Source organism: Ovis canadensis, chromosome 12 (genome assembly GCF_042477335.2).
Source record: "Ovis canadensis isolate MfBH-ARS-UI-01 breed Bighorn chromosome 12, ARS-UI_OviCan_v2, whole genome shotgun sequence".
In the NCBI taxonomy this organism is placed as follows: Eukaryota; Metazoa; Chordata; class Mammalia; order Artiodactyla; family Bovidae; genus Ovis; species Ovis canadensis.
In genome coordinates this window covers 41,250,025-41,376,771 of record NC_091256.1, presented here as the reverse complement: position 1 = coordinate 41,376,771, position 126,747 = coordinate 41,250,025, and the positions used below count along the sequence as shown (strand labels likewise).

Genomic DNA, 126,747 nt, shown 5'->3' with positions numbered 1-126,747 from the left:
AAAATATATACTGCTTCCCACGCAGTGCTATTGTGGAGATTTAGTTAGAACAAGTAAAATAGCAGTGTTGGCACATAATATTTAATATGTATGTCAGTTACAACTATGATCATTATTATTTGTGCTTATTTTCAATCACTTTAAAATTATATAAAAATAAAGATACTCCAAATTTAAAAGATTTATCCTGGGAATTCCCTGGTGATCCAGTAGTTAAGACTCTGTACTTTCACTGCCAAGGGTATGGGTTCAATCCCTGGTCCAGGAACTAAGAACTCACAAGACATGCAACCAAAAAATAGTATTCTATAATAGCAAGCAGAAAGCATATTCACTTTAAGAATGGCTTTGGTAACTTTTTCTTCATAAAACAGGATTGCATTTTCTTTTTCATGACAGTGACTCTTTTAAGATTCTAAGCTAGGATTCTTGTTAAAATGTCCCACATTCTGTATTTGCCTGTTATTTTCTCCTAGTGGCATTTCCTTTGTTCTGCAGTTCCCTGCATGCCCCATAAAATTCAGGCTAGATCTAGATGTTAGAAAAATAGAGGTTTGACTTGATTCAAGTTTAAGTGTTTTTTAGTAAAAATTCACACTACAAATTATAGATTGTTCACTTCATACTGCATCAGATCGTATCAGAGCGTGCATAATATCAGGTTGTTTGCTACTAATAAAATTAAGTTTGATCAGCTGGTAAAAGTGGGGGCTGCTAAAACTCTTCCTTATAAATGTACATTTTACCTTTGCTATTAGTAAGTAAATTTTGAAGTGATATTCTCACACCCTAAGAATAGCTTGACTTTCACAACCTTGAGAGGCAAACTTCTGGCACTTCCTAAAGTAGTCTAGCAGTGGCTGTGCTGTAGTGGAAAGAGCTGTGGGTAAGGATTTCAAACCATGACTTTGAGTCCCAGTTCTGCTGTGTGAGCTCTGGTGACTTTTCCAAGCCTGTTTAATAAGGTTATAATGAAGATTATAATACCTTACAAAGTGATGAGGAGAAATCCTATGAAAGTATTTTAAAAAATCTTTAATTCACCTTACAAATATAGGGAGTCGTTATTCTGAGGTAAATCTTTTACATCTATAAGTTTAGTTTAATGCCTGAGCATTCACCAACACTGCTGGTATAATCATCTCATACCAGTACTTAGCATTAAGCATGATACATAGAAGCAACTCACAAACCTTTTACTGAACTAAATAACGTGTCATAAGGAGTTCCAGAGAACCGGGGGCTAATTGTACCATAGAATATTCCCTGTCACTAAAGCATGTGGAGTTCTCGAGAGAAACAAGATGCTGGGTTCCATACTCAGAGATGAGATGCCTTAGTCCTTCCTTTCTGGGATGTGGTTCCAGTTACCCGGACATGACCCCTTTTCCTCTAATGTATGACTTGTTCCCCTTCCCTCTGATGCAGAAAGTCAGCTGCCCCACATCTTAGAGGAATATCCTGTTCCTGCAGTCTCACTTTTTCCTAGTATGTGCATATATAAGTTTCTCATTTCCCACTGGTTGGGACTTGGCTGGTGGTGAGCCATCACCTCCCATGAAGAAAAAAGCAATATCCCAGACAATGATGCAATAAGAAAGGAAGAGCCCTACACTTCCAACTGTTCACCTAACTGGACATTTCCATGGAAGAGACAACTTGGTTAAATGACTCTTATTTTGGTCTGTGTTAAGAGAGAAAACCAATGTCACTACATCACAGCCTCTTTAGTATCTAAAGTGCAATACCTGGGCTCTGCCCATCTGGCCTTCCCATGCAGAGTTATGGAGGCACTTTTTGCTAACACATATTTCTATTTTTCTTTGTCCCCTGCTCACGTTCATTGTTCAGGAACAACAGGAGCCAGGGCAGGCAAGAAATGCCTGGAACAAGTATCAGATACTTTCACAAGAGCCAAGGGAAGTTAGGAACTCTCATCAAGCTGCCTATACCACAAGAGGTCATCTATGCTTCCAGAAAAGCTCAGTGTCCAAGAGGCTATGCACAAGAGATCTCTGTTTTGGCCCATACATGGCAACATGGAGTCAAAACTTTTATCTCAGAAGCAGATGCTGGGCATCAGAAAGATAGCTACAAAGCAAAATACATGGGCACAGTTTCAGGGGTGCAAACTTCCATCTTCCTGCAATCTTAAATAATGCATTGCTCATAATTAGCATGTGGAGATTTGACAGATGAATGAATGGCAGGGCTCAGTCCCTATTCTTGTTGTTGTTTCATGAAACTGGGTGTGATGCTGTGTGCCTGTGAGCAGTACACTGGCAAGAGAAGGCATGGGCTCCTCAATTGAAGGTTTAAGGCTCAGAAAGAATGTAGGATTTAAGTTTGGGGGATTCTTTGTTGTTTGGGGGTATTTTTGGCTGCACTGGGTCTTTATTGCAGCACAAGGGGCTCTTTGTTGGGGCCACTTGGGCTTTTACAGTTGTGGCACAAAGGTTTATTTGCTCTGTGGCATGCGGGATCTTAGTTCCCCAGCCAAGGACTGAACCCACATCCCCTGCATTGCCACATGGATTCTTAATCACTGGACTACCAGGGAAGTCCAAGAATTTCAGTTATTGAGATGCTATGTGAAACCAAGATAACTCAGTGTTGAGCCACAGAATGTAAAGTTGGAATGAGTTAAATAATTCCTGATTTGAGTTTAGAGTACCGAGCCTAATGTTGAGGATCTTTGGGACCCAACTGTGAACAACAAGAGGGTTTCGAGAATTGGAAAGTAGCCTACCCCCTGCAAAGCATCTTTCTCACCAAATAGGTCACCCACTGTCCCATGCTTGACCAGTGGACACAGACTAAGGAAACTTCATACTCAGAGTCCTTCACTTAAAAAGCCCCTTTCCAAGGCTCTTAGTTTTCCTCAGTGAACAAAGGAAGGAAGCAGGAGTCTCAGGCACATAGGAGCCATGGAGTACTGGGGCTCATCCTCTATTTCCTGGTGGCAGGCTTGAGACTGTCAGCAGTCCCTCCACATCCACATCTTCGATCCCAAGGAGAAAAGGCTAAATGAGTCACTGCTTGGGATCACTATGATCCAGACTTCACTCACCAGTCCAAGACCAACCTGGCAGAGACAGGGTTCAGGGAATGGGGAGGACCAGGTACTTCATGGAACTGGACCTGGGGCAGTGTGGAGGGAGATCAAAGGGCTGGAGCCCCAAGGGGCTTGCCTTCAGGTGAGAAGCACAGCCAGTACAAAATAATGCAGAGGAAGTTAGAGACATGGAATCACCAATTAGTTAAGAGAATGAAAGAAAAAAATTCAAACTACTGCTAATGAAAAAAAAAAAAAACATTTTAGGCAACCATGTTAGAGGGAAGACTGAATTATCTTTTCACCCTCACTATAGAAATTGATAATGTTATATTATGATATTATAATATAAACTTGTTCTCTGGGCTCAGAATTAGTTTGGGGTAACATGGCTAATGCCCAGTTGTGGATGTTTCTGGTGATGGAAGTAAAGTTCGATGCTATAAGGAACAATATTGCATAGGAACCTGGAATGTTAGGTCCATGAATCAAACAGGAGGTCAAACAGGAGATGGCAAGAGTGAACACCAACATTTCAAGAAGCAGAAAACTAAAATGGACTGGAATGGGCAAATTTAATTCAGATGACCATTATATCTACTACAGTGGGCAAGAATCCCTTAGAAGAAATGGAGTAGAGCCTCATAGTAAACAAAAGAGTCCAAAATGCAGTACTTGGGTGCAATCTCAAAAATGACAGAATGATCTCTGTTCATTTCCAAGGCAAACCACAGAGTATCACAGTAATCCAAGTCTATGCCCCAACCACTAATGCCAAAGAAGCTGAAGTTGAGTGGTTCTATGAGGACCTATAATACCTTCTAGAACACCAAAAAAAGATATCCTTTTCATCATAGCGGACTGGAATGCAAAAGTAGCAAGTCAACAGATACCTGGAGTAACAGGCAAGTTTGGCCTTGGAGTACAAAATGAAATAGAGCAAAGGCTAATAGAGTTTTTCTCAAGAGAACACACTGGTCATAGCAAACACCCTCTTCCAACAAAACAAGAGACAACTCTACACATGAACATCACCAGATGGTCAATTCTGAAGTCAGATTGATTATATTCTTTGCAGCCAAAGATGGAGAAACTCTATACAGTCAGCAAAAACAATACCAGGAGCTGACTGTGGCTTAGACCATGAACTCCTAATTGCCAAATTCAGACTTAAATTGAAGAAAGTAGGAAAACCACTAGGTAACTCAGTTATGACCTAAATCAAATGCCTTATGATTGTACAGTGCAAGTGACAAATAGATTCAAGGGATTAGATCCGAGATTGCCTGAAGAACTATGGACAGAGGTTCATGACATTGTACAGGAGGCAGTGATCAAGACCATCCCCAAGAAAAAGAAATGCAAAAAGGCAAAATGGTTGTCTGAGGAGGCCTTAAATAGCTGAGAAAAGAAGAGAAGCGAAAGACAAAGGAGAAACGGTATGGACCTAATGGAAGCAGAAGATATTAAGAAGAGGTGGCAAGAATACAGAGAAGAACTATACAAAAAAGATCTTAATGACCCAGATAACCACAATGGTGTAATCACTAACCTAGAGCCAGACACCCTGGGAGGCAAAGTCAAGTGGGCCTTAGGAAGCATCAGTACAAACAAAGCTAGTGAAGGGGATGGAATTCCAGGTGAGCTATTTCAAGTTCTAAAAGGCGCTGTTAAAGTGCTACACTCAATATGCCAGCAAATTTGGAAAACTCAGCAGTGGCCACAGGACTGGAAATGGTCAGTTTTCATTCCAATCCCAAAGAAAGGCAATGCAAAGAATGTTCCAACTACCACACAATTGCACTCATCTCACATGCTAGCAAAGTAATGTTCAAAATTTTCCAAGCAAGGCTACAATGGTACGTGGACTGAGAACTTCCAGAGGTTCAAGCTGGATTTAGAAAAGGGAGAGGAAGCAAAGATCAAATTGCCAATATCCTTTGGATCATCAAAAAAGCAAGAGAGTTCCAGAAAAACATCTACTTCTGCTTTATTGACTACACCAAAGCCTTTGACTGTGTGGATCACAACAAACTGTGGAAAATTCTTCAAGAGAAGGGAATGCCAGACTACCTTACTCACCTACTCAGAAATCTGTATGCAGGTCAAGAAGCAACAGTTAGAACTGGACATGGAACAAAAGACTGGTTCCATATTGGGAAAGGAGTATGTCAAAGCTGTATATTGTCACCCTGATTATTTAACTTATATGCAGAGTACATCATGCGAAATGCTGGGCTGGATGAAGCACAAGCTGGAATAATGCTGGGAGAAATATTCATAACCTCAGATACACAGATGACACCACCCTTATGGCAGAAAGCGAAGAACTAAAGGGCCTCTTAATGAAAACGCAAGAGGAGAGTGAAAAAGCTGGCTTAAAACTCAACATTCAAAAACAAAGATCATGGCATCTGGTCCCATCACTTCATGGCAAATAGATGGGGCAACAGTGGAAACAATAACAGACTTTATTGGGGGGGGCTCCAAAATCACTGCAGATAATCACTACAGCCATAAATTAAAAGACGCTTGCTCCTTGGAAGAAAGTGAACTGAGTGAAGTCGCTCAGTTGTGTCCAACTCTTTGCAACCCCATGGACACCAGGCTCCTCTGTCTATGGGATTTTCTAGGCAAGAGTACTGGAGTGGGTTGCTATTTCCTTCTCCAGGGAATCTTTCCCACCCAGGGATCGAACCCAGGTCTTCAGCATTGTAGACAGACGCTTTACCATCTGAGCCACCAGGGAAGTCCCACCTTGGAAGAAAAGCTATGACAAACCTAGACAGCATATTAAAAAGCAGAAACATTACTTTGCCAACAAAGGTCCGTCTAGTCAAAGCTGTGGTTTTTCCAGTAGTCATGTATGGATGTGAGAGTTGGACTATAAAGAAAGCTGAGCACCGAAGAAGTGATGCTTTTGAACTGTGGTGTTGAAGAAGACTCTTGAGAATCTCTTGAACTGCAAGGAGATCAAACTAGTCAATCCTAAAGGAAATCAGTCTGACAGACAATGAGATGGTTGAATGGCATCATGGACTCAATGCACATGAGTTTGAGCAAGCTCTTGGAGCTGGGGATAGACAGGGAGGCCTGGCATGCTGCAGCCCATGGGGTCGCAAAGTCGGACACAACTGAGTGACCGAACTGAACTTTTGCTGGATTTTTTGGTGTTTGTGGTATTTATCAGCTTTTAAAAATTTATATTTGTTATACTTTTTCTTATTCCAAATATGCCCTCTTGTACTTATATTTGTATTCATTGTTTTGTATCCTTTTTCTTAAAAAAGATCCCTCTACTCAAAAGAACTGAGAGCAGGGACTCCAAGAGAATTCATAGCTTCACTCTTGATAATAGTCAAAAGGTATTATAGAAATAACATAAGCGTCCATGTCCAGATGAATGGATAAACAAAATGTAGTCTATACACACAATGGAATATTACTCAACCTTTAAAAGTAATGAAATTTGAACATGTTACAGTGTGAATGAAACTTGAAAGCATTATGCTAAGTGAAACAAGCCAGACACAAAATAACAAACACTATGAGTTCACTGATGTGAGGTCCATGAAGTAGGGGCCAGGGGAGGGGAGAAATGGAAAATTCATTTAATGGATATACAGTTTCTATTTGGGATGGTGAAAAAGTTTGGAAAAATATAATGGTGATAGTATCACAACAATGTGAATACACTTAGTGTCACAGAATTGAAGGTTAAAATGGTTAAAATGGCACATGTGTGTGTATGTGTGTATTTTTTCTTACTACTATATCTATTCCATAGTTTTAAAAAGACGGCTCCCTAAAGTTGTTTAAACTTTAGGCCCACGAACTCAGATCTGTTCCTACCAATGGAATATACAATTCCATAATAATACAAATATCACGTCCTAAAATGAAAATCATGTAGTTGGTAACAGAAAGATTAGGGGTTTTTCCCCCCTCTCCTCTTAATAAAAAAGATTTATCAAAGTATTAGGAAATAGGAAGTTCTGCTCTTCAGAATTCCTAAATGATAAATCACAAGCATCAGATTCCATCCAGATTTCCTATTCAAAGACCACTCAGAAACTGTAAAGGTGGTTGATCATACTATAAAGTTCCCTAGGAGGGACCACATTATGGTTTAGATGTATTAGAAAAACAAAAGCTCAGAATCCCTAAGCTCTCAATCTTGTCCTGCTCTCAAGAAATTCTTGTGGGAGTTTCTCTTGTATGAAAACAGTAAAAGAAAAGGTTTATTTTAAAGAGAACTGAAGGATGTTATGAGAGGCTCATGATATATAGTAAAGGTTTCTATACCATAAATTATAAGGAAATCCTGGGTGAGATATTTCACCTGACCTTCTTTCTCAGAGTTTTGGAGAAGATTTGATGTTTCCAATAAAGAGCCTTAAAAATATGCTTTAAGCGACCCCATAGACGGAAGCCCACCAGATTCCCCCGTCCGTGGGATTCTCCAGGCAAGAACACTGGAGTGGGTTGCCATTTCCTTCTCCAATGCATGAAAGTGAAAAGTGAAAGGGAAGTCGCTCAGTTGTGTCCAACTGTTTGCAACTCCATGGACTGCAGCCTACTAGGCTCCTCTATCCATGGGATTTTCCAGGCAAGAGTACTGGAGTGGGGTGCCATTGCCTTCTCCAAGAGGTAAGTTAAGTAGTAGCTATAAATCCTTAATACAGAATTACCCAGCAATTTTCATAATAAACTGAAGGAACATTTAACCAAGAATTGCTGAATTATTTTAAAAGTCTATAATTAATACATATCTCCTCAGGTAACTAGAATTCCTCATTCAAGCCTATATAATGGTGCAAATAATATATTCACAGGTCATGGAATTAAAAATCCCTTCCTCTTTCACTAATCCAAAGGCCCATACTTGTGGATTGGAAGTCACCAACCACAGTCATCACTTTCAGTCAGTTCAGTTGCTCAGTCGTGTCCAACTCTTTGCAACCCCGTGGACTGCAGCATGCCAGGCTTCCCTGTCCATCACCAACTCCCGAAGTTTGCTCAGACTCATGTCCAAATCCGTGATGCCATCCAACCATCTCATCCTCTGTCATCCCCTTCTCCTCCTGCCCTCAATCTTTCAGCATCAGGGTGTTTTCCAATGAGTCAGTTCACATCAGGTGGCCAAAGTATTGGAGATTCAGTTTCAGCATCAGGGCTTCCAATGAGTATTTAGGACTGATTTCCTTTAGGATTGATTGATCTCCTTGCAGTCCAAGGGATTCTCAAGAGTCTTCTCCAACATCACAGTTCAAAAGCATCAATTCTTCAGTGCTAGAAGCATGCTAATTTGTAATAGTTAAACTCAGAAGAGTCTCTGTATTAATATAGGAATGGGATGTTATTGATGAGTGCCATTAAGAGAGTATTTATATTAGAACTCTGGATTAAAAGTAATAGAATTCCATCCCAAACTAGTTTAAACAAAATAGGAAATGGATTGGTGCTGAGAGCCAGCACGGGAGATCCCACCCATGACAAGGTCATGCGGAGGAGACCTGACAAGGAAGGTGGATCAGGACTCAAGGGACTCCCTGGACCTGCTCAAGCATCTACCCCAAATCAAAATCTGTCTGTCTACTGTATACTATATTATGCCTTTCACCAACTCGTTTGACATTAACAGGGGGCTATCCCCGACCACCTTTCTCTGGAGAAAATCAACTTAGGGCTCTAGTTGATAAGTCTCCTGGGCATGAAAGGAGCATTTCAATTCAAACCCCCCTGTTAGCATTCTAGCTTGCTTGGCAGGTTTATCCAGACTCTTGCAACTATGCATATGCTTGTTCACAACATCCCAACCATGACACAAGAAGCCTAAGCATTCTAAAATTATAGAGCCCTTTGAGGGGTGAAAAAGTTTTATTAAAGTAATACTGGTGAAGGGTTTCATTGTTGAGCCAATGCTTGCTGCCAAGTTCCCATATCCCTTATCCATTCTGTGCCCGGGAGTGCATTGGTTAATATAGTTGGAATGTAAGAAAAACAAGTAGTAGCCTTGGTATTAACCACATCAGACCTTTGAGCTAATAAGTTCTTTTTTGTTGTTGTTGTAACCCACTGCACCTTTGCTCCATGAGAATGTAACTTTGTTTAGTACTTTCTGAGGCTGACACAGATTAGAGGTATAAAGAAAAAACACTTCAAGGGAAAACAAGTTTTCTGGTTGATCAACCTTTATCAAAAAAGAGTCATAAAATATCAACAGGCCTCCAAGGCCAGAAGATAATGTACACAACATAGGACGCTTGTTTATGGGAAAGGTATGCAGAAAAAAATCCTGGTTTCGCTAAGGGCAAAACTGCTGGAGTGTTTGAGCTGACTCTGCATGAGCTTGCATCTTTCATTTTCCTCTATGTACAAGCCAGGGTATAAAAGCCCCTTTTGAGAACAAAGTTACGGGCCTCGCTCACTGAAGCTTGGTCTCCCCGTGTCATTCATTCCTTCGCCAATGCCTTTCATGCTGAGGATATCCCAGGACTCTGCGGGGGCTGGACCCCGGCAGATTGGCTTCAGACATTTCCTTGGCTTTGAACATGTCTGTGGCTTCAGGTGGGCTTACCTGGTGGCTCAGTCAGTAAAGAATTGACCTACAATACAGGAGACCACCTGCAATGCAGAATATTGGGGTTCAATTTCTGGGTCGGAAAGATCCCCTGAAGAAGGAAATGGCAACTCACTCCAGTATTCTTGCCTAGGAAATCCCAAGAGGAGCCTGGCAGGGTACAGTCCACAGAGCTGCAAGAGTTGGACATGACTTGGCAGCTAAACCACTACCATCATGACTTTGGGTATAGCTGGGGCCAGGGGTTTGAATATCAGAATGATGTCTCCCTATTTCCATAGTTTCTCATGTTGACTTCATTTTTTAGAAGATTCTCCTTATGTGGTGGGTAAAAAAGAAATTTTTCTCCCTATAGGAAATAAACACACTGTCAGATAATTATCGAATATTCAGTTCAGTTCAGTTCAGTCACTCAGTTGTGTCCAACTCTTTGCGACCCCAAGAACCACAGCAAGCCAGGCCTCCCTGTCCATCACCAACTCCCGGAGTTTACCCAAATTCATGTCCACTGGGAGAAGGCAATGGCAACCCACTCCAGTACTCTCGCCTGGAAAATCCCATGGATGGAGGAGCCTGGTAGGATGTAGTCCATGGGGTCGCTGAGAGTCGGACATGACTGAGCGACTTCACTTTCAATTTTCACTTTTCACTTTCATGCATTGGAGAAGGAAGTGGCAACCCACTCCAGTGCTCTTGCCTGGAGAATCCCAGGGACAGGGGAGCCTGGTGGGCTGCCGTCTGTGGGGTCGCACAGAGTCGGACACGACTGAAGCGACTTAGGAGCAGCAGTAGCAGCAGCAGCATGTCCATTGAGTCAGTGATGCCATCCAGTCGTCTCATCCTCTGTCATCCCCTTCTTCTCCTGCCCTCAATCTTTCCCAGCATCAGGGTCTTTTCAATGAGTCAGCTCTTCACATCAGGTGGCCAGAGTACTGGAGTTTCAGCTTCAACATCAGTCCTTCCAAAGAACACCCAGAACTGATCTCCTTTATGATGGACTGGTTGGATCTTCTTGCACATAGTTAAATCCTTCTATCATGTGCACGCAAACCAAGACCCAGATAAGTAACTTGCTAAATGCTCTTCTACACTTCAGTAATGAGAGAACAAATGGTAATATTCCACAATAACAAAGAACTTTTTTTTTTAAACCCTGCTAATATACAGCAAGACTATTTTATTCCCGATCACCTTCTGCATTTACGCTGACTGCGTCCTTATATACTCTACAGAGAAAAATATCTATTTTCTTAATGGAAATTTATCAATATTCTAAAACAAACACACAAGATTCATAAATACCACTGAAAAAGGATCTCCTGTTGTAAGCTCTTAGCTCTCCTAGAAAACTTTAGCCACCATGATCTTCAGTTCAGTTCAGTTGCTCAGTCGTGTCCGACTCTTTGCGACCCCATGAATTGCAGCATGCCAGGCCTCCCTGTCCATCACCAACTCCCAGAGTTCACTCAAACTCATGTCCATCAAGTTGGCGATGCTATCCAGCCATCTCATCCTCTGTCGTCCCCTTCTCCTCCTGCCCCCAATCCCTTCCAGCATCAGTCTTTTCCAATGAGTCAACTCTTCGCATGAGGTGGCCAAAGTACTGGAGTTTCATCTTTAGCATCATTCTTTCCAATGAACACCCAGGACTGATCTCCTTTAGAATGGACTGGTTGGATCTCCTTGCAGTCCAAGGGACTCTCAAGAGTCTTCTCCAACACCACAGTTCAAAAGCACCAATTCTTCGGTGCTCAGCTTTCTTCACAGTCCAACTCTCACATCCATACATGATCACAGGAAAAACCATAGCCTTGTCTAGACGGACCTTTGTTGGCAAAGTAATGTCTCTGCTTTTGAATATGCTATCTAGGTTGGTCATAACTTTCCTTCCAAGGAGTAAGCATCTTTTAATTTCATAGCTGCATTCACCATCTGCAGTGATTTTGGAGCCCCCAAAAATAAAGTCTGACACTGTTTCCACTGTTTCCCCATCTGTTTCCCATGAAGTGATGGGACCAGATGCCATGATCTTCGTTTTCTGAATGTTGAGCTTTAAGCCAGCTTTTTCACTCTCCTCTTTCACTTTCATCAAGAGGCCTTTTAGTTCCTCTTCACTTTCTGCCATAAAGGTGGTGTCATCTACATATCTGAGGTTATTGATATTTCTCCCGGCAATCTTGATTCCAGCTTGTGCATCTTCCAACCCAGTGTTTCTCATGATGTACTCTGCACAGAAATTAAATAAGCAGGGTGACAATATACAGCCTTGACATACTCCTTTTCCTATTTGGAACCAGTCTGTTGTTCCCTGTCCAGTTCTAACTGTTGCTTCCTGACCTACATACAGGTTTCTCAAGAGGCAGGTCAGATGGTCTGGTATCCCCCATCTCTTTCAGAATTTTCCACAGTTTATTGTGATCCACACAATCAAAGGCTTTGGCATAGTCACTAAAGCAGAAATAGATGTTTTTTTTTGAAACTCTCTTGATTTTTCCATGATCCAGCGGATGTTGGCAATGTGATCTCTGGTTCCTCTACCATGATCTTACCTAGAGCTAATTGTATGGGCAGCTGTTTTCCTTTTTTAGTGAAACATTTTCTTCAGAGACACCAGGCCATGTTCCCAATATTGCATTTGAACATTCTAATAAACTCACCAGGTTTGGGGTATTCAAATGAATCGAATGACCCTTCCCACCAGCAAAAATAAAAGTCCTTTTGGCAAAATATCTTTGAAAGTGCTTAACCCCAAATTACGTAGTACTGGACCTTTGCATCATTAGGAATCACTCCATCTTTGGCACATTCTTATCAGAATTTAAATGACTTGACTTTCTAACACATGCTTCAGTTATTCCAACCATTCTTCTTCCTATTACTTTCACATTCCTTGACTCTTCAGCAAGTTTGGGTCCATAGAGAGGCAGGTGCTAAGAAAAGATTAGCCATGTAAAACCTTTTTAAGAGAAGGGAGCAGAAGGCAGGAAGGGCTTCAGACTGTGACTGCAGGGTGATCTATGGGAAGAGAGAGGAAAGGCAGGAAGATTGGATAGAAGTCCCCAAACACAGCAAAATTCAAAGAAAGTTTTAGTTAGTTCAATAGGGAGCCCTTAAGTCAAAATTGCCCTCTGAAAATATATTTGTCTTCTAAATGTTTTTATTTGGCTGCACCAGGTGTTAGCTGCTGCATGCAAACTCCTAGTTGTGGCATGGGGTATCTAGTTCCCTGACCAGGAATCGATCCCAAGTCCCCAGATTGGGAGCGCAGAGTCTCCATTACTGGACCACCAGGAAAACCCTCAAATTGCCCTTTGGAGTACTGTGTGTCATCAGATGGGGACTTCCTCAGTACTTCCACCATGCTTAGTCTGGGAGCAGCCTGTAAGAAGTGTGGCCTTTGGCATAGATAGTGGGAGACTGAAGGAGTAAGAAGCTGGGGACAACAGTCAAATTGCTCCCCACATAGATGTGGCCCCCCCAATCACTGTCTTTAGGCTGCATCCATCCCATCTGAAAGACAATGAATATCAGACTAATTTCTCACTAACAGAAATCATTCACACACACAGATCTAATAGCTAATGTCCTCAAACACAACTTTCACTTTCTATTAATCTCTTTGTCCTTTTCCTCCATTGCTCTAGTCCCAATGACACAGTATTATAGAATAAAATGATACAACTGTAAATTCTATTTCCATTCTTAGTTAGACCCTCTGTATTAGTCTTTCCTAAACTCCCCAATTGCCCATAGCACTTGACAAATCTTGGTCATTCTCAAATCCCCTCTTCCATTCCACCAGAAGTGACACTGCCTGGTATTTCTCAAGAGCATACACCAGTTGTGGTTTATTGGCAAGTCGTGTCTGACTCTTGCAATCCCATGGGCTGTAGCCTGCCAGGCTCCTCTGTCCATGGGATTCTCCAGGCAAGAATATTGGAGTCAGTAGCCATTTCTTTCTCCAGGGGATCTTCCTAACCCAGGAACTGAACCCGGGTCTCCTGCATTGCAGGCAGATTCATTACCAACTGAGCTACGAGGGAAACAAAATACAGGGAAAGAGTAACGAGAATGGTGATTTGTTTTTTGTAATACTAACAGCTAACATTAATTGAGTGCCTAATATTTGTCAGACACCATCCTAGGCAGTTTGTGCAAGTAAACTTATAAATCCTCTTTCTTCCCATCAGGAGACACCATGTAGAGATTAAGGAGCTATGCAGCTAAGGTCTCTTGTGAGGAGCAGACATTCTGGCTCAGAGAATGTGTGAGAGAGAGAGGGAGAGAGAAATTCAGTGTCAAGACTGAAAGCTCAGGGTTCTAAGTAATGAACAAGGAACCATCATTGGCATAACCCAGCCTCAGACCTGGGAGTCCTTCTTTTTTCATTGGCAGGTCCTGTTAGCTTCATGTGCATTATTTCAGGTTGATCCTTCCTGTCCCCAGGTTCTCCCAGTTAAAAGGCATTAATTCATCTTTTGCTCCCTGCGTACATCTGTGTCAGCACCCATACCCAACTCTTTTTACCTAGTTTCCACAAAATGTGCTTTTCTGGTCTTTTGACATCATACCATTTCTTAAAAACATCAGCTAATTCTTCTGAGCTTTATTTATTTAACATGTCTTTCTCAGCTGACTTCATTCTTATAACCTAGTAACATGTTTAGTCTTCCCAGGTAGCGCTAGTGATAAAGAATCTGCCTGCCAATGCAGGAGGCATAAGAGATGTGGGTTTGATCCCTGGCTGAGGAAGACCCCCTGGCGGAGGGAACAGCAACCTACTCCAGTATTCTTGGCTGCAGAATCCTGTGCACAAAGGAGCCTGGCGAGCAGGCTACAGGACATGGGGTCGCAGAGAATCTGACAGGACTGAATCCTTTTTAAGATGATGCTGTTAAAGTGCTGCACTCAATATGTCAGCAAATTCAGAAAACTCAGCAGTGGCCAAAGGACTAGAAAATTCCAATCCCAAAGAAGGGCAATACCAAAGAATCTTCTAACTACCATACAATTGTGCTCATTTCACATGCTAGCAGGTAATGCTCAAAATCCATTCAAGCTAGCCTTCAGCAGTGTGTGAACCAAGGACTTCCAGAGGTACAAGCTAGATTTAGAAAAGGCAGAGGAATCAGAGATCAAATTGCCAACATTCACTGGATCATAGAAAAAGCAAGGGAATTCCAGAAAAATATCTACTTCTGCTTCATTGACTACACCAAAGCCTTTGACTGTGTGGATCTCAACAAACTGTGGACAATTCTGAAAGAAATGGGAATACTGGACCACCTTTTCTGCCTCCTGAGAAACCTGTACGCAGGTCAAGAAGCAACAGTTAGAACTGGATACAGAACAATGAACCAATTCAAATTGGGAAAGTAATACATCAAGGCTGTATACTGTCACACTGTTTAACTTATATATACAGAGGGCATGGGTGTGTGCCCAGTCGCTTCAGTCATGTCTGACTTTTTTGACTCTATGGACTGTAGCCTGCCAGGCTCATCTGTCCATGGGATTCTCCAGGCAAGAAAACTGGAGTCGGTTGCCATGCCCTCCTCCAGGGGTTCTTCCACACCCAAGGATTGAACTTATCTCCTGAAACTCCTACACTGCAGGCAGATTCTATATCGCTGAGCCACCTGGAAAGCCCTATATGCAAAGTATGTCATGGACTGGAGGAATCATAAGCTGGAATTAAGATTGCCAAGAGAAACATCAACAACTTCAGATATGCAGACACCACCACCCTTATGGCAGAAAGCAAAGAGGAACTAAAGAGCCTCTTGATGAGAGTGCAAGAGGAGAGTGAAAAAGTTGGGTTAAAACTCAACATTTAAAAAACTAAGATCATGGCATCTGGTCCCATCAATTCATAGCAAATAAATGGGGAAACAATGGAAAGAGTAACAGATTTTGTTTTCTTGGGCTCTAAAATTACTGCAGATGGTGACTGCAACCATGGAATTAAAAGACGCTTGCTTCTTGGAAGGAAAGTTATGACAAAGCTAGACAGCATTTTAAAAAGCTGAGACATCACTTCACCAACAATGTCCCTATAGTCAAAGCTATGATTTTTCCAGTAGTCACATATGGATGTGAGAATTGGACCATAAAGAAGGCTGAGCCCCGAAGAATTGATGCTTTCAAATTGTGGTGCTGGAGAAGACTCTTCAGAGTCCCTTGGACTGCAAGGAAATCAACCCTGAATATTCATTGAAACGACTGATGCTAAAGCTCCAATACTTTGGCCACCTACTGCTGGGAAAGACTGAAGGCAAAAGAAGAGGGCAGCAGGGACAAGATGGTTAGACAGCATCACTGACTCAATGAACATAGTTTGAGCAAACTCCAGGAGATAGTGAAGGACAGGAAAGCCTGGAGTGTTGCAGGTCACAGGGTCACAAACAGTCAAACACGACTTAGCAACTAAACAACCTATTTAAATATCTCATCTTAAAAAAAATAAACTAAGAACTATAGGGACCCACCCTACACCTCGACTTCTTTTTCTTCCCCTTTACAGCCAAGTTTACAACAAAGCACACACTCCCACCATCAGGGTTCTGGCTCCACCAGTTATCTGAAACTGGCCTAACTGATAATTACATTGGTTATAATTTTAGTTAACTGACCTCTCCAGAGGCTTTGGTTACTATTGACTTCCTTGTGTTTTTACTGTGCAACAAGGCTAACTTTAATTCAAAATTCTTGGGGCACCTGTTACCATGAGCAACTATCCCCACATATTAAGCTTCATTAATTACTTTATCTTTTAGTGAATACATAATTGTTAATTTCTTTTCTTAAACTCTGTATTATATCAACATTTACCACTACCACTCCTGCTGCTGCTAAGTCACTTCAGTCGTGTCTGACTCTGTGACCCCATGGATTGTAGCCTGCCAGGCTCCTCTGTCCACAGGATTCTCCAGGCAAGAATACTGAAGTGGGCTGCCATGCCCTCCTCCAGGAATGTTCCCAACCCAGGGCCTGAACCCGCCATCTCTTACATCTCCTGCATTGGCAGGAAGGTTCTTTATCACTAATGCCACCTGGGAAGCCCCACCACTCCTGATAATAACCCTGATAAATGACACTATTACTCATTAGGAAACCAAGGCCTTAGAAGAATCTATGGTGAAATAAATGTTTTAAAGAAGATTAATATAGCAGTAATAAACAAGATGTAATGAAAATGAGAAGTAGGTAAGTTTCAGAAGAAATTTAGACTTAAGGCACAGGACTGAGAAGGAAGACTGAAAGACATTATGAAGATCAGGCAGATTATGTAATAGCAGGATAGGAATTGCAAGAGAAAAAAGGATTCAGGGTTTCTAGCTGGACTGAAATGTAAACCAACGACAATAGCAGGAAAGTCAGGAAGAAACGGTTTTGCTAAGTATTATCACTAATGTGCCTTACAGTGAGTTACTAATAATATGTCTTAGGTATTATGAAGGGTTATATATAACACCAAAGAAATCCAACAGAGGAGATTAGATATGCCTCAGGTAAAATCTAGAAGCTTCTTCAAAGAGCTAAGAAGATAGATATTTTTAATTCCATTTAGGTTTATGTAAAAGTCTTAACTTCAGATGTTCTTGATGGAACAAAAATGCATGAAACTTTTGAATAACAGACTGAATAACTCATTGAAGTACATCGACTATACAAGACAGAATTTAGAGTGAGTAAGTCAGGGTCAGTTTTATGTTTGAACAGATAGAAACAAAAAGTCACAAAATCCTATTACTTAAAATATTTTAATTTCTAAAAAAGTTTAAACCATATTAAAAGTTAAATAACTGTACAGTACAGTTCATTTCAATAAACTGAAAAGTAAAACAAACCAATTAAATCAGTTTACTTTCCACGTTTATATACACTCTTCTGCTCCCCCAGGAGGATATAAAAATCGACAGTGAAAATGGAAAATTTAAATACAGCATATGCTATAAGGCCAAAAGAATTTCTAAAACTGAATTTCACCTAGTAATACCCTATAACTACTAGTACGCTTACAACAGATAGGAATTTAAAACAAAACAAATCCAATTTTATTAAATCCACAATTAACAGACGGTTTCATTTCATTCATTTGAATAAAACAGCAACCACTGTTTATCCAACACACCATTATCAGTGGCAGAAGAAATGATCTGCCTAGTTGTGCAAAACAAGAACAGTTATCTTCTGAAAGGATGTGAGCTTTTCAAACTCAGTTCTTTTTCATTTGTGTCATAATTTTCAAAATAATAAGCAGCTCCAGTTAATGTCTCAGCAGTCCACTTCACTATGTGAGTGTATCCTCCATGAATTCATCATATAGCCACTTACAAGTATCATCTTCTGAACATTCTATGGTTTCAAAAAGGCGCTGAAAGTCTTCAGGGTACATATCTACTACTCTCACATCTTTAGGTTTTTTTATTTGCTTCAATATATACACTGCATCAATTGGACTCAATGAACTGCAAAATAAACACAAAGTAAATCTGCTTAAATATTTTTCATAACAAAACTGGCAGTGAATGCTGACAGAGGTGGTTTCTAAGCCCAATTTTAAATGTCTAACAATATATGTAAATTAATCCTATTAAGTTTAAGAGCCTGCATATTATATATAGCTTTACCTATGTCTATTCCTAAAGTTTCATGGCTTGCCTGCAATGAAAAGAGCAGATTTAGGCTTTAACATGTTCTAATCAGTTCTTAAGAAAAACAATAGTTTAACATTTGTCCTTCAAAATATTCTTCTGCCCACCTGTTTCATCTTTTAACTCTCTTTGCAAAAAAATTAACTCCATTTATGTTTATGTAGAAGTTCAGTAAGTATACAAACAGCAGGAACTACTGTCTGTTTTCAAAGAGGAAATAATTTTTCCCATTTTTGTGTAAATATTACTGTGAATAAATTAGAAGCAGATAATAAACTTATAATTTATAATTATAAATTATAAATAAATAAGCACTGCCTTATTCTGTATTGGTCTAGCGAGAAACCACCAGTGAGCCTCTGACAATAACAAGTAAACAATTGTAGTAAAATGTTTTGGTGGAAAATATTTCCGATACTTTTCTGACTGTGAATGGAATCCTGGTCACGGGTATAAACATCCTTGCAGTTCATAGGATCTCCAAAGCTTTAGGTAGAAATACAGAGTATGACCCACAGTAGGAGAACTAGGGTGGTATAATGATTTGTGCCTACTTTGGTTAGGAAACAGAACCACCAAGGACAGGCAATGACAAGATGTAGCAGGTGGGTATGCCACCACTAATGCCAGTGGCCAAGGAGCCAGTTCTTCATGTAGATTAATCTCAACAAAGATAAAACAAATTTTAAGCATCCCTAGTTGTTTTTTCAAACAAGGGGGAAAAAAATTAAGCTCAGGACAGCTTAATTGGAAAATTAAGAAAATTAATTGGAAAATTAATTTCCTCAACTGGAAAATTGTGTGGAAAATATATTTTCCTCAAAATATGTACCAGCGAAAAGGAAGTATTTTGAAGCAATATTAATAGATGAACGAAAACATGGTCCCTCACTGTTAATGAAGCCATAAAAGATATAAAAACAAAGCTGTTAACATGAAAGCACAATTCTCACATTAAGTTGCTACTTTTGTATTTGCTTGTATAATTCTTACTTACGGTAAATGGTCTATTAGCTTGGCATTGCGTTTCATAAAACATTGCCTTAACATGTGAAAAAATACATCATAGTTAAAAGGTGTTAAGGTTCCTGTAAATAAATTTCTATGAGGAGTCAACTGAATAAAACATAGGTTTTGTTCTAATGATTCCTGCAGAGAAAGGAAAATAAAACATATTAGTCATGAAATATTGCCCGTGAAAGACACTGTTCACTGATGCATTCAATTTACCTTTTGGAAGACAGAATCATCATAGACACTGCATGTCTCTAGAGCTTCTTTTTGGATGTGCCAATAAAGCAAGGCCCCAGTTGCTCTTAACCTGGGCTATTCTCTTGGGGGATGAGACAGTGCCCCTCTACAGGACAAAATGTTTGCTATAAAAGGGAAGGATGCCCCCAGCTCTGTGTTCCTCAGCTGCAAGGCAAACCCACTGCACGCACACCACTCAGCCAAGCAATTTCACATTTTTCCAAGGGACACAGGGGTAACAGCTGCTTAACTTGTAAGCAGGGGAAAATGAAATCCTAAATGTGACACTCAAATATACTGAGTCTCCTCTGTATTTGAGGCATAACAGCAACTACTAAACATAAAAAAATTATTGCCTTATAATTTTTATTTGGATTTTTAAAAATATAGGGTTAGCAACCACGGCCTGCCTGTTTTATATACTATGGAACTACAAATGGTTTTTACACATATAAAGGATTCTTAGAAAACAAACAATAACAACAAACCCACAAAGGATATGTGATAGATTGTATGTGGCCTGCAAAGCATAAAATATTCTCTTTTACACATAAGGTTTGCCAACCTACTCTAGTATATAGTGTCATACAGATTAAAATAAAAACTGTATATGACTTGATGTAACGTTAAGCTGTTTCTCCCCCCTAAAATTAATTCCTCAGAGCAGAGGGAGCCTTATGTTTGAGTTCTTAGGAAATCTCACATATTAGCTAATAATCTCTTATTTAGGCTGCCCAGGTGGCTCAGTGGTAAAAAATCCACCTGTCAAGCAGGAGACATGGGTTTGATCCCTTGGTCTGGAAAATCGCCCAGAGAAGGAAATGGCACCCCACTCCAGTATTCTTGCCTGGGAAATGCCATGGACAGAGGAGCCTGGTGGGCCATAGTGCATGGAGTCGTGAAAGAGTCAGACATGACTCAGCTACTATACAACAATCCCTTTCTTTATAAAAAAAGATGTATACATACACGTATGTAAACAAAAATACTATCTGTGGAAGACATGGTGGCCAAAAAATAAAATTTCACTCAGCTTTGGTTTCTACTTTTGAATTCTTGTAGCTGAAGAAAAAAAAAGCAAGGCAATAAAGTTTTAAAATATTCAGCAATTATTAACTAGGGAGGGGAATAACACAATTGAAAGCATTGTTAACAAGTTTTTTAAAGGTGAATTTAAAAAGCACCTTGTATATAGATCTGGAGTTACAGATATTGGTTCATTTGATAAATAAGGAAGAAAAAAAAACTTCCCTGATGTCAATGAATGGCTATTTGTATTTAATAGCTTAAGAAAAAATTTCCAGGAACAACACAAAAACATGGGTTCAAAAAAGTGGAAATCTCAAACCATGTGGACAATGAAGATCATGTGCTTAAAACAATCTGTTAAATATCTAAAGGTGCTTCTTAACAATTATGAACACACCAACATCAAAGACACATGTGAAGTATCTGAATAAAAATTTCGCATGAAATGTAACATTTGGTTATTTCATCTTCATCTCTAAGTTTCAACAATTATGTTAGCCAAAAAATATTTTACCTTTTGACACTTTCAATGAGAAAATGAGAAAGTGTATTAAATGTAGGGGACTTACTCATTTTCAGGTCATATGGATAAATACCTAGTGGTGCCAAGCCAAAATGCACTCTTATTTTGTGAGGCTACATAAATTATGTTTACAAACAGGGAAATACCACTAAAATTACAATGATCGCTGGTTACTCTGAAATCAGGATTATTTAAAAATTGAAAATTTTCCTTTTTTCCTTTAGTGGCAAGAGTGAGGAAAAAAACAAAGTAGGAAGCGATTGGGAACGTCAGACTGAGCTAACACACTGAGATTAGTGCATCGTTAGCATTTAATCCCAAAGTGGAACTTCTGAATTGAGTCCAAAAACTGTTATAAGTAGCTCTATATAACCTAAACGGAGGATCACTTTATAACATCATCACTTTGGTTTCTTAGAAAGGGAAAAAATACAATCTTGTTTTTAGTTTATCAAATTAGATGACTATTAACCGCATTTTCCAAATTTGAGACGTGTCTTCATTTCAAAAATTAAAAAGAGAAGACAGAATCTGGGTTTAAGCCTATTATTATGCTGGCATTCACTGTACAAATAGCTGAAAAATACAACTCTTTTCCAAAATAATTTGAATATATATTAAAAGCAATAAGATATATTTTTAAAAGTTCTAGATATTCTAAAATTTAAAATTTCAGTAAATACAGAATACCAGGTAATGCAAAAGAAAACAAAGTATGTTACTTTTAGAGGAAGAAAGGAAAAGGTATTCATTCATTCTTACCCTATGCCTTTGCTTTTCCAGCTGTCCCTTTACAGTATACGCGTCAAATGATGAGGTAGGCTCCTTGAGGGAAGATAAATTTTAAAAATACATTTCCTTCATTTCTTTTTGGACAAAGTGCCACACATCATTACCACCTTAAAAAATGTCTTGCCTATACAGCAGAATAAATTAAAGCCAAGTCTAACTAAATTTAAGAAAAATATGTGACAGTTAAATCATACACATTTTTCTTCTTTTTAGATAAAAGGAGGGTCAAAGGTCTATCCCAATACTAATACTCTATTACTTGCTTAGATAAACACGGTTGCCCTTAATATAATTATGTAAATACATTCTTAAGTTAGCAAGCATTTCTCTATTATAGGCACAATCAGTTTAGGGGCTATCAGATCAATACTGAGGATGTTTCTGTTCTACTTTAGCGGAAAAGTCACTGATATGAATATGCTGGGACATGTAAGGAGACAAACTATGTCAATTTTTAAAAGAATCATTACTTGTTTGTATCTAACTTTGGTATAAACAATTTTGTATGTGAAGCCATTTTAAAAGATGACCCAACTGAAAAATTGTGTGTGTATGTATGTTTGTGTGTGTGTGTGTGTATATATATATACACAAGAATTTATTGCATATGTGTACATAGATTAGACACATATTTGGATTCCCTGGTGGCTCAGATGGTAGAGAATCAGCCTGCAATGCAGGAGACCTGGGTTCGATCCCTGGGTCAGGAAAATCCCCTGGAGAAAGAAATGGCAACCCACTCCAGTATTCTTGCCTGGAGAATCCCATGGACAGAGGAGCCTGTTGGGCTTCATGGGGTTGCAAAGAGCTGGACACAACTGAGCAATTTTCACTTTCATACACACATACATTTAATTCCAAAAGAACAGCATTTGACACAGACTTAAAAGACTAAGACAAAATAGAGTGTAAGGTGTGCAAGTCTACTGTCAAAAATGATAATTTATTACTAATTGCAGTTGCTGCTGGCATAGAATGAAAAATGCAATTGTTGCCCATCTGTGAAATTCTCAGCAGTTTCACGAACGTCACTGAGAGGAGGAAGGCAGAGCAACAACAGTAGCAGCGGGCAGTGCACAGCATGCTCCCACACCTGGTCTATCTACAGAAGTTTAGGGCTCTGCAATGGGCACAGAGAAGACCTCATTTCTACTTACCAAACCCACAGGAGAGGAAAACCTACAAGACTTTGGGAACTGGGTTTAACAACAGACCCTCCAGTAGCAGACATAGTAATGTAATGGAAAACTGTTTAAAATGCTGGGTCTGGAATAACTTGTCCTTTCTGGAGGTTAATAAACGGCAAAAGTCAACATAGGGCTTCTGAAAATAAACACTGCAAAAAACAATAAAACTATCCTGAAAGCTGAAGTCCTCTGAGGGCCTCTATGAAGAAACGAAACAAAAGTCAGGAAGAGAGAAGAGCTGAGATGAAAAGCTAACAGAATGAGAAGAGATCAGTGGGGTTAAGAGAGGATTTTAGGGAAACCAAGAATGACAGCACCAAGACTGCATTATATGGTATGGGCAGAAGGCAGGGTCAGTGCCATGAAGGTCAAAGGCGAAAAAGATTCCCGGGAATACAAAAAAAGGATGAGAGCATGACAGAAGCAGGACAAGGTACAGAGAGATCCAAACTAAGAACCTGGGATGCTCTGGAGGGAAAAGCCAGAATCGGAACAAAAGCTAAAATCAGATGAGACCACATTCTAATGGCCAAGTACGTACTGAAGATCTTAATGTGGACAAAAGCAATGACGAGTCTACATGGAGAAACACTGTACGCGACTTTAAAATTAAGCAAATATATCTTTGGAAGAACAAGGATTCGTAGAATATTCACAGACATATTACTTCTAACAATATCTTGATGGATAATCTACCATAATAAAAAACAGAATGGGCAAACTATGCTAGGAAAGAAATGGTATTTATCATTTTTTTTCTTATACTTTAGGCCTCTTTTAAAAATGGCAGACACACACACAAAATGGTAGCCACAAGTCACATGTAGCTCCTGAACACATAAAATGCATCCAGTATGAATTGGTTTTAAGTGTATAATACACACTGGAATTTTATTACACAAGGAAGAATGTAAATTATACAATAACCTTTTTTGACTTTTCATAACGTTACTGTTTAAAAATGTAAAATTACATATGTGGCTTGTATTATGTTTCTATTAGACAGCTCTGATCTTGCCTAAGGAAATAAACTAAAAAGGAGAATGCTCTAAAATGAGGTATTAAATAGCCATTAAAAACAAGAAAAATGTTTAGATAGAAGGGAAAAATTTTTTGTAATTGACTATTAGCTATCAAATTTTTTAAAAAGGTAAAATCTCCACTGTAAAAGAATAAAAACTTTTACAATGAAATACATATTTGTGACACAAAACATCAGCACAGTGCTCTATTATCTTAAATACTTGGGAAAAAAGAAATTTAATTTTTCTTCATTTACTGGTCACAGAAATGCAGCCTCTTTGAAAAACAATGAAGCTCTTTGTTGAAATTTAGACGGATTTTACTCACCGTACACAGGACCTTGATCGCACAAGCTGTTTGACCGAGCACACTTAATGACTGATACAAGCCTGGAGTTTGGGGATTTGCCGTTAGTTTCTAGTAAAAGGAAAATACACCAAAATCAACTGTCAGATCTTAATAGTATCTAGAAATGGTAACAGTAATATCTCAATAGTGTCTAGAAATGAAAGAAAATAAGAATTAAATGCAAAATCTTAACCATTTCAAGTAAAAGTCTCCTTAAACTTTCACACTGAAATATATCATCATGTACATTAAATATACGAGCTGATGGGCTAAGTATGGACTGAACGTAGTCTACCAGGCTCCACTGCGCATGGAATTATCCCGGCAAGAACACCTGAGAGGTTGACATTTCCTACTCCAGGGGATGTTCCTGACCCAGGGACTGAATTCACGTCTCCTGTGGCTCTTGCACTGGCAGGTGGATTCTTTACCACTGAGCCATCTGGGAAGTTCTTCTCTTTCCAGGGACAGTCACCATTTACTTACTATTTGGATCTGGGTGAGCAAATCATCTTTTCATCTCTGGACCCTGATCCCCCACAATCCCAATCCCAATCTGTAGCTCTTAAACAAATAAGCATTTCCAGTTATCTTGGATTAAAACATGAATAACATGAAGCATTCTGAGCAGCAAAGAAACATAACTTTCAAGGATTTTAAGAGGCCCTCAGATTTCAGAGAATAAAAAATCTAAACTGTACGTTCACTACAGCATCATTCAGAACAGCCAAGAAAAAAATATAATCCAAGTGCCCACTGACAGTTCAGTGGGTAAAGGCAGATAAAGATGGATATGGTCTTTAAAAATATGTATATATATATAGACACATATATATACATTACACACAGACACACAAAATATAACTCAGCATTAAAAAAGAATGATCTCTTGTCATTTTTTATGACAAAGGATGGATCTACAGAGTATTAAGTCGTATCAAATAAGTCAGACAAAGAAAGACAAAGACTGTATGATTTTATTCACACGTGGAATCTAAAAATCAAATAACAGACACAAAACAGAAACAGAATTACAGACAGAACGGAAGCTTGCCAGAGGTGAGGGGGTGTGGGAATACATGAAATAGGACAAAGAAATTAGCAGGCACGTGCTCTCAGTTACAAAATAGATTTATCAGAGGGATGAAAGGTACAGTCTGGGAAATATACTCAGTGATACATCTCTGTGTGATGACAGATGCTAACTAGACTTACCATGGTGATCATTTTCTAATACACAGACATTTTAAATCACCATGTTATATGTATCAGAAACTAATGTAGTGTTTAGATAAATTATACTTCAAGAAACAAATGCATACATCCCAAGAGTTCTCTTCACAAGGAAAAGTTATTTTTTTTTTAAATTTCTATCTGTATGAGATGATGGATGCTTACCAAACTTATTATGACAATCATTTCACTATGTATATAAGTCAAAACATTATACTATATACCTTAAACTTTTACAGTGCTACATGTCCGTTATATCCATTGATAAAAATGGATAAATGAAAGATGGTGGGGTGGTGTAAATACACAATGGAGTTATTATTCAGCCTTAACAAGGAATGACATTCTGACACATGCTACAATTTGGATGAACCCTAAAAAGTGGAATAAGTAACTGAAATAAGCCAGGCACCAAGTGGAATACTGTACGATTCCATTTACATGAGGAACACAAAGGCAGAAAATAAAACAACAGTTACTAGGGGTCCAGGAGATGGGGGAAGGGGAATTAGTTGTTTAGTGGATACACAGTTTTAGAATGGAATGATGAAAAAGTTCTGTGAAGAGATGGATGCTAGTAATAGCTGTACACAACGCGAATGTACTTACTGCCATGCAACTGTACACTTAAAAATAGTCACAATGGTAAACTTTAGTTACGTATATTTTATCACACAAAAAACCTTTTAAAAAAGAAAACCTAAGGAGTGCTCTACAGAAATTTAAAAACCTCGATACTCTTAAATGTCATGAGCCCAAATTAAAATCATGCAGATTAAGACTAATCTGATAAAAATCACAGAACTCTTTCAAAACAAAAACTTAAGGTACTTGTAACAACCTACCCGGCATTCTTTTTCAGAAACAAACAAATTTAGTTCTGCTCGTCCATATTTATATACAGAAGAACAGGAATACAGGTCATGTAAAATTTTCCAAAGTGTGTTTCTCTCAGTTTTAATTGGTAAGATCCCAACTACTTTTAAAGGGAAACCTGTTAAGAATACAAGCAAAGTATTTAAATAAATTCTTAACATTTTTTTCCTATGAGTATACTTTACTGAGTCAAATTAAGTTAACAAACTATATTAAAGTTACTTCAATGAAAACTAAGCCTTTAGCATCATTCCATAATCTAGAACTTAGCCCCTACAAAACTGCTCTGATTGAATCTAGGTGACGGAAAAGCCATAATCAATTTAAGAGCAACTGCCCATAAACTATACTATGTAAATATTTACACAAATCCCAACAAGCCTGGTATACTGCTAAAGAAAACTGACGAACTATAAGATACGCCTCTACTGAAAGACAAAAATCACCTTTTTTCCAAGGATGTGCTTTCATTCCCAAATACTGAAAAAGCATATCTGAAGTCATAACGGGCGGTGTCACTGTGCCACGATTTCTAGGGTCCAGTTTAAAGAAGTCACAATATATCACTTCTAGTCTTCCATTCACACTGTCTCGTAAGGACTAGAGACAGACAGAGAGAACTTGTTCAGAAATTTTAGCGTTTCACTCTCTAGCTTCCTCTTAATTTCTCCTTTACTTTTCCTAAAGTCAGAGCCAGCAACAGAAGGAAAGCTCTTTGCCTGCTAGAAGACATAAAATGTATCTCAATCTTTTTACTGCCCGTATGTTTTTCACCTGGCAGTGCTGGAGAACGTACTAGTGAGAGAACGTACTAGTGAAAGGAAGTATTAGCTACAGACTCTGCAAACTTAATTCGAAGTCACTAAAAATCAAACAGAAGAAAGCAATGTTTTGATGTGCACCCTGAGGTTCTCATGCACAGAAAATTCTACAGGTATTAACAAGGTTTCAGTGAACATGCAATTTAAAGTTATGAGTTTAAAAAAACAACCCACAAAACTAAGCTTTCTTAACTGTTTGAATTCAACCTATACCTATGACTCTATTTCTAAATTTAGCATTTAAATGATTACTTTCAAGAGGACCCCTAAAACAAACTAGCAATAGGGAAAGGAACAGAGCTGTGGAAACAATGTATTTTTGGTCATGGTAATTTCGAGACACCTATTATGTGACTTAAGTGGAGATGTAGGTAGGAAGTTGTAGACCTGGATATTGAAGTACAGGCTGAGGACATAAATGAACTGAAATAAGGCTTTTACCACAAAAGCCTTACGAAGTGGGCCTTTGGAAGCGTAACTATGAACAAACCAAGTGGCGGTGATGGAATTCCAGCTGAGCTATTTCAAATCCTACAAGATGATGCTGTTAAAAGTGTTGCACTCAATATGCCAGCAAATTTGGAAAACTCAGCAGTGGCCACAGGACTGGAAAAGGTCAGTTTTCATTCCAATCCTAAAGAAGGACAATGCCAAAGAATGCTCAAACTACCACACGATTGCACTCATCTCACATACTAGCAAGGTAATGCTCAAAATCCTTCAATCGAGGCTTCAACAGTACGTGAACTGAGAATTTCCAGACGTTCAAGCTGGATTTAGAAAAGGCAGAGGAACCAGAGATCAAACTGCCAGGATTCATTGAATCACAGAAAAAGCAAGGATATTCCAGAAAAACATCTACTTCTGCTTCACTGACTACACTAAACCCTTTGACTGTGTGGATCACAACAAAATGTGGAAAATTCTTAAAAAGATGGGACTACCAGACCACCTGGCCTGCCTCTTGAGAAATCTGTATGCAGGTCAGGAACCAACAGTTAGAAGCGGACATGGAACAACAGACTGTTTCCAAACTGGGAAAGGAGTACATCAAGGCATATATTGTCACCCTGCTTACTTAACTTTGATGCAGAGTGTATCATGCAAAACGTTGGGCTGGATGAAGCGCAAGCTGGAATCAAGACTGCTGGGAGAAATATTAATAACCTCAGATATGCAGATGACACTACCCTTCTGGCAGACAGTAAAGAGGAACTGAAGAGCCTCTTGATGAAAGTGAGAGAGGAGAGTATATCCAGTCCCATAATTTCATGGCAAAGAGATGGGGAAACAATGGAAACAGTGGCAGACTTTATTTTCTTGGGCTCCAAAATCACTGTGGACTATGATTGCATCCATAAAAATAAAAGAAAACTGCTCCTTAGAAGAAAAGCTGTGACCAACCTAGGTAACATATTAAAAAGCAGAGACATCACTTTGCTGACAAAATCCGTCTAGTCAAAGCTATTGTTTTTGCTGTAGTCATGTACGGATATGAGAATTGGCCCATAAAGAAGGCTGAGCACCGAAGAATAGATGCTTTTGAATTATGGTACTGGAGAAGACTCTTGAGAGTCCCTTGGACAGTAAGGAGATCAAACCAGTCAATCCTAAACGAAATCAACCCTAAATATTCATTGGAAGGACTGATGTTGAAGCTGAAGCTGCAATACTTTGGCCACCTGTTGTGAAGAACCGACTCAATGGAAAAGACCCTGATGCTGGGAAAGACTGAGGGCAGGAAGAGAAGGGGGAGACAGAGGATGAGATGGTTGGATGACATTACTGACTCAATGGACAACAGTTTGATCAAACTCTGGGAGATAGTGAAGGACAGAGGAGCCTGGCGTGCTGCAGTCCATGGGGTCGCAAAGAGTGGACATACCCGAGCAACTGAACCACCACCACAAATGATGATGTCTCTTCTACTGAACATACACAGCTATTTCTGCAACAATAGTCTTCACAATTCAAATGAGATATAACTCCATCTATTAAAAATAAAAAAAACTAGTTGATTTACAAAAGTTGTGACATAGAACACAATTTGCAACATGTGTATCTCTGGCACATCCAAATAGGAAAACAAACTGTTCCTATTTGAAACACTGTTAATGTGGAATCTGAGGAATTTTATCAGGGAAGTGGACTAGCAGAGAGAAGGATTTTAAATTTGGGTAAACATGCTGAGTCAAGCATTAACGCTGAAAATCCTTTTAGTTTTTAGTACAAGTGAGCGTCTTTAGGTGGCAAAAAGCACTGCTTGCTAAGAGCACCACTTAAGGCCCTGATTTAGGGTTGCACAGGTTCTATTTAATTACTTCTCTTTTATTCTGGCACATATATATGAATTCACTCAAAACTTTGAATGGCTCTTCACTTTCAGTTCAATTCAGTCACTCAGTCATGTCCAACTAACTCTTTGCAACCCCATGGACTGCAGCACACCAGGCCTCCCTGTCCATCAACAACTCATAGAGTTTACTCAAACTGATGTCCATTGAGTCAGTGATGCCATCCAAACATCTCATACTGTCTTCCCCTTCTCCTCCCCCCTTCAATCTTTCGCAGTATCAGGGTCTTTTCTACTGAGTCAGTTCTTCAAATCAGATGGCCAAAGTATTGGAGTTTCAGCTTCAGCATCAGTCCTTCCAATCAATATTCAGGACTGATTTCCTTTAGGATGGACTAGCTGGATCTCCTTGCACTCCAAGGGACTCTTCTCCAACACATAGTTCAAAAGCATCAATTCTTGGCACTCAGGTTTTTCTATAGCCCAACTCTCAAACCCACACATGACTACTGGAAAAATCATAGCTTTGACTAGATGGACCTTTGTTGGCAAAGTAATTCTTTGCTTTTTAATATGCTGTCTAGGTTGGTCATAACTTTTCTTCCAAGGAGCAAGCATCTTTTAATTTCTTGGCTGTAATCACCATCTGCAGTGATTATGGAGCTCAAAAAGTTAGTCTGTCAATGCTTCCCCATCTATTTGCCATGAAGTGATGGGACCAGATGCCATGATCTTAGGTTTCTGAATGTTGAGTTTTAAGCCAACTTTTTTCACTCTCCTCTTTCACTTTCATCAAGGGACTCCTTAGTTCTTCACTTTCTGCCATAAGGGTGGTGTCATCTGCATATGTGAGGTTACTGATTTTCTCCCAGCAAACTTGATTCCAGCTTGTGCTGCATCCAGCCCAGTGTTTCTCATGATGGACACTGCATAGAAGTTAAATAAGCAGGCTGACAATATACAGCCTTAATGTACTTCTTTCCCAATTTGGAACCAGCCTGTTGCTCCATGTCCAGTTCTAACTGTTGCTTCCTGACCTGCATACAATTTACCAAGAGGCAGGTCAGTTGGTCTGAAATTCCCATCTCTTTAAGAATTTTCCACAATTTGTTGTGATCCACATAGTCAAAGGCTTTTGCTTAGTCAATAAAGCAGCAATAGATGTTTTTCTGGAACCCTCTTGTTTTTTTGATGATCCAATGGATGTTGGCAATTTGAACTCTGGTTTCTCTGCCTTTTCTAAATCCAGCTTGAACATCTGGACGTTCATGGTTCACATACTGTTGAAGGCTGGCTTGGAGAATTTTGAGCATTACTTTACTAGCGTGAGATGAGCGCAATTGTGCAGTAGTTTGAGCATTCTTTTGCACTGCCTTTGGGATTGGAATGAAAACTGACCTTTTCCAATCCTATGGCCACTGCTGAGTTTCCCAAATTTGCTGGCATACTGAATGTAGCACTTTCAGAGCATCATCTTTTAGGATTTGAAACAGCTCAACTGGAATTCCATCACCTCCACTAGTTTTGTTTGTAGTGATGCTTCCTAAGGCTCACTTGACTTTGCATTCCAGGATGCCTGCCTTTAAGTGAGTGATCACACCACTGTGGTTATCTGGGTCATGAAGATCTTTTTTGTAGTTCTGTGTATTCTTGCCACCTCTTTCTAATAGTTTCTGCTTCTGTTAGGTCCATACCATTTCTGTCCTGTATTGTGCCCATCTTTGCATGAAATGTTCCCTTGATATCCCTAATTCTCTTAAAGAGATCTCTAGTCTTTCCCATTCTATTGTTTTCCTCTATTTCTTTGTATTGATCACTTAGGAAGGCTTTCTTATCTCTTCTTGCTATTCTTTAGAACGCTGCATTCAAATGGGCATAACTTTCCTTTTCTCCTTTACCTTCGCTTCTCTTCTTTTCACAGCTATTTGTAAGGCCTCCTGAGACCACCATTTTGCCTTTTTGCATTTCTTTTTCTTGGGGATGGTCTTGATCACTGCCTCCTGTATGTCATGAACCTCCATCCACAGTTCTTCAGGCATTCTATCAGATCTAATTCCTTGGATCTATTTGTCACTTTCACTTATTGTCATAAGCGATCTGATTTAGGTCATATCTGAATGGTCTAGTGATTTTTCCCTACTTTCTTCAATTAAGTCTGAATTTGGCAATAAGGAGTTCATGATCTGAGCCACAGTCAGCTTCTGGTCTTGTTTTTGCTGACTGCATAGAGCTTCTCCATTTTTGGCTGCACTTTATAATGAGTTAAAGGCTGGGCTCAAGTTATTGCTAAGGGGAGGAGGGAATGGAGAGTTAAGACGTTTAAATTTTGCACTTCTATTAACAGTTTCAGAAACATTTTCAAGGGTAGTTCTACATTCTCTCAAGAAATACTGTGTGTGAGGCATTCTTCAGACCCTAATTATCCTTTTTTCATTGATTCAATTTTTTTAAGACTTACTTTGACCTTATAGAAAACCACTGTGCTACAGGATAACAAACTGTAAACAGCACATGTTAATGCCATCTGTACTTCAGTTCACTTCAGTGATTCAAATGGATATATCTTTCCTTTTCTCGTTTGCCATTAGCTTCTCTTCTTTTCTCAACTATTTGTAAGGCCTCGTCGGATAGCCATTTTGCCTTTTGGCATTTCTTTTTCTTGGGGATGGTCTTGATCACTGCCTCCTGTATAATGTCATGCCTCTGTTCATAGTTCTTCAGGCACTCTATCAGATCTAATCCCTTAAATCTGTCACTTCCACTGTATAATCATAAGGGATTTGACTTAGTTCATACCTGCATGGTCTAGTGATTTCACCTACTTTCTTCAATTTAAGTTTGAATTTTGCAATAAGGAGTTCATGATCTGAGCCACAGTCAGCTCCCGGTCTTGTTCTTGCTGACTGTATAGAGCTTCTCCATCTTTGGCTGCAAAGAATATAATCAATCTGATTTCAGCAATGACCATCTGGTGATGTCCATGTGTAGAGACTTCTCTTGTGTTGCTGGAAGAGGGTGCTTGCTATGACCAGTGCATTCTCTTGGAAAAACTCTGAATGTGTAGATTAATCTTCAAAAGTAGGCACCCCTCTAAATACCAAAATAAAAGCTATCTTGTTTTTAATTTCCAGGTTGAAATTACAGATGGCTTTGTTTACTAAGTCACATTCAAGATCTTGAATCTCTGAATAATTTTAAGTGTCCTTTTTCTCATCATGATTTTGGAATTTCAGCATATTAAACATCAATTAAATAACCTGATTATAACCTTGATTTTTTTCAGTTGTAGAAAAACAACCATCTAATGTGTTGTACATTTTATTTTCCTGAGTTGAATCAAATGATTTATAAAAGAAGGAAGGAAAGGAAAGAAATAAAGAAAAAGAGGCTGGCAATGAGGCCAGGAATTTCCACTTTACCGTTTACTGAACTTGTCAGCCATACATGAAGCTGAATTCACTAAAAAATCCATTTGGATAATACTTTACTCCATGAAGTTTTATAAGAATACATCAAACTTCTCCAGCCTCTGAGTCCTTAAGTCCGGGGTTAGCATAGTTCCATTAACCTAATATTAGCAACTAGATTCTAAGCTCCCTTCCAAGCCCCTTCTAAGAAAGAAGAGGCACAGGATAGTCCACTAGTGATGAGGAAACAAGCCTAGAGACACCAGCTATACATTTTGTTCAAAGTCACCAGAGTGTAGCAGAGCTAGAATTAGAAAAAAAAAGTTTGAATCCTATCTTTCAGTCAGTCAGCAATCATTGATACTTACTCTGTTCCATCCACTGAGGGTAAGGAGATATTCATGGAATAGCCTGTAAGAGTGATTGTTTAAAAATAATCTGTGTGCTTAATTTTACTTCCCTAAAACACTGGAATGTAGCTGACTGAACAATAAATTATTTTAAAAAACAAAAATATACCTTCAATCCTGGAAGAAAATGTTTGTCACTTTCAAGGGCAATCACTCTGGCACCACTTGCAAGCAATGCTCGGGTGAGTACTCCAGGACCTAACACATTAAAAGAACGAAAAGTTTATTTGCAAAAGAAACACCAAAATCCTTTTCAATATCAAAGAAATTAGATGTTTTATCTGTATGATCTAATTTTAATTCTCACAACATCCCCAAAGTAGATATTACACTCCTTATTTACATATAAGGAAATCGGCGATTAGACAGTCACTTTACTCCAACATCACAACTGGTATGTGGTGCTGCATGGCTCTGAAAGCATTCTGTCAAAGAGTGAAAAACCTGCTCTCTTAATTACAATGTTCCACTACCTCTCAAGAAAAAAACAAACAAAAAAGGTTGCCTCTAGCTTACCAGTTACTTAGGGACTATCCGGATATTTTAATAGCAAAGATATTGCGAAACTTAAACAGAACTTGATTGCTTATGATAGGAAATGGTGCTTTAAAACATTATTCTTCAGTAAGTCTATAAATCTTGTGTTCCCATACGGTCTATGGAAAATGCACTAACGAAATGAAAAGTTCTTCTGGAAAGACAGTGAAATCTAAGAGCATGTTTTATCAAAATATTTTGTAAAGTGAAAATTGATACAGAAATATGTGAAGTCAGGATTAACACAGGCCATAAAAGTTCCTTAAACGAAGCAGTCATGACAGAACGCAGACGTGAAAATGCAGTCCGCGAGGGACTCACCTGGATTGCACTCCAGGATTAGCTGGCCAGCTTTTCGTTTTCCCCGCAGCATGCGCACCACGGTCTCAGCCACTCTCGGACTGGTTACGTATCGCTTGGTCTCGGAGCGGGACTTGTACACGCGAGAGGACAATTTCCCAAATCCCACATCAGGCTTCAGTTGCGGATGGAAGTCATACAAGCCACGACAGTTCTCTGCTGGGACGTCCTTCCACCTCGCCACTCCGGAATTCAAAACGCAAAATCGCCCAGCGCGGGTAAAGGCTGAAAGCGTCAGCCGAGAGGGAATTCCCGCCCCTGGGACCCACATTCTCACCCTCTAAGGCCTGTCCCAGGGTCGCCCAGGATCGTTACATTGTCGACGAACTCCACACAGAGCACACCCCACGTGCCACTTAGCCCTACTCCAGGACTAGGCCGGCGGAAGTAAACACTCCACGCTGTGCCTGCGAATGACCTCTCCGTCTTGCCTTTGCCGTCACTTCCGTTTCCTTGCCGGCGCAGACGCCGGAGGATTGAGAGTGGACGGCCGCGGAGAGAGAAGGCCCGTCTAGGCGGTGTCTGAACTCGGACTCTATGGTCGTCTGCCCTCTGTGCCTCCTCTCTAGCCGTCCGCGCTCTATGCTCCGCGGTCGCTGGCCGCCGGCCGCCCTCCCGCCTGCCGGGAGGGTTGAGCAGGAGGCGGGGCGGGAAGGCGAGAGGTGTCTCCTCCACCCGACCGGCGGGAGACCTGAGCAACCTCTGTGACAGCTCGTCGGCCGCCATGTCAGCGAGCGGGGCTGGAAACAGATTCGGCGCCCGGCGGTAGCCCTCCTTGCGTCTCCTGTTCCCAGGTAAGGAGAGGAAGAGCGAGATGCAAGAGACCGGCCGGCTGGCGGCCGAGGGGAAAGCCTTTGGGACCCCCCTCGTTCCTTCCCCGGCGCTGTCCTCCTCTGGCAGCGCCGCCTCTGCCCCCCGGGTGCGGTGGAGCCCCGTTCCCTCACCTCCGCCCCTTCTCCGCTCCCCTGTTTTCCTCTTTTTCTCTCGCCGCCGTGGCCTCTCCCTGCGCCGCGCGCCCATTTCTCTCTCCCTAGGGCACTCGCCCCGGAGGTCCTCCGTCGCCCGGCTGCCCGCGGAGCCTGCGGCTTCCTCTGCGTTTCTGTTCCTTTTCATTCTGTTGCCCAGTCTCTCCACCTCTGCGGGTGATTTGTATTTTCCTTCATACCTGTTCCCCCCTTCGCCTGACCACTTAGGCTGTCAAGAAGCACCTAGTGCCTCCCTTCCATTCCTCTCTGGGCCAATATACCTTTGTTTTTATTTTTATTTGCGTGTTGTTAAAGGTGTAAAGTTAAGATTTTAAAAAAGAAAAATGTAAAAGCTTAGCATTTCTTCCTAAGCTTGGAAACATTAAGGTCTTAGAATGCTTATGTTGTTGCTTTTGTAAACTTAGTCCAACACATCTTACTGTGGAATGCAATTTAAAAGAGAGATTCCGAAGACTCTAAAAATAGGATGCCCTAATGGAAAATTTGGCAGTCTTTTTAACCTCTTAGGCAGTGTTAGAAGCCTCAATTCTCTGAGAGTGATTTCAGTGTTTAAGGATTATACTCAAGAGCTTTACCAGCATCACTCTTTCTACCAAGGCAGGAAGCTGCAGGCATTCAACTTCCTATTTTAAAATATGCACCATCCTTTCTGCATACTTTACTGGCCGCGTAATTGACCTTGGCATTTTAAATGCACAAGGAAAAGGTTTCTAAGGAATGTATCACTTAGCAAATAGAAGTCTGAGGGTTTACTCAGCTGGTGAATATCAAATGGAGAAGGAATTGATGGCCAACTGTGGTCTTTTTCCGATTATAAATTTGTTAGGACAGCATAGAAAGTATCTTCTCAACTCTTGTGGAGCCCTGGGGACCCTTTGGTCTTAATTTTTAAAAATTCCTTTTTAAAATGCGATTTTGCCATTGACAGTTCTCTAGAAGTTATTATTCTTGCACCCTCTGAATACCTGAGTGAACAGACCTGCCCCCCCATCCTTTTACTGAGCTGTCCCCTCTCTCCTTATAAAAATATTTTTGTAGATTTAGAAATACACAAGCTCTGGAGGTCTAAATGTTGTTAAAATCAAAGCTGAAAGATGTGTTACAGTAAAAGAAGAAATAGTTCACTCACAGTGAATGGTTCAATTTCTCACTTTTAAAATATGCTTTTAAAAATTGTGATAAAAATACTTGTCTTAAAATTTGGTTTCTTCATAATATTCAGCCCTAGAGAAATTGATGTCACTTTAAATTTTGCTTTTGAGTGGTGTTATTCTCTTCTGATTTTGGAAAAGAGTATTAGGTTATGATAAGTATCTCCCCTTTTATAGTGTTAATAGTGGTTTGTTTGAGGTTGTAGGTGCTTAAACAACACAAGAGACAGAATATTACATATTTTATTTTTCTGAGATCTCAGTTACTAGAAATGAAAGAAATGTCCGTGTTACTTTAAAGATGAACCTTATAATCAGCATTTAAACCTACTTTATTAGAAAAACCTTGGTTGTTTATTCCCCATCTTATTTTCTTAAGAAGTATAGTTTTTGCATCTGATACTATTTTTGCCTTTTTGAAAATATCTCTTTGGTGTCAGGCAAAATGATTCTACTGACTATTTTAAAGTTTTTTCTATTATTATCTCAATTTAACTGATAAAGAAGCCAAAATGTTTCTTTTCTTTTGACTTCTATGTTACCATTGTGATTGGAAAATGCCAGGTGGTAAAAGTTTGTTGTCAGAATTAAGGCTGTGAGTCTACAGTAGTACTGTCCAATAGAAATACAAGGCATTAGTACACGAGCAATTTTAAATTTTTTAGTCACATTACCAAAGTAAAAAAGAAATAGGATTAATTTCAACCTGTTTTATTTAATCCTATATGTATCATTTCAACAAGTGATCTGTTTTAAAAGTTAACAATGAGATATTTTACATTCTTTCATACTGAGTCTGTGAAATTTCATGTGTATTTTACATTTACAGTACATTTGAATTCTGACTAGCTACTGGTCTTAGCTTGTGGCTAAGACCTTATTGGCTAGCATATTATCTATAGGATTTCTGTGTGATTCTTAAGGCGTTTTCTTATCCTAAGAGTCTGGGGTAAATTCTATGAGGCAAATTTGAAAATCCTTTTCCTAAAGTGCTAGGATGTTCAAACTGAGATGATTCTAAGCAGGATAAAAGTCCTGGAGGGTCTCTTCCTCTTAGTGTTGACTGTGTTAATACTGGGGAGCATAAACAGGTTGCCCTGTGCTTGTTTAGTGAGGGTCATAAGATGTATAGAGTGCTCAGTCATTTCCTGGGGTGTCATTGTTACAGTTATTTACATCTGCATGTCAACAATGTGTCAAGGAACTGTGTGAGTCTTTGTCTACTAAGTCTGTTGGCATTAAGCAGGGAGAACCTGAAGACATACCAGAAGTTTGAACTTTCTGGTGAACAGGTAGAATATCTGCTGTTGGAGACTTGCTCTGAAGCAGTTTCAGGTATGGCTAAGAGTTTTGTGTATGTGCTTCTCTGCATGATGGTGTTATCAAAGGAAAGTTAAAATCTTTTTAGCAAAAATTAGGAAGGAAGAGGGTATGTTTTTTGACTCCCAAACACTGGGAGTAGTAGCAAAACACAAATGTGTATGGTGGTTTGGGTAAACTATAAAAGAAATATGGCAGTTTTTAGAGAACGCTACTGACATATTGACTAGGAATGTGTTTTAACTTGTTTTTGCAACAGAGATGATGATTTACATGGAACGCCTCTTGTTCAGAGCTGGTAGGACTGAAAGATAGCCCTGTTGGAAGGGTAACTGCAGCTCACAGACTTCTGTGGGTTACTATGACCCTTCATGGCTCTTATCCTAATGTCTGTATTCTGTTAAACTTTTCTAAATATTATTTTAGCTGCACGGTTTTACATTTACACTTAATGTCAAAATGTTCTTCAAGGATTAATTAGTATTCATTGTAATTTAATGTGAGAAACTTGCCTCCTCCACAACTTTTATGGCATAAATAAATCTTAAATTACTTGATCAGTAAACATTCCTTCTGTAAAATCTAGTCAGTATAGACCTAGCACAGTGTTGGCAGTGTGTGCAGTATGAAAGGATCAAGGACAGATTTGGGCAAGGGCTAGTTACTGGTTGTTGCTTGTTTCATGAGAGGTGCATGCATGTTATGTAGGAAAATGTAGCATTTTCAATTGTTTTTAAATATAGGTGGCTATCCGTTGCTACCATTTTAGTTGGATAAGAGAGGAAATACAGTTTTGTTCCTACAAATTAGCCTTAGCTAATTTTTCTTTAGTTAGTTAAGAAGGAATAATTGATAGTCTGGCAATTTGCATTTTTTTTCCAGTTTTGTTTATTTTTGGCTGCGCTGGGTCTTCGTTGCTTTTCTCTAGATGTGGCAAGCTGGGGCTGCTCTCTAGTTGTGGTGCGTGGGCTTAGTTGCCCTGTGGCATGTGATATCTTCCTGGATCAGGAATTGAACCTGTATCCCCTGCATTGGTAGGCAGATTCTTAACCACTGGACCACCAGTGAAGTCCTGCAAGTTTTCTAAAAACCTCAATTTAAGTGTCCTCTATGAGGATTATATTTTTATTGAGAAGTTCTACATTCAATAATCTATGTCTCAGTGCTCTTATGAATGTGTTCTTTTGTTTAGGGCCTTGAAGATTCTTGTGAGTATAGGCTTCTCTTTATTTATGGATCATTCCTTTGGGGGAAAATTGTTTTCCTTTTAACCAAGGGATACTTTTTAAAAATGCATTTGAAATAATTATTTTGTAATATTCTTTAATAAAAAGTAAAAAAATCATATCTGAACAATTTTCAAAAAAAAAAACATCATTAAAAAGTTCTGAATCTTATAACAGCTTGAGATTTCTTAAATTGTTTTAGTCACAGTTTTCAGATTCTGCTCTTTACCATATTTGGAGATGGAAACTTTTTGCCTTTATATGACTTCCTCCCTGCCATCTCTTAGGGCTCCCCACCCCACCCCACCCCCGCCCGCTGACCCCCACCCCCGTTCATCATCATTAGCCATGTGGAGAGGAAAGGTAGTGTGTGTTTGTCAAAATACAGCTCAAGATTATTTTTCCCTTTGACTGTAGGACAAATTTTTTTAAAGTGACAGATATAGTCATTTTATTAACATTGGAGCATTTGATATTTTAATTGACTGTACGTAAAAGATTTTAAGGATTTCCTTGGTAGCTCAGATGGTAAAGAGTCTCCCTGCAGTGCAGGAGACCTGAGTTCTATCCCTGGGTTGGGAAGATCCCCTGGAGAAGGAAATGGCAACCCACTCAGTATTCTTGCCTGGAAATTCCCATGGAGAGAGGAGGTTAGCAGTCTACAGTCGGTGGAGTCGCAAAGAGTCGGACAAGACTGGGCAACTTCACAAGAGATTTTAGGAATTAACAATATCTTGTGATTCAGTTCAGTTGCTCAGTCGTGTCTGACTCTTTGCGACCCCATGGACTGCAGCACACTAGGCTTCCCTGTCTATCCCCAACTCCCAGAGCTTGTTCAAACTCATGTACATTGAGTCAGTAATGCCATCCAACCATCTAATCCTCTGTCATCCCCTTCTCCTCCTGCCCTCCATCTTTTTCAGCATCAGGGTCTTTTCCAAGGAGTCAGTTCTTTGCGTAAGGTGGCCAAAGTATTGGAGTTTCAGTTTTGCATCAGTCCTTCCAATGAATATTCAGGACTGATTGCCTTTGGGATGGACTGGTTTGATCTCCTAGCAGTCCAAGGAACTCTCAAGAGACTTCTCCAACACATACTTCAAAAGCATCGATTCTTTGCTGCTCAGCTTTTTTTATAGTCCAACTCTCACATCCATACATGACTACTAGAAAAACCATAGCTTTGACTAGATGGACTTTTGTTGGCAAACTAATGTCTCTGCTTTTTAACATGCTGTTTAGGTTGGTCATAACTTTTCTTCCAAGGAGCAAGCGTATTTTAATTCCATGGCTGCAGTCACCATCTGCAGTGATTTGGGAGCCCAAAAAGATACAGTCTGTCACTGTTTCCCCATCTATTTGCCATGAAGTGATGGGACCAGATGCCATGATCTTAGTTTTCTGAATGTTGAAACCTCATCAAGAGACTCTTTAGTTCTTCTTCACTTCCTGCCATAAGGGTATGTTATCTGCATATCTGAGAGTGATATCTCTCCTGGCAGTCTTGATTCCAGCTTGTGCTTCATCCAGGCCAGCATTTTGCATGATGTACTCTGTGTCTAAGTTAAATAAGCAGAGTGCCAATATACAGCCTTGACGTACTCCTTTCCAGATTTGGGACCAGTCTGTTGTTGCATGTCTAGTTTTAATTGTTACTTCTTGACCTGCATACAGATTTCTCAGGAGGCAGGTAAGGTGGTCTGGTATTCCCATCTCTTGAAGAATTTCCTGTTTGTTGTGATCCACACAGTCAAATACTTTGGCATAGTCAGTAAAGCAGAAGTGGTTATTTTTCTGGAACTCTCTTACTTTCTTGTAATCGCCATACCTATTAAATCCTCTTATGAAAACACTGATTTTTTTAGGAAAACTACTACCTGAATAAATAATTACATTTTTTCTGTGTTTGCTGCATCTTGAAAACCCAGTGAATTGGGTGGCTGTGGTTTTGTAATTTGAATGAAGGCAAACAACCATTTTGAAGAGCCTTTTATGTTATAGATTTTTAGGTAAATAGTTTCCTTAAAATATGTGAACTTTATAACAACAGAAAGAATGCTATTGTTCCTGGATATTGGAGAGCATACCAGTTGTATTTTTAATTTATGCATGCATTGTTTTTCTTGTTCACTGTTTCTCTCTTCTACAGGTATTAACAGTGTACAGATAAATCTTAAAAGTGATTATTAAATGAACTGAAACACTTTCCTTTAAGATTTTTCAGCAAGGACTTATTTTTGTTAACTTGCATTCTATTTACTGAATCCTCATGGAGTATTTTTTCCCCGCATGAAAAGGTTTTCTTAAGTCAGGTCTCAGAAGGATTTATAGCAGGTAACAGAGTTGATTTCCTCCCTCATGTTCAACCCAAATTAAAAGAGGAATGGAATTTTGTAGAAACTCTGCTGATTAGAAAACTGCAAAGTTTAGTTTCCTGAGGAAAAGACTTTATATCCATTTGTGACTTCTTAATCTAAAATCAGTCATTAGGCTTTATTTTCTTCAACAGTTTACAAAGTAATCACTAGGTTCCTTTTGCTTCAGTAGCTAAAAAAAAATTGTTCTGGAGTTCTTTGTCATTCCAAGTAGAGTTTATACCTATAGCATTGCATCAGCACTGTAAAGAGCCAAAATGAGAAGCAAGGTCATGTGACTTCTTTGATCATATAATTAAATGTTTTGTAAGATGCAATGGTTGTCTTATTAGTCTTACAGTTGAACTCTAGTTTAAAACTGACCTAATAGGTCTTCTGTCAACCAAAGTTCATATTTTTGCTAGCCAGAGAAAGATTTCAAATTAACCTAAAGTAAACTATTTAATTCAGGAGATTTTTTTTTTGTTATATCACTTACCCTCTTGATTAATTATAATTTTGTGGATTTTGATGCCTGCAGCCTTTTTGTCCTCTTTCAGCTGCTTACCTGGGGAAAACCTAGGGATTCCCTAGTAAATCATGACAGGTCTTTGATGCTTGAAAATATGGCTTACCTTCCCTGACAGCCTCCAAGAGTAAATGTGTGTGTGCAGAAACTTACGAGCAAAAATTCTGCTTCAGAAACACTTACCTATGGTGATGAAACAGATGTTCTACAACTGTCTTAAAATGACAGTTGCCATGTACTTGTATAAAATTTTGCATAAAACTGTATATTTTGCTGAAGAATTTTCATTTTGTTCCAGTGCTTCGGAGTGTGTAAAAAAATACCCAGAATAAATATCTCCTCTAGTTTATTTTGCCTAACTTCACCATTTGATTTTTTTCCTATTGTCTTCCATGTAAAGTTCAAAAGTCAGAATAGGTCATGGTTTAGTATAACGTTGGCGGTGGGGGTGGGAGTGGGTAGGTGGTAGGAATACAACAAATTTTACTTCTTTCTTTTTTCCTCTCTTTCTTCTCTATTACAGAAGTAATTGTGCTCCGGTGGGGGTGGGGGGGCGGGGGTCGGAGAGGGCAGGGGGAAGGAAGCTAAATTTTAATTTAAGGGAAACATGGTTTTTCAAAAATTAGTGTTTTTTTCTTATAATGAACATTGAACAGAAGCTTTAATTTAGCAGTCAGAATCCATTGATCTCTCTTGTCCTACCTCTGATGCCTGGTAGACTTGCCAGGAAGAATCTTTGAGTACAAGCGATAGCAGTACTGCTTGGGAAATGAGTTCTTGGGGCAAGAAATAGTGAGTGACTTTATTCAGAAAGCCAACAACTGAAGAGGTGATAGACTAGTGTCCCAAAGAACCATTCCTCCAGTTAGAGGTCAGGCTTCTTTTTACCAAAAGGAGTGTGCCTGTAGTTGGTTGCTGGCAACTTCTCGGTGCGGAAATCCTTTGCTCTTGCAGCTTTCTAGGTAGCCAGTCACAGTGTTCCTATAAACCGCCAGCCAGACAGATGTTATTTTTTATCCCTATGTGAACAGAAAAGTGTTTTACCTTTAGAGATCAGAGTCTTGAGATTAGGCTCTCCTGTATGTTTTAGGCTATTGGCAACATTCTAAACTTCTGGCAAAAAACAATAGATTACAGAGAGTTAAAGGAGAAGAAATAGATCCAATAAGATGTCAGATTTGTTCTTCCCTATCACACCGGGAAACGTTGCACTAATATGAGACAGTGCTAGAAATATATGCACATATATTTTTCATTCATTATATATATAATTCATTTATTTATTTGGCTGTGCCCTGCAGCCTGTGGGATCTTAGTTCCCCAATCAAGGACTGAACCTGGGCCCTCAGTAGTTAAACCACTCAGGCCTAACTAACTAGTGAACTGCCAAGGAATTCCTGCTAGAATAAATTTAATAGTGTCTCTTTTGTCATATGTGTTTACTTTAGGGGATATTCTCCACTGAAATAAAATATCTTGGGGAAAAGTCATATTCTATCAGCAGTCTTTCAAAGCATTCCAAGTTATCTTCCTCTGATACAGGTTTTTTTCTGTACTGTTTTTTTTTTTTTTTTTTATTCTTTTCGAAAAATTTCTTACCTAGAATAAGCTGCCTTACTCTGGAATTTTTTTTTCCCCCAAACCTGCATCATCATATTTCTCTTGAATGGCTGATGGTGAGAAGGCATGTTCACTTTTACACCTATCTCCATTCTTGCCTTCCTATTAACTTTTGGTAGGCTGCAGATATAAATTAGCATGTCACCGTTGTGTCCCATCACAGTAAGAATTAATACCATTAATGTTTACTTAGATATTTTATTATAGGAGAGGAAAACAGTATCTACCTATTTGACATGGATACAATATAATCTCTGGAAACAGTCAGTTTTTTAACCTTGGGTCCAAGAACAGGCTTCAAGGGGTCTGTGCGCCACCTGAAATAACTCTCATAACTTAATGGTAGTATATGTGCATTTTTCTTTTTTTTTTTTTATGTGTAGTTTTCTGAGGAGACATTTCTTAGCTTTTGTCAGATTCTTCAAAGGGTCCATGACCCTGAAGAGGATAAGACTCATAGAATTAATTTGAGCTTGGTTATAAATTGCTAATCCTTATAAGCAGCTATAGTTTTATAAACATTCCTATATATAAACTCAGAATCAGGATAAAGGAAAGCTGCATTTTATGAGGCTCCCCTACCCAGTGAGAGGAATGCATTCACAGATAGGTTGATTATATATACGCATGCTCCTGATGAAGTAGAAAAACGTAAGAAACTGAGTACAATTAGGAAGATTACCCTTGAACAGCAGATAGAAACATTGTACTACTGAGATAAGAAGGGGAAATAACTGATTACCAACTGACATCTGGTAACTTCTGTTTACCTGTGGCCCAGTTGAGACTGCTTTGCTAGGAATAGGAAGAGGACTGGAGGGCAGTGATGAAGGTTAGTGTCTCTTTGGGGATGTGGTTCTGGGGCTAATTGGGTAAGGATGTCTGGCCAGCATTGAGGCTGCACCTGATGTTGCAAGGATACTGCTTTTATAGTTTCCAATCTGCATAGTTATGATTTTCTTTAGCAGGCTGGGTATAAGAGCAGAGAAGATGGTCAGGTTGATCAGGCCTGGGGTTTATAGGGTGGGTGCAGTAGACGTATAAGATAACAAAGGAAGTAGCTAGAGATGGTACATAAATTAAGTGCTTGAAAAGAAAGAATGCCAGGAGTCTGACTAATGTTTAAAAAAAAAAATGCAGGAGTCTGGAGTTTTCAGTTTGTTTTTTAATAATTTAATTTTGGTCTTTTTTTTCTTTTCGCCTTGCCCATGATGCATTACTTGGCGGAATCTCAGTTCCCCAAGTAGAACTGAACCCAGGCCTTGGCAGTGAAAGCCGAGAATCCTAACCACTTGGCCACAAAGGAACTCCTGAGTCTGGAGTTCTTGATGTGGTTGAACTGGGTGATGGTAGTGAGGTAATGACAGTAAAGATTGAGAGTTAGAAAGAATAGGAATTTAGAACCAGACAATGGCATATTGGTAGTTGGAGATATGGAGACTCACCTGAGATGAATACAGTGTTTTGATGCACAGTAAAATCTAAGACTAGGGTGACAGTTGCTAAATTGACCAGACAATAATGTCATTATAGATTTTTGAGGCATAAAGAAACATGCATTCCATAAGTCTGTTAAGTCACTGTTTTTCCTATATAGAACACAAAGATAGTATATTCTTTTTTTAAATTTTATTAGTATTTTTAAATTAATTTTTTATTGGAGTATCATTGCTTTTCAAAGGTAGTGTTTTCTGAACAGTAATCTGCCTCTGGCTTATGAGAGAAAACCTTAATTAAAAGTAAACATATCAGCCTAAACTCTTTGAAATTTCATAACTTCTGAAATGATGAATTAATAAATTTTTACCTTTTGTTCAAAAGGGGACTAGAGAGCTCCTAGCTCAGGTTTATAGTTTTAAAATACTGTTAAAATGGTTTTGTTCTTTATTCTAGTTGAATTGATAGGTTGATTTTAATTTACTGATACCCATTTGAACCTGCACATTAAAATGTCCATATACGCTTTGGTGAATAGTTTTGAAATATGGTAGCTTGTCAATGACCTTGAACCTAGCATTAGTTCCTGTTAGTTCATTGGCTAATGTTTGAGCTGGGTGTTCTTTGGAAGGACTGATGTTGAAGCTGAAACTCCAATACTTTGGCCACCTGATGCGAAGAGCTGACTCATTGGAAAAGACCCTGATGCTGGGAAAGATTGAGGGCAGGAGGAGGAGGGGACGACAGAGGATGAGATGGTTGGATGACATCACTGACTCGATGGACATGGGTTTGGGTGGACTCCGGGAGTTGGTGATGGACAGGGAGGCCTGGTGTGCTGCTGTTCATAGGATCGCAAAGAGTCGAACACAACTAAGTGACTGAACTGAACTGAGCCCTTCGGTAATCAGCATTATACTAAGTACTGTGTGAAATGCAGTAAAAATGAGCCCTTTCATGAAAACATTTGATGAAAAATACAAGTCTCAAATATATACAGGTAATTTTTTAAGAAAAGGAAGGAAATTTACATGAAAACATTTTTTGGTTTTGTCTAACTTACAGTTAATTTACTAAATATTTTGTAGAATTTATTTCCTTATTTTTCCAGAATTTTAAATGCAACCTTTTTGACCTACGGTTTGGTAAACATAATAGGGAAAAGTTGTGTAACAGTTTAGATGAATTCATTTCTAAGATCTGTAGTGTTCCACCATAGAGGTTTCTACTTTGTGCCCTTGAGAACTGGCTTTGTAGGAACTCCTGTTTCTGTAAGTTATATATCCAATGATTATATGCTCCTGTAAAATAGGGTCTTAAGGCAATGAGAGTCCTTTGAGATAGTGGATAAAAGCATTTCCAAAAGAAAAAAAGCACACACACACGTTTATTACATGATACAATGCATGTTAAAGTGACTGCCTTTCTCAATGTTAAGCACACAGAGCACTTAGTAAATTGGTTGTTTTGTTTTTAATTTGCTAAACTTTGTGATAACCTTATATTTATTTGGATTATTTGTAAAGAGGTGAACAGTATTAATATATTGATTCACTGTGTAGCATTCTTAGGAGTTTTTAAAAAATTGTGTCCTTGATTCAATGCTTTAATGTTCTTCTTGAATGGAAAAAATACTGTGTGTTAAATATACAGAAATACAGAAAGTAACACAGAAAACAAATACAGCAAAATGCAGAAAAGTGAAAAAAAAATTGTACTCCCATCAGCCAACAGCAAGAACTGTGAACATTTCTGTATATGTACTTTCAGTGTCCCTGGAGTGTGTGTAGGCATAGTTGAGATCATATTTATGATTTTAAGTTATATTTATTATAGATTCACAGTGTGCACATTTTGTGGTATTGTAACATTTAGGGTATAAGCTAATTTATTTAATCATTCCCCTGAAAGTGAAAGTCACTCAGTCATGTCTGACTCTTTGTGACTTACAGTCTATGGAATTCTTTAGGCCAGAATATTGGAGTGGGTAGCCTTTGCCTTCTCCAGGGGATCTTCCCAACCCAGGGATCAAACCCAGGTCTCCCGCATTGCAGGCAGATTCTTTATCAGCTGAGCCACAAGGGAAGCCCAAGAATACTGGGGTGGGTAGCCTAGACATTCTCCAGTGGATCTTCCCAACCCAGGAATCAAACCTGGGTCTCCTGCATTGCAGGTGGATTCTTTACCAACTGAGCTATCAGGAACATGTTATGAAATTGTTCTCTGATAAATTGTGCCAGTTTATATTCTAACTGAAAAGCATGTGACAATGCCTATATTTCAATAGAAGATTGTTGTTGTATAGTCACTAATCGTGTCTGACTCTTCTGCAACCCCATGGACTGTAGCCCTCCAGGAGCCTCAGGCTCTTAAGAGAAGCCTGGCAGGCTACAGTCCATGGGGTTTCAAAAGTGTCAGACCCGACTTCACAACTAAACAACAACAGAGGGCAATGTGAGTTGAAAAGGCAACTTCAGTAGGCCTCTAGCTGCTTCTTATACTTTTCCCATGCAGCCAACCTATCACACTCATTCTCCTCTAACAACTCCTAGTCTTTGTATCTGTACTACAGTGCCTGTCCTAGCCCACCTCTCTTTATTGTCCATCTGTCTAATTTTTCCTTCTTAGTCCTTGTTTCAGTCTTTTCTCCTCTGTCTTTTCCTGTATGGGAGGCCTACCCAGCCAGAACAACAGAGCAGAACAGTCTGTTTTCTGCTGGCAGGGTCACTCAAGAGAGAAGGATGGCTGAGACAGTTAAGCTTAGGTATTACCAAGTTTACCAAACTGATAAATCAGTTTACCTCCCCAGAGATGAATCCAAAGGAAGACATCAGGGGTGAGGGAAGTTTCTTCATAACTCTCAGTATTTACAATAACCTTGCCACATTCTTAGTGATTAAAAAACATATATTAGCATATGTTCAATGCCTTAAAAAAATTTTTTTTTCTGAGAACAAAAATAATACAACTGACAGCTCAATAAATAATGACCCACTTAAAAATTGGGCAGAGGATCTGAATAGACATTTCTCCAAAAACACAAATGACCAATAAATACATGGAAAGATGTTCAGCATCATTAGCCGTCAGGGAAATGCAAATCAAAACTATGTATACTACTTCATATCTTTAGATAAAGAAATTGTAACCTTGTATGTTGCTGGTAAGAATGTAAAATGGTAGGCCCTCTGTGGAAAATAGTATGATGCCTTCTCAGAAACTTAAACATCAAATTAGCATATGACTCATAATTCCATTCCTAGGTACATACTGAAAAGAATTGAAAACATATGTTAAAAAAACAACCCAAAAGCTTATATAGGAATGTTTGTAGCAACATTATTCATAATAGCCAGATAGTAGAAACAACCCAAATATCCATCAACTGATGAATAGATAAAGTGGTAAACCAATATAATGGAATATTATTTGGCAATAAAAGAAATGTAGTATTGATAATATGCTACAACATAGATATACCTTGGAAAATATGCTAAGTGAAAGATGACAGTTATGAAAACCACTTATTATATGATTCTCTTGATACGAAATATTCAGAATGGATTGATCATAGAGAAAGAAAGTAGACCAGTGGTTGCCTAGAGCTGGCTGGGAGAGCTGAGAGAATGGAAAGTGACTACTAATGGGTATGTGGGGATTGGAGAGCAGGGAGGTTCTTTTTGGAATGATGAAAATGTCCCAAAATTTATTGTGACATGTGTGCACAGCTTTGTGACTATACTGAAAACGGTTGACTCGTACGTTTTAAATGTGTAAGTTCTGTGGTATGTGAGTGCTATCTCAATAAAGCTATCATTTAAAAGTTCATTTGGAAAAAAATGCATGTTTATCACAGACAATGTATAAAAAAAAGAGAATTACAAAAAGAAAAAAATTGTTAGAATTTAAACATTTTCCTATTTTCATTTTTTGATAAGATAAAATGCTGCTGCTGCTGCTAAGTCGCTTCAGTTGTGTCCGACTCTGTGCAACCCCATAAATGGCAGCCCACCAAGCTCCTCTGTCCCTAGGATTCTCCAGGCAAGAACACTGGAGTGGGTTGCCATTGTCTTCTCCCAAAAGAAAATAGCATAAGCTTATTCAAGATCATCATGAACACTGCCATAAAACAACTTTCTGCTATGGGATTTCAGTGCTCAGATTTCTTTTTGTAATCATGGGATAAAATTAATAAGTTACGTCTTTGGAGCAACATTATAGCATGTTGTAAAAACAAAGGTGTCTCAGTAGAGAAAACTGGTGGGAAAGCTGAGTCTTAAGGTGCTCATGGTAAACAGAGGTGCTGAACCTGAGGGAACCTGTGTTATCACAGTTAATACCAAATTCAGGTTATGAACAGACATTTAATTTTTGCAGAGCAGCATCATACATCATATTAAATGAATGTTAATATTATTGGTGTTTTTATTGCTTGTATTAATTTCAAATTTTATTTTGGTTTAATAATTGTACTGGAGTTATAAACACATAATTCTCTTTTTACATCTTTTAATTTTAAGTAAAAGTAATTTGTCAGTTCATAAGGACTACCATAATTATTTCTTTTAATAGCCATTCAAGAGGAATAATGGCATAAATAGTTAGAATTAAAAGGGCCTATGATTTTATTGCTGAAGAAATGAAGGCTTAGAGGGGTTTCTTGCTGAAGCTTTTCAAACAACTTTAGGGCTTGGTTAGAATTCAGATTTCAGTATTTATAGCCTAATTTTTTTTCTCATATGCTTTTATCACTTTTTTCTTTTGACTTATTCTCAATTATTATTGCCTTCTCCTGTAATTTCTTTCTTTCATATATGCTTTGTCACCTCAGATAGAGCACTTTTGGACACAAATTACACCTCAGTTCTTTTTGTCCTATGCTCCTGTTCACCCCGCTCCACCCTGCTCCACCCGCAGTGTACACTGCACTGAGCCTGGTGTTAGATAATTAGTTGGCTCTCAGTAGGTGTTAATAAAGGGTTTTAACTTTGCCTTCTGGGAGCCATGGAAACTTGGCCTTCAAAATTCAAGCTTGGGCCAGAGTGCAAACCTTTGGAAGTCTTGTTCTAATATGGAGCAAATATAGTAACACTTCTTCCGTAAAATATTGATTTTGGGTTTTTTTTTTTTTTTTTCTGGTCACACTGAACCAGCCCTCTCAGCAATGAGAGCGAGGAGTCCTAACCACTGGCCACCAGAGAATTCTCTTAATTCAATTCTTAGCTTTTTAGAAGCTATCCTACCCTCTGTTGTTGATGGATCATAGCAAAGTTGTAGGTTTTTTTAAATATTGCTAAGTTGGACATCTTCCTTTTAGTACTAAAAGAACATGTACTAAAATGATTCAGGTGCAAATGTTTTTGTGGTTAAAACATCTTAACAATTGGCATTTCTTATGAAATACAAATGTAAGCAGTAATCCTGTCTCACTATTATTATGACTTTGTTGTACCCCCCTTCTCCCGCCCCATAGCCTCTTCCCTCTCCTACTTTTACCTCCTTATTTTAATTCTCTTTCTAGACCTTCTGGCCATTCTTCTGGGTCTGACTGAACTAACTTTGGCCAAGGAAACTCAGTAGTAGTCAGGGTGATATCCTGTAATTCATCCACTGTTTTATACCCATCATTCAAATTCTCAGACTATATTTATTGCTACTTTCACTTGGACCTCTGAGATTACTCTATTATTTTAGCCTTTTACTTTTAAAATTTCAGGAGAGCCCTGTTAGTAAAATAATATATTTTCTTAATTTCAGTAAGAGTGGTCATAATTTTTATTGGAACCAGTTCTATTCCATTTATTTCTTAGGTTTCATTTTGTCTTTTAAATGAGCATGGAAATATCTTTTATGTTTTTCTTTAGTGGAGAAATGCAGTCAAGAATGTGAGAAGATGAAACTTTCAAGTAAAAATTGTTGTTGAATAAAAAGGAAATTCTAGAGTAAAATAAATTTGACCTTGGTCTAGTTCCGTTTGTCTTATCTCTATATTTGAAAGGAACTTAAAACAATTCTTCTATGTTCTTTGAATAGTTAAACCTTATCCTTTAATTTACATAGCATAAAATGAAGGATTTGTAATTACAGACTCAAAATTTTCTGGATAAGACAGTAAGAGTGGACCCATTTAATTGAATCTTTGCTTTTTGTTCTAATTCATGCTGCTTCTTTTTTTTCAGATTTGCTGAATTGCCTTTTATATTTAATCTTTCAATGACAAAAGTGCTCTTTTAGAGTTTCCCCTCTATTTCTGTTTCCTACCAGATAATATTTGTGGGGTCTTTTTTTTTAAATAAAGTTTAAATATTGAGTGATGTAACCATTTTTCCTAAGTTTATTTCCTTAGGTAAGAGGTAGTGAAAAGAGACGTTAGTGTTTTAGTTCAACTGAACAATCATTATTTAGCACCTATTATGTGCCTCAGGCTTTGCTATGGTGTTACAAAAGAAGTAACACATTCTCTTACTTCAGGCACTTGGATTCTACCTTGGGAAATAATATACTTGCATTGGAATAGCTTGTGAAAAAGCCCTAAAGCAATAAATAAGCAAATTTGAGGCAGCATCCACTAGATGGGGGTCCCCAACCCTATTAGGAATCAGGCCATACACCAGGAGGTGAGTGGGTGAGTAAAAAGCTTCATCTGTATTTACAGCCACATCCCATCGCCCACGTTATTGTCTGAGCTCCACCTCCTGTAATTAGATTCTCATAGGAATGAGAACCCTACTGAGAATGTGCATGTGAGGGATCTAGGTTATGAACTCCCTATGAGAATCTAATGCCTGATGATCTGAAGTGGAGCTGAGGCGGTGATGCTAGCGCTGGGGAGTGACTGCAGATACAGATTCATTAGCAAAGAGGTTAACTGCAGAGACCACAATAAATCGTTTGCAGGCTCATCAAAACTCTTATCAGTGAGTAAGTGGCAAGTGACAATTAAGCCACATCTGGTAGCAGGCTCTAAGTCAGAATCCAACACTTATTTTAGTCCATGTGTGGTCCACCCTTTATTTTGTATACCACTTCCATCCATTTCTTTTTCCCACACTGCACACTTGTCTCACACAGTTTTGGGAAGCCCACAATATAACCTTCACCAAAATGAGTGAAAAACAAATGTTGCTGGAGAGCTTCTTTGAAAAGGGGGAAAGACCCAATGATGAGACAGCAGAAGACTCTAAGATTGCCAACAAAAAGAAAGCTGCATTTTAAAGAAAATACCAAGAGTCCTACTTAAGTTATGGGTTCATGGCAACAAGTGATTCACATTCTCCAAGCCTGCTTTTTATAATACGTGGCGACTGACTATCCAATGAAGTCATGAAACCTTCACAACTGCTTTGCCACATGGAGACAAAGCACCCTGCATTAAAGGACAAGCCTTTGGAGATTTTCCAAAGGAAAAAGTGTGAACATGAACAGAAGCAATTATTGAAGGCCACCACTTCATCAAACGTGTCTGCACTGAGAGCATCATTCTTAGTGGCTAACTGCATTACTGAAGCTAAGAAGCCCTTTCCTGTTGGTGAAGAGTTGATCTGCTTGCTGCTTAGGACATTTGTCATGAACTTTTAGAAGAGACTGCCATTCACAAGATGGCACGTGTTCCTCCTTTGGCTAGCACCATAACTAGACAAACTGATGAAATAGCAGAGGATATCGAGGCATAATTACCAGAGGATTAATGAGTCACTGTGGTACACAATCCAGGTTGACAAGTCTACTGATGTTGACGACAAGGCAACAATGCTTGTTTTTGTGCAAATATTTTTCAGGAGGCTGTACATGAGGATATGTTACGTGCACCTTTGTTGCCAGCCAACACCACAGCTGCAGAACTATTCAAGTCTTTGAATGATTACATATCAGGAAATTGGTGATACATGAATTGGTCATTCCATACAGACAGAGCTGCTGCCATGACTAAAACTTTCTGGTTACACTACTCAGGTCACCAAGAGGTTGCTTCTGAATGTGAGTCTATGCACTGTGTCATCCATGCAGAAATGCTAGTTAGCTGAAAAATGTCACCTGAACATAACAGCGTTTTGCAGGGTGTGATTAAAATGATCACATTTAAGTACATGCCCTTAATTCACGTCTCTTAGCACAGCTCAGTGAGATGGACACAAGAGCACACACGTCTTCTCTTACACACAAAAGTGAGGTGTCTTTATAAAGGAAGATCACTGGCCAGAGTTTTTGAGTTACAGGAGCCACTCCAAAGATTTCTTTTAGAAGAACAGTCACCACTGGCAGTATATTTCAGTGACACAGAATGGGTGGCAAAACTTGATTACTTGTGTGACATAGCCTGCTCAAAGAACTCACTCTGTCACTTCAGGGGAGAACGACAGCGGTGTTCAAGTCAGCAGATACAGTGGCTGCATTCGAAGCCAGACTCTAATTATGGGAGCGATGAGTGAACAATTGGAATTTTTGATATTTTGAACATTTAAAGAGATTTTGAAAGAGATTGAGCCAGGGCTTTCTTTCTCCCAACTGGATGCATTATCACCTGTCTCAGCTTTTTTTTTTTTTTTTAAATTTTAAAATCTTTAATTCTTACATGCGTTCCCAAACATGAACCCCCCTCCCACCTCCCTCCCCATAACATCTCTGTGGGTCATTCCCATGCACCAGCCCCAAGCCTGCTGTATCCTGCGTCAGACATAGACTGGCGATTCAATTCTTGCCTGATGGTATACATGTTAGAATGCCATTCTCCCAAATCATCCCACCCTCTCCCTCTCCCTCTGAGTCCAAAAGTCCGTTATACACATCTGTGTCTCTTTTGCTGTCTTGCATACAGGGTTGTCATTGCCATCTTTCTAAATTCCATATATATCTGTTAGTATACTGTATCGGTGTTTTTCTTTCTGGCTTACTTCACTCTGTATAATCGGCTCCAGTTTCATCCATCTCATCAGAACTGATTCAAATGAACTCTTTTTAACGGCTGAGTAATACTCCATTGTGTATATGTACCACAGCTTATCCATTCATCTGCTGATGGACATCTAGGTTGTTTCCATGTCCTGGCTATTCTGTCTCAGCTTTCAAAAGAGTTTGAGCATTACTCCTCTACCACAAAAGACCCCTGGACTGGGAAGGAATGGATGCCAGGTGAATCAGTTTTGTCCACTGTAGAAGAGGATCAGCTACTTGAGATCGCAAATGATGGTGGCCTTAAAAGTAGGTTTAAGTCATCTTCAAATCTTCACACGTTCTAGATCAAAGTCAAGGCAGAATATCCTGAGATTTCCACAAAAGCCCTGAAAAGCCTGGTTATATTTCCACCATCCTGTTTTTGTGAAGCAGAGTTTTCTGCAGGGACAGTAACCAAAACAAAATCACAGAGTAGAGTGGACATAAGCAACACAGTTCAGGTGTCCCTGTCTCCCGTCAGCCCCAGGTGGGACCATCTAGTTGCAGGAAAACCAGCTCAGGGCTCCCCTGATTCATATTATGGTGAGCTGTATAATCATTTCATGATGTATCACAGTGTAATAATAGAAATTCAGTGCACAGTAAATGTACTTGATTCATCCTGAAACCAACCCCCTCGCCCCCATCCATGGAAAAGTTGTCTTCCATGAACCAGTCCTTGATGCCTAAAAGACTACACTAGGTACTTTTAATAAATACAGTGTTTACTTCGTTTAAAAAAAAAGGTCTTTGTAAATGTTTTAGCATAGATCCAGTGTAAGCTGTCTCCATCTATGACTGGACTTCTCTAAGGACAAAGAATAAATTTGTATTATATTTATTGTAAATTATATTACAATTTCCTTTCCTCCTCCTAATTTGTCCCAACTTTTCATCTTCAGCAGCTTAGCTCAGATTCTACCTTGTGTGTTGTCATCAGAGGCAGCACAGACTCTGGAGCCTGTTAGCTTAGGTTTAAGTTACAATTCTGACAGCTGTTTGACCTGATAAGTACTTAACCTATCAGTGCTTTGTCTTGCTCACCCATAAAATAGAGGTGCTAATAATAACTACCTAAGAGGATTGTTGTGAGGCTTAATGAATCAGTATATACAGAGCACAGAGTAAGTACCATATGAGTATTTGCTTTTATTCTCACACTGTTGTTACGGTTATTCCTCACAATAAGTATAATCATTCTATGAAGGCATGTATTTGAACCTAAATATTTTTGGAATTTTATGTTTTTTTTAAATTATGCTTCATAACATCTGTTTTAATATACAAATAGTTCCCACCTCAATTTTTGGAGTCAATTGATGTTATCAGGAAATGGTCACTTATCATCCTATGAATTTACAGATCCCTGGTTAACTTTTTTTTCCCCTAGTTTTCTCTTTTTCTGTTAAGTATTTATTCATTATGTCTGACTGTACGTTATACACATGTGCTCTCCACTAGCCTGTAAGTTCTTCTCAAGGAAGCATTCTGTCTCGATAGTGATGACAAATGGTAACAATTATTCATCACAATATCATGCATCTTGCTATCATTAGAATTTCATAATTAGTCTATCAAACATTTTAATATTGTGATTCAAGTATAGATCATAGCTGGAAGTGCCATCCAACATTATTTCTACTCAGTAGTTTGGGTGATATCCTGTAATCTACCCACTGTTTTATACTTGGGCTTCCCTGGTGGCTCAGTTGGTAAAGAATCTGCCTGCAGTGTGGGAGACCTGCATTTGATCCCTGGGTTGGGAAGATCTGCTGGAGGAGGGCATGGCAACCCACTCCAGTATTCTTGCCTGGAGAATCCCCATGGACAGAGGAGCCTGGCAGGCTGCACTCCCATGGGGTCGCAAAGAGTGGCATACAACTGAGCAACTAAGCACATTAAAAATCTCAGTTCAGTCGCTCAGTTGTGTCCAACTCTTTGGGACCCCATGAATCGCAGCACGCCAGGCCTCCCTGTCCATCACCAACTCCCGGAGTTCACTCAGACTCACGTGCATCGAGTCAGTGATGCCATCCAGCCATCACATCGTCTGTCGTCCCCTTCTCCTCCTGCCCCTAATCCCTTCCAGCATCAGAGTCTTTTCCAATGAATCAACTCTTCACATGAGGTGGCCAAAGTACTGGAATTTCCACTTTAGCATTATTCCTTCCAAAGAAATCCCAGGGCTGATCTCCTTCAGAATGGACTGATTGGATCTCCTTGCAGTCCAAGGGACTCTCAAGAGTCTTCTCCAACACCACAGTTGAAAAGCATCAATTCTTCGGTGCTCAGCCTTCTTCACAGTCCAACTCTACTATTAAAAATCTACTAAATACTTAATTGTTCTCAGGATTTCCAATACCAAGCTTACACACTGAAGGAGAATGTTCATTCAACAGACAATTCTTGAGTGGTTTCTTTGCATCTAGCACTAGCCTAGGCACTAGAAAGATGTTTTTAAAAGTGGCAGTGTATGGTAATTAACAGGGCATATTCCAGATTCACATAGATCTCGGTTCAAATCTCAGTCCTGCTTCTTTCTTGCTATATAAACTTTAAGCAAGTTACTAATTTCCCTTTATGTTTCCATGAGAATGAAATGAAAAATAGAAGGATTTCCATGAGAATGAAATAAAATAAGATAACGTAAAGTGTTAGTGTAATACCTGGCATTCATTAAATATTGATAAATAATCACGTATAATCAGCAGCTGTTCTAGCACAAGAGAATAGGGACAATTATTCAGTAGACTTGGATTTTAACTGCCACATTGGGACAGAAAAGGAGGCCTTAAGTCCAGGCCAAGGAACCTGAACAGGGCCTGGGAACTGAGAGCTGCACACACAGCCAGGACCCTGAAGACCTCAGTTCTCCAGTGATAGATTTAGGGGAAGGGGGCGTCTGCCTAGTAGCAAAGAGATGAGGAGTTTTTCTGTCTGTGCCCTGATACTCTGTTGGAAAGTGGCTTCTTTTTGTTTGTAATCATGAGTCTATTAACTCTGAAGTTTGAGGTTTATATTAATGCTTTCCTCAGTTAAGAATTAATGCAATAATGGGCCCTGGCTGGTAACATAACCAGGGATACCTGGCAAAAGCTAAAGCAGTCTGGAAGAGGTGATCCTTAAATCTGCCTATGCAAGACCCTACAGAGCAGCTTGTTCAAAATCACAGAATAATTCTCCAGGATTAACAGTCGATAGAAACAACAAACAGTAGATTCAGATTCCTAAGAATGAGTATTTTCTTTATAACTATATAATTAAAATATTTTAATAAAATTAATAAAATGGGATAAAAAGGAAAATGGTGCTGTCAAAAAGTTAAAGATATTTTAAGTAGTATGGTATGACTTCTAAAAATAAAAATCAGAAAAATAAACTGAGCAAACAAATTAAGCAACAAATTTTATACAGTTGGAGAAAGAAGTAGTTCACTGGATGATACGTGAAGTTTGATTGGGAATTCAGCCCCCAATTTCAATACAAAAATATAAAGAGAAATTAGAAGAGTCAGTGATGTAGGTCATACAGTAAGGAAATCTAATGTACATCAAATAGTAATTTTTTTCTTTTCTTGATTTAGTTTTTAATTGAAGGATAATTGCTTTACAAAATTTTGTTTTTGCCAAATCTCAACATGAGTCAGCCATAGGTATACATATATCCCCTTTCTCTTGAACCTCCCTCCCATCTCCATCCCCATCCCACCCTCTAGGTTATTGCAAGAATACCGTCTATGCATAAATAAAATATCTCTCAGAATCATTACCTTCACATTTTACACTAATCTAGCATTTGTTTTTCTTGACTTTCTTTTTATATTCTTTTCATTGTGTTACATAGGGCTTCTCTGGTAGCTCAGCTGGTAAAGAATCTGCCTGCAATGCAGGAGACCCCAGTTCAATTCCTGGGTCAGGAAGATCCTCTGGAGAAGGGATAGGTTACCTACCCCAGTATTCTTGGGTTTCCTTGGTAGCTCAGACGGTAAAGCATCCGGCTGCAATGCAAGAGACCAGGATTCGATCCCTGAGTTGGGAAGAACCCCTGGAGAAGGGAATAGCTACCCAACTCCAGTATTTTGGCCTGGAGAATTCCATGGACTCTATAGTCCATGGGGTCGCAAAGAGTCAGACACGACTGAGCCACTTGTGCTTTCATTTGGGCTTCCCTGCTAGCCCAGTGGGTGAGAATCCACCTGCAATGCAAGAGACCCCTGTTCGATTCCTAGGTCAGGAAGATCTGCTGGAGAAGGGATAGGCTACCCACTCCAGTATTCTTGGGCTTCCCTTGTGGCTCAGCTGGTAAATAACCTGTTATATAATTTGTTGTGTTTTTATTATTAATTTATTTTTTAATTGACATATAGTTGATTTACAGTGTGTTAATTTTTCTATACAGCAGAATGGCTTAGTTATACACATATATACATTCTTTTTTTGTATTCTTTTCTGTTATGGTTTATCCCAGGATATTAAATATAGTTCCCTGTGCTATACAGTAAGACCTTGTTGTGTATCCATTTTATACGTAGTTTTTTGCATCTATGTCTTTTGTTATATTTTTATCTTCCTTCTTAAGACCTAAGTTTTCTATGACTTTTCAATTTATTAGGAGTAAATTCCTTATTGTGAGATAGAGCTTTTTATTCTTATTAAGTAAAACAGTCTAGCTTACCTTTGTACATATTATCATATAGAAATTATTTAGGAAGATTACTATGCACGCATCTTTAGTTCAGTTCAGTCACTCTGTCATGTCCAACTCTGCGACCCCATGGACTGCAGCACGCCAGGCCTCCCTGTCCATCACCAGCTCCCAGAGTTTACTCAAACTCATGTCCATTGAGTTGGTGATGCCATCCAACCATATCAACCTCTGTCGTCCCCTTCTCCTGCCTTCAGTCTTGCCCAGCATCAGGGTCTTCTCAAATGAGTCAATTCTTCTCATCAGATGGCCAAAGTATTGGAGTTTCAGCTTCACCATCAGTCCTTCCAGTGAATATTCAGGACTGATTTCCTTTAGGATGGACTGGTGGATCTCCTTGCTGTCCAAGGGACTCTCAAGAGTCTTCTCCAACACCGCTGTTCAAAACCATCAATTCTTTAGCATCAACTTTCTTTATAGTCCAACTCTCACATCCGTACATGACTATTGGAAAAACTATATCTTTGACTAGGTAAACCTTTGTTGGCAAAGTAATGTCTTTGCTTTTTAATATGCTGTCTAGGTTGGTCATAACTTTTCTTCCAAGGAGCAAGCATCTTTTAATTTCATAGCTGCAATCACCATCTGCAGTGATTTTGGAGCCCAAAAAAATAAAGTCTGCCACTGTTTCCCCGTCTGTTTGCCATGAAGTGATGGGACCAGATGCCATGATCTTAGTTTTCTGAATGTTGATTTTTAAGCCAGCCTTTTCACTCTCGTCTTTCAGTTTCATCAAGAGGCTCTTTAGTTCTTCTTCACTTCCTGCCATAAGGGTAATGTCATCTGCATATCTGAGGTTATTGATATTTCTCCCAGCAGTCTTGATGCCAGCTTGTGCTTCATCCAGCCCAGCGTTTCTCATGATGTACTCTGCATATAAGTTAAATAAGCAGGGTGACAATATACAGCCTTGATGTACTCCTTTCCCTATTTGGAACCAAGCATCTTACTAGAATTTAGGTGAAAAAGCAGATTCATGTACCCAGTTTATTCCAAACATCCATAATTTTTTCAGTAATTGAATCAACAACTGTTTTAGAATTTAAATTAAAATTAAAGTAAAAATTGAGTTCTTTAGTTTCACTGTTCATACTTGAAGTACTCAGGAGCCATATGTAGTTAGTGGCTACCATTGGTTAACATAGGTACAGAATATAGCTAACAACTGAAAATGTCAACTAAAGGACCCTGAATCAAGCATATTATTTTAGCTAAATTTTAATGTGAAGGGAATGATATAAATTAGCAAAAACTATTTTATGGATATTACAGAGATAACATTTTAAGTGAAGTTTATGTCTGAGTGTCATATGGTCTGCGTCATTTTCAGAAAAGCTGTGGAGATAATTGCAAACTTATCTAGTGCTCAGTTTGTGGTCTTCAGGTTGAGATTCTGTTGTTTCCTAGAAACTGCCTTATTGCTGTGATTGGTGCTCATTAGTGGGTTATGAAATCTGCCTAGTGGACCTTGAGTAGCATTTAAAGAAAATAAGAAATAGTATTGTACAGAATGGAGAGTGTATCAGAGTGCTTCATGTGTGTGTGTAGTCTAACCCTTGCTTCAGTTTCTTAATTTTTTAGTGTGTGTTTTGTATGTACGTGATCGTAGGTACATGATCTCAAATGAAAAAAATGAATTGTTAATTTGGGGCTGCAGAATTTTTGAGAATTGTTTTTCTGGGGCATGCTTTTGATTGCTGATATAGTAAATATTTCCTACCGGTACATATGTCTAAACAAAACATTAGTCACAGAGAACTGTAGGTTTAGTAATGAGGTATAAGTGGTATTAGAACACCTCAAGTGAGTAAGATGGCAAAACATAAAGTCATATGTAGTTACCTTCATAGACACAACGTAGGATTGTAGTGAACTTCTTACTCAATTCTGAGTTATTATGAGGAGGCAGATTTTAATTTATGGTTAATAGAATATGTTATTGATTTGGTGATTTGTCTTCTAAATTTTGGTTTGACTGTAAGTCATCAAATTTAAACTTGGGGTTGCATCTTAATTTTTAAGAAGAATCTTGGCTTCTTGCAAAGGTAAAAGTGTAGTGTTTAGGCCTCATTTACATGAATTACAGAAAAATGGCACTCAAAATCTTCTTAAAGCATTTTAATTAAAAAATTGAATAATGTTATGTATTTAACCATTCCTATGAATTAATGTTTTAATTTTAGTGACACTTGATATTTAGTCTTACCAGATAATCCATTAAGATATATCAAAAAGTGAAGTCAAATAAATTCAAGTTAAAAAAAAAAAAAGGAAGTCAGGGGCTTCCCTGGTGATTCAGATAGTAAAAAAAAAAAATGAAGTCAAATCATACCTGGGAGCAAGATTTTTTTTTTTTTTTGACAAAATGTAGATTTGTTTGTTAGTCTATTTATTTAAAGCTGCTTCCTCAGAGTTTGTTTTTTTTTTTCAAGTTTTATGTAAGCCTCACAAATAGTTTGCTTAAAATTCTTCAGCATGGAGTCAACATGTCAAATAACTTTTATGCAGTGTACATATTTGGTATGCTCTTTTGCCACAAGAGGCTTAAAACTTGGGCAGCACTTACTATCATGCTTTAAAAAGGCAAAAACTGGCAAAAACTATGCCCGAGTCGTGCTGTGCAGTCACTGTACTGTGTCACTGTTTCTTTTGTGAGAATCGATGCAGTCATAGGGGCTCTTACATAATAGACATAGAATTTAGAGACAGCGAATGACTTAGATTGCCATTTCAACTGTGCTTCTAACTCCCAATGTTGTTGTTAGTCGCTAAGTCGTGTCCAACTCTTTAGCGACCCCACGGACTGTAGCCCGCCAGTCTCCTCTGTCTATGGGATTTCCCAGGCAAGAATACTGGAGTGGGTTACCATTTCCTTCTCCAGGGGATCTTCCCAACCTGGGGTTGAACCCGCATCTCCTTCATTGGCAAGCGGATTCTTTACCACTAAGCCACTAGGAAAGCCAGTATAATATTAGGGCATATTTTAAAGTACTGTGTGTTAACTGAGGCTTCTTGCTATGATTTTCTCTTGGCTAAATGCTTTTATATAGTGCAGTACAGGTGTACTTGAATATCGACTTTTTGAAATGCTGTCAGTGTAGCATTGAGGGAAAGGGGAGAGGAGGAAGAAGAGACAAAAATAACACTTTAATTTATAACTGTTTCTAAAAGCAGTAGGACTGTACTAATTTGAAATCCCATTAAGAATATTATCCTACTGCTTAAAGTGTTCCAAATGAAATTTGTTAAAAATGAAGCTAGAAGCCAAATATTATGTAATAGGTTCCTTTACCTCTCAGAGTATGGGCAGAGGAGTATATAGGAATCCGTGTGCCTTTCTGCTTTTCAGAGGGAAACTGTAGGAAGTAAGTGCCGTACTCCTTCACATATACGTATGTACATATATACACTGCAGAAAACTGTATTTGGGAGAAACTCTGTGCATGAATGCTGTAGAGGTATACACTATATCTTACAGAAAGTAGAAGTCAGGGAAGACAAATGGAGTGACTTCTGTGCCAAGCCACAAAGAATTGGTCAGTGTCTAATGATAATTACAGGACATTCATACTTAAAAGTGTTAGTATTAGAAAATAGTTTACAAAGTGGGCTTTTGAGTATTCAACTAATTACATCATCACAAAATAATAGGAGGCAAAATGTCTTTAAGCCCAAAGAAATAAGACATACTTTACTGGTAACAGATATTTAACATAAATAGTATATTAGTATATACGTCTTTTCTTTTTTTTTAAGTTCTCAGCAGAAGAAGGTGGGCTAGATAAGAAATTGTATATTGTGTGAATCCAGCAGTTCCCAGGGAAAGAGAGAACTTCCAGGAACTTGAGCTTCTTGGTTGTTAGAAGTGTGTCCTCTATTGTAGGGTGAGAGTCTTCTCTGAGGTATACCACAGCTGGAGTGAAATATTGACTTGCTTTCGCCCCACTGTCCATAGAGCATAATTAATGAATGCAGCCTCAGGATCACAAGCATTTCATGTTCTATTTCTAAACTTATTAGCTGACCTTTGACAAGATTAGAGTGTTGGTCTGAACAGTTTAACTGGCACATGATGCTCGATAAAGTTGCAAAATGTGATTTGTAATTTTATACTCACCAGGGAGCCTTAATCACTAATTTCTAGATATCTTTATCATCTGAAATGGTATATAGAAGAGATAGTTAAAAGTTCCAGGAACTTGCTGAGATATCCCTATCGTAAATTAATACTTAGCATTCTCAAATGATGCTGCTTAGTGTTAGTCTGTTATTCAGTTCAGTGCAGTCGCTCAGTCGTGTCCAACTCTGCGACCCCATGAATCGCAGCACGCCAGGCCTCCCTGTCCGTCACCAACTCCCGGAGTTCACTCAGACTCACGGCCATTGAGTCAGTGATGCCATCCAGCCATCTCATCCTCTGTCGTCCCCTTCTCCTCCTACCCCCAATCCCTCCCAGCATCAGAGTCTTTTCCAGTGAGTCAACTCTTCTCATGAGGTGGCCAAAGTACTGGAGTGTCAGCTTTAGCATCATTCCTTCCAAAGAAATCCCAGGGCTGATCTCCTTCAGAATGGACTGGTTGGATGTCCTTGCAGTCCAGGAGACTCTCAAGAGTCTTCTCCAACACCACAGTTCAAAAGCATCAATTCTTCAGTGCTCAGCCTTCTTCGCAGTCCAACTCTCACATCCATACATGACCACAGGAAAAACCATAGCCTTGACTAGACGGACCTTAGTCGGCAAAGTAATGTCTCTGATTTTGAATATGCTGTCGAGGTTGGTCATAACTTTCCTTCCAAGGAGTAAGTGTCTTTTAATTTCATGGCTGCAGTCACCATCTGCAGTGATTTTGGAGCCCCCCAAAATAAAGTCTGACACTGTTTCCACTGTTTCCCCATCTATTTCCCATGAAGTGATGGGACCAGATGCCATGATCTTCGTTTTCTGAATGTTGAGCTTTAAGCCAACTTTTTCACTCTCCTCTTTCATTTTCATCAAGAGGCTTTTTAGTTTCTCTTCACTTTCTGCCATAAGGGTGGTGTCATCTGCGTATCTGAGGTTATTGATATTTCTCCCGGCAATCTTGATTCCAGCTTGTGCTTCTTCCAGCCCAGCGTTTCTCATAATGTACTCTGCATATAAGTTAAATAAGCAAGGTGACAATATACAGCCTTGACGTACTCCTTTTCCTATTTGGAACCAGTCTGTTGTTACATGTCCAGTTCTAACTGTTGCTTCCTGACCTGCATGCAGATTTCTCAAGAGGCAGGTCAGGTGGTCTGGTATTCCCATCTCTCTCAGAATTTTCCACAGTTTATTGTGATCCACACAGGATCACAATAAATAATTTTCAGGAGGTTTAGAAAAGCTCTGTTTCTGAACCTTAAGCCACTTGAATAAACCTGTTATGCCCATCTGTGAGTTTGGGGGGCAGTATTTATGGCTGACTTTCTTGAACATTTACTGTGGGCCAGGTACTGTGGGCAGGTTACATGCTTTACCTGCCATGTCATCTAAGCCTCACAAATGACTCTTCGAGGTAGGTATTACAGTTCTTTACTCTTACAAAGAGAAAATTAAAGCTTGGAGATGCTAGGTAATTTGCCTAAGGTCACATACACAGTTTGTTAAATGGCAGAGCCAGAAATTGAGCCTTGGTCTGCCTCTGTTCTCAGACATTATGCTGAACTCACAGGATTCAAATCAGGAAGACCTGGTTTCAGATTCAGTTCCGCTTATCTAGGAATAAATATGATTTTAATCAAGATATTTTTGCCTTTTCGAGCCCCAGAGTCTTCATCTCAAACACAGTATGAATACCTCCATGGAGGCTTGTTTGGAGGATTAAAAATAAGATACATGACGTGCCTGGCACAGCTTCTAACACATGAAAGAGACTCAGCAAGAGGTGACTGTTATTATTTGGGGCTCTCTAGATCGCTTTCTGCCTTCCACCTTGGCAAGAAATCTCTGTGTCTCTTTCAGATAAAAATAAAACCTTTATGCTTTCAACTGCAGATACATGCCAGAAAATAACTTGATTGTTTACATTAGAAAACAGCTGAGGCTGTTGACAGTTTTAAGAACTGACATTTCTCTTACATAGCCACATAAATTTTTCACTATTTTTACTTTTATTGTGGTAAAAATATATGACCAAAAATATGCCATTTTAACCGTTTTTAAGTATGCGGTTCAGTGGCACTGTTGTGTAACTGTCCCCACTATCTCTTTCCAGATCTTATCCATCATTCTAAGCAAAATCTCTGTAACCATTAAGCTGTAACTTCCTCCCTTGCCCTCAGACCCTGTAATCTAGTTTCTATCTCTATGCATTTGCCTATTATGAGTATTACATATAAGTGAAATCATATAGTATTTATCCTTTTGTGTCGGCTTATTATTTTTAACGTTTATCCATGATGTAACATGTATCAGAACTTTATTCCTTTTTACTGTTGAATAACATTCTGTTGTATAAATATATTACATTTTGCTTATCTCTTCATCCATCATGGAACACCATATTAGCCACATACACTTTTAAGCTCTTATTAGAATTAGAATTTTCTCATGATAGAGATCCTGAAAATACTTTATTAATCACTTTTCAATTAAAAATTATACTCTAGTTTGAATTCATTTTAGGTCTAAACTAAGTCATTCTTAGTCAAGTTAAATCATTTTACTTTTTACATTATGTGTCTGTTAATGAAGAAATATAGTATATATTTTAAGGAAAATGATACCAGCCAGATTTAGATATTTCTTATATTTGATAAGCAGTACTTTTATTCTGAATCAGATAAAATATTCCAGTTGTAAGATAATTGAAAGCATGTGATACAGTCAGTGTAGGGCTCAGTTTTGTTTTATACTTTGTTTCCTGTTTTTTTTTTAATTACTTTACTTAAATATGATACTTATTTACTGTGTATATTTACTGTTTCTAAAGAGCAAATAGCATTTCTCTTTATTAATTTGAAGAATTTACAAAATTCTTATCACTGTGTTTTTCTCAAAATTGCTGAATTATATTTGATTCAAACCCAAAGCAAAACTTGGCAAGCATAAAATACCTAAATCTGGGTGGCATCATTTTTCTTAAAATATCATATACTTTTGGATGAGAAGAAGGGGAAAAAACATGACTGATACAGTCTTAAAGTCTTAATGGCTTAAAGTCTGTTTTGTATGTCTTTAAAATGTTAGAAGAATTCTTGGAGTAGATTTACATTTTTTCCAAGTCTAAACTGAGTAGTCTAGAGTTAATCATGGTTCTCTCTTTTTTTTAATTGAATAAAAGAAATTTGCTGACAATTCTACAGTACTTTTCAGGGCTTATTTTTAGAAAGTAAACTATGTAATGAGAATATATGCTACCTGAATTTTCCCCCATATACTTTTTTAAAAATTTATTTTAAAACTATCCTTAAATGTTTTCATTTGTATATATTGCTGCTGCTTGGCCATATAAGGACTTACACTTACACTTGTCTATTAAGTGTCCAGGGATAAGATGAATGATTGGTTTTAGCAGACAACCTTATTTAAATAATAATGTCTTTCATCAAGGAGGTGGTTCCAGCATGTTGCACCATTAGAATATCTTGAGAACTTCAAAAAATACATCAGTATTTAGGCTTAGTCCTCAGAAATTTTGATTTCATAGGTCTACAGTAGAAATTTGACAAGCTCCACAGGTAATAAACATGCACCCAGGATTTAGAGCCATTGTATTAAAGCAGGAACCGGCTAAGGTGAGGTAGGGTTGTGAGAAAAGTAGAAATAGGAGTGAGCCTTCGTCATTTCTGTCTCTTCTATGTTTACAGTAAAACAATCCAGGAGAAGAGGAAAATGAAAGGTCACTGAAAATCCAAAGTTCAAAAAATGAACTAGATTTTTCTTTTTGTCATTGTAGACATTCAAGGACTTTAATGAAACTTAAATGGTTCAACAAAAGATGCTCTAATGGATGACAGCGAAACTCCTGCATATAATCTGCAGATAGAACCGCAAGATGGATGTCATCCTGGTGACGGCGTGGAAAGTATAGTAACATGCTTGCCTTCTGCATCAGATGAAAATGAAAATCAACTTGATGGGGATGGGCTTGAGCTTCTGACCAGCGGTGACAGTGCAATGGGCAAACCTGAAGTGTTGGAGCAGGACAGTCTGAACAATAATGAAAGCTGCACACCAAGCTGTGAGGTGGCTGCAAGTGAGGACTCAGAAAACATTTCTTGTGAAAGCCCCAAAGACGGGCAGGCCCTCTTGAGAAAGGACCACAAGATACCTGGAAGCAGAAGTTCAAGAGGCAAAAGAGGCACTGTAAAGAAGATACCACAAGGTATTTTTTTTAATTATTATTTTTAACTAAGAATAAACAGTCTTCCCATCCCATACTGTGTGTATTGTCCTGCTTCTTGCTTTTCTTCTCTTAATATGTTCCAGAGCTAGTTCTGTGATAGCACATACAAACCACAGCTGTGTGGTATGCCATGTATGTGACATGTGTCTATAGTGTTCATTGTATGGGTGTGCCATGAAGTATTTAACCACTTTATGGCTATTCCCAGTATTCTATAATAAATGTGTTGAAGGTGGCATTTTTTGTAGATGTCTTCTCCCTAGATGCTTTTAATGTATGTATATATGTATATATATATATATATAGCCTTTTCCTATATCTGTTAGACCCTTTTCTACCAATTTCAGCATTAAAAATTTCCTTCCATTGTCACTTTGGCTTTGATTTCTAACCAGTGAGTTTATGGGCTAGTCCAGTCTTACACAGCTTTTTTGGATCTTTACATCTCACTTCATTAATGTATATTAATATACATCATATAACAATGTTGAGTAAGACATCTAGCTTTATGTTACTTTGGTTACAGAGTATTTTTCATCTGGCATATAATTTAGCAGTTAAAATTTGGAGCTATGGACTTTTTTTGCCTGAGTCATAAGGCACCCTTGCGAAAAGGCAGCCTCTGGTCATTTTTTGATCAGAACCATGTGGGTCTAGAGAGTTCTGGACACCTTAGTCTGGGCCACCTTAGTGTAGCAGCACTTTACCTACACCTATGGCCTGTGTGAGGCTCTGGAGAACAAAATGGAGTGTCTCATCTGCCCTCTTCTACTTCTTTGGCTGATTGAGAAATATGGTCAGTCTATCCATATCCTGTTTTTTTATTTGTATTTGTTTATTTGGAGTAAAATATGAAACTTTTCAGTTTCTACAAATCCTTGTTTATTCAGTAGGGCAATTTGACAACTTTTTACTGTAACTCATCATTTGGCTTTCCAATTAATGGATCCCTTTTTCTTTGCTTTTTCTTAGTAGACGTAAAGCAAAAAAAATTCTGATGAGAGATTTGAAAGCATTTTCTTAAAAGACCTAAGTGTAAACCGATGATATACACAGCGCTATTTGTATGTAAATTGATTCACTCTGTAAACATAAGTCAAAAGTTATTTGTTCCTTTCTGATGTGACCTTGCGATGCTTTTAAGAACTGAGACCTAGTTGCATATGTGTAACAATCAGTCATAGCTTCAAGACTGATGGCTCCTTTTATTTCTTCCATGATCTTATTCCAGTTACCCTAAGAGTGATTATATAATTTCAAGTTATTTAGTACTTATTATCCCGTGAGCAGATATGTGTAGAATTAGTATTCCTAATGCATTTGAAATATATGATTTACAAAACTTAGGGACACTTTTTATACAGATTATTTTTTAAATTATTTTATATACCTTCAATAAAATGAGTTTAAGAGTGTAAGAAAACTGAATTATGAGTTGTAAAACCTAAGTTCAAATCTCATTACTTCTGGTTGTTGGTCACTTGGTGAATCTTAACCATTCTGTATTTTAGTTTCCACATCTGTGTAATGATGGTGTTCATCTCCATATATCTATAAAATTCCTTTTTGAGCTGTGAATTTCTCAGATTTCTGAATCGAGATGGTACAGTCTAAACTCAATTAAAATTTGGTAATTCCTCTCTAGTGTATCTGTTGAGTTTTTCATGTGTAAGCAATACATTGGTACATTTTTGTTTTTAAACATCATCTGTAACTGGAGTACTGCAAAAGCCCTCTGCAAACATTTCTTCCATCTTACGTTTTGCCAATCCATTCTGCATGTTAGAATTAAAAAGGCAGAGAGTTTATAGTTAGAGATCTAGACATGAGCATATTTACTCTTTTCACTATTTGATTCCTAGATCCTACGTAAATAAAGTCTCACAGTTTTGCAGATAAGTACTTTTCTAATAATAGAATAGCTTCTCAAATGTGATTTGAAAGACATATAGAACATGATGTTCAATCCCAAACCAGAAGTAAGTTTTTTATAGCTGGGTGCCCTCTCAACAGTTGTTTTTTGGAAACAAACATAAAGGTGAATTTATTTACTATTATGCTTACAGGTGGTGCTAGTGGTAAAGAACCCAGCTGCCAGGGCAGGAGGCCTAAGAGACGTAGGTTCAATGGCTGCGTCGGGAAGATCCCCTGGAGGAGGGCATAGCAGCCCACTTCAGTATTCTCGCCTTTAGAATCCCATGGACAGAGGAGCCAGCAGGCTACAGTCCACAGGGGCTCAACAGACACGACTGAAGTGACTTAGCACACATACACACATTATGCTTAATTTGTAGTAATTTTTCATGTATCCAGTAGCTAGTACTAAGGGAAAAAAAATTGGAGTAGTAGTATTAGGAGACATCTTTATTTACTGGTTATCTGGAGGCTACATTTCTGTAAACATGCTAAAACCTGGAACTTGTCCCCAGGAAAATCCAGTTGTCATTATATTACGAGAATTTTTTTTTCGTTAGGAGAATGGAATCCCCTTGATATAGTCAACTAAACAGGGTTTCAAGCTGCATTCCATCAAATTTTCCCTGTGGTTAAATCTGGTGGAGTTTTAAGTAAATATCCTAAGAACAAGTGAAAATCAATATATTTTTCATTTTTTATTGAATTATAGTTAAAATCAATAAATTTTTAACAGCTTAATTGAGATATAATTCACATACCATATAATTCACTCATATAATAAAGTATACAATTCAGTGATTTTTAGTATATTCAGAAAGCCATGCAGTCATTACCATGGTCAGTTTTAGACAGTTTAGTTTATTTTCATTACCACAGAAAGAAACCCCGTACCTATTAACAGTCATTCCATTTACTCTGCCCTGAAACAGCCTATAGGAGCTCTCATGGGCATTCATTTGTTAAAATACCTTGGAGTTTCATGAAGTTCATTTCTTGAAGTACTTTTTCAGATCTGCTATATATAAAATCTAAGTATTGAGTTTAGGTTACTCAAGACAGTTGTGTGCCCTAAGTGACCCTTTTCTATGAAAGGAGAAAGGAAATAATGGTTTCTGAGTGTAAGACAGTCTGGCTGGATACCGAGGTGCTTAAATAATAAGGTAAGCTTATAGAACCAGACTGTGGCTTCGTGTGGCTCATTAAATTTTCTGAAGTTCTGCTTCTTTGGGAGCTCAGCAAAGCAAGCAAGCTGAAAGAAGTGCTGTTCATCCCTCTCAAGATAAGTGTCCTTCATGGCATCTGAGAAGAAAATAAGGATATTCTTTTAAATATGTTTATGTCAGAGTCTGATATGATGGCACATTCCTACTAAAACGCTTAAAACATAGGTGATTTAGGTAGTGAAAGGAGTGGTCTTTCAGCCTTGTTTGAGTCCCATTCCCCAAAAGTCATGAAATATTAATAGTAATTTTCATGTCTTCAGTCGTTCAGTTGTGGCTGACTCTTTGCTACCCTATGAACTGTAGCCCACCAAGGCTCCTGTGTCATAAAATAAAGTTGTGGCTATTTTTATGTCTTTCCTTCATTATAGTGACATTGAAAAAACATGTCTTCATTGCTGTGATTTCATGTTATGATTCTTAGAACCATTGCATAAGTAAAATTCCTCAAATCGCCTGTGTATGCTGATGCCTATCTTGGCCGTGAATTTGGGAAATGAATCAGAAATAAATTTCAATATGTGAGTATGCAGTTTGTATGCTAAGTTTGCTGTGCTTTGTTCCTTTTTCCTTCCAAAATTTCCTCTTTCAAAGGTTCAAGTTAGTGCTGTGAAAACAGAAGAGTGCTCAGCGTTTAAATATCTTCAGTTGTTAGCTTAACACATTTAAGTAGTTAAAAGGAAATATCCCTTCCTTTTTCTTAACACTACATACTAGTATTATGAGAGATAAGGTTGAAAAATGAGTCGGCTCCTTTCTGACCTGACCTGGGGTCAGAGGGTTATCTTGTGTAATTATAGCGTAATTACCGGCTGCTCCAGGCAACGCATTCTCCTGCTATGCCCTCAGGTGGCAGCCTCTGCCTTTAGAGGGAGCAGCACAGCGCTGTGGTTAAGATCTCAGGCCACAGTCAAACTGCCCTGTGACCTAAGGTAAGCAACCTGAATCCTCTCAACCTAGGTCCTTATAAATTAATGGCTAAGGATTAAATTAAAGACATAATAGGGTGAACCCAAGCACTTAGGAGACCCTCCAAGTAGTAGCACAGTTTTCAAAATTGAATTGTTGTCTGATAGGATAATTATCTTTGTCAACTAAAAAGAATCACAGCCTAAAGGTTGAGAATCATACTTTCTTTGACAGACAAAACTGAGAACTTAAGCCCAGGATGCAGCCTCTCATACAGCTCTACAGAACTGCTCCAAATAGGTAAGGGAGGAGCCAAGATATATAGGAGTTTTCGCAACAAAGGCCAGGTAGTGGGAATATTACAAGATCACTGTTAATTAAAGAAAAAAAGACATCTCAAGTTAAGGAATTTAGTGCTTTTCTACAAATGGGAAGATGCAAGGGCTTGCTGAAATTATCCATTTGACGTGCATCTCAGCTCTCTGGGACCAGTATCCTGTGCTTTCTTGTCCTGACTCCATGTACCTCATTGGGGTGGCTGCGGTGGCTGACTACTGGATAGTGGGCATCCAGTTTTTATCCCAAGTTCCCTCAGGGTTCACCTTCTGGGCAGCTGTAATGTGATGGCACGATGGCTTGATGGCTGCAACATCCTGTGTTTACTGATATGGCAGGTGGAATTTTTTTTTTTTCTCTGACAGCCTGTGGGAGCTCTCATGGGCATGCATTTATTAAATTCCCTTGGAGTTTCATGAAGTTCATTTCTTGAAGTCCTTTTTCACATCTGTTGTATATAAAATTTAGTAATTATTAATAGAAGTGAAGCCAAAATTCTGGAACTTAAGAATACAGTGATTGAAATGAAAATTTCACTTAAGGGGATTCAACAGCAGATTTCAGCAAGCAGGAAAAAGAATCCGTAAACTATGTCCCAAGGCATGGATTTAAATTAAAATGCTCTGAAGAATACTACTGTATAATATTTTTGTATGATAGGAACTTTGAGGTGTACATACTGTAGATTAAGAAACATCACCTCAATCTTTGGAAAGTAATATTATTTTTGTCTTAGAGATGAGGGGAGGGGAAACATAACTGTTGCAGCCTCATGAAGATACGTTGGTGGAGGAGTTTAAATTCTATAGAGCTCCAGGAAGACAGTTTGGTAATTCCCTTGAAAAGTTAAACATAGAATTATCATTAAATCCACCAATTCTGCTTCTAGATATATACCCAGAGTAGTTGAAAATGCCTCAGATAGCTGTACACCAGTGTTCAGGGCAGCATTATTCAAAGGAACCAAAAGGTGGTAACACCCCAGAATGTCCATTGATAAAATATATGAAGAAAAAAAAAAATATATATGGAAACATTGTTCAGCCTTAAAAGGAGTAATAATCTGATACATGCTGCCACGTGGATGAATCTTGAAGACATTGTGCTGAGTGACACAAGCCGGACACAAAAAGACAAACACTGTGGCTCTGCTTCCACGGGGTACTTGGTCTAGGCAAATTCATGGAGGCAGAAAGTGGACTAGAGCTGCTGACCTGAAAAAAAAGGACAGCCTAGAAGAGAGATTGTTTAATTTGGCAGATGTTCTGAGGATTTAAACCCAGGAATCAACCTTTTTCCAGAGAGACTGTTCCCAAGAGGTAAGGTAAAAACTGGGAAAAAGAGCAATTTTTGCAACAAAAACAAGATGAAAAATTACCGTTAAAGGAAACTAGAAAACGTTAAATAAAACTCAAGTTAATGAATTTAGTGCCTTTCTATGTATAGGAAGATGTGAAAGTCTGGATTCACTGAAATCATTCCTTTGATATGCATTATGATTATCTAGGGCCTGTATCTTGCTTTTTCCCATCCTAAATCCCCTCAGGATGCACCATTGGGGAGAGGCTGCAGTGGCTAGTATCAATGGCTGGCAGCTTGTTTGTGTCCATCCTGAGTTCTCTCAGGGCTTAGCAGCTGGGCAGCTGCAGGGGCTAATGACGTGATGGCCGCAACATTCTTTGTTTACTGATATGGCAGGCAACATTTTTCATCCACAGAGGATTCCAGATGTAAAGCAGGAGGGGAATGGGGAGTTCGTGTTTAATGGGTACAGAGTTTTTGTTTGGGTGATGAAAAGTTCTGCAAATGGTAAGTGGTGATAGTTGTACAACATTGTGAATGTAGTGTCACTGTATCGCACAGTTCAAAAGGGTTAAAATGTTAAGTTTTACGTTACATATAAAAAAATCACCAAATAACAATTCATCGAATTCCAAATTCACTGTCGTGGACATATTTAATTTGATTGCAGCTTGCTGAGTTTTAAAAACAAAAGTTCTTGAACATTTTCTGAGCACTTAGTGTATGAATGCCACTGTGATACCTGCTTTGTATGAAATATCTCATTTAATCTTCTTATTAAGTACCACAATTAGCCTCAATCTGTAGAAGAGGAATCTGAAAGCACAGAGAGAAGTAACTTGCCCAGGATTGTACTGCTCACAGGTGACACTCTCAGGATTTGATCCCAGGCAGTCTGACTTCAAACTGAGCCTGATTGTTAAACTACGCTATATGACATTTTCTAATTTTGAAGTATGTTTAAAGAAAAGTTCTGTTTCATGTCTGACTTAACATACTTTGTCACAGGGCCATTTCACACATACTTTCTCTCTGAGTATGTTGCAGTCATGCTTCTTCGGAACAATTCCTGCCTACCAGCCTTAGCAAGATGAAACACGATCAGAGAAAAGGGTGTTGGTTCACCCTGAAGGAAGTGGTGGAGTTTGGTTTGTTTCATTAATTGTCTCTGACTCCTTAGATTCTTTATTTGATCTATCCTCAATGTAGTGAGAAGGACTATCAACAATTGGGTCAAGGAAAGTTTGGGGTTTTTTGCTTTTTACTCATCTAGGATAAAAATACCTTTGTGCTACGTTGCTTCAGTCTTGTCTGACTCTTTGTGACCCTGTGGACCATAGCAAACCCACCAGGCTCCTCTGTCCATGGGGATTCTCCAGGCAAGAATACTAGAGTGGGTTGCCATGCCCTCCTCCAGGGGACCTTCCCAACCCAGGGATTGAACCCACTTCTGCCATCTCCTGCGTTGCAGGTTCCTGGAGTTCTTTACCACTAGCACCACCTGGGAATCCCCACTGACATCTTTTAGTCTTTGGACAGTTTCTTCCCGTTTAGTCAGAGCAAGCTGATTAAAAAAGCCTGAGGACTCCCTTTAACACAAACTGGAAGTTCAAAGTTCAAGCCTCATCAAGTATTCTCTTAAATACATCAAGCCAATCACCATTCCCTGTCCTCTCAAACCATTTTTTGAATACCTTGGAAATTTTCATCCTGCCTCTTGTTGTAATTTAGTCATTCAGTCATGTTCCACTCTTTGACACCTCATGGACTGTAGCCCACCAGGCTCCTCTGTCCGTGGAATTTTCCAGGCAAGAATACTGGAGTGGGTTGCCATTTCTTTCTCCAGGGGAAAGTTGTTTTTGTTTTTTGTTTTTTTTTTTTTAAGCAGTGAATGTAGTTTTGGTTCCTAATATCTTTCTTCGAAAACTCAGTGTTCTTAGTTGAAATTAGATAGATCATGGAATTGTGAATAAATAGCAGTGTTAATTTCAGTTCAGTTCAGTCACTCAGTTGTGTCCAACTCTTTGCAACCCCATGGACTGCAGCACACCAGGCCTCCCTGTCCATTACCAACTCCCAGAGTTTACTCAGACTCATGTCCATTGAGTCGGTGATGCCATCCAACCATCTCATCCTTTGTTGTCCCCTTCTCCTCCTGCCTTCAGTCTTTCCCAGCATCAGGGTCTTTTCAAAGGAGTCAGTTCTTCACATCAGGTGGCCAAAGTATTGGAGTTTCAACTTCAGCATCAGTCGTTCCAATAGTGTTTTCTATGACCGGTGCGTTCTCTTGGCAAAACTCTGTTAACCTTTGCCCTGCTTCATTCTGTACTTCAAGGCCAAATTTGCCCGTTACTCCAGGTATCTCTTGACTTCCTACTTTTTGCTTTCCAGTCCCCTATAATGAAAAGGACATCTTTTTGGGGGTGTTAGTTCTAGAAGGTCTTATAGGTCTTCATAGAACCGTTCAGCTTCAGCATTATTGGTCGGGGCATAGACTTGGATTACTGTGAGATTGAATGGTTTGCCTTGGAAACAGATCATTCTGTCATTTTTGAGATTGCATCCAAGTGCTGCATTTCGGACCCTTTTGTTGACTATGATGGCTACTCCATTTCTTCTAAGGGATTCTTGTGCATAGTAGTAGATATCATGGTCATCTGAGTTAAATTCACCCATTCCAGTCCATCTTAGTTTGCTGATTCCTAAAATGTCTATGTTCACTCTTGCCATCTCCTGTTTGACCACTTCCAATTTGCCTTGATTCATGGACCTAACACCCCAGATTCCTATGCAATACTGCTCTTGACAGCATTGGACTTTACTTCCATCCCCAGTCACATCCACACCTGGGTGTTGTTTTTGCTTTGTCTCCATCTCTTCATTCTTTCTGGAGTTTTTCTCGACTGATCTCCAGTAGCATATTGGGCACCTACCAACCTGGCAAGTTCATCTTTTAGTGTCCTATCTTTTTGCCTTTTCATACTGTTCATGGGGTTCTCAAGGCAAGAATACTGAAGTGGTTGCCATTCCCTTCTCCAGTGGACCACGTTTTGTCAGAACTCTACACCATGACCCGTCCATCTTGGGTGGCCCTACATGGTGTGGCTCATAGTTTCATTGAGTTAGACAAGGTTGTGGTCCATGTGATCAGATTGGTTAGTTTTCTGTGATTGTGGTTTTCAGTCTGTCTGCCCTCTGATGGAGAAGGATAAGAGGCTTATGGAAGCTTCCTGATGGGAGAGACTGACTGAGGGGGAAACTGGGTCTTATTCTGATGGGCAGGCTTCCCTGATAGCTCAGTTGGTAAAGATTCTGCCTTTGATGTAGGAGACCCTATTTCAATTCCTGGGTCAGAAGATCCCCTGGAGAAGGGGTAGGCTACCCACTACGGTATTCTTGGATTTCCCTCGTGGCTCAGCTAGTAAAGAAGCTGCCTGCAATGTGGGAGACCTGGGTTCGATCCTGGGTTGGGAAGATCCCCTGGAGAAGGGAAAGGCTACCCACTCCAGTATTCTGGCCTGGAGAATTCCATGGACTGTATAGTCCATGAGATGACAAATAGTCAGACATGACTGTTTCTTTACCTCTCATCTAAATGGAGTTTCTTAGGAGAGTCCATATAGGGTATATTCCTGTTTAACAGATAGGAAAATAAAGGATTAAAGAGATTGACTTTGCCTAGAGTTGCAGAACTAGAAAGCAGTTGATTTTTGAATTCACAGGCAGGCACTTGACTTCCAAGCCAAGGCTCTCATTTACTCTCTGATTAATTTCAGTTGCTTCATCTATAATGTGAGGATTTAGTGGCATAGTGAATATGGGCTTGTAGTATACTCTGTAGTCTATGGTATATAACGTTTAACCAACGTTTTCCCCAAGAAGTGTTTTAAGTACGTGCTGTTGGTCAGGCACTATGCTTACTGTGGATGTCACAGTGATGAAGCATACCTCTAACCCTTTAAAAGCTGACTGACCAGGCAGAGGGACCAGCATGAACAAAAACCAGATTGTTTTCTAAAGTCACACTAACCTGCATATAAGAGAGCATCCTTATACTCTGAATAGTAGTAGACAGTATTTGAAATGATTGAACTTTCATCGTTATAATTTGAAGTATAGTTTTATAATTTTGGGTTAATTTCTGCTATGCAGCAAGATGATTCAGTTATATAAATAGACCTTGTTTTTTAAAATATTCTTTTCCATTATCATAGGATACTGAAATATAGTTCCCCACCCTATACAGTAGGACTTTGTTGTTTATCATATATATATATATGTAGTAGCTTACATTTGCTAACCCCAGCCTCCCTCTCCATCCCTCTCCCAACTCTCCCCCCATTAACCACCACAGATCAGTTCTCTGTGCCTGTGAGTGTATTTCTGTTTCATAGATTGTTCATTTGTGTCGTATTTTTGATTCCACATATGAGTGATATATGATATTTACCTTTCTGACTTACTTAGTATGATATTCTCGAGTTGCATCCATGTTGCTGCAAATGGCATTATTTCATTTTTTATGGCTGAGGAATATTCCACTGAATGTATGTCCTACATCTTCCTTATTCCTTCATCTGCCAGTGGACATTCAGGTTGCTTCCATTTTTCTTGGCTATCGTTGATAGTTCTGCTATGAACGTAAGGGTGAAATACATTAAGCCTTTAAATAACCCTTCTTCCATCCCCAAACATCCCCATCAGCTTAGTTTATATCATTACTTTCACTGTTTTATCCTAAGTATAGTCATTGCTTCTGTCTTTACCTAGACCTGGATGTCTCATTGTAGCATCTTTTCAAACCCCATTTTGCCTGTGATACTTTTTCATTATCTTGATTAATTATACCTCAAGTACTAGCTATGAGATTTTTACCTTTAAGTTATCTAGTTACATCATTCTCCCTGTCACGTAGAGAAACAGTTAATGTCGTCAATATATTAACAAATGGTAGATCAGTGCTAGATTGTTAAAGGAGAATACTGCCAGTAATTTAGTGTTAGAGTACCTTCCTAATGAGTTAAGGTAAAGGGTACCAGCACTGATCTCCCCCAGGTGTGTCTCTTGACCACCATGAGAGACAGATTCTGAGTTGAATAAAACTACATGTCAAAACAGACAGAATTCAGTTTGAATTTTGTTGTGTGATAAATTGAGTAAAATCTCTCAGGTAAGATTACTCTAATCTCTGGCCCAAGGCAGCTACAAGTAATTTTTTTTTTTAAGTATAAAACCTCAATAGGTACATGTAAAATGTGATGTCTATTTTAGAGCTTGACGAAGTTGACAGATACTAAGTGAAATGAAGGCCTATGATTTGACTGTCACCACCTACATATACTTATAAATAGAACACCAAATTGGTTAATGGCAAGTTTTAACCGTAGCCCACAGATGAAGACAAATAGAATTTTTTGTTCCTGTCTGTATGTATAGATTCATATCTGACACAAGAAATCTTCATTTATGTTGAATGACAGTTTGTAGTGAAGGTGAAATTGTATGTACCAGTATATGTTTTGATTTGGCTTTTCTCATTAATGATAAATATATCTTTACCATTAAAATATGTCTTTACCATTAAAAGAAAACTTTTAATGTATTAGAATGAATTTTCCTATTAATTGATGACATAGTCTTAGTTTTCTCAAGCAAAACTTTTGTAAGACCAATGTGACATGAAAAATAATTAATTTGAAATTCACATGGAAAAATACTGGAATTTCCATGTTATGACACAAATGCTTTGTTAAGACTACTTTAAAATATTTTAGTACATTATGAACATATCAATTCACAACATGCTAGTCATTCTGAGTACTCATGGTTACGCAAGTATTTATTTTCCTTATTGTCTTTACTAAAAATAAGTTCAAGCGTGTTCAAGCTTATAGTATTGGTGAGTAATAAATAAGCAATTTGATATGCCAACATAGTTTTTATAATTCCTGTTATGTAATGTGACAATAGAAATATGAGCTTCGTTAGCTTTATTTACACTTCCCTCTTAATGTTTTCTTCAAAGTAAAAAAGCAGGGCTGTCTCAGAAGTGCTTTACAAGTCCTGTGACCTTTTTAATTCAAGTGACAGTAAAGCCTCAGGACATTATTTTAAGATGCTCTTTGGGAGGATACCTGCCTTTTACATTCACTATCTCATTTAATTCTCACAGTAATTTTATAAGATGGTAGAACACCCAGTTTAGAGATCGATTGGGAGGCTAGGGAGTGAAAGATTGACTGATGTGCCATAGGAATAGCTAATAAGTACTGGAAGACAGGAAGGGCACTCAGGGCTGCCCTTATGTCCCCGGTCATTCTTCTCCCAACTTTTTGGGAATAGTTTTCTCAATGCGAGTTTTTTATCCTAGCAATGTGAAATTAATTAGGATGTATTTTAAGTAGTTTAAAAATTGATGTAGCTAGAATTTGGCCAACTATTGTTTTCCTATTGAATTTTATGTGTAAAGTATATCCTTGTCACTTAATTACGTGTATGATAACAATTTATATTTCTTTGGTGATGGGGGTTTAGTCACTAATCATGTCCGACTCTTGTGACCCCGTGGACTGCAGCTTGCCAGCCTCCTCTGTCCATGGGATTTCCCATGCAAGAATACTGGAGTGGGTTTCCACTCCCTTCTCCAGGCATCTTCTCCACCCAGGGGTCAAGCTTGTATCTCCTACGTTGCAGGCAGATGCTTCACCGTCGCACCACCACGTATGTTAGTCACTCAGTCGTGTCTGACCCTTTGTGACCCCATGGTCTGTCCACGGAATTCTCTACACAAGAATACTGGAGTGGGTTGCCGTTCCCTTCTCCAGGAGATCTTCCCGACCCAGGGATTGAACCGGGGTCTCCTGCATTGCAAGCAGATGTTATTTTTTTTTACCATCTGAACTACCAGGGAAGCCCCAAAATTATTTCCTTAAAAGCTTAACAACACTGAAAACAGAAACCTGCTCTTCAGTGTGCAATGTTGCATAATTCTTCTTGCAAAGCCGTTCAGTTATTTTCTTGCAAACTCTGATATGCTTCTGTTTATGCAATCCATGGTTTATGTAACCCACGGTTTATGCAAAATAGTCACAGTGGTTAAAAAACACAGCATGTGGGGTGTGTGGAGCAGCTAGAAGATACTTGTATTACACAGGTACCCTTACCTTCAGTTTTCTTAAATGATTGAACAGCCTTGTTCAGAGACGTTTCATTTATTTAAATCGTCCATATTTGTGGTGTACAACATGATGATTTGATACACATAATGCAGTCAAACCAGTTAACATTGTCTCGTTTCATAGTTATCATTTATTACTGTGTGATGTGTGCAGCTAAAAGCTGCTCTCTTGGTGTATTTTCAGTGTGCAGCACAGTATTATTATGTAGAATCATCATGCCTGTACATTAGACTTCTAGATTCATTCATCCTACATAACTGCAGCTCTGCACCTTTTGATCAGCATCTCCCCGTCTGCCCCCACCAGCCCCTGGCAACCATCATATTACTTTGCTTCTTTGAGTTTCACTTTAAATTTTTATTTTTTGGATTGCACTCAGAAGTGAAATTATGTAGTATTTGTCTTTCTCTGTCTAGCTTACTTCACTCAGCATGACGACCTCCTAAATCATCCAAGTTGTCATACAAAGTAGCATTTCCTTCTTTCTCACAGTTGAAGAATACTCCATTGTATCTGTGCATCACCTTTTCTTCAGCTGTTCATCCATTGACAGACACTTGGGTTATTTCCATATCTGAACTACTGTAAGTGATGCTGTAATGACCCTTAGAGTGTAGATAATCATTTTGATTCTTGATTTTGTTCCCTTTGTGTGCATACCCAGAAGTGGAATTGCTGGATCATCTCGGAGAAGGCAATGGCACCCCACTCCAGTACTCTTGCCTAGAGAATCCCATGGATGGAGGAGCCTCGTAGGCCACAGTCCATGGTGTCGCTAAGAGTCGGACATGACTGAGCAACTTCACTTTCACTTTTCACTTTCCCGCATTGGAGAAGGAAATGGCAACCCACTCCATTGTTCTTGCCTGGAGAATCCCAGGGACGCGGGAGCCTGGTGGGCTGCCATCTATGGGGTAGCACGGAGTCGGACAGACTGACGCGACTTAGCAACAGCAGCAGGGTAGTTCTAGTCTTACATTTTTGAGGAGTGTTTGTACTGTTTTCCATAATAACCATACCGATATGCATTTCCACCAACAGTTCGGTCACATTGTTTTCTTGCTGTTGAGTGGTTTGACTTCCTTATGTATTTTGGATATTAACCCCTTTTTAGATGGATGGTTAGCAAATACTTTCTCCCACTTCATAGACTGTCTCTTCCCTTTGTTGATTGTTTCCTTTACTGTGCTTTTAGTTTGGTGAAATCCCTTCTGCCTACTTTTGCTTTTGTTGCCTGTGCTTTTGGTGTCATGTCCAAAACAGTCTCATCTACATCAGTGTCAGGAAGCTTTTCCCCTATATTGTCTTCTAATAGTTGCATGGTTTCAGGTCTTACATTCAAATCTCAATTCCATATCAAGCTGATTTTTTGCATATGTAGTGAGATGAGTTCAATTTCATTCTTCCACATGTGGAAAGCCAGTTTTCGTAGCACTCTTTGTTGAAGAAACTGTCCTTTCTCTAATTGTGTGTGTTCTTTGCATTTTTGATAAAGATTATAAATGTGTAGAAACAAATCTGTTGCTCTGTTGTGATGCTCTATTGTGTCCCAGTGTTCTGTGCATCTGTTACTATGCCAACTATGTTATTGTTGATTACTATAATTTTGTAGTAGTTTTTGAAATCTCATAGTCAGATGCTATTAACTTTGTTGGTTTTGTTTTTTCTTTTTTTTTGCTCGTGATTGCTCTGCCTATATGTGATCTTTTATGGTTCCATATAAATTTTAAGACCTTTTCTAATACTTTGAAAAATGCCATTGCAATTTTGATAGGGATTCCACTGAATCTGAGGATTACTATGAGTAGCGTAGTTATTTTTTAATTCTTCCAACCCATGAGCATAGTATATCTTTCCATTTATTTGTGTCTTCTTCAATAGCTTTCAGGCTTCCCAGGTAACTCAGCTGGTAAAGAATCCATCTGCAGTGCAGGAGACCCCGGTTCAATTTCTGGGTTGGGAAGATCCCCTGGAGAAGGGATAGGCTACCCACTCTAGTAATCATGGGCTTTCCTGGTGGCTCAGATGGTAAAGAATCCACCCGCAATGCGAGAGATTTAGGTTCTATCCCTGGGTTGGGAAGATCCCCTGGAGGACGGCATGGCAACCCACTCCAGTAATCTTGCCTGAAGAATCCCTGTGGACAGAGGACTCTGGAGGGCTACTTTGCCGACAAAGGTCTGTATAGGCAAAGCTATGGTTTTTCCAGTAGTCATGTACAGATGCGAGAGTTGGACCATAAAGAAGGCTGAACACCAAAGAATTGATGCTTTTGACCTTGGAGAAGACTCTTGAGAGTCCCTTGGACAGCAAGGAAATCAAACCAGTCATTACTGAAGGAAGTCAGTCCTGAATATTCATTGGAAGGACAGATGCTGAAGCTGAAGCTCCAACACTTTGGCCACCTGTTGCAAAGAGCCGGCTCATTAGAAAAGACCCTGATGCTGGAAAGATTGAAGGCAGGAAGAGAAGGGGACAACAGAGGATGAGGTGGTTGGATGGTATCACGGACTCAATGGACATGAGTTTGAGCAAGTTCCAGGAGATGATGGACAGGGAAGCCTGGCGTGCTGCAGTCCATGGGTTCGCAAAGAGTCAGACGTGACTGAGCAACTGAACAACAACAACAGTAGCTTTCATCTACTTTGTTAAATTTATTCCAAAGTACTTTGTTGTTTTAATACTATTGTAAATAAAATAGTTTTTCAGATAGTTTGCTGTTAGTATATAGCAATGCAACTGATTTTTATATGGTGATTGTATATCCTGTAACTTTACTGAAATCATTTGTTGGTTCTAACAGTTTTTTAGTGAAGTCTTGAGGGTTTTCCATCTATAAGATTATATTATCTGCAAACAGAGACAGTTTCACATCTTCCTTTCTGAGTTGGATGCCTTTCATTTCTTCTTGCTTGATTGCTCTGACCAGAACTTCCAGTACTATGTTGAATAGGAGTGGTGAGAGTAGGCACCCTTGTCTGGTTCCAGATCTTCAAGGAAAATATGTTAACCTTTCATTGCTGAGTATGATGTTATCTGTGAGTTTGTCATATATGGCTTTTATCATGTTGAGGTACCTACTATGTTGAGAGTTTTATCATTAAAAGATATTGAATTTTGTTAAATAATTTTTCCCACATCCAGTGAGTTGACCATGTGTTATTTATCCTTCATTCAGTTACTGTGCTGTATGACACTGATTGGTTAATGTATGTTGAATCAGCCTTGCATCCCAGGAATAAATTCTGCTTGATCACGGTGTCCGATCCTTTAAATGTGCTGTTGAATTAAGTTGCTGAGTATTTTGTTGAGAATTTTTGCACCTGTATTCATCAGAGACATTTACTTATAGTTTACCTTTTATGTGATATCTTTATTTGGCTTTAGTATCAGGGTAATGCTGGCTTTGTAAAAATGAGATTGAGACTGTTCCCTGCTCTTTGATTTTTGGAAAAGTCTGAGAAGGATTGACACTAATTTTTCATTAAATGAATTCTACCAAACATTTAATTCATAGGTGAATTTTGTTATCATTGTTGTTCAGTCACTCAGTCGTGTTTGACTCTTTGTGACCCTATGGGCTATAGCCCTCCAAGCTCCTTGTCCATAGGATTTTCCAGATAAGAATACCAGAGTGAGTTACCATTCCCTCCTCCAGGGGATATTCCCGACCCAGGGACTGAACCTGGGTCTTCTTCATTGGCAGGTGGGTTCTTTACCACTGAGCCACCTGGAAAGCCCCTTGGTGAATTCTACCAAACATTTAATAAAAAATTAAGAAGAATTTAATTAAGAGAAATATAGAATTTGGGTGATTCGCCTTATTACAGTCTTCTGTAATTTAATGTCTTGGGTATAGTAGTGTGGCTGAGAGGAAAAGGGAAGAAAACAGTATTTATCTTAGTTTCTTTGTAGTTCTCTATAGAAAGCTTCTCTTCCTACATTGGCATTACCACCATTGCAGTTAGAAAATTAGAAAGCAGAAAAATCATTCCTGTCTTTCACAAATACCATTCCTACAAAATAAAATGGCATGCCATCTCCAGGCCGAAGGCATCTTCAGTCATGGTATGCATACACTAAATTACTGAGAAAGATCCTTCCCTAGACGGACTAGCTGAAGGTAAGTACAGATGTACGCAGTCTATTCAATTTCAGTGTGAAAATTAGAACTCATGCTGAGATTTCAGTGAAGGATAAAGTTATAATGTGTTATGTTTAGAGTTTTAAAATTTGGTGTGTTATTTCAGGAGCTCTGGGCCAAGGATTTAGTCACTGATTTTTTTTTTTCCCCAAGTTTGTTTTACTCTTTTTTACTAGGAAGAAAGTCTCTGTGACCATTAGCTCTGGACATCTGATTCTCTCTGCTCTCCTGGGCTCCAGAGGTAGTTCTAAAGGTATCAGACCAGAGTCTGGAGAAGATGGCTTAACTTCTTTAGCCTTTGATATGATAGCCACATTTACTTTCTCATTTAGCGCTATTTCATTTAGAGCAAAGTATGACTTCAAATTATAGTTAATTCATTTTTCCTTTGGCAGAGTCAAGTTTTTGGTCAGATTTTAACCTACATACTTTTCTTTAGATCTCTCTTTTTTTAATATTTTTAATTAAGAATATAAATTAAATTCTTAATCTACAATGTATTGTAAATAGAAAAGTTTATATAGAACTAACAGAATTGCTTCTGTTAGCTAATTGCTAATAGAATCAGATGTCAAGCAGAATCTTAATGAGAGAAATAACTTGTGGCTTCTGTGGGTTTTTTTTTTCATATAATCAGTTTTATTTGAAAATTTTATGGTTAAAAGGCATAATTATTTTAAGGTGTTCTACCATGATGGAAATTTATTCTAATGTGAGCATTTTATTTACTCTCAAAGGACTTTCTTCAGAAGATACCACACCTTTAATGCAAGAAAATATACTACATGTAGCCACACATGCCGTTAGTGATGAAGAATCTGCAGAAGTAAATGCTAACGATCAACTGGAAGCCTCAAAGTTGGTTCTGCAATCTCTGTTCTCACTTATACGAGGTGAAGTTGAGCAGTTGGATTCAAGAGCACTTCCCCTTTGCCTTCACCAGGTATCTTGCTGAACTTTCAATTGCAGCCTCACTGAAATTCTGGGGCCAATATTTGTAATAATCTAAAATCCAATTCTCTGTAAATGATTCTGCTCCACCTGTCATTGGTGAGTCCAGGAGAAGGTGACCTTGGATCAGTAGCTGGTAGGAAATCTGACATATCACTGACTGGTGGCCACATGTTGGTTTGGATCATCAATCTATGGCTCATTCAATTGCTAGCTGCTTTTACTTGGTGGTGGTGGCGGTTTAGTTACTAAGTTGTGCCCAACTCTTGAAATCCCGTGGACTGTAGCCTGCCAGGCTCCTCTGTTGAATGCGATTTCTCAGGCAATAATACTGGCATGGGTTGACATTTCCCACTCCTGGGGAATCTTGCTAGTCTAGGGATCAAACCCACGTTTCCTGCATCTCATGCATTACAGGCAGATTGATTACTACTGAGCCACCAGGGAAGCCCCTTCTTTTACTTGGTGTGTACAGTTGAGAGTCAGTGTACTGTACAAATGAGTCAATGTAGAAAGTGCTTAGTAAGTACCAACAAGGTACCCAAAACTAAGCTAGACACTAGGCAAACAGATTACATAAGAACATGTCCTTAAGACGACACTGTGGAATAGGAAAAACAATTATGTAGCTAACTAATGATAGAAGTCTGTATAAAGTATTAGAGTAGGTATGTGCTTCACGTTCAGCAAAAGCACAAGATGCATGATTAACTTTGTCCTTTGGACATTAGGCAGAAATAAGGTGATTCTTGAGCTGGGTTTTGCAGGATTTATAGGCTCACAATAGATAAAGAAAGTGAACTGGTACAAAAAGAGATCAGCCTTTGCAAAGACATGACTGGGATATTATTTTGAAGATTAAGATGGAAGAGAGATGAGAATTAAGATTGGATAACTTGTAACATTAAGGTCTTGCTTTTAGAGGCCGAGAGCTTTTGATTATGCAGGTGCCAAAATTAGAATTCTAGAAATATAACTCTTGATGATTGAGAAGGTAAACTAGAAGATGGAGTGCCTGGAGACTGGGAGACCTTAAGGACAGTAATACAGAAGGTTTTTTACACGAGATAATTCTGAAAAGATTAAGGTATTTATGAGCTGTGTTTTACTTTCTTTTTTCAAAATGAAAATAATTCATATATGGGATTGGAAGAAGCTTCAATTTTATTTCACTCACGCTTCCTGTTTCATTAAACATTTGCAATAAGCAGGGAATAATTTTTTAAAAGTAAAACAGCTTTTGTCCCAATGCAGGAAAACACATATTCTTACAAATTTATATTACCTCCTTGTTGGGCTTGAAGAATGCCTTCGAGAAAATGTGTACTACTTTTTGACCTCTGGTGTGTTGCTGACGTATATAATACATGTTTACCATAGTTGAGAACTGTAGTTGAGAACCACCAATACCAAGGCAGCTTTCTAATCTTTCAGCCTTCTTTGAATTTGTACAATGGATTGAGTTTGTAAAAGATATTTACACTGTTATTTCATTCTCCAAACAATCTAGAGAGACATTATCATCATCTTAACAAATGGGAGATATAAGACTCCCTTACAAAGCAAGTTCCTTATAATTGTAGGGCTTTGTTTTGTGCTCAGTTGCTCAGTTGTGTCTGACTCTTTGCAACCCCATGGACTGTAGCCCACCAGGCTCCTCCATCCATGGAATTTTCCAGGCAAGAATACGGGAGTGGGTTGCCATTTCCTACTCAAGGGGCTCTTTCCGACCCAGCGATCGAACCCACATCTCTCAAAGCATGTGTTTTGGGGACAACCTGACAGAAATTTGAATACTGACTGTATAATAATACTACTATTGCATCATTGTCAAATTTCTTGAGGTTGATAATGGAATTGAAGGTCATGTAGAAGAGTGTCTTTATTCTTGGGAAACACACGTGCAAGTAGTATTTAGGAGTAAAGTTATATAATGGCTGCAACTTAAGATATTTCAGTGGGAAAAAATGTATAAGAAAGGGAAAGAAAAAGAAGATTTGGCAAAATGTCAATAATTGACAAATCCAAATAAAGGTATATGACTGTTGATTTTACTATTCTTTGAAGTCTTCTGTAGAATTTCAATAATAAGTTGGGGAAACGGACATTTGGAGTAAATAGAAACAGCTAAGTGTAGCCAAATCTTTTCAAGCAGTTTATGTCACTGGGATATTGTTACGTTAAATGTAAGGAGAATGCGCTTTTCTACTAGCAGGTGATCCCATAGCTGAAGCAGATCTAGTAGAAAATCACATTTTTAGGCAGGAAGATGATAACAGTCTTGATCAGATGCAGATTATTTAATTTTTTTAAATGTCTCAAAGTAGAACTCCACCTTCATCCCCTAGGAACATGTCAGTTTGCTGAGTCCTGTAGGTTTTGCTTCTGAAATACCTCAGCAGTCTGTCCTCTCCTGGCAAAGAAGATTAGAGAATATAGTGGTGGCTTTAAAGTATGGGCTCTGGCTCTACTTTAAAATCTAACCGTAACCCTACTACTAACAAACTAAGCAGCTTTTAGTTTCATCTTCTGTAATGTTGTAGAGGACTCAGTGAAATACTGCATGTACAAGTACTTAACGTATCAATAACACTTCGTATACTTAACATAAAAGTAATTAAACATTAAGCGGAACTATATTTCTCTGTCACTAATTCAAACGTTGCTTGCTTTTGGAAAGAGATGGCTGAGACTGCAGTAAGCTGAGACACCAGGGTAACAGCAGTCAGCTGATGACTGACTTCTGTAGTCCAAGAATACAAAATATCCTGTGAGTTACTCTCATGGGAAACACAAGTTAGAGAGAAGTGGAGTGACTTTTTTTTTTCCATTATTTAGTAATTCCCAGCAGCTCACACTGTGCCTTTCACTTGAATTTGACAGTTGTTAACATTTTGCCAGATTTTGTTTTTCCCTCCTCCCACTCAACCCTACCCCACATATTTATTTCCCATGAAACATCTTAAAGTAATTTTCAGGCATTACATCACTTCACCCTTAAATACTTGCACATAAATTCCTCAAGAACAATGACACTCTCCTAAATAACTTACAATGCCATTATCAACCCCAAGAAATGAAATGTTGGTTTAATATTATTTAATATAGAGCCTATATTTGTTTCTTCAGGTTATTCCACAAATATTCATTATAATTGGTTTCCCTCTGATCCAGGATCCAGTAAAAGAGCACACATTGCATTTGGTTGTGAACATTCTTTAATCCTTAGTAATCCAGAACAATTCCCTGCCTTCTGTTTTATTTGTTTATTTTTGCTTTTATAACATTGACACGTCTGAAGAGTTAAGAGTTCTTGTAGAAATGTCCCATAATTAGGATCTGTCTGATTATTTCTTCGATTTGATTCAGGTTAAAATACCTTGGGCAAGAATTCTACCTAGGTAACATTCCACATTCAGATGACTCTTGAACTCACTCCAGTCTGGCCTTTGTGCAACTGCTCCGCCAGAATTGCACTGTAAATGCCAGGATTGATCTCCGTGTTGCATGCTCATGTGAATCTAGTTGTTAGTCCTCAGTTTTCTTCCTGCCGAAAGTATTAGAAGCTCTGACAGGTTGATCACATGCTGTATTTTGCAGCATTTTCTTTTGCTTTTTAGGACCCTCCACTTTCCACTTTTATATCTTACCTCACTGGATATGCCTTCTCTGGGTCATTTGTTGAGTCCTCCAAATTTTACTGATTGTTGAACATTGGAGTGCTTGAGGATTCAGTTCTGCAGTATAAACTAAACATCCAGCTTTCTGAGGCATCTCATGGGCCTTTCAAATTTAAGATGCCCAAAATCAGACTTTGACTTTTTTTCTCCCTTTTGTTAGATGGCATATCCATCCCTCTAGTTGCTGAGACCAAATACTTTGAAGTCATCCTTCACTTTTCCCCATGTCCATATCCAACCAGCAGATCCTGCCAATCTATTTAAAAAATATATGCAGATTCTGATGTCTTCTTTCCTCCTTGATTGCCACCATCTCAGTATAAGACACTATCAGATTTCATTCAGATTCTTGCAGTAAACTAATTGTAGAACCCTCTCTGCTTTACCTTTATTTCCATTTAGGTTTTTTTTACCCCCTCCATACAGCAGTCATTGTGATCCAGGTAAAATGTTAGTTGGGATCATGAGACTTTTCTGTTCAAAGCCATCCATTGACTTCTTTTCACATTCAGAGTAAAAGCCAAAATTCTTACCATGGCAAGACACTCCATGATCTGGCCCTGTTACCTCTTAGACCTTAATTCCTAAAACTCTCCTTCTCCTTCACTTCTTTCCAGATACACCGGCCTCCTAGCACTTTCTCAGCTATACCAGGAGTGTTCCTACGTCAGGGCCTGTGATATTTCCTTTTCATCCTTTCTCAGGAAGTCACTATATGGTGTACTCCACCAAAATGAGAGAGTAAACCAAGGAACAGAAAGGTTAAGATATGAGAAAACGGGGTGCTACCCTGGAGATGGGTGAAGGGGATCTCTAGGAGAAGAGAGAGTCTTAGATGACAGCTTTGTACCAAGAAAGAGAGTGTACCCACTTCTATCTGAGCAGATCAGAAGGGTCTGGGGAGAAACTTTTATATCATTTTCTGATTTCTGAATATTCAGTGTGTCTAAATACATTGAGGGAAGATTTCAACTCTTGATAGACTAGTTGTATAAGCGATAAGTGCTTGGAAAACTATACCAAAAAAAAAAAAGGAAAAAAGAAACTCCAGAGAAAACAGAAAGTTTTCATGAAGGGAAAAATAATGAGAGTTTACTACACGGCTTACTCATAATAAGGTAGACATTAAATGTGTATCTACCTTTTAATACAATATAACAACATGGAATAGGTCAATATGTGAGAGAAAGTGTGTGTGGTACATGTTTGTAGGATAAGGCGCAAAAGACTCAATCCCCATTTTCTAAAATGGAAAAAAAATCGAGAAATAACAAATATAAGCATAATATGTAGAGATATAGTGCTTTTTTAAAAAAGAGATATCTTAAGTGCTTGCTCCTGAAGAAAGCAGAATAGGGCATGAACAGTAGGGCCTTTCTTCAACACACCTTATAGAACCATTTGCCTCTTTGAACCATGTAAATATATATATTTTTGATAAAGGTAAGAGATAAAAGAAGAAATTTATAATTCAAACATAAAGAGAGTAGTTTCTAGGTCAACGTGGTGACAGTGGAAACACGGAGAGGTGAATTTGAAATCTTGATATCAGGACTCGGTGTAGATAATGAAAAAAGGGATGATAAAGAAATCAGAAGAATAAGTCTAGGAATACCAATTCTAGGAATGGTAGTACCACTGACAGAAATAAGGAAGTATTAACGGAGAGTTAATTACAGGATAGTTACTATTTTTAACATATTATATGGATGAATATATGCTAAAGGACATTTGATATTAATGACTGTGATCACTACAGATATTCACTTACATTTTTAGCTCTCGGAACTCTTTTTTCCTTTTGGCACTTAATATGTTTTATTGATTGTTTTCCAAGCATCCATTGTAAGTCTCTGTCAGTATGGACATAACAGTACTAATAACAGCCTCAATGATAAGAATACTAAAAATAGGAAATACTGTTTTCGTAGCACTATTCTAGGTTTTTTAGCCCATTTAATCCTCACAGTATCAGAATGACACATTATTATAACCAAAGAAGATTTTTTTTAAACTTGTCTGAAGTCACACAGCCAATAAGTCATAGAGACAAGATTTAAGTCCATGTCTGGTTCCAGAGTCCACACTAAAGTTCTTGGATCTCTTGAAGATTCCATTTAAAAATTACTTTTCTTGAGGACTTCCCTGGTGGTTAAGACTCTGCACTCCCACTGCAGGGGCATGGGTCTGATCGCTCATCAGGGGAGTTCCACAGGCCGTGTAGTGTGGCCGAAAAAAAAACTTGTTTTTCTTGGGTGTGAGTAATCTCTTACACACTGACTTTGTTAATATAATGGCAGGCTAGCTTTAAATGTATATTATCTAAGTCATAAACTTGAGAGTTTTTCATATAGAAGTGAGAAGAAGTAGTTCAAATGCTGTACTCTGTCCTCAGTGAGCATGTCCTAAAACTCATCTCAGACTCAAGCAGGAAACGGCTTCACTGGGATCCTTGAAGCCACTCTGTGGGACTGCGGACAAATGCATACACCTTCCTAATTCCTTTTTCTTCCCAGTAGATAAAAGACGCCCAAAACCAGGAAAACCTTAAAATGACTGCCCTCCCAAAGTGGGAGGGCAGTCAACTCACTTCCTCACGATTCTACTTTGCACTGGTAGAGTAGAGTATTTCTGGTCCAGAGTCAGCAAGTGCAAACCGTTTGAAGCACTTGCTGCTGTGTCCTGGGCACTGCACTAGACACATGTTCCGTCTCCTAGAATTGTAGGTATTCCTGACCCTGTTTTACAAATAAGGAAGCCGAGGTTGAGACATGAAATGACACGTCCAGAGTCACACAACTGGTAGTGGCAAAGCTTGGTCTAGAACACAGTCAGGTTATTCGCCTTCAAACTTTCATGTTTTTCTGCTCTACCAAGCTACCTCCTGGATTTCGACATTTGGGGCATCAAAGAAAATCACACCTTCTTTTCCCCACTTGAATTGCCAGGAGTAGGTTTTTATGGGAGAAAGCACCCTGTGTATGTATTTTTCAAGCTGCCCTTGCACCTGTGAGTGCCTTTTTACTTTTGAGGCCTTGGGTTTCATGATCCTGTCTTTATGGTTGCACTTATGGGACTGGAACTATCCCAGAAGTCTGAAAGCCAATGGATTAAACTGACAGTTTACAGAGAGGTGATTAGTTCCATCTATATTGTTGTTTTGCTCCTGGAAGAATGTTAGATATGTAGAATAAATTTTAAGTGAGGCAACTATTTCCTTTAAAACTATACTTTTTTCACTGTGGGATTTAGAAAAAAAATTCCTTTTTTATTTCTAATTTATAGCTTTGACTAGTGCTTTATTGCTCTTTGTACTGATAGCTTCCTGGAAAGTAGACATCATGATCCATAAACAGAATACCTTTTTCATTAGTGACTTAGGAAAAAGCAGGGCAAACTGAAAGTGTGAACTACTTAATGAAGTATTGTAAGTATGACAATAATCAATTCATGCAAATATTTCTCCATGTATACTTTTGGTTTTACTGTTCTATTTATAAATGCTACATCTGAATAAAGGACCCCAAAGTTTTTAGAATCAAAGAATTTTTAAATTTAAAGTTGCCCTAGAATGAATCTGCTAAGGGATGTGCCTCAACTGGGTCCAGATGCTGAGTCCCTGGACCTTGCCCTCCCATCCAGTGCCCTTTATCCTGTGCAGCACTCTATATATTCCAAACATCATTGCTCAACTAGTAGCACTTGGTCTGTCCTTTTCTGAAATATCAAAAGAGAATGAAAAATCAGTGTCCCATGAGGTAGTTTGTGAAATACTAAAGAGACGAATGGGTTTTAAGATCCCTTGTAACATGACATATTTCAGTTTTTTAGTTTATGATAAAGCCGTCCTTTCATTTGTGTTCTACTTTTATAAGCCTCGACAGCATTTCTCTCATTCTTTAGAGTTCTTATTCTAAACTCTAATGAATCAGTGATGTTTGCTTTGACTTGAAATAGAATAGAAAGAATGAGATTGTGTACAGACCAAAGAATGTCTGTGTTTGCTTTTCTTGAGACAAGTGACTTCAGAAATGTGTCTTGTGCCTAGAGTCATATTTTTTCTGAACTGGCAAATATAGTTAAATAAGAGTTTTCTTAGTTTGATATCAAAGATTTTGAGAATTTCAAGGTTTTGATTTCTTCCAAATTTGTCTTTTTATTCAACTGTTAATTTAGCTATCTCTGTTTTTTTTATTTGTTTTTAACAGATAGCAGAGTCTTATTTTCAGGAGGAGGACTGTATCCTTTTTTTAATTAGAAGAAGAAATGCCTAGAATGCTTAGTGAATTGCCCACTTCTAAAATTGAGATTTACCTACAATGAATGTATGATCTGTTGTCACTGGATTTTGTTTCATGCACCCATGTAACCATCTCAGAAAACAAGATGTAGCAAATTTGTTACTCCAGAAAATTCTCTAGAACCACCAAAGTTTGACCTCCTGTGGACAAGCTCTAATTTTACCAAAATCTAAATATTTGTGTGTGGAGGAAGGGGAGAATGCATGTTGCAAAAAAATAAAAACCCATTGGATTTGTTTTCTTTTGAATTAAACAGAAGTACATGTCAAGTAATATTCATATGATAGAGTTTGTCAGCCATATTATACATAGCAAATCTCATGACTCTTATTATAGCTATATATATATAGCAAAGGGAAGATTGAGTTCTTCATTAGCGATAAACAGAATAAATGTTGTCAAGGAAGACTGCATGTTAACTTTTGTTTGTGCTGTCTCTTCAGTCATGTCCGACTCTTTACAACCCAATGGACTGTAGCCCGCCAGGCTTCTCTGTCCATGGGATTCTCCAGGCAAGAATACTGGAGTCAGTTGCCATGCCCTTCTCCAGGGGGTTTTTCAGACCCAGGGATTGAACCCACATCTCTTACATCTACCTTACATCTGCTTGTATTGACAAGCAGGTTCTTTACCACTAGTACCACCTGGAAAGCCCATAACTTTTGTAAAAGAAAGATTTATTCCTTCCATGTTGTAATTTCCCTCTCTTAAAATTGTTTATATTTTTTCAGAGAAGGTCCAATATATACACTTTAGAGAGAACTCATCCTAAGTATCTTTATTTCCCCATTTGTGTGATTTCTTTTTTCTCCTAACCTTACTGATTTTCACTACAGATTGGAGGACAAGCAGTTGTCATCCTGAACCTCTATCAGGTAAACTAGTAAAGTGTGGTAGAAACTTAGGGCAGTGGCTGTCTGTCACTAAGTCTGAAGGAAATCAAATTCTTAAGGAAATGAAGCTTAGAACTACCCAGATGATGAGTATGATGGAGTACAGTGCAGATCACATCAACTTCCCTGGGAGCTTCCTAGAAATGCAGACTCGTGGGCTTTAGAATCAGAGCTTCTGGGGATCAGACTCACGAATCTGTATTTTACCAAGATTTTCGAATAACATTTATGTTCAGTAAAGTGTGAGAAACATTGGTATATTTTTAAGTTGTGAGCAGAGGAAATTAGAATTGTCTCTGCTTCTCCCTGGTCTATTTTATGATCCCTGGCATATATTTAAGACACAAATGAGAGAGAGAACTGAACCTCTGAGTGACCATGGGAAGGCTAAAAAGCTAAACAGTGAGTTTTTTCTCTTCCTTCTTTCTGGGTCAACATTTAGAACATGGCCCAAAGGAAGGTAGACAGTTGGACAGCTTGTCTTGACCGCATGTAATGCTAAATGTGTGATACAGATGGAGAAGGCAGAAATTCATAAGAAAATCTACCAAAAAAAAAAGTCAAATCACATAATTATAAAAATCACTGTGGCAAGTTAATTTACAAAAAAAAAAAAAACAACATTCAGTGAGAAATAAGAATCACGGGGAGTTGCAATCAGAAACAAACATTTGACTAGAGGATAACATAGTGGCTTGACAGAAGGTAATTTAAGGAGAGGAAAAAGACAGGGGACACTTAGATTACGGATTCCATATGGGTCCTATTTCCAATTAAATTATATTTAATTGACTGCTAGAGGTATTATTAGCAAGCAGGCATTTCTTGAACATTAAAACCTTCTTTTTCTGTCTTCTGTTTACTGATAGAATAGAAACCAGGTAGCTACTGCATGATATGCAACATTAAAATTTACCTACTTCAAAACCAAGAAACCTTACTTTTTTGTTTAAATTTAAAAATATTTAGAGTCCTCTCATTTTTTGATAAGCTTCAAAATTCTCAGTTGATCTAGGACATTATTCTTTAGCCTGGATTCCTGTTTTCCTCAAATTTTCTGTTCAGATGAGAAAGCAATGAAATTCATTCAGCTCGAACGACTGTATCATGAGCAATTGCTCGCAAATCTTTCTGCCATTCAAGAACAGTGGGGTGAGTACAAACTAATGTAGAATGCAGAATTATCAATAATCTAACAAATTTTCTCTAGAAAGTTAACGTATTTGACCTGGTTTTCTAAGTCAGGAAGTAGATGTTTCTAGTCAAGTTAGTGTTGCAAAGAAAGTAGCATTTTTACCGCAAGTTTACCTCATTTTAAGAAAGTCTTTGTCTTTGTATTTTGTTTTTCATACCAGTGCCAAGAAAAGAACACTTGTAACTTTTTCATTTCTTCTGATGTCCTTGGCTGATTTAGTCTCTGGGTTATATACTTAGATCTAAAAGTAATCACTTAGCTATTTCTGTGTTAACTTTGGGCTGAAAAGATAATTTTTCATGATAATCTTTATCAGTGGTGCCACTTAAGTATTTTTCCCCTTCTAAACATGTTTTGTAATAGCTAGTGACTAACAGATATTTTAAATTTAGAAACAAAATGGAAAACTGTACAGCCACATACAGTTACACCTTTGAGGAATTCAGAAAAGGGATTTAATGGTGAAGATTTTGAACGGCTTGCTAAATTTTGTGCAACACATCACGAGTAAGTACTTGACTGTTTACAGTGAACTGGAATAGAATATTGGAGAAGCATTGTAGTCCAGAATAGTTAAAATGCAGAATTCGCTTCTTTGTTTTAATGCTAACTGGAGAAATTAAAATTAATAAAATGATTAGGTTCCTTTCTCAGCTTTTATCTGTTTCTTACACAAAACTTAACAAAAGGTCTGTTGTACAAAATTCAAAGCACCTTCTAATTAGAAATTTTTAAATGTAAAAATTTTGATTACTTCTAATTTTGATTACTTTTTGCTTAAGAGATTAGGTGATTCAGATGGAAAATTTTGTGTTGGAATTTTTATTACAGTTATTTTCCAGTGTTTGTATGTCTGTCACTGTTTATATGTTGTAGTAAAAACACACTTTTAAAAGTAGCCTAATAGTGGAATGCAAATGCATTTAATCAGAATACCAGATAATTTTAAATTGTTTGATTTATATAAAGAGTTGGATTTTTAAAACTGAACATAGTAATAATAAAGCACTTAAGTATATATATTTTAATTTATTATTTGAAAACTCAGAATTATAAAGGTGAGGGGACATGATAGTTATTAAAATAGTGCAGATTTCTGGGATGTACAATTTTATTGTGTTAGTTTGAACTTTTGAAACAGTCTTTTTATGGATTCTGCATTATGACCTAATTTTAGTGTGTTAAATAGGTTAACTCTTGGCTTTGTAAAACTTTTAAATAATGGAATATTAAAAATAGATAAGGGAGATTTTTTTCTTACTTTCAAAATATTCAATATAGATACTTTTCTGCTCTTCCCAGGGAACTAATAATTGCTTAATGTGTTATAAATGTTTTAATTATTTAAAAATAAATAGTTATTGAACCTAATATAGACATGACTTTTTTTATTTTTTCTCTCTTTTTAAATATAAGGCAACTTGCCAACACATATTGTTTTTTTAATTTTTATTGCAGTATAGTTGATTCATAATGTTGTTAGTTTCAGGTATAAAGCAAAGTGAATCAAGTTATACTTTTATACATGTATATTCTTTTTTAGATTCTTTTCCCATATAGGTCATTACAGAGTATTGAGTAGAGTTCCCTGTGCTATACAATAGGTCCTTATTAGTGCCAACACATAATTTAAAAACTAGTCTTCAGTCACATTGCTTCACATCTCTAGAGAATATCTGACTAGTGAACAGTAGATAGTACTGTAAACCAAACCTAAAATTTTACGCTTATATTTGATAATTCCCCAAAATTATACTCCTAAAATTAATATAAAATGTTTGAGTATTAAAGCACACAGCTGAATTTTTATATGTACAGGATACATATATGTAACTAATACTCTGACCAAGAGTCAAAACAGTCCAGCCCTTCAGAAAGCTCCCTAATTTGTGTACAAAGCCAGCACCCATCCCCCTCAGGTAGTAACTGCTATCTGAGTTCTGTAACACTGTATTTGCCTGTCCTGTAGTTTTACATAAATGTAATCACACGGACTAGATTTTTGTGTCTAGCTTTTTTGCGCATGATTACATCTGTGTTACATGTTGTTACCTGCAGTGGTAATTTGCTCTGCTTTACTCCTGTGTGGATTCATTATATGACTGTGCAGCAATTTATTTATCCATTATATTGTTAGTAGACATTTGGATTGTTTCCAGTTTTTTAATATTATGAATAAAATGGCTGTGAACATTATTGTGTATGCTTTTTGGTGAATGTATGCATTCTTTTATCTTGAGTGTTCCCTAAAATATATTTACAGATTACGTCTATTTTTATCCTTTTCTGTGGAAAATGTGAATAAAATATCTTCTGCCATAATCAACTTTAGACGATAATGACATAAACTGAAATTTTAATATGTGTAAAGTACTCTTGAAATACATTATTAGCAAAAGGTTGACATTTTTTCCCCCACTGAATCTCAGTATTTATAGCTTCTTTGGAGGTTTTTCATTAGTTATTGGTCATCTAAGAAGATTAACACATGATATAGTTGCACTTTGAACTGTGTGAACCAGTGGTAATGTTTCAGCAGTGGAAATGTTCTGTGCTAATATTAGAATCCAGAGAAGCTGTATTTTTTTTCTTTTTTTTTTTACAGCCATTTCAGTGACATTTGTTTGGAAGCATTTTGCTGCTATAATATTTTTTTTAATTCTTTTTTCCCCCCTCTCTCTTTTTTCCTACAGTCCTCTTTTATCCAAAGATAAGGTAAGAGATTTTCTTTGAAAATGTTTATAGGAAAAACGTAGAGTGTCATGTTTTGTTGTATGGACTGGTTTAGAAAATAAACCTTCCTCAAATTGTTTTCAGCTTTCTAACTTAATGCAACAGTTTTCCCCAAAGTTTTTTTTTCTTTCTTTCTTTCTTTTTGAAAAACTTTTTAGATAGCAGCTGTCCAGAAGTCCCTGGGAAGGAAATGCTTTACGCAGTTAATAGTATCTGAAGATCCAAAGGAAAGAGGAGCTGCAGCCAAAGAGCTGGGTATGTTTTTAAATTAGAAGTAGACGTTAAAAATGCCTGCCTCATATAATATTTTACAAGTATTACATCTGAGTTGCTGTGAAGGAGCTTTTTTGTGCATACTGCTCCTAGACAAATAGCAAAGCAAGGGTTTCTTTTAACATCATATAATCCTATTTTTAGATATCTAGTAGTAGAAAGTATAAAATCTAAATTCTTATGAAAACATAAAATTGTCCCATGTTTTCAGTAGGTGGTTATATGTATCTAAGAGAATATGACAAGAGTGCAAATAAGCTGTGAAAGCGGACTGGTTTTAGTGCATTCAGGTATTCTTTTCTGTATAAAAACCAACAATTATTTTTACAAACTTTACCAGAAATTTTTTTCTGTAAATGTAGATATTATCAAGATAAGTTCTGTATCTTAATAGCTTATCTTAGTAATTCTCTTCCTTTTTTTGTTAGCTAACATGGTATACTTTAATTTGTATATATATATTTCTAAAGCATTTATAGTTATGTTTTATACCACTGTGTCTTATGTCAAAAGTTAAGAGTTTTAGAAATTTGTTTTCTTATAGTAATAATGTATGTTCATTACAAAAACTTGAGAAACTAAAGATAGATTTTTTAAAATGTGTTTTAGGGCATTTATTTTTCCATGTATATGATTTTAGTACTACTTTATATTCCTGGGTCTGAAAACCCTGATGTTAAACAGGCAGCATCATGTGTCTTAACTGAGTTGCCTGAAGAGATAAGATGATGATGATGATGCCCTGAATTTCACTTGCCTTTTTCTCTTTTAAGTTTTTCCCCTCAGATCTTTACTTTATCCCCTCTTCTCTTATGTGGCAAATTTGGGTTGCCTTAGGTCAATCCTACTATGTTCTGTTCTTCCTATCTCTCTTTTCTGGTCATTGTTATGCTGGAAACCAGAATATAATGAGCTTCATAAAGATCTTACGGGAAAACATCACAAAGTAGTCACCTAGTTTGGGTGTGAATACGTCTCTGTGTTGTGCACATTGGGAAGAAGGCTATTCTAAGTTTGAGTCTGACACTGCCCAGCAATAGCTCAGCACTACTTCCAGCTTAGCCTCTGCCGCAGGATGCGTGGCACAGACAGGTAAACTGAGATACTGCACATAAGCCACTTACTTGGTGCTTTGACTCACAACTAGAACCTGTGTCTTCTGGTTTCTAACTGAATTGCAGCATACTTCTGCTAAGGAAGTTGTATGGATTATCAAATTCCACAGTGCAGACATTTCATTAGTAACCATTTTATGGGAAGGGTGTGAACTAAATTCTAGAGAAAGAAATCTTGCCAAGTCTGATAAAATAGTATCTTTTAAAGAAAAATGTCAAATCTCTCATAGTCTACTCAGACAGGTTATTCTATGAATAAATACAGAGAAATGTTAGAAAGAATATGAAAAAAATAGAAATATGAAAATATTACTCTAAATGATTTGTATTTAATATATTCTCTTTGTTTTACCCTGTATTCCTTGTTTCTAATATCTTACATGTTCTACAGTGTAGAGTTTTGCTTTTCTTTCTTTATATATGTCTTGGTCTTAAGCTCCTTATATAATAAGTAACTTGCTTTTGTCTGTGTATGGTTGTTGCTGGTATCAAACTTGTCTGGTTTGAATCCTCTCTCCACCACTTAAATTTGTGTGACCTTAAGAGACTTCCCTGGCAATCCAGTGGTTAAGACTCCACACTCCCAATGTAGGGGCACAGGTTTAATCTCTGGTTGAGGAGCTGAGATCCTGCATGCCACATGGTGTGGCCAGAAGAAAAAGTTTGTGTGACCATAGACAAGTTGCTTAGCTTTTTTCTGTCCCTCCCTTTGCTCAGCTCCAAATGTGGGTTATTTTTACCTCATAGGATTTTTATGAGGATTAAATTAGTAATTTCATTAAGGTTTAGAACAGTGCCTGGCACAAGGTAAGAAACCTACGTGCCGACTGCTCTCATTACCCTTCCTCTAGTACCTCCTCCCATGTTATCACCACCCGCTATGGCTGGTATTCCATTAATCTTCTCTATGTGTTATGCATTGCTGCTTTCCTGATAAATCTACCATGATTAAAGTCCCCAAGTTATTTACATATTACTTTATATTTTCAGTGTACTTTTATGTATATTACTTCATCTTTTCCTCTTAACAATGGATTTAAGGTAGGCTAAGTCATTTTAAGAAACTCAGGGGAGGTAAGTGACTTTTCCAAACAGAACTAATTAGAACACAAAGTTAAAACCCTGTTTTCTGGCCCTGAAGCCCATGTATTTTTATTATATTTTAATTCATTTTTATTAAGTTATATTTATATGTGAAACCATGTTACATATATACATTTATAACAATGTATTAAAAAAATGAAGACCTGTGAACCTTATTCCCAACAGAGGGATTAGATTATTGTCAGTCCTCCTGTTAAAACTACCTTTGTGTTTCTTTCTATCCCATCACCTGCTTTACTCCCCTGCCCCAAGGTAGTCATTATCCTGAGTTCTCCGTTTATCATTCCCTTCCCACTTTTTAATCAACTTTATTGAAGTACAATTTCTATGCAATAAAATGTTCCCATTTTAAGTGCACAATTTGATGAGTTTTGGCAGTTGTGTACAGTCATGTAACTCCTACCCTAGTCAGAATATGGATCATTTTTATCACTCGCAAATCTTTCTCCAAATCTTCTTATACTCAGTCCTTCCCACCTCCAGTCCCAGGCAACCCAGTGCTTCCTGTTATTATCAATAGGTTTTCCCTGTTTCCAAATGTAATAGAAATAGAATTTCTCAGCATACTTTCTTTTGGGAGTTACCCTTATGACTAAATGTACCATTAATACATTCTTTTTTGTTGCTGAGTAGTATTCCATTTTTAACTTTACACAATTCGTTTATCCACATAATTGTTGATAGACATTTGAGTAATTTCCAAGTTGGAGATATCATGAATAAAACTGATAGGAAGTTGTTTTTTTGTTGTTGTTTTTGTAGATATGTGTTTTCATTTCTCTTGGGTAAAGACCTGAAAGTAGAATCAGGGTCATATGGAAGGTACATGTTTAACTTGGTAAGAAACTGTCAAAAAAAGTTCTACAATGCTGTTGTCCCATTTTATACCCTGCCAGCAAATATATGAAAATTTCAATTGCTCCAAATCCTTGCTGACATTTAATATTGTCAGTCTTTTTTTTTAAGTCATTTTGGTAGATATGAGTGTCACTGTGGTTTTTAACTTGTTTTCCTCTGAGGACCAAGGGTGTACATTTTTAGTTTTGCATTGATCTCTGTAGAAGATGCACTAATTTACACTATTATCAATATTTCAAACTTAATGAAGGCACATTTTTTCATCAATCTGCCAAAATAAATATTAACATTGAAAATTTCTTTTTCAAGCCTGATATATCACTCAAATGTTTTTACATGATAATTAGTGAGATATTGAGAAGGTATAAGAAACATGTTAATTCATGAATGCTTTAGTCTCATCCATAAATAACATAGGGAATTGTTCCCTGAAGAGAATTCATGGCAGAATGAGAGTTGCGAGAATAACTCAAAGGCATGTGCGTTTGTAGAGCACATGTTAGAGCTTAGATGAAGTCTGACTTCTCATTTGAGAACTACCTTTTTAATTTGGTATTATTAAGTATGTCATACATTCAACTATTATTCCATTGTTGTTTCATCAGAGTAGAATTTTTTTTTTTAGTGTGTCTTAAGTCAATGCAATAGGGATTAGTAGACTTACCTTACTAGATCTTTGGGCTCAAGAAAGCAAGTTAATGGAAATTCATGTTAGTATTAACAGAAACATTAGCAATAAGTTTATACTATGATACCTGCTTGTAGAAAATTCAAAATATATTTTTGGTTAAACATAGTAGATTGACCATTTACTTCTACTTTTTTAAAAAAAATACTACTGAAATGTCACAAAGGGATCCTTAAAGGCAGAAAGCCAGAAGCACAGAATTGGCAAGGAACCAGCAGCAGATATGACATCCAGAAAATGTTGGAAGCTGGAAAGCAGATGGATGGGTGACAGCTGGCTTCACATACCGTGCATGCTCAGTCACTCAGCTGTGTCTTTGCAACTCCATGGTTTGTAGCCCACCAGGCTCCTCTGCCCATGAGATTCTCCAGGCAAGAATACCGGAGTGGGTTGCCATTACCTTCTTCAGGGGATCTTCCCCACCCAGAGATAGAACCTGCATCTCCTGCACTGGAAATGGATTCTTTACCACTGAGCCACCTGGGAAGCCCAACTTAACATACCAGGGAAAGCCGAAAACTAAGTGTCTACAGGGAAAAAGTTGATTTCTGCCTGAGAGGGTTTGGGAAATGGAAGCACAGAGAGGACCTCTAAATTTAAGTCAAAAAGCTGTGTAGGAAGCATTTAGACCTTGATATCCCCTCTTGACCAAATAGGAAGCCCTATTGGAGACTAGACATAATACAGCAGTGTCTTCAAAAATGTGAGAGAAAAGGATTTCTAACCTAGAAAACTTTACCCAACCAAAGTTCTAATCAGTGGTGAAGGAGTAAAGACTTTAAGATGTGAGTAATCTTAAAAAGTTCACCTTCCATGTACATTTTCTTAGGAAGTGTCCTTACAATAAGAGAAAATAAACAAAGAGGAAGACCTGGGATTCAGAGAAAACAAGGTTTCCAAAATAGAGCCAAAATGAATTCCTAGGATCACTGGGAAAGGAAATTCCAGGACAACACCTGTGTAGCAAGCCTGGAAAGGAGTTCCAGGTCAGGGACTCCAGAAGAATATGTTTTAAAACTGAAAGATTATCTGTTGTTACATATGCCATAGTTGTCCATCTGTCAGAGTTCAAAGATGCATAGATTAAAATTATTTTTAACAAAGTAATGAGGCAGTTATCAACACAAAAGAAAACAGCATAAATGAGAAAGAAAAATGTACCATAATACACAGTCTGGGTATCTTGTGAATAATACTTACAAAGCCATAGTACTGTAAACTTTAAATATTGATTTGCCCCAGATTTATGTTGAATTGTAATGGGAGCTAGAGGGGAAAGAGAGAATCTAAAGAACCATGAGAACTAACTCTCTTCCTTAGTAGGAAGTTAGTAGGTGGTCTCTAAAACTGAAAAGTCAATAGATAACAATGGAAGTCTTCTCTAGAAATGGAGGGTAAATATGAGCAGAAAAAGCTAAAGGAATTGAAAAGTAGCTGCCCCTAGAGAGCAGGAATCAGACAGATGGAAGACTAAGGCAGAAGACTGTTTTGCATTACCAGTAAAGACAGGTTTAAAACTTTTCTCCAAAAGCATAATTTGATATAACAAATTATAAAATGGCATATGTCTTATTTGATTTGGAGACTGAATATGTATTAAAAATATCATTTATATGGCATCACACATAAACTATAGCTACTGTCTTGATCTAGTCTGAAATTTTTGCCCTTTACATCTTAAATTACTATATTTTTTATATTTAATATTGTTTCTAATAGTGGAATGAAGCAACTGTTCTCAGGCTATTATTTTATAAATAATACATTGTACCAATGATAGTCTTTACGGCACACCACTTACATGTTATCTTGCTTCATTAGGAGCTACTTTGATTGTGTTTTGTCTGGTAACCACAGTCAGCCACTTCACTTTCCGGTTGTATTGTTAACCGAGTCCAAGCTCACTCTGCTTACTGCAGGACAAGCCAGTACATCAGAGATGAGGTGTTGGAGGCAAGGAATACGACTTTATTCAAAAAGCTGGCAGACCAAGAAGATGGCAGATTAATGTCTCAAAATAGCCATCTTATGGGAGCCTGGATGTTAGGTTCTTTTATAGAACAGAGAGGGGAAGGAGGTGAGGAAGTAAAGTAAAAAGGTCCTAAGTCTTGCAGAAATCTCCTGAAATAACCAGTCTTGTGGAGGGGTTATGTTAATTTCTTTTCTGCAGCCTTTCACAGGTGAGTAGGGTCAGAATGTCTCTCTGTGAGCTGAACAAAGTACTCTAGTTTAACAGACAGGTTGGAGGGGCAGGGTTCCCTGTGGCAGGCCATTGTGTATGCTTACAGTTGTAGACGGTGATTATAATAACAAAAGCAATAAAAAGCGAAGGTTAAAGTAAAAGAAACAGATCCAACATAAAGTCAGAATTTGCTCTTCCCTGTTACAATAGAATGCCATCTCAGGCTGATTCTCTAACCTTTCAATAACTTATAGCTATTAAATACTCTCACTTTGATTCTTTATAACTTAGTCCTATTACATTCCAAATTTAACACTTAAATCTCATTGTATTCAAAGCTCTTCTCTGTCCACCAGGTCTGAAAGGGCTGGGTGCATGGTCTTTTCCCTTTTGAGCTATCTAGATTAGTGCATAGGCCTGAATCTAATCTATAGGGACGTTGGTGGCTCCAGCAGGACCAAGTGAGGAGGAGCTTACTTCCAAGTCACTTTCCTGGACATTTGTGGTCCTTCAGGTAACTGACCTTCAGCTTGAGATAGCATACCCCGTTCCTCTGATTTGAGGGCCTCTCTGCCATGTGTTTATGCTCTTTATTCTTTGAATTCTATGGATGTGTCTGGAAGGCTGTCTTCTGAACCTTTGGGTACTGGGAACTTGGGGAGAAGAGCTTGGATCCCTTTGCAGCTGGCTGGGGCCCTCCTTGCTCTGACCTCCCCCATCTTAACAGAGAGGCAGACCAGCAAGCTCAGTGGTGAAGGTGACAACCTAATGGGGATTAAAATGGTTTTTTGCAGTCTTCTCAACTTTGAGCGAATCTTTGTTGTTCTTCAAGGCTCAGTCATGTCCGACTCTTTGCTACCCCTTGGACTGCAGCATGCCTGGCTTCCCTGTCCTTCACCATCTCATGGAGCTTTACCATCTCCCCGAGTGATTCTTTGGGGTGGGACAAAAGAAAGAATGCTGTATTCTCCCCAAAAGAGACCTCTTTTTCCTTGTCCTCTCCTCATCTGACTTTGACTTGAGGTGTTGGGAGAGGTAATACGAACTAAGCAGTACAGAGCTGAGTTTGCCAGTTTCTTTCCCTGATTCTCTGAAATCAGAAGATGGCATTTAAGTCCTGCCTTTGTTACGGTATGTGCCACCATTGCTAATTGTTAAATATTGAAGTACCAATACATGAAAAGCAAGGTATAATATAATCATCACTATATTTCATCCTTGATTTTAACCTTTGGCCCAAGCATCCTTAATAATAACGTCCTTAATTAATGTATTAGAAAATTACTTGTAACTTCTCAAGGGGAAGTAGTAACAGGCAGTGGTAAAAAGTAAAGCATAAGTCTCGGCACCAGGCAAAAACGGGTTTGGAATTTTGATATTTCTTTCAATTTCTATTTTAAATAAAATCAATTTAAAATACTTCCCTTTGACTTTAAACCATTAAAAAGTTTCACAAAATATATACTGAATGCATACATAAATTAGTAGATCACAGAGAAGCTTGTTCATGATTCAGCTTTCGGTTGACTGGGCTACGTCACGTTAGTCACTTTCACTTCAGCCAAGTCAAAAAGTCACTGACTGTGATCCTGTGGGCTGCAGCCTGCCAGGCTCCTCTGTCCATTGGATTCTCCAGGCAAGAATCCTGGAGTGGATGGCCACGCCCTTCGCTAGGGGATGTTCCCGACTCAGGGATTGAACCTACGTCTCCTGCATTGGCAGGTGGGTTCCTTACCACTAGTGCACCTGGGAAGCCCTTTCGGTGGATCAAGCATTCCTAACTCCTGGCATGCTGCATGCACTTCATGGGGCTGCAAGGAGTCGGACTTAGCAACTGAACAACTATCACAGAAGTTTTAACTTATGGGCTGTAGCCTGCCAGGCTCCTCTGTCCATGGGGTTTTCCAGACAATAGTCCTGGAGCGGATTGCCATTTCCTTCTCCAGGGGATCTTCCCAACCCAGGGATAAAACCCAGGTCTCCCGCATTGTAGACAAGCGCTTTGCCGTCTGAGCCACCAGGGAAGTCCTTATATTATTTAATTTACATCATTTTAAAATTAAATAATATATGATAAAAGAAAAAGTTAAAACTTCTGTGATAGTTGTTCAGTTGCTAAGTCTGACTCCTTGCAACCCCATGAAGTGCAGCATGCCAGGAGTTAGGAATGCTTGATCCACCGAAAGGGCTTCCCAGGTGCACTAGTGGTAAGGAACCCACCTGCCAATGCAGGAGACGTAGGTTCAATCCCTGAGTCGGGAACATCCCCTAGCGAAGGGCGTGGCCACCCACTCCAGGATTCTTGCCTGGAGAATCCAATGGACAGAGGAGCCTGGCAGGCTGTAGCCCACAGGATCACAGCCAGTGACTTTTTGACTTGGCTGAAGTGAAAGTGACTAACGTGACGTAGCCCAGTCAACCGAAAGCTGAATCATGAACAAGCTTCTCTGTGATCTACTAATTTATGTATGCATTCAGTATATATTTTGTGAAACTTTTTAATGGTTTAATGTCAAAGGGAAGTATTTTAAATTGATTTTATTTAAAATAGAAATTGAAAGAAATATCAAAATTCCAAACCCATTTTTGCCTGGTGCCAAGACTTATACTTTGCTTTTTACCACTGCCTGTTACTACTTCCCCTTGAGAAGTTACAAGTAATTTTCTAATACGTTAATTAAGAATGTTATTATTAAGGATGCTTAAATAAATTTGAACAGATTTATGTTCCTTAGGGGCTTCCTTGGAAGCTCAGCTGGTAAAGAATCCACCTGCAATTCAGGAGACCCTGGTTTGATTCCTGGGTCAGAAGTATCCCTAGAGAAGGGATAGGCTACCCACTCCGGTATTATTGGGCTTCCCTGGTGGCTCAGATGGTAAAGAATCTGCCTGCAATGTGGGAGACCTGGTTTCAGTCCCTAGATTGGGAGGATCCCCTGGAGGAGGGCATGGCAACCCACTTCAGTATTATTACCTGGAGAATCCCCATGGAGAGAGGAGCCTGGTGGGCTGCAGTCCATGGGGTCACAGAGAGTCAGACACGACTGAGTGACTAAGCACAGCACAGCATGTTCCTTAATTAGTCTTAATAGATCAGAACCAGTATTGTTTTTCTTACAATGTGATACAGTATATTTCATAAACATACTAAAAATAATTTTCCCACACTTTAAAATATTTGTTTAAATAGATGCAGCTAATAAAGTTTAGAATGTCTTTTAAACCTTTAAAAAATGACTTTTTTCAATTATAATGAAGACTAAGCAATATATTCTTATTCTTAACATGTTTTCTAATAATCTCTTAATTTTTATATCTAAAGGATTACTTACTAAATGTTTAGAGTATTTCTTCTACTTAAAGATGCTATAATCCAACAGGTAGAATTTCCATTTCAGAGGTGCAGAGCATTACTGTGTCCCATGATCAATTCATGTCCTTTCTCTTCCCTTCTGTACAAAGTGCCATGTTGAATCTTGAAACCACTTGTTTTTCTTCATCTTCAGAGAGTGAAATTTGTCTTGGCATGGAATCAAGAAAAGAAAGCCAACGTAAAGAAGAGACCCCGGAGAGCAGTCCCTGCTGTAATGAGATGGTCAGGCAGGCAGATCCCCGGAGCCTCCTGGTAACTGCAGGGAAGGGCCACACGGAGGAGCCGCTCTGCAGCGCTGAAGCCACGCAGGAGCTCCACGCCCAGCCCTCGGAGTCGGCAGGGAGCAGGTCCAGCCCCCACTCCTCAGGGAACGCTCCTGAGGATGACAGCCGCTTGCAGCTGGCTCAGACAGAGGCCTGCCAAGACCTGGCCGAAACAGAGCGCATTGCTAAGGACCCTAAGGTTTCCAGCCAGTCAGTGACAGAGCCATTGATTTCACCAGGCTCTGACCATATACCTCCTGCATTGATTTCTGAGGGTAAATACTCACAAAGAAAGGAACTCCGGTTGCCACTCTGGGATGCTTCTGAGGCGTTGCCCACAGACCAACTTGAGAACAATGAATTAAATGAGCTGCAGCAACCTGATCTCACAGAGCGTGATGGAAAATCACCACAGGGGCAGGCTGACTCAGAGGGCTCTGAGAGTGTACTTTGTGAAAATAATCCAGTGTCTGATTTAAGTACAGTGCTTCCAGAGGTGTATATGGCCCCAGAGGAACAGGGAGATAAGGAAGAACAAGTCAGTAAGGAGACAGACGACTACCTGAACAGCCTTTTAGAAGGATGCTTAAAAGATACTGAAGATTCCCTCTCATATGAAGATAACCAAGAGGAAGACTCTGATTTCCTTCAAGATCTTTCTCCTGAAGAAGCATCCTATAGCCTACAGGAGAACCTGCCTTCTGATGAAAGCTGCCTCTCTCTCGATGATCTTGCAAAAAGGATAGAGATCGCAGAGGTAAATTTGAGATTTAATAGAATTTTAAAAATAAGATGAAATTTTAAAGCACATATATGTTAAATATTGCCTTGCTTTTGTCAATTTTTCTCTGGCCTCAACCAGGACAGGGAAATTGAGTTAGCATAAACTTTGACTCACTATGTATAATCATGATGTTTATTCCTCAGGTAATTATATTGCATGCCTCCAGTATAGTAAATATTATATACACCATTTTTCATATTTTTATGATTTTCATTCAGCAGGCCTGGGAATTACAAACAAGACAAGATTAGTTACATGCTTGTGAGGAGATCTTATGTTTCTTGTCATACATCTAGAAGATAAAATACTACTGTTTCTTCTTAATACTAATGTATTTTGAAATTCTTTAAAACAGTATAGCAATGAATGAAACATTTTAAAATACAGTAAGAGTTGGAAATACTGAATGGATTTATCAGCTCTAGGTTTGAACAAACTAAATACTCCTTGACTAAGTCAAATTTTACAAATAATTCAAAGTTTTAAAGTTTCTCTAAATAGTAATTAAGCTAATCAAAACCAAAAAAGAGGGCAGGAGAGAATATCAAAGTGACCATCCTCCTTTGTTTGAAAATACAATTTTTTTTTAAAGTTCAGGCTGGGGTGGGGGGACCATACCAAAACTATAGCACCTCCAAAAGGCAGCCTGGCCTAGTAGAAATAGCAATGTGTGACAACCTTAGTTCAAATACTGACTCAGCCTTCAAATACTGACTTCAAATACTGTTACCAGCCTTATGGAGCTACCGTCTGATTCTGTTTATTTCTCTGAGAATTAGGATGCTAACTACTTTTCTTCTTCTCTCATCTTATATTTTTTCCAAGTAAGCTTTTAATTTAATTTGTATCTGTTGTTTTCTGATTCTGCATTATCACTGAAATAAAAAGCCATCAAGATGGAAATGTAGCCAAGCCAAAGTAGACAACAGAATACATATGGAAATGAAACCCTGTGAGAGCTTTCTAAGATAACTACTGGCATGTTACTAGCTTGCTTTCTTGCAGTTTATAGTCAACTCTCTATCAGCTCTGATTTTTTTAAATTTTTTTCTTCACAAAATAGATAAAATAGTCATTCTTTATATTTTAACTGGATCTTTTTATTGCCATTGACAGTCAATCCTCCATAAACTGACTTTTCTTCTTAAGTTTTTCCTTAAAATTGTTTAGTAGTGCTTAATAAGTGCAGAGTTTCTGTTGGGGTGATGAAACTTTTAGAAATAGATATTGGTGGTGGTTGTACAACATGAATATAATTTCACCTAAAAATGGTTAAAATGGCAATGTTATATGTGTGTGTGTATATATAATTTTTGTATCATAATTTTTAAGACTAGAAAAAAAAAGATTTTAAATAGATCTAACAGTATAACACTGGACCCAGAACTCCTTTCTCTTTATTTTCATCAGACTTCTGGTCCAGGGAATTATCAAAGCAAGGCCACAACCATATTCAAATCTAGGTTTAATACCAGAACTTTACTACCATCTAACTGCTTCTTTTCAGGTTGAATCAAGCTGACTTGTTGTATGGTCTAGTTTTACTTTTTCAAATATAAACTGTGGAGAAGGACAGATGCTCCTGTTGAGTCTCCCTGCCTTAATGGACATTTATGGTGGGGAATTAACTGTTGAATTACCAGTGTACTACAACTAAATGGAATAGTCCTTCCTAAAACTCATAATGTCAGCTTTTCCTAGGTTTCCTCCATGGAGATTATGCTATGTACATCTTAAAATCGTCCTTCCTGTGAAATTACTTTTTATACCCGATGGTCCCCTTTCCTGAAAGTCTATTGGTCTGTTAAATTGTACTGATTTTAAAACCCCAGAAGCTGCATATGACTGACAAAGCTAGTTTACTTTTCTATGATAATGCTAAATGGACTGTTTCTGAATACTCCTTCTCCATCCTAAAAATTATACTTTTATAAAATCTGCCTAACTGTGTCAGGAGAAGTTTTTAAACTTTGAAACTGAAAATCACTGTGCTTACTGTTTCCTTAGCGCCTTAAGAATGAAGTTTTGAGCTAAGTAAAATGTTCAGGTAATAGGGGGTTTGCTTTGAAGCACAAACTTCTTTTTAATCCAAACACTGTGTATTTCATGCTTTCAATGAAACTGTGGTAAGGATGTCTCCCATGTGTCAGGTGATGGAGACGCAGGGAGGAGTCAGATGAAGTTCGTGGCATTTGAGGGGCTCTCTGCTGCCACACCTGTCCATACTTCTGTGAGCAGAGGATACAGAACATAATTTCTTACTAACTAAATAATATTCACGGATATTTTTCCTGCCCTCAGGATCCACTGAGGCTCATAGCCTGTGTTCCTCCACAGAACTGTGCTCTCCTTGTGAGGCCTTCTCTCCCAAATTCATCATTTCTTGCCAGTGACTCCGCCCTCACAGATCTCCTTGCCACCTGTCACACTTTCTGCCGCTGTGTTCATGGCAGACTGTAATGGTATGATCTCTCATTGCCATAGCTCTGCTTTCATTCTTTTGCCATTTCTGCATTGCTCAGCTCTGACTTCTGTGGAACTTGGTCCTGATAACCATTACCAGCACAATGGAAGTGTTTGTTGTTTTTTTAAAACACTTAGGTTCATCATTATTTCATTAAGATGAGATAATTTATACAAAATCTCATAGAGAACTAATGTACAGTAATTCATTAATAAAGAAATATGTATCAATGAAACTTTTCTAGGTTTGGGAAATGTTTTCAAAGCCAGAATAATTTTGCTAAGTAAAATAATAGCTTAGTATCCGAAGCATTGCTGTTCTTTCTTATGTAAAAAGAGAACCTAGAATCTGACACACTGTCATCAAATGTATAATATCTACTGTTTTTTTTTAATCTTCTAAAAAAATTTGTTTTTAATGGCAGGATAATTGCTTTAACAGTATTGTGTTGATTTCTACCAAACATCAACATGAAATCAGCCATAGGTTTACCCATGTCCCCTCCCGCTTGAACATCCCTTCCACCTCCCTCCCCATTCTACCCCCTCTACTGTTTTCAAAAAGCATCAAAAACATTTATGTTCATTTCATAGATTCTTAAGAAAAAAGTTCATCACATGTGGAGTGTCTGTACGTTAGAGCGACTCACTCACTTATCCCCTCATTCAGTGATTTTTATGTAACTTCTGAGTGCCATGACATTACAGGTGCAGTGCTTAAAAATTCAGAGAAGGATGCTACATGTGTGAAGCCTCTGTCTAACAGTTGTCTGACTGCATGTGCTACCCGTTTACTGAATTTGAGTATCCTAGTTTTTAGAAAAAGATGAAATTTTTTCTCAATACCCATAATACCCTGACATTTTAATCTCAGAATGCAAACTCCTCTTACCCAGCAATCTAGTAATGCTAATACATCATTGACTGGCTTTGTTCTGGAACCTGGGAGGGTTGCATTATTGTCTCTTTAAACTCTTTAGCTGTTCCTAGCATCAGAACCTTAGGAGGAAATATGCTATACAAGTTCAAGGAGGCAATAGGAACTAGCCTCATACTGCTATTGATAATAAAAGTCCACTCAGCTCATAGTAGGCTGCTACATATGTGGAGAAGAGGGAGTTGTTTTGTTTTCTAAATAAGTAGCACATCAAGTATTGGATAAATTTTTATAATAATTAATCTATTCACATTGAAAATAATCATAGTATGTAATTCAAAGATACCTTTATGAGCAGATTTTGGCAACACGATATGCCATAGGAAAATAAACCATTCGTTTTTCTTCATTTAACATATGTATGTGTAATCTGTTGGCAGAGATGGCATATGTTCAGAAAACTAAAGGCTTCAGATTCAAGCGATTTTTGTTTTTAGAAAAGACGTCATAATTTCTTTACTCCTTTACTACTGCTTGGGTCTTTAAAAAACTTTTAATCTGAAAGAGGGCAACACGTGTTCCTTGTCCTGTGTCTATGTCGGCAGCATTACTTAGCTTTAGGTCTACCTGTCTCACAGGAACCAAAATAGGGAAGGACATAACCTAGAACTTTCTGATGGAGAGAAAGGTAACAATCCAGAACTGGTGTTGAGTTTGTCTCCAGAGAAACTAATCTAAGTGACTTCTGTGCAGTAGTCATCTCTGTCTCTTGGGTGGGACCGGGGATTAAGTTACATTAAGTAACCACTGTGGGATTCCCTTACTAATGTAAGATGCGAGGCTGGGATCAAGCAGCAGGATTTTAGGAAATCATATAATTAGCTCTTCCATGGATCTCAAAGGAGAGTCTTAGAAACAGCAATCATGGTGTTTTTTTGAATGACTGTTTTAAGGGGAGCAGGGTAAGCCCAGCTTCGTCACCATAGAGGAAATATAGTCTTCTAATAACGTAAGAGGGTGCATGGAAAATGCTTGACCCAGGATTTATGTAAGTGTCTAATGAGCCCCAGAGGATTATCCAGGGATTACCTATCCTTTCTCTGTGCCAGATGGCCTCATCTTTGCCTTTCTTTTTTATCCTGCCCTCTAAATTTTCTGATTGCTTACTGCATCTCTTATTTGTCATGTCTCTTGGACCCAGCTGTTTTTTCTTTTCCATTTAAATCGTTCTTTAAATTTACATCTTTACTGCCTCTTTCTGAACTCTTGCAGTAGCTACTTAATAAGTTTCCCCATTGTTCATATCATCTTCTCCCCCTTCAAATGGTCTTATATTTAGTACTGTATAAAAGTCGTGCCTCAACAGGATCCCCCAGCCACTCAGGCAACACAGGTAAATGAAATGACTCAGTTATAGGTTATGGGGGAACGTTCCCATTTCTTATCTAGAAAGCTGAATAGCTTTTTGAAATTCTCTAGATGCAACCAAACACACCTGAGGGTCTGGATCTAACACATAAACTGTGAGTGTAAACCTCTGCTATAAAATAATGTTTGCTTGTCAGTCTTTTCCCATGACTCCATTTGGCTCCACGATAAGGGCTGTATAGTAAATGGCTTGATATTCGAGACACTTGGTAATCTAGCCCATTTTACCTTTCCAGCACCATCTCCTGCTGTTCCTTTGTTCTAAAACTGTTACTGTTGTCAGCCTGGCCTCCCTGCTGCCTCTCAGGTATTACTCGAATATTGTCACCTCTGGTCTTCACCTTCTGTGTTAGTCTTAGTCTGCTCTGGAGTGACAAACTCTGTCCCCACACATTTATTTCTTGTCCACCCTCGAGGTCTAGGCTCTGCCTTTTTAGCATGTAGAGTGCCAAGCACAGTGCCTGTCATGGGCAGTACTCAATAAATGCTAGCTGCTGCCATTATTTCTTGATCACCAAAGTCCATAATGTTTTTTCCTTTGACTTGCAGATGAGGGAGGGGCCTGAACATCATTCCTCCCAAAGTTCTGTCTACCTGTCCTGTTATTAAAGGGCACACACACACGTGTTTGTATATTGCCCTCTTCACTAAATTGCAAGCTTCTGAAGGGTGAGGATTCTGTTGAATGCATTTTTGTATTCTCTGCAAAGCCCAACAGCCACCTGTATACAATAAGCCTTCCCCTGCTCCTCTTTTCTTTTTTTGACATAGTTCACTTAGAAAAATTAATCAGCTTTAAGGATAGATTTGGTTTTGATTATTTTAAGGGGAAAGGCTATGTTATTTGAGTAAGTATAAAGTAGCCTGCCCTCATGATACTTACTCTCTAGAGGGAAAGACACATAATAAGGTCACATAAAAATAAACAGTACCATTTTATATATTGATAATGGCTCTGAAGAAATTTTAGCAGGATGAAGGGGTGTAGAGAGACCAGAGTGCTGGGTAGGGTGGAGGAATGGGCTCTGGCTAACCAGGGTGGAGGGGAGGGCAATGAGGGGACCAGCAGGAAGGCCAGCCAAGCTGGAGCCCAGTGAACAGAACGGTAGGACGTTCAGGTGGAGAAGACAAGCTGAGCGAGTTCCTTGAGGGCCTCGTAGACCAAGGTGAGGAAGTGGAATTAAACTTAACCGGTGGTAACATTTTAAGATGGATTTTGAGCAGAAGATGTGATTTTATATGTTTCCTGCCTGCTCTACGGAGACTACAAAAGTGGAGGCAGAGGCCAAAGAAAGGAGATCAATCCAGTTATTGCAATTATTCAGGTGAGAAATAGTGAAGGACTCAGTAGCAATGGATGTGGTGAAGATATATTTTTATGAAGGAGGACCTAACAAGATTTGCTAATGGAGCAGTTTTGAGGGAAAGAGAATCAGGAGTTCTGTTTTGGAATCTACCTTTGGAATCATTTAAAATGATTTACTGGGGATTAAAAAGTGGGATGGGATCTTGACATTCTTACCCATTTCTTGTCCTATTTTATACTTATTAAATTGTCCCTTTAAACAAATAAAACCTAATTACAAAAACAACAGATAGTGCCTAATTTAGAAACTTAGGTGCATTATAAAACTCATTTTTATTTTAAAAAACTTTTTTCTTTTTAAATTAATCTTGGAACAATTCAGTATCACTGAACTTCATCATCATTTGTTTTGCACTCTCCGAATTGCAGTGTTCTAAGATGCAGCACTGTGGGGTTGGAGATAACCATTGTGTTCTTTCTAGAAGATGACTTTCCTCCATTTAGCCTCAGTTCTTGTTGCTCCAGCTGTGACTTGTTATGTTAATTTGCTGTAGTAGTAGCCATGACATTAATCTACTTCCAGATAAATTGAATGACACAAATGTTCTTTCATCTAACCATCTCCTCCCCAGTATCTCTAGATAGATTTAGCCATTAGTGTAAGTATCTCTTAATTCAGATGACTTATAAGGATTTGTTGTATAAAGTGCTTTGGAAAGACAAAAGAAACTTGCTAGGTTTATTTGAAAGTTCTGTTCATCTCACTTTAATTGTAATATATAACAAATGACACTAAGCAAAATTTTAATAATCATAGAAAATAAGATTTCTTCACATTAAGAACATGGCAGGAGGTTTAATCTTGTGTTTGTATTCAACTTTGCCAATAACTGGTGTTACAAATGCAAGCAAGTTATTTAAGCTGTTTCAGCTTGACTTCATCTGTAAAATAGGACTTAAGTATGACATATTATGTAAATGTCTTTACAGAAAGTGTAGAGATTCACTAAATTATAGTTCTTATTATGGAACCCAGATCTAAAGGACCAAACAGAGAACCATGACTTTTTCTTTCAGTGAAGAATAGTAGCAGAAAACTTGACATGTGTTTCCACAGTGAGATTGCTGGCAGTCAAGCTATTTGTAATATACTAATATGATTTATGAATATTAATTATCAAGTTAGTTGCAAACCGAGCAAAATTTGCCAGCCTTAAGGTTCTGGGTTGAGCAAAGCCTAGGTCAATAAAATAATATTATTTAATATCTATTTTCTCCTTTGAGGAGGCAGATTTAATAGCAAGGACTGTCTGTTGTTTTCCTGGTCATATTATGATTTCTTGTACCAGCAGAGTTGCAGAATAATCTTGTTTTTATAACCAGTTCATTCTTAAAATGCTGTTTGTGATGATCATTGATATTTGAGGGGATGTGCAGGAGAGCTATTTATTTACAAATATACAGAGCTACCGTGCATGCTAACTCGCTTCAGTTGTGTCCAACTCTGTGCAGCCCTATGGACTGTATCCTGCCGGGCTCCTCTGTCCATGGGATTCTCCAGGCAAGAATACTGGAGTGGGCTGCCATGCCCTCCTCCAGGGGATCTTCCCTACAAAGGGATGGAACTCGTTTCTCTTATATCTCCTGCATTGGCAGTCTGGTTCTTTACCACTAATGCCACTTGGGAAGCCCATGCAGAGCTAGGTTAGGTGGATATTTCATTATTTTTTTTAAATTCTGCACTAATTCATAGTGTAGCACCAGTAACAATTACACTAATTGCAGCTTAGACATTCTTTTTGTTCTCAGTGTAAAGGCTTGGTATACTTTGTTTTAGTAGGAAAGGAATTTGGTAATTGAAGTGGGAAACTAAATTTAGTTTAGTTTTATTTTATCTCTTTTTCTTTTTTTTGCTGTACCATGTAGCTTGTGGGATCTTAGTTCTCCCAACCAGGGGTTGAACCTGGGCCCTCAGCAGTGAGAGCACAGAGTCCTAACCACTGGATCACCAGAGAATTAGCTAAATTTAGTTTTTAAAGCTTTGTTTTTTGAGGTTTAAAATTTCTTAACCTTTTAATCTTAACATTATGATAAAAAAATTAAAAGGCATAGAAGCATAGAATTTTTTTTAAGTAGTTTGAATAAGACACATTTCTGTGTCCCCTAAACTTAGAAACACTTGGCAAACTTTTGAATGAGACCCAAGACTAACACCTTGATCTTGTTTTAACTAACTTGCCCTTCTACCATAAAATTAAACTCTACCAAAGCCATTTCTTTAATTTTTTGTTCAATTGCCTTAGCATGGTAAGTAGGAATTTCCAGGCTAGGTGTAGGTTCTAAGACCTTTATTCAAAACTCCTCCCAGAACAGAAAAGACCTGTCTTCTGAGAGTTTCCCTTTTGGCTTGCATCTCCTATGCCTAAACTTAGTCCCACCATCCCTATAGTCTGTAGGACCAGAGGGCAATTTAAAAAGAAGGATCCCTGGAGAAGATCCCTGAGCAAGACTAAAGGGAAATAACGGAAAACAGCACATTCCTTCACTTCAGACACTGTCTTGCTGAAATACGTTCTTGGTGGGAGAGAAAAAGGAAAAGAAAGTAAAGCCTGTGGTTAGATTTTTGCGAGGAATTAAGGGTTGAGTGGGGAGGGTGTCAAGATAGCATGCTGGCTCATCCCACATAACTATAATTCCTCATACTCTTTCTTCTTCCCTCTTTAAAAAATTTGCCAAAGTTCACTGCCACCCATGGTAAATAAGATGGGGCTACTTGGAAAGGCTTGTATCCGGTAACTACTTGACTTCTGGAGCCAAACACCCCAAAATTAGGCCAGGCAGGAGCTAAAGTGGGGGCCTAACAGCTCCTGCACCTACTGTAGCTTCTAGGTCTTAGAAGCACCATCTGTGTCTTTCCAGACGATTTGGAGAGTTTCTCTCGGCCTTTCACCATCCATTTACTCATAGTTGCAGTTCTTTAGATTCACTGTTGGGTCTGTTTCTTGAATTTACAGATTCAAAACTCAGATCACAGTGATATACAGTTAATAGTGATGCAATTCTGGGGGTCTTCTTCAGAGCTATTCTTAATAAAATTGCTTATTCTAAGTAGTTAAAGCAACTTGAAAGCACCTGTGATAGGTGACATCACTTTTGGTAAATACTATTTTAGGGAGAAAATCTATAGTAAAATAAATGAATCTATGAAAAGTTAATTTCTATTTTCCATGTCTTGCCCTTTAGAAACTTATTAGGACTTCTTTTTCTCCCTTAAGTACCCAGTACTTGTAAAGTTTTTCTGTGTTTTATGAAGATTCTCTTTAATGTTTTGCTTTCTGATGAAAGATTGAAAAACTATTCCTTCACATAATTTGTACTTATCATTTTAATGTCACTAAAGTACTTTAGCTTTCTCAAAAGAACTACATCATCTGAAATACATATTTTCTATAAAAAGAATAAGTTACTGACATTGATTTTTTTTTTTTTTTGAGATAATGGTTTCTATAGACCCATGTTCAGGGAAGCCCAGTAGAAGACAGTATTGAGTTATTTGACCCTAAAAGCCTTGAGTTATAAAAAGAACTAATAGAATCTATAATATTTATGTATAATTTAGTATCAGAGATGGTTGGCTGGAACTCCAAATAATTTATTATCGGAGATGGTTGGCTGGAACTCCAAGTCATATTAAGTATTTTATACCATTGATCAGATAAATGACATTACAGGAAGTGGTCAGCTTACAGTGATGTGATACCTGCAAGTCACTGACACGTACAATGTTAGGCACACAGTGCCCAACTATGTCATCACCTACAGCTTGTCCAAGAAGGCAGCCACAAGTCAACCTGTGTGAATCAACCTACTGCTTAGGGGGCCTTTGGTAAGGCCTCTAGTTTCCCAGCCTGGCTCTACGAACCAATTCTCTTCTCTTTCTCCCTACACCTCGGAGTCTTTTCATTCCAAAATGGCAAGGGTTTCTGTTTTGTCTTTGATCCTAAATAAAGGGAGGAGGGTGGTGGGAGAGGAGAGGTATCCCAAGTGAAAACCAGAAAGACAGCGTAGAAAGGGGTAGAGGTGGGGGACTAAAGAGATAATAGCAAACTCTATGGAGAGCCAGGTATTGAATGTTTTAGACATTATGGCCTGTATTTAGTTTTCCCATCGTAGCAGGCATATACAATATGTGGATGAGTGAGCCTGGCTGTGTTCCAATTAAATTATATTTACAAGGCTAGGCAGTGGGCCTTTGGCCTACTGGCCATAGTTTGCCGCACTATGCACACTACAGGGTAGTACGTGCCTAGTAAACTGGGTCTGAGAGAGAGTCTAGAAGAGAAGTTCGTGAAGTGTTTAGAGCACTGTAACATTATTTAGTAAATGTGTAGTTTCTCAGAGAAATTGAGGACAACGCTGACTTTGATGTTAAAAGTTGGTATCAAGTATATGTTTAGCCTCACATATTCATTTCTTAAAAGTTGCTGATGAATGAAAAAAAAAGCCTCTGTTGTAAAGCAAAACCCAGCACTCATGATTAAGCAAAGAGGGGCAGAAAGGAATCATTTTATAGATGACGTAACAGGTAAGGGGAGCTTTAAAGGAGGCCTGATTTCCAGTCGGTGCTGTGTCACACTGCCTGGCCCTGGATTCAATTCAAGGCTTTAGAAAAGAAATCAGTGTTTTAGAAGTCTGTATTTGGCAGTACCTAAATACAAGTGAAAGTATTACTCTGTAAAATTTTGATAATTGTTATTTTTTTTTCCTCTATGGTTAAAACTCTAATAGGAATTCCAATACTTGTTGAATTGAATTAGCCTTCTTACCATTACATGTAAAATATCACTGAGGTGTCTTCCCACGGTATAACAGATGGTTCTTGTCATTTCTGACAGGTTGTTCCTGCTGAAGGACTGGTCTCTATATTGAAGAAGAGGAATGATGCTGTAGGAGATCATCCCGCCCAGATGCAGCAGAAAACACCCAAGCGAAGAGTGAGATTCCAAGAAATAGACGACAGCTTAGATCAAGGTAGAGTGCTCAGCACTGTGTCTGGCACAGATTTGATCCGTGTTTGCCAAAAGAATGAATTAATGTACAATAAGATGTTTGGTAATAGGATTTGTAAAGAATATGTAGACTTAGTTGCATTATATAAAGAATCACAGAGAAGTGAACTATCATAAGTTCTTAAGTAAGTCGTAAGTATTCTGTTTGCTCAAATAAGTGACCAGATGCAAGTTCATCTCCTTGCCTGCCTGTCCCACAGATAGTTGTCAGTGTTCAGAGTTCATCTCAGTTTCTTTGTTTAGTGTTTTGTTTTCTGACTTTTTGTTTTTAGTGAGCCTGCTGTTTTTGTCTTCTTTTCAGTGACAGTCAATACTCCTTGATTGTTGTGAAAAATATTTATAAATTACAAATATATTCTCTTCGGTGATTTCTTCTCGACTCTATGGGAAAAAAAGTGTCTCTCAAGAGCAGTAGTTTAACACTGTTGCTATTGTTTGATTTTTTTTTTTTTCCCCTCCTGGGCTTGTATTTAAGGTTGTTGTTAAGTTTACCTAAGGCCTAGGTAAGTCAGTAGAAACATGGCCTAGAATATGTCAGTGTGCTTTTCATGTTTATAAAACAACTGCATTATTAAATAATGATGTCAATATGTAGACACAATTTCTAAGTATGACATAAAGTAATAGCAGTAGCTGTTTCTGAATTTTTACAACTACAAAGCTGGCAGGAGCCATGGAAATAATCTGTTCTCACTCCTCATTTTTACCTCTGAACCTTGCTTGTAACTATCATAGTCTTCTCCAGATAAAGTGCTCAGTTCTTTGTGCCAATTGGTACTGAATTGTTGCCTAGTAGGAGGAACCCTGGATTTAGAACTGACAGTCCCTAGTTCCTTTAGGAACCATCTCATCTTAGACTAAGTCATATAACTTTGCTCAGTAGCCACCTGTACTTCTTGGCCTCCATGTTGGACAGCACAGCTCTAAACAGTGTCAGTGTGTGTAGACAAATAAAACAAAGTAGATGTTTTAAAATAAATTGTATCTAAATGTTTATATATAAATATATGATAAAGAAATAGCTGAAAAAATACATAAAATAGATTGCTAACAAAGATAAGAGGGTGAGTGGGAATCATGGCAAACACAGGAAAGATGATAAAAGTATTGAACTGACCAAACCCCCCCAAAAAACTAAGAAACACAGCACAAATGATACAGTCCTTTTTATTTGTATGTATAAAAAGTATACTAAGTATAAACTATTAAATCTCTTAAAGTCAATTAACTATGAAGAGCTACTAGACTAAATATGTCAGTCAAAGGAGAATACAATTACATAATCCTGTTTCTAAAAAAATCCTTAACCACATGTGTTTGATCTGAGATGTACTGCCAGATTTTTTTCTTCTTTTTTTATGGAAGTGGTTACATCCGTTGGATAAATGAACTAGTTTTAATTTTAGCATTCACAAGTTCCACAAGTGTCTATCTTTATGGTAACAGGTCCTCGTACAGTCATTGGTACACTAGCTTTCTAACAGGGACCATCCATAGAGGACTAATATTACAAACATCTGGTTATCTTAATCGGTGAGGCAAGATACTAGAATTTGATCCTTGTGTCAGCTTAACCTTACTCTGTTTTCCTGTTTGCAGATGAAGTTGGAGGTGGTTCCTGTATTTTGCTGGTCTTGCTGTGCGTAGTGACGGTGTTGCTTAGTGTGGGAGGAACTGCGTTATACTGCACTTTCGGTGACATGGAGTCACCCGTTTGTACAGACTTTGCAGACAACATGGACTTCTATTACACTAAGTTACTACAGGGAATAGCGGAACTTAAACACTGGATCTACCTCTCCTAGCAAGCGTTCACGAGGGACAGGCATGCTGGCAGTGAGCATCACAGAGGGAGACTTTCTAAGCAGCTTTTATTTCAGGAGTTCTGTAACATGCGCCGCCCCCCGCCCCCCCGCCGCCTCCCCGCAGAGGAACAACAAACATCAGAAACAGCAACTGTAAAGGGCAATCCAGAGGAGCTCTCAGAATAATCACGTAATGAAGCGATATTGATCTGAGCACTGTGGATGGAGGGAATGGTCTTTGAACAGCATGTCCACCTCCCCCTCGCTGCTTCCTAGTGTAATGAGCTACACTGAGCAGAATTAGACAGGGCAGTGCTGGAGCCAAACCATTTTTGGCTACCTTCAAGCTAATGGTTGACTTCCCTGGTGGCTCAGATGGTAAAGCATCGGCCTACAATGCGGGAGACTCGGGTTCAATCCCTGGGTCGGGAAGATCTCCTGGAGGAGGAAATGGCAACCCACTCCAGTACCCTTGCCTGGAAAATCCGATGGACAGAGAAGCCTGGTAGGCTACAGTCCATGGGGTTGCAAAGAGTCGGACACGACTGAGCGACTTCTTCACTTCGCTAAGCTAATGGTTAAAGGACACTGTTGATTTACAATTGTTGGTCCAAAGACATTGCTTCCAGCCATCCTGCAATAAGTTTGTGTGTAATGAGAAGGCGTTTCCTTATGGTTTCAGTGTCTTTTTTAGTTCACGTTGGGAGCTATATAATTTAGGCTTTGTGCACTCTTTCCAGATTCTGTTTTCCACTTGCGAAATGGTTTTTTGTGTGTGTGTGTATGTGTGTATTTCAGACAGTTATCATAAGCAAAAACCCAACATAAAATAACGAAGACTATTCTTTCAACATGACTACAAATGTGCAGGCACAAAACTTTCAAGAAGGCTTAACTGTGGAACAGATGAATTATAGAAATCTTGGCCCTGAATTGAGAAACTATGACAGATACAGTGACACTTAAGTTGGTTAACTAGCCAGAAGTTCATCACAGGCCTAGAGATAAAACTGAATAGCTCGCTCTGAGTCTCAGGCAACCAGTTTCATCATGGATTCAATGCTTCCTGTAATGAATGCCGGATTCAGCTCAATTCAGTAAAGACCTATTGAGCACCTATTATGTTCTGAGAATCTAAGACCCCTTCTGCAAAGATAAATAAGATATTAGTTCCTGCTCTAGATGTTTTGATCTTGGTCTTAGGTAAAATAAACTAATACTTTAATGAATGAAATTAAATCATCATATATAATTCAGTATTAACAGATCAGACATTCAGATGCTTGAATGTGCATTCATATCATGGGCTTAATTCAGACCTAATATGGGGTCATTAGATGAAAATTCAATCATATCTTAAATAGACAAATGTCTGATTTTTATTTAAATCTGTCAGTTTTCCTTTCCTAAAGTACAGTGATCTAACGATTAGGAAGCCTTTCTTTAACTTTTCTATCTCATCGATAGCATTCTAAAAGAAACAAAACACATGGATTATAGTTTTCTAGCAGTGATCATTATTTCATGTTTTTCCATTAGGATCATTTGAAAGAAAAAGAGAATTTTCTTACTAGTTGTTACTGGCTGGTACAGTACATCCCCTCATGTTTCAGCTTATTTATTTAGACTTATGATTTTTAAAGGGCTTTTTATAGAAGTTGAAATTGTGTCGTTTAGCACGTATTTGGTTATACCTGATATTTAATTACTGTATACTTAGTGTTTTGATTTTCTATAATTTCAACTCAGTGTGTTTTTAGGCTTATTTTTAAATTGATGTTTTATTTTTACTTATAATACTGTTTGACTTGTCTCTATCATGCCACCATAAACTATAATATTTTCAAGGATTATAGATCAAAGATATTTATTTAGAAGTGTACAAGATACTGAAATCTAGATTCCTTATACTTAAGGCTGATTTTATTAGAAGATTATTTTAATGTTCTATGATAAATTTTAAGAATTTGTATTCAACTTGTATGTAAATATATAAAATGCTGATGGTACTATCTTATGTGGTCCTGTAAGAGACATTCACAAAGTCTACTGTGTGGGTATCTCCAACATAGACGAACCTCTTCTGTTTTACCCTCATGATTTCTAGTTATAGAAATTTGGCAATGCTGATTTCTGCCGGTTTTATGTCAAGATAAGTCAAACTTTCCTTCCTGTTCCTTTTTTCGATCACTATTGAAGTTCTAAATAATCTGTAGTATTACATTGGCCACCAGGGCCATTGCTTCTGAAACTGAGGATTTCCTGGGTGCCTTCACACTGAGGGGAAAGGCCTGAGATGACGCTTTGGTCCCTGGAGGCAGCTGCATCTCAGGAAAGCCACGCTTGTCCTCACTGTGTCCCATGGAGAGGGAGCTGAGCTCAAGAGCATACTGAGGTCTTGACTTAAAATAGGCATGAAATCTCACCTAGAAAAACTAGGGCAGCTTTTAAAAATGTAATGGTCATTTATTGCATGAATTGGAGTAATTCCATCTGGTGATGGGAGAATTGTTATCTCTCACACATAAAAAATTCATCCAGTTTTACTATCATGTAATTTTTTCCTGTCATTGGAAAGTACTGACAACGATTTGTAACTAATCTTCCTTTAAAACTGTATTTGGGGGTAACAGATCAAGCTTGTAATTTAAAATCTACACCAACAAAATGTCTCAGAGAGTTTATTTGAACCTCTTGGGTACTGAGAAAAACCGCTTTATTTAAAGTGAAAGTAAAGTAATTTCAGAAGTTGGTCTCTGGCCCCGCAAGTAGATTACTTTGGGTAGTCTAATTGGTCCCTACGTAATGCTCCAGTGCTTCTAAAACATCTCCCCATCTGCCTGAAACAGCCACTGAAATTCACTGTAAAAATTCATTCCTTCAGATTTAAAAATCAAATCTCTCTGGGAGGTTTACTATATTGAGTTGTGAATTTGTGTATTATGCTAAGAGGATTTAAAATTTGGAGGTAGGCTTTGTTTTGAAAGGACAGATGTGAATTGGGTCTTGCTGAAATGGTAAGGTGGAGAAAGGGATAGGAATTGAGAAATGAAGAGGGAAGATTGGGAAAAGAAAAAAGAAATCTTTTACCTAGTACTTGTATTGCTGAAGCTGACTTTGTGGCATTTAACCCCAATCCAGAGAGAGACTAAATGTTTGTGTTCCCACTAACGTGACCTGTATAACTCTATTCATTTCTGTGGGCTGAGTTCATATTAACTTACCCTTGTGGCACAGTGGTAAAGAATCCGCCTGCCAATGCAGGAGATGCAGGTTCAGTCTCTGTCAGAAAGATCCTCTGGAGAAGGGAATGACAACCCACTCCAGTATTCTTGCCTGGAAAATTCCATGGACAGAGGAGCCTGGTGGGCTACAGCCCATGGGGTCACAAAGGTGTCGGACACAACTAACCAACGTTTTCAGTACACTTGTATACTTACTTATGAAGTGTACATAGATTTTGCACATTTATTCATTTGATGCTTAGATCAGTAAGCATACATCCCTTAAATCAGGCCTTGTAATTTCAGAATCCATTATAAATTCACTTCTATTATGTTGCTTCCATCTTCAAAAAGAGTAAGAGTGATCTAAGGTTTATGGTACAAATTCTGGTGCCAGCTGATATTTTAATAAACTCAAGGATAAATTAGTAAGCCTTATGTGCTAAAGAATTTTTTTTAAGGAATGCTGGTAGCATTTCAGTCTCTTGGTGGAGGCTACTAGGCATCTATTCTTCGCAGTCCTAGGAAGAGTTAAGTCCTAAACTCAACCTCTTGCCTGTTGCTCCAAAAACACTGCAGTACCATGAGCGACAGTGTTAACTGTTACCTGTACCTTGACAAACTGGAATGCCTACAGTTTACCTGGCACTGAGCTGGGTGCTGGGGCTCTCAAAACAAGAAATGGTACCAGCTTAAAGAAGTTAGCATCTGGCAAGGCAAATATATTTGTGAAAGGGAAGGGAGAATGAAGAAACAGAATACTCCGACTCATGGAGGTGGAAGCTTAAGTTCATTCCTTTCTATCATGTATCAGGCATTAGGAGTAAAAATAAAGTTCTGTCTAGCCCACCTGCATAGCACCTTGATAGACAGGAATCTTCTCCAGGCAAAATCCTGGTAACTACTACTTTTTGCTTCTTGTTAGCATTTGTGGCATTAATAGTGGATGGGCTTTCAAAGAGTAAAAAGCTTCTTGGCAGGAGCCTTCTTCAAATTCTAAAGTCTGAATAGCACTAAATAGCACAATGAAAAACTTTCTCACAGAACTGCGTATCTAGATGCTTCTCCAGTAAATTCTAGCAGTCATGTAAGTAAGAAATAGCACCTATCTAACAAAACACTCTTTCAGAAGGAGAAACTGGACTTCCTAATTCATTTAATGAAAATAATACTGATCCATAGACCTGACTGGAATGCAAAAGTAGAAAATCAAGAAACACCTGGGGTAAAAGGCAAATTTGGCTTTGGAGTAATGGAATGAAGTAGGGCAAAGGCTAATAAAGTTTTGCCAAGAGAACACACTGGTCATAGCAAACACCCTCTTCCAACAACACAAGAGAAGACTCTACACATGGACATCACCAGATGGTCAACAGTGAAATCAGATTGATTATATTCTTTGCAGCCAAAGATGGAGAAGCTCTATACAGTCACCAAAAACAAGAGCAGGAGCTGACCTTGGCTCATATCATGAACTCCTTATTGCCAAATTCAGACTTAAATTTAAGAAAGTAGGGAAAACCACTAGACCATTCACGTGTGACCTAAATCAAATCCCTTATGATTATACAGTGGAAGTGAGAAATAGATTTAAGGGACTAGATCTGATAGAGTGCCTGATGAACTCTGAATAGAGGTTCGTAATATAGTACAGGACACAGGTATCAACACCATCCCCATGGAAAAGAAATGCAAAAAAGCAAAATGACTGTCTGAAGAGGCCTTACAAATAGCTGAGAAAAGAGAGAAGTGAAAGCAAAGGAGAAAAGGAAAGAACCATCTGAATACAGAATTCCAAAGAATAGCAAGGAGAGATAAGAAAGCCTTCCTCAGCAATCAATGCCAAGAAATAGAGGAAAACAATAGAATGAGAAAGACTAGAGATCTCTTCAAGAAAATTAGAGATACCAAGGGAACATTTCATGCAAAGATGGGCTCGATAAAGGACAGAAATGGTATGGACCTAACAGAAGCAGAAGACATTAAGAAGAGGTGGCAAGAATACACAGAACTGTACATAAAAGAGCTTCAAGACCAAGATAATGATGATGGTGTGATCACTCACCTAGAGCCAGACATCCTGGAATGTGAAGTGAAGTGGGCCTTAGAATCACTACGAACAAAGCTAGTGGAAGTGATGGAATTCCAGTGGAGCTATTTCAAATCC

At 38.2% G+C, this 126,747-nt stretch overlaps 2 protein-coding genes and 1 long non-coding RNA gene across 3 annotated transcripts; 1 reads left to right on the top strand and 2 right to left on the bottom strand.

Annotated features, from left to right (window-relative positions):
- Nucleotides 1-17,382: 17,382 nt before the first annotated feature.
- Nucleotides 17,383-35,442, bottom strand: TFB2M (transcription factor B2, mitochondrial). Its single transcript, XM_069544685.1, has 8 exons — nucleotides 34,347-35,442; nucleotides 33,598-33,686; nucleotides 27,004-27,157; nucleotides 26,527-26,675; nucleotides 24,428-24,517; nucleotides 21,861-21,923; nucleotides 19,293-19,444; nucleotides 17,383-18,109 (listed from the first exon to the last, which is right to left on the bottom strand). The coding sequence occupies exons 1-8, from the start codon at nucleotides 34,654-34,656 to the stop codon at nucleotides 17,932-17,934; spliced, it is 1,185 nt and encodes a 394-aa protein (XP_069400786.1). The 5' UTR covers nucleotides 34,657-35,442; the 3' UTR covers nucleotides 17,383-17,931.
- On the top strand, nucleotides 34,835-124,024 carry CNST (consortin, connexin sorting protein). Its single transcript, XM_069544684.1, has 11 exons — nucleotides 34,835-35,179; nucleotides 66,560-66,988; nucleotides 84,753-84,958; nucleotides 92,855-92,885; nucleotides 94,906-94,992; nucleotides 95,428-95,542; nucleotides 97,729-97,750; nucleotides 97,927-98,023; nucleotides 107,495-108,381; nucleotides 119,378-119,513; nucleotides 121,151-124,024. Exons 2-11 carry the CDS (start codon nucleotides 66,610-66,612, stop codon nucleotides 121,354-121,356), a joined length of 2,166 nt encoding a protein of 721 aa, XP_069400785.1. The 5' UTR covers nucleotides 34,835-35,179; nucleotides 66,560-66,609; the 3' UTR covers nucleotides 121,357-124,024.
- LOC138416027 (uncharacterized) lies at nucleotides 71,658-107,688 on the bottom strand. Its single transcript, XR_011247482.1, has 3 exons — nucleotides 107,321-107,688; nucleotides 77,157-77,326; nucleotides 71,658-71,839 (listed from the first exon to the last, which is right to left on the bottom strand). It is a non-coding gene; the product is annotated as an uncharacterized lncRNA (long non-coding RNA).
- Nucleotides 124,025-126,747: the final 2,723 nt, after the last annotated feature.

Coding starts and splice junctions, on each gene's coding strand:
- TFB2M (XM_069544685.1), bottom strand. CDS start 34,656: ATGTGGGTCCCAGGGGCGGGAATTCCCTCTCGGCTGACGCTTTCAGCC. Junction 26,676..27,003: donor AGCACATCCTTGGAAAAAAG/GTGATTTTTGTC, acceptor TATTCTTAACAG/GTTTCCCTTTAAAAGTAGTT. Junction 19,445..21,860: donor TGGAAAAGCAAAGGCATAGG/GTAAGAATGAAT, acceptor CTTTCTCTGCAG/GAATCATTAGAACAAAACCT.
- CNST (XM_069544684.1), top strand. CDS start 66,610: ATGGATGACAGCGAAACTCCTGCATATAATCTGCAGATAGAACCGCAA. Junction 84,959..92,854: donor TTCCCCTTTGCCTTCACCAG/GTATCTTGCTGA, acceptor TGTTTTTAACAG/ATAGCAGAGTCTTATTTTCA. Junction 94,993..95,427: donor TGCCATTCAAGAACAGTGGG/GTGAGTACAAAC, acceptor TTTTAAATTTAG/AAACAAAATGGAAAACTGTA.